Below are 125,319 nucleotides of genomic sequence, written 5' to 3'. Positions count from 1 at the left end.
TGATTGATGCAATTTTCTATAGTTCACTGTCAGTGTGACAAAAATGAATACTGATGCAGAAGGGATTTATAAATAGAAGGTTTAAATGCTGCTTTTGTAGCTCAGACAAGCTTATAAAGACCAATCTTAGTCTTGGGATAAGAGTTTCAATGTGTGACTGAGGAAATCTAAATCTGTAGACGTATTTGATGTTCTCCTCTGCTGCTGCTTGTGTCTGGCCAACACGAGCTGCGGGTGCTGTCCGACTCATCAGTACCAGGGCCCCGAAAGACTGCAGCACTTCCAGCCACCCCCCACCCCCCGCCCCCCTGCAAAATGTGGATCAAATTAACCCAGCAGCAGCAATGTTCTCCCTTGACAATCAACTGAGTAAGTCCTAAAAACAGTCTTTCTTGTTTCTTCCCTGAGCCAGACATGAACTGTGTTCTCTGCTCCATGTTGTCTGCTGCTGTTTGTTTGATTCTGTCAGTTTTCTAATGATACAAAAATTGCTCTTTCCAGAGAACAAAACAGACTGTCTACTTTTTTGAAATAATTACCAGCAGGTGTGCCGGGTCCAACAACACAATACTATGCAACGAAGATGCAATATCAACACTTTTGTCACATAACTGCTCTGATTATTTATTTTATGTTTCACTCTATTTCCCGCTTTAGTCAAGAGCCACTACTTACAGGTTGGTTTTGGCATGTGTCATCTCATTAAGGTGCAGTGTTATGTAATTGGCAGGATACTCTTGGTAGGGATTGGTCAGTGGCGCAGTTTCCTTGATTGCAACTGTCTGTCAATCGACCATTCAGAGCTTATTTCCCAGAAACACTACATTCAAAGGACATCCAAGTGAGAACAGAGGTCCTTTTCTTTTGAGTGTTTAGACACTTTTAGACTCTTATTTTCCAATAGTGAGCAGATTTCAACATGAAATAAGGACCCAAATTTCCAATGTCACAGTACCAGAGTTGCCATTTGTCTCTATTAAAGGAATGTCAAGCTCAAAGAGTGCAGGTCTCATATTGTAGAAGTCTAAGGAGAAGAATGGGAAGAGGAACACCTTTGAAGTGCAAGAAAGTTGTCATGCTGCAGATATAGCTTGGGACTGCGTTTTACTGAGAAATTATGTGTTTATAATGAATCCTTCAGTACAGTACGTTGCTTTACTTTCTGTCACTGTAACTATGTTAACATGAATCAACTAAAACTAATATACGCTGTGAGCCAACAGTGTAGATCTGGCAGTGCAAAATGAATGCATCATAAATCATTTGAAGTTTGTCTAGGTATGGCTAGATGCACTTGTCCTCAGGTACATCTCAGTCGTCAGACACATGGCTGTGTCAAACTCAGAAGTTGTGCACATTATAGAAGCTGCCACGGGCTCTTTCATTGCTAAATCCTGGATCAGTCATTGACTGGCCTGATTTCCTGAATCAGACATGGTGCACATAGTTCATGCATTTCTTCTCTACTTTATTGACACATATCTAAAAAAATTATTTAATGGACAAATCAACAACCTTAAGACAGCAACATTGAGGTGGGCACTCCAAAATGTACAAACCAATGTGAGTGACCACTGATGAGCTTGACAGACTTGTACTGTATGTGAGGAATGAAATAAAAGTTGTGCAGTTAACCACATTTTGAAAGAAATATGAACATTTGGATCATAACAAGCATAACAACGGACGGTGTATAAGTGGATATTTCTGCAGAAGTGATTCGAAATCTTTCTGTGGATGTTTTGATTTCTGTTTCCACTGTAAAAACGGGTTAGTATAGGAAGTCATTGTAACCAACGTCAATTTAAACAGAACCGCTGTGAAGCTGCAAAGGACAATAGTATTTTACAGCCACCTTTCGAGCCCACATAGAATTACTTGTAATGCTTAAAAGTAGATTTTAGGTGGAGGACCACTTTAACATCCATTAAGTTTAAACTTATTAATAGGAAACATTGGATAGGAAACATGCTCATTTTAATGTACTAAACTCGCCTATTGTTATGGTATCTCAGCTTCAAATAGACCAGTTGTTGTAAACAGGCCATGGGGTTCTAACAAATCATTTCAAATTTAGTCAAAATGACCAGTTTCGTTTTAAAGTGATATTGCAACCCCAAAATTCTGTCCCCATTTATTATTTAACCTGAATAAATGTTAAAGGTGAGAGTGAAAATAGGACAGTTTGCAATCTGGATCACCAGAGCTGATCTCCTTTGTGATTCCATCTAGGTTTTTGGGTCGCACATTTTTAAAAAGGAAAGGAAATGAGGACATCTCTCCAATAATATTTTATTTCACATGTGTCCTTACTGAATAAAAGATTTGTAGTGCTATCTTTAGTCTAACCCCTGGGACGTTTGGAAGTAACGGTTGACCTCTGGGAACAGATAACAGGAAAGTAGCTAGGTGGTGTTAGAGATGACAATGTTGGAATATTTTTCCTGTGAATGTCATTTACCTCATTAATGGTGCCCCTGAGACTCATGTATGAATGCTGAAATACAGTTTCATTTGACCGGACTGTTTCACTGATAGAGCAGCTTGTGGACAACAAACAGAAAGCATAAAGACAACATGTAACTTTCAAGATCCATTTATTTGAGTTCATACAGTACAACAGAGGCATTTTGTTGAGTAGAAATACACCTGAATGGATGAAATAAGACATTTTACAGGATTGGCAGAACTGTTCTTAATTGGTTAATCTTAGAATACACGCTTGACCACTGGCTCCTCCACCATGAGATGATCCCACTCTATTTTGAATGATTCATTTTTGTGTGTGCAGTATCCAAAGCAGGCCGAAGCATGGACGTGGAGTACTTTGACACCAAATTAAATGGCTTGATCACCAATAAATACAAGTATAAAAACACATTGATAATAATTGTCATTATCAAAAAAAAAAAATAAAAATAAAAATAAAAAAATAAAAATAAAATACCAAAGGCAAGCAACTTAATCCACCTATGGCAGTCCAGGATCACCAACAGACAAAAAAAATAAAACCAAAACTGTGGCAATAGCCAACCATCATACTAAGCCATAACAAAAATAATACTTAAATAACATAATAATACTAATTTATTATTAGTGTCATAACAATATCCAGTCAAGTTTTCCTATGATTAGACTTTCTGCTAACTAACAGATATGCACCAGTTATTTCCAGTTTGGCAGAGTTAAAGTTTCATCATCAGATTCTTTCCATTGCTTTATTTCCATTTTCCCCTGATTCTTTTCCAGCACTTTTACTTTTTGGACATCTCCTGCTTTGGTAGGTGACAGTTCAATTTTGTCAGGGTCAGCTACAGATATTGTATATTAGCAAATATCTTTATTTAGCCTTGTTGGGGCTTTTCTAACCCACAGGAGTACAAAAACAGAAGAAAAATGACATTAAACCAATTTCAGATCATATTTGGCTGTTTAACGTTTTAATACTAATACCTTCGAAGAAGGAAGTATTTTTCTGCCATAGCATAAAGCAATATAAAGTTTCTTATATTTTGGAAAATCAAAAACAGAAGAATAATAAAACAAAATACTAACATAGTATAATTTTCTCACTGTGAATCCAGTTGACAATAAAATGCAATACAAAAGGCAATAAAATGCAATATAATACGCAAAAGGTCTTTCATTTGAATCGATACCCAGGACCTTTTCTTTCGCACAAGGAGACCACTGAAAACATTCAACATGTAATCTTTTTCTGAGTAACCTACTGCATGATTTTCCATCTACGTCATTTGATATTTTGGATGATGTCAGTCACTTTCCCCCTTGTCTTTTGCTGCTGCTGCTGCTGCTGCTGCAAAGTGTAATGCTTTCTAAGGCCACATCAAACACATGTCCAACATAGACCCTAAAGGCAAGATGTATCCTCAACCTCCAGCATCTCACATAAAACCTCTAAAGGAAAACTAAAGAAAATGCAAGGTAAAGCCAATGTAGGGATGAGTTTAATCACCAAATTCCAAAGTCAAAGCAAAGTCTTTATCTTTAAGTTTTCCTTTCTCCCAGACTCAGTCCTTCCACTATGTCAAAGCTTCATCACATCTTTGGTATAAAACAAAAACTTTCCATCTACTCTTTCTACTCACTTTCTTTACTCTCACTAGTCTACGTTACAGATCCTTCAAAAAATAAATCAAACTGTGTGACCTCCACTGTGTATTACAGGAAAGTCCTATCTAATCTTAGCACCGTTCCATGCATCACTCTTTCACACTCTTTTCTTCTCCCCCTAGCTATAAATCTCCGCATGCTGCCTCTCTCAAACTAACAAATGAAAACAATAGCTGACTAATTGTGCTTGGTTGACATAATGGACTAGTATACACAGCTGGAGGGCTGAGCACAGACCGCAGATCCCACCTGTGCTGAGTCGGGATAGCGCTGATAGAGATCTCTAGCACCAACACGTCTCCAGCCATTGTCTGAGGAATTTGCTGTGTCATCAGCAGGCTAAAACAAACCACCTTACTAAGCTCTTTGCAGAGCTTTGGGTAAGATATTAACTAGTCAAACAATGGGAAACACCTTACATGTCTTTGGCAAAAAAAAAAGAAAAAAACACCACAATGAATCTGTCACTAAACAACCTATTTTATCAGGTAGCCTCGAAAAATGTGAAACAGCCAAAGTCAAGTGAGCCAGGCACATTCCAGGACTGTGAGATGGTGTCTGCACCATCTCTCTTCACTAAATGTCCACTAGGTGAGTCCCTCCAGACCTCTAGCGCTGCCAGCAAAACTGTGTTCAACCAAGCCACCTAAACTGCTGACAAACCAAACCATGGGCTTAAACACTGACAAAGAACACAGAGAAGGCCTTTCTGAGGTTGCCTGTAGATGCTGGCATATCTGTGTGTGCTTCTACTTGTGAAAATATTAGCATAGGAGGCAAGAGACTGTTAGAGTTCACTGTCGCAAATTGAACCCTAAACAAGTTAAGTTAGTCAGTTGTGCGCTGAAGGCCCCGGGTCTCTCCACATTCACAAATAACATCAAAAAAGCACAACTGGTGAAAGGTTGGCCTGGCTTTTCCCTCCACTTTAAGGAAATGACATACATAATTTTTATTATGAATCAAAAAAGGCACTTCCTACATATTCTCTAGTATCATACACATATATAGGACATACGCTTTTATGAAGCTATAATTGTCTGCATGTTTTACATGTGCAGACATAGTTATATATGCTGAGTATGTATATGTTTCTCATCACTGAGTAACATAATTATATATGTCAGTTCCACACAAAGAGTTGGAGACAAGGAGCTTTGGACTCTTCCAGTAATAGCCAGCACCCACCAGTTTTTCATTTAAAACTAAAAGCAATGAAAAATATTAATAAATAATCAGCAATGTCAGTTATTTTTGGAACAAGACCCTGGTTTGTTTCTCTTTTTAAAGGAAGCAAAGATCACAAAAGCATGTGCTCTGTGTGAGTTTTAAGGTGCTTTTGTAAACTCAAACTCAAAATGGGTGGTGTACAGGGAGAACCAACCAGATTCTGGTTGCTGCGTTTGTGATTCTAACTTGCCTTCTTGCTGAATATGTAAACATGTTGAACACAGCAAAGTCTATGGGCGGGCCAGAAAGCAGACTGGGTGGCATTTTATCGTGCCAGCTCATTCTCACTCCTGTTCACAAAAGCCTAACTCAATTTCCGCTGGTCAGAGATGTGCACCTAAGTGTGTACATCTGTGTGTGTATGTGTATGCATACATATATAATTTCAACCAAGATTTATCCCCATTTGAAAAGCAACAATTTTCCAAAAGGTGTATCCCAGTAACACACTGGTCGTTAATGCCACCCATTTCTATCTGTGCACACACTGACACACACACACACACACACACACATACACAGTAATATTTAATTCCCTCTTCTTCTCTCTTTTCCACTCGTCTGTTAGGTGAGGTTGCTGCTGATGTCCAGGGCTTGCTGGTACACCTGAGTCATGTCCTCCAGGTCTCCCAGCAAGGAGAAGCTGCCATTGTCCCCAGGAGAGCCTTTCATTTTAGGGCCACGACTGAACTTGGGTCCTTGGAGTGGCGGGGCTGCTTGGAAGCCCTTGAAGTTGGCAAGCTGCAGCAGGTTTTCAGCCGACACACAGGCCCTGATATTTGGGCGCAGGTGGGTGGTGGAGGGATGCCACTCAGCCCCGCTTAGGGAGCTGGGCGACAGGGACAGGACAGAGCTGTCCTCCCCAACTATGCTGGAGGGCCGACTCTGACTGCGGGACAGACCAGAGTCAGTTGAGGGAGGAGGCTCACCGAGAACTCCAGCTGCTGCGGAGGGAGGCCCGCTGTAGGTGGAGTACTTGCCATTTCGCTTCAAGATACCCTTTCTCCCCATTATTCTCTTGGGCGGGGATGTGGCTAGCAGAGACATACTGGTACCTCCTAAAAGCTCGGAAGACTCACTACGCTCTGGAGAGGAGTAGTACCCTGATTCCCGCTGTTGGTTGTTCTTCAAAATGCCTTTCTTGGGCAGTGAAGGCACCATCTTAGCTGGCGAGCCTCCTCCCAGAGTTGGCTCCTCTTCCTCTCGATCTGGACTTGAGGCATCCTCTCCCCCTTCAGCTTGTTGAGGCAGCGCTGACTGGCCCAACTCCACTTCATCCAGACTCACTGACTGCTGCTCCCCAGTCACCCTGGTCTTCAGGATTCCCTTAGGTCTTTTCAGACCTGGTTTGTCCTCTGCTCCACAGTTGGTTTGTCCTGCCTCAACATTTTCTTTCTTGCATTTTTTGGGCCTCTGGCGCAGAAGTTGGGGCATGGCTGCAGCTTTGACTCCAGAACCACGTGGCTCAGTGCGGTTCTGCCAGTCGATGAAGCGGGCCAGCATGGGTGAGCCTCCATGGTCACGTTGAGTCTCACAGTCACACACACTGTTCTTCCAGCCCCAGTTTACCCACCAGTGATTGGCTATGTCCTCCACTGTGGCCCGCCGCTCAGGGTTCACCATCAGCATCCACCGGATCAGCCCACGGGCATCTAGCAAAATGCAGAACAATAACAATCTGTAAACTACCTCATACTACCACCAGTTGACACAGAAACTCTGCCTGTTTGATACCAACAAATATTATAGAGCATCCAATTGAGAATGGAGTCTGAGTTTGACACTGCAAGCACTTCCTGAAAATATTTAAATTAAAAAGTTTGAATGAGCCATGGTTAATTTGGTTAATAATCTTTGTTTGTTAAACAGTATAATAATTAAGGTTGTATGTAAAAATATGTTTCTCTATTTAGAAGATGCTTTCAGACATGCACTGGAACCCTGAACATATCTAGGCATTACCCGGAGCGGCATATGAGAACGCAATTGTTAGAGTCCGAGTCTACCTGAACTTTATCCTGTGAGCCCTTTTGTACAACATGTCTGAAAGTACCTCTGCACAATGTTCTCCCCAATTGTCTATATGTGAAAATGGCTTTAGTTTAGCAATCATTTTCCTGTTATTTTGGTGTAAACCACCATAGTTTTTAATTATTCTAGTGTCTAAATAGTTAAACAAGTAATAAATTAGGCATATTGTAGTAGAGAGCATTTTGAGCCATAGTCCAATCTCTAGTTTATGGACCAGCATCTTCAAGACTTGAATATTTTTTTCAAATTTGTGTTCAATTTATAGAGAGTAAGTCAGTGGTTTCTGTTTCTGACGGTGGTGGTCTGCACTGATCCTGTGGTCCAGCTGCAGTGGATTTAGTAAATATAGTTTATGACAGTCCAGTACCATTTTTTCTAATATAATCAGGTTTGTTTTCCTAGCGTGACAAAAACTCAAGCAAAAGTTCCCGCAGTACCTGAGGACTGAGTGGGCTCTTTGTACTCGCCGTTGCTAATCTGGCGAATGAGGTTTCTGTGGTCTCCCCCGTCGAATGGCATGGTCCCGTAGACCAGGGTATACAGCAGAACCCCCAAAGCCCAGCTGTCCACCTGGTAAAAACAAAAAGTTCTTCATAAACTAGTGCATTAAATCATACACAGAACATGCACTGCATCTCATAAGAAGTGCATATCGTATGCAGCAAACAAACTAAACTAAACTAAACGTTGAGGTGTGTTAGATCTGTATTATGCAATGGAAATTCAGTCTTCCTAGTCCTGTTTTGATTAGTGATTCATGGCATTGAAATGAATGTTGTGAAATGAGCTCAGCTCTGCTCAACATCACAGCAGAACTTCGAGTTACGTTCTAGTTTACTAGAGTTTACTTTGGCATTGATATAGACCCCGATGTCTTTTTTAAACTACCATCAAACAAATATTTCTCTGTTAAAGAGCTTGTGACACTGCAGTGCTTGTCCAGCACACAAGAAAATGACAAACACCAGTACTCTGGTGGGAAATGTTTTTTTTTTTTGCACAGATAAATCCTCCCTCCTCTCTGTCCTACTCCGTCAGGCAGAAGCAAGCATTTTCTGACCACCAACCTAATGCAATGTGGCTTTCTAAGTAAGCGGTTACATAAGACTTTGTGTCTGGGGCATGTGGAGGTGCAGAGCCAAGGGGAAAGTGGTGGGAGTGAAAGGGGTAATGAGTCCAGCAGAGATGACAGAGTTGTGATATCCTGGCTCCTGAAGATGCGTTGGAGACATGCGGCCAGTCAGCGGTCAGAAGATGACCTGTCTTAGTGTGTGTGTATGTGTAGCTCTATTTAGGTGGAGGATGAGATGAGATGAGGAATGTGCTTGGGATGGGGATAGCTGAAGCTTTCAGATATAATCTAGGAAGAGGAAATCAGATAAGACCAGTTAAGAAGCTGGTGTATTTCCTCTACGGCTCGGGACCCACTTCAAGAACGTTTCTCCAGTAGCCATTGGTCGAGACAGGGCACGCACTATTGTTGTGTTCTATTTTTGTTGCCTGTGTTTGCTGTAATTTGTGGCCTCACCCCAACCAGGGTTCTGTAATTTCAATTGCAATTGGACTGCTGTAGTTTTTAGCACTCTCAAGTAAATTATAGTGAATTACGCTAAATTGAATGGTTGAACTTGAATAGCTAAAAATGCTCTTTTTTTCTCCCGCTCTTGCTTTGTTTTATGGAACTGATGCCATTTCAGAGGCAACGCCCTTCAGAGTGACTCTGGAATTGCCAGATAAGTGGCTTCGGAGAGACATTTTCACTCTCTTTCACCAAAACTATTTGACATTGACCATGAGCGCCATTTTTGAGGCTGTGGAGTGCATTCTGATCCCATTTCGCTGGAGAGAAAGTGAGCAAAAACTATCCTCCAGTTTTTTACTTCAAAGGACCCAGACATTGTAGGAAAAGGAGGACAGGGGAGGGCTGCAGAGAGTATCTGAGCAGACCCACTGTGGAGTTGCAAAAGAGACTCCCCTTTGACTGGAGACTGATATTAATCCCATCAAAGAACCAGAAAATAAAGCCTAACCACCATGTTGTGTTTGACCTTTGTAATGATGATGAGTAGTGAGATAATGGGTGACGTAAGCTGCATAACATATGCGATAATGGAGGTTCACACCAAACCGAACAGCTAAGGTGTACAATAAACACTGATACATGGATACATGTCCTGAAAATTAAGTTCCCACACAAACAGCTGGGGTTTTTTTGTCACAGTTGGATTCACTGGTCCTCACCTCTGGGCCACGGTACGGTCTCCCATTAACAATCTCTGGTGAAGCATAGAGAGGGCTGCCACAGAAGGTTTGCAACAGCTTGTCCTTATGGAAGAGGTTCGACAGTCCAAAGTCAGCAATCTGTGGAAGCAGGAATAAATGTGAATTTTGCTCTAGCCATATAAAGTTAATCTGTTATACAGAGATAATTTGAGTTAATATGGCAACATGATGGGTAAGACATCATATATCGGGAGGAAAACGTACCTTAATATTACAGTTTTCATCCAGTAGCACATTTTCCAGTTTCAGATCCCTGTGCACCACTCCATTCTGTGAGACAATGAGTAAAAACAGATTGATGTATCAGTCAATGTATTATTTATGCAAGCTGAATCCAAGTAATAAACAGTCCATTGTATTAGGCAATGATTTACTCTGACAAAGCCTGCTTGTGGCTCTCGGGGGAAATCAATGCAGCCTGTTGGTCTAGTACTCTTTAATTGGTCTTGTCCCTTCTGAGGTATTCATGCTGACATCTGCTATGATTTTCTTTTTTAAATCGACTCGCATGTGTCACATAAACATGAGCCTATAATAACCAACCCTGTATGAATGACCACCCCACCCGGTGGGAGGTTGTGCATGGTAGTGATGATTCATCATTCAGGGCTGTCTGGGACTCTCCTATCTGAGGGGCATGACATCATCTGTATCTCCATCTGCGAGGAGTATAACAAGAGTAGAGCCCATTCAAACAGACCTAGGGACCTTGGGGGTGTGATCAGAGTTAGTGAGGTGTGGAACAGGGGTTGACATGGGTGTGACTGGAGCTAAATCTCTGGGGAAAGGCTTTGTGGGTATCTTGGGACATCCATCAGTGCATCAACAGATGAGGCCAGAATTAATCCAGGGCCTGTTTGTTGCACTGTAATCGGAGTGTAAGCCTGAATTAAACTGGCCTGTGTTTCATCTTCACTCAGAAACAGATGACTCTCTAACACCAGCGTGCCAAGACAATCATACTGTGTAGGGGCCTGCAGATTAACTGGCTATATGGCTGACTTTGGAGATGCATGGTTAATGTAATAATAAGCCTGGAAACCAAGCTCTGAGAATGCGTGTTAGAGACAAAGAGAGATTCCTCTATGTATAGTATGGGTTTTCTCACCTTGTGGCAGTGATGCACAGCAGAGACTATCTGTCTGAAGAAGTGTCGTGTCTCTCGCTCGCTCAGGCGCCGGCGCTCACTGATGTAGTCGTACAGCTCACCCTTGCTGGCGTACTCCATCACGATCACGATCTTGTCTTTGTTCTCAAACACTGAGAGATAATAAGAAAACAATTGGGAGTCCATTAATACCTAAGATACTTATATTAGGGGAGATGGGGGGACAGATTATAATGTAACTCCTGGTTCATACTATCATGTTAAAACTCACAAGTGGACATGGTTCTGTAAAATTCAGCATGAACCGGTTCAGCCCATTTCATGTTAATGTAGAAATCCCAAATCTAGAGGAGCACAATGCAGTATATCTCTACACCTCTCCCAGGGTTACGTCACTTAAACCCCACCTCATGTGTTTGGCTCCTTCACAACATTGCAGGGAGGGGTTATTAATTCAATCAGGCCCACTCTTCAGAGACCAGGGTGAGTGGAGCAAGGGAGAGAAAGCAGGAACCAGATTAAAGAAACAAAGGGTTAGCTTTGCAGACAGAGTGTCCACAACACTAGACACATCACACTTGTGTCACCCTATTTCACAGCACTCATATACTTTCCCAACTGGAAACTGTCACATAAATTATTGCACAACAGTTTATTATGGCAACTAGGTGGAACATCCCCTTCTTACAGCTGAGAAAAAGAAGAACTGGGATCAATTTGTATTAATTTCTTTTAAAGGTTATCATTAAAACTCCACTTATTCTAACATATGTCTGTGTGTTGGTGATAAATAGTTTCCATGTCCACTGTTCTTCCACCATGTTTGTTTTTGTTTACTATATATAGTGTAATCATGCTTTTACACCAGACAGATGCTGACTTTAACAAATAAAGAATAAGGTTTAGCAGCAACCGCAGATGATTTAGTTTCAGTCCACCTTTTAGAAGTGACAACAGCATGATTAAAATTTACAGTGACTTGTTTCACATCTGGTGATGGGAGAAAGCAACGTTATTACAGTGGTATTACTGTAAGACATTTCTATCCAACTGTAGCTCATCAAACATATCATTCTGTGTCAGTATTTAGCCTTCTAGTGTATAATTTCAACTTGGCAACAGTGCTCTGCCTGTGCCTTGGCATGAAGGGAATGAAAATGGTTAGGAAGAGGGAGAAGGAGAGAGAGAGAGAGAGAGAAAAACAGGGGGAACACTGAGGAGATGATAACAACACTGTCAGCCATGTTGCAACGTATTGTGTGGGTTGATTTTCCCACACAGGAGGGTCACCAAGGGTGAGGCCCTCCGCTTTCTGCACCCTTGACAGAGCAACTTCATTGTTTGTCACATTACTTTCCTCATAAGGACCCCTCTCTCCAAGGATCCTTTTAAAGATATAATCCTCTACAAAAACACACAGTTGCTGAGTGATGTTAATGCTCCCTGATTGTGACAGTCTGGCTGCTTGGGAAGTAACAGAAGGGATATAAGCCAAGCACCCAGGAGGGCAGAGTCGATCCAGCCCTCTGATTGGTGGCCCGAGTGGTGACCTGGGGTAACATTCGCACTGATCCATGGTGGGGTTGTGCATGTAGAGCCGATTCTCAGCTTGCACTCCCATTTACCTTTGACTCCTGGTGTTGAAGTAATTACCTGGCTTACATAACTTAGGTTTGTTACAACCTGTTGGGTACGTCAATCACCACTACGGCCTTGCTGTCACTCATTGGACTTTGTTCAAAGGTCAGGCCCTCACATTTGACTAATTAGCACCTATTGTCCTATTGCCTACAGTGATGATGTAGGTTGTTGCTAACTTACACTGGGGGAAATAAACAGAGTATTATTACTAAGTGTAATACACAAGACAGTAGGAATACTATTCACTACAGACAATAAACTAATAAATTGAACTCTAAGCGTATACTTTTTGGGTGTTAGGTATTTTAATGTTGAGGTAATAGTTTCTTTTTCCTGGATTAGTCTTATTTACTGGACTTAACTATAATTACAGAAGATGACATTAAATTACTATCTAGGCATATGTCACCCTTAGAGAATGCAGTATAATGACCACAATAACAATTGTGGCTGTTCATTCACAGCAGGGTGAATGGTTTATCGTCTGCTCTGACTTTACATGTCTTCCCCATTTCCCTTTTCACTCCTAATTTTAAAGTTTGGGAAAAACAGTTTGTTTTCATGCTGAGACATAAAGAGAAGAGTGACACCACTCATAAATTTGTTTGGAAAATGCAAAGCTACAACCAGCAGCCAATTAGCTTAGCATGAAGAAGGCAGGGGCAATAGCTAACCGGGCTTGGTTCTAAGTACAATTTTATTTGCATGTATCAATTAGTGCATTTACAGCATTCTTCAGGGTTGACTATTTGTTTTAAAAGGGGAGGACTACGGTAAATAGTTATGCCTGAGGAGCGAAGAGCAAAATCCGCTTTTAAATGCCCCGTACAGCATGCTGATGGATGCAGAATGCGAGGGAGTGGTAAAAATCAATCGTCACACGCACATCTGGTTCAGCTTTGCTTCACACAAGGCAGTTAGCAGGGGCTGTTGAAGAGGGTGTTGCCGGATACACAAATCAGGGGGCCTCCTATATATCTCTAAAGCAAGGCTGGGTGGAGGCCAGGCCACAACAGTAAATGTTGGGTTTAAGAAGAATCGAAGAGTCATAGAGCAAGAGCAGTGATTCCGGTTGAGTTTGTTGGTGGAATAGGCTGCGCATAGAAACACAAGACAGGCTCCTCTGAGTTCATAAAACTAGGTGCTCTTTTAATCATTCTCCTAGAAAACACATAAACCTGGCTGCACTTCAGTCCTTCAGCTGACTACTAGCACGTTCCCATGACAAACAGCGATGTTTGTTGCATACACACATTGCTGATAACAACCTGGGGACTTTGAATTTTGGGCAGTGGCACATTAGTTGCCATTGTACCAGGTCAACTGTCATGAAAAGGCACTGAAGCTGTTTTCTGGTTAACACATAAGCATAGTCACAAGTCACAAATCATATCGTTCCATCTCGAACACACTTGTGACTTTAATTGCTTGAACATGGGCTTTTGGGCTTCATCATATGAGACAATTTATTACCAGCAATACATTGAAATAATTCAATAGGAATTGTTCAGTCTTTACATCCACTGTTAATTCTAATCTTTCTTCTACTAAGGTTAAGGTGATTCAAAAGGGCTCATATCAAAAAAGGAGGAAGTAAATATGTGTGTTTCCTTGAAGACTTTGAAATTTAGAGAGTTGCTTCCTGGGGTAGATAGATGTTGACATTGCTCTAGGGAAGGCTTAAGACCATTTCTCCCCCTGCATAGCAGTGGACTGGTGTCAGACGGGGTGCAGGCCTGGGTGACTGAGGTCAATCCAGTGTCTCTGCCTATACACACACACAAATAGACAAGAACCTATGCCGACACACTTATGTGCAGACACATACACATACTGAAATATGGTCTGGTTCCCAGCTGCAGTTGCCTCTTAAGTATCAGCAGATGTCTGGCCCTGAGATCAAGACCAGAAAAGACAAGGGATGAGACCTCTCAGATGTGGGAAAGGCAATCCCTTAGAATACCACCCCTCTAATACACACAAAGTTTCAACACACGTGCAAACACACACACACATTTGGAGATCCAGACTTCTGCTGGCCCAGGCAGCCAGACAGACCAGAGAAGATGAATAACATCCCAGAGCTTCACTCCAGGTCTTATTATGACATCTGCATGTCATAACATGGCAATCCTGCAGCTTGGCCACAAGTGCTGAATAAGATGAGGGAGCGGTGAAAGTTGGACATGTGTGTTTTTGTTTGTGTCTTCAAGTCAAATTAATCTATAGGATTTGTCGTGTGCGTGCATGACAGAAATGCAGCAGACCCTCACCTTCGTATATAGAGATGATGTGTGGGTGGCGGAGGGATGACATGATCTCAATCTCTCGCCGTATGTGAACCATGTCTTGCTCATCCTTGATCTTCTCCTTCCGAATAGACTTGATAGCCACCTGGAAACAAAAGAAGACAACGTGATCAGAGCATGTTACCTACAGCAACACAAAATGTAGATTTTCAAGCACTAGAGACAGCAGGTTAGGTGGATCATGTCTAACAGTTTTTCTTTATCTTACTTAAAATGATTGCACAAATATTTGTTGAAAAGAAGAAAATTGGTAAATAAATAATCTTAACAGTGTACAATAAATGTCCAGGCCTCTTGCACAGTTCATACTGCAATCCATGTGACACCTTTCTGTGTCAGTAAAAACATGTGAATCACCTTAGTATATAGCCTACTGCTCCATCTCTTTTTCTTATAAACTTTAAGTACTTCATCAACCTCATTTATCTCCCCTCTCAGGAGTCCAAGCCTTGGTAACATGACAGCTAGATGATTATTTTAGGGCACGGGTCTGCATTTAACCAGGTTTAGTCACTGTTTTGGGTGAGGCCCAAACCCTTCTTTAACAAAGAGATTATAAGGCGGATTCACATGGTTAAACATTGAGGTTTCCTTTGCCACTGAATGTTTTGAGATATTTTGATCCACACCAAAAAGGCGGACTGACTTAATGGTCAAACAACACTGCTATCCGCTGATCTAATGAGAACTATGTGTATCGTTGTAGGTGAGTATGGTGTTCTTCCTTTCTGCAGAAAGGTAGAGACGTCTACAGGTTAGAGTGCTCCTCCACTGCTGCGTTTCCTCTTGTGTCAAAAGGTCCTTGAGAAGACTCGCTACCGGCGTTCTTATTTTTAGTCATTCTGATTAAGACCAGCTAATGGCCTACTTTTGAAATAGCCTGAAAATCTGGCTCGCTGGGAGTTTTGTGGTGGAATCAGGAGAATGAGCAGGGCCTGAGGAAGTGATCCAGTCTACTTCCCTTGCCAATGGGTCTGCTAGAGGACATTCAACAAGTACACTTGATTTGACAATTTTTAACTGTCATGGCAATGCCACCAGGGTAAGAGGCAACCGCAACTGGATGCATTCAGATCTCTAGCCTATGCACTCCTTAAATAAGAGGTTAGTGGACTTCTCCAAATAAACCAATCGAGAGTACACAGTCTAGCACATGTCACTATAATTGTAGCCTAAACATTCTGGATTGAATCCTGGGATTGCTTTGATCAGGCCTGTATAGAGTCTGTTTGCTCCGGATTCTGTTAGTTTAAACTTTTGTCCTCTCCAACTAAGCAGCAGTATTTGGAGGAGCCCAGCTTTATTCCATGCAGCAGAAACCACAGGCAGTAGCGAGTGCCAAGCTAATTACCGTGTACATCAATAAAAATAACCCCAAACCGGAACAGTTCTCTTCCAGAGCATGCTTGATTACACTGAATTTAAAGAAATGATACCATAAAAACAGGCCAGGGTCCAGGGGGTCCACTTGCTGTGTTCATAATTGGTAAAAGTTGTTTGTGTCTTAACACTGATGTTTTCCTTTACCTCATCAGAATCATCTACATTTTATCACTGATCCACAAAACGTGACTAACATTTGGACTTCAGTGTTTAACAGTGAGTCATCCAGGATTTATTGTAGGAATTAAGTCAGGAAGTCATTAATTTTGGCAACAATTGATTAATGACCTGCAAAAGCTGCACGCAAACACGAGTTAAATGTCTCTGTCTGACTGCTCCCGACAAAAAAAATGTTTTTTCCTCCTAACAGAGCAGAAATTAATCTTAACATCCACAATCTTAACTCCACATTGTATGCAAACTCACTGACTGAGCCAGCTCTCCCACAGTGGGCTTGAGACAAAGCCAGGTATCTTCTGTGTATCTCCTCATGTTCCCCTGCCCTGACCCCGATGTGGATCATTAAACAAGACTAGATCAGCCACTTGCCAGCTGGCCAGGCTGGCTGACACAGCTATGCTTGTCCTTAAGTGGATCCCTATTACTGTCACTCACAGTAAACAGGGACTGCACTGCTGCGCAGGCTGGTCCGTGCCAGGTATGGGGCCGACCTCATCTGGGCCTCTCTCCTTGTTCGTAACGGGGCTTGTTTGAAGTGAAGGCCCATGTTTTGCTTCACTGGAGCCTGACATCTTCCTGCACTTTCTCAGGTCTTTAAAATAGATGAAGTATTCATCACAAGCTCACTCATCCCTGCGTTTTCTAAATATCATGATCATCTGTTGTGTTGACTATGTGTCTGAGTCAGAGTTAGGGGGAGAAAGACAGAGAGAGAGAGAAAGTGTGTGAGTGGGAGGGAGGGAGAAACCTGTCAGTTTTCCAGAGAACTATATTCTCAAACACAGCCGGGAATCATAATACTTCATCAACATCACCACATATAACTAAGGAATGTCAGTGTTTTCCCCTTTCGCGTACCTCCCCAGTGAATCCATTGTTGGGCAATGATGTAATCTGGTGCTTTAAGCTCATATTAATATGACTCTCTAACCCCTTTAACTGAGGCTGTCCCTCTCTTGTTATGGTGGTGGGCTTTCCCGTGTCTCTGTGCTGACTGCCTCCCCTCCTATCTCTGATGGATCCCCTACACAGTATATCTTCTTCCCCCCAAACTCATTTCCTGCTATCGATAGCATTGCATGTGTCACTGCCCATTTTAGGCCTGTCTGTCACCACAGGCTTTTCACGACTATCATCTAGACGACATATGAGACATTGACACATACACAGTTTCCTTTTATCTCCCTCAAGAGTATTCAAACCCATCTTTTAGAGGCATACACAAACATACGAGCTCGGGCATTGCATCCCCAAATTATCAACTGCACTTCTTGTAGCAGTACAACATATGGCAGCTCCACTTTCGCTGACACGTTGAATATGCCCGTATCTCATCAATCTTCCTCAGGAAGCCTCAGTTCATTACAAACATGTGCATACACAGTCAGACACAAAACTTTCTCACTCCGTCTCCCGCTATCTCGCTCCTCATTTGGTTTGTGAAATGAACCAGGAACACATACAGGCAGTCATGATGACAACATAACAGTCTGCTGTATCTCCCATGTGGACACAAGGGACTTACTCTATGTCAAGAGGTCAAGACAACTCTAGCAACGCAGTTTGAGACACACGTGGCCTGTGAGGTGGCCCACAATCATGCTCTGCTGGCACTCCATGTGTCGACGTGCTGCTTCTCCAAGGAGTTCCCTAAGATATACAAACACCCACACGAAACAGTGATGCAAAGGGAGTCCTGTACTTTACTGACCTGCTATTTTGAGTCTGAATGGTAGAAGAGTATAAGAAATTAGTGTATTGAGTGATGACCTACAAAGTACCACTTTTTGTGAGTCTATTTTTGGGCACACAGTGGGTCCAATTATATTCAAAAAAGTTTTTAATACATCATCTGTAGTTAACAATTTGAGCCAAACAGAGTTATCTTAGGGAAACAGTATCTCACTAAGTCTCACTCATGTCAAGATAAAGTACTTTGACCTTTCCAGCATGTGTATTGGGTAATTCTGCAGTGCAAGTGAAAGTAAAATAGTTCACATTGGAGTTGCTACCATGGCAATAACGAATAGAAAAACATACTGAACAATGGACAAAGTGCCAAGTGGGACTGGACAAGAGAGAGTATGCCCAGTTGGAGGGTTTATGGTTCCCCTATCCTTGGGGGACATTGTTGACCTATACTAAGTTTCCCCCTGGCACTCTCAGCACATGGAAAGAATTCCTCATGTCCTTCCAGAACCGGGCACAGGGGCAAATGCTGCCACACATGGAAATATCAGGAGAGCTGTGCAGGTCTGTGAGGACATAACAGCAGATGGTGGGTTTACAAAGTTATCCAGTAACTCTTTTTTTTTTTTATTATAAAGAAAATGAAAGTAGGCTGACCCATGCAAAACTCACTCACACCCACACAGTAAAAGACAAACAAAATGTCTACAACGCTGGAGAGTGTGAGTGGGCCTTGTTAATATCTCTGGGGGGCTGTTGGCTGGTTTTCATGATGATCACGGGGGTCACTGAAATCCCGTCTGTCTGTCAGTAGCCGGATTTGCACTCTAGCATCCGGTCGTGAGGCCCTGCATAGGACGAGGCGTGTGCAACCACAACTCCCAACCCTCATGGGTGTTTTTGAGCTTGGGGGGAATTCCCAGCGGAGGATGGATGTGCACACGCCTCTGAGTGCAACAAAGCGCTCGTTTTTGGCAGTGACAACTGGAGGGCGTTAGAAAAGTATCAGGAACCAACCGATCGCATCATGATGTCAAACACTACTCGCGTCTCCAACCTGTCTGAAGGGTCTCACCTCTCTGCCGGAGTGCCGCTCGATGGCCTTCTTCACTTTGCCATAGGTGCCTCTTCCCAGCGTCTCCAGCAGCTCGTAGCGGTGTTTCAGGTTGTGCTTGTGATGGTGCTTCTTCACGCCCGAGTTTCTCCGTCCATCACTGCTTGCCGGGGTCTCTTCGGATGAGTGGCCGGCAGGTAGGGGTGGAGATGGAGGCGAAGGGGAGAGGTTGCCCGCCGAGGTTAGGCTTTTCCGGGCCTCGGGACGCGTTGCCCCCCGGTGGGGCGATAAATAAGCGGTTTCCATCTCACTAGGGAGGTTTTCAGACAACCTTCCCACTGTTAAATATTCAAACTACCTACTTAAAACAAATTGATAATATAATACTTATAGGCCTAATAATAGTAATAATAAATTAATAAATTACAAGGAATAAAGAGTAGCCTACTTCTCATATTATAACGTGGAAACTAACATTTCCAGATTGTCTTAGTTGATCAACTGTGTTTGATCAAAGTGGACAGAGACGTGTCCTCCTACCTATTCATGTTATTATAGCTATATAATCAATCTACTAGCGGATTAATGACAAGAAGTCTAAAATGACATTATCAGTCTATATTAATCTGATACATAGTCCTACATAACTGGATAACAATTATCTTTAGTGCCAATATTGTAATAGGATATGCATTCAGTCTGGACAGCAGGCTACATGCCTGAAGCTGAACACATTTGTACATTTAAATAGGATACACTGGCTACAATGAACGTGCAAACTCTATCTGAATAAAACGAAACAGAAAAGCCGAAATGATCCTCACTCCTCAAATGCCTGGCACGGTCTGTCTGGGGTTAACTCTGGTTCGTTCACATTATCTGTCGTCCTAAACGCTGCCAACATCACCGAGCCACATCTAAAAGGCGAGAAAGCTGCGACGAAACCGGCGTTTTGGATGAAGATGACCCTCATTTTGTCCACGGCCCAGGTGTAGCTCCTCATTCATCTGGACTCTGTCTATTGCGCGACTGCGTGCTCCGTGCCGTGCTCGACCGTGCTAGAGGTGCGCTGGGATCGGACACTGTCTCGGGCTGAGACGTTGTGGATATTGCCATGGTCGCTCTGCTGCTCCCCTTCTCCTTCTTCCTCGTGTGCTCTTCTTGTTTCTCCCCTTTCTCTCTCAAACCTCAACGTGAGGGGCTGTGAATAAGGAATGCGAGAGGATCTGAGACCGGAGGCGGAGTTTACGCAGACCTCCTCCTCCTTCCCTGTCTTTTTTCTTGCGCTCTCTCTTTGTGCTGTCTTCCCCTCTCACATCTCTGATATGACTGCCTCTGATCAGGGGCGTAGCCGAGAGTCCTGGTGTGCAGGATGCCCCCCGCCCCCCACCTCCTCTCCCCATTGTCATTAATCTTTGTCTACTGGTCTCAATTACCCACCCGTTCAATTCTCTACTTATTACCTTCATTAAGACGTTTTGTTTTCAGTCATGCAGAGTGCCATGGTAGTGAGTCCTATAACCTGGAAATCAGCATTTTTGCACCTGTGATTTCCCTCCTCCTGCTGTCAGTAGGTATTTCCAGTAAGGTCTGCGGCTGATACAATCATGAGAGACTCTCACCTTTTATTCTATGTCGTAAAATATGTCATTGTTAAAAAGGTCATTGCCAGCAAGTAGCTAAGTCAGACTGTTGAGGTTGTCTAGAACATCAAATGTCACCAGGTCAAGCCTCATTGTGTTTATATTTGCACACAGTCAGTCTAAGCCAGTCTATCCAACTTGTAGATTTATCAAGATCAAGAGAGGAAAAGCTAGGCACGCTGTGGTGGTGACACTGTAATGACACAACCGTGGTGTAGTTTGTTTCTAGCTGTAACAGTAGCTTTTAACTTCTGGCAACTGTGTGTACGCTTCAAAACCCATAAAAGTTAAGTTTATTTGTAAGTTTATTTTCTGCAATTATCCAAAAACTAATGGAAAAACACACATTTGTTGTTTTTTTTTTGTCCACCAAACCATGATGATGCTAACTTCTGGGTTGTCCTGCAGAAATACATCATCCCATTTGCTTGGCTGTTTTTGTTTCTCCAAGTATGCTTTAAGTACATTTTATTCATAGTATAGTAGGGAATAAACATTGAGAGAATACTTTAATTAGTCAGCATTGACACAAAGAATGTAAGCAGGAGTTGAATGCAGAAAGATGATAACATTTAATATGCTACGAATGTGCACAACAAGTACTTAATGCCAGGAAGAGCATAAGACTTGAAGTGGCAACAACGTTGGATTGCAACATAGACAAGCTTACTCATGTCCGGTGGTCCGACAATGATCCACTCCAGATTTTGTTGTATGGTTAAAATATACAAATAATATTTAAATTCCAGTTTCCACAGCTTTGAAAATAGCAATTACCTCCAGAGAACGCGGTGAGAAACCTTATACCTCTCTTCCTGCACTACCTCAACCTGTTCAAATGGAAAAGAAAAACAAAAATCTAAATAACACAAGGATTGTGTAATATACAGTATATGGTCTATGACTGTTCTAGTGTGGAGCGTTGGATTTGGCAGTTTTCATAATGATGCTGACTGGTTGTTATTTCTGTGTACAGCCTGATTGTCATAGATAACAACAGCTGCTGTATTATAGTTTTAATGTTTGTCGGAAGTTTTGTCTGTTTCAGTGAAGGAAAAGAATAAACCATTGCCAAGCAGAAACAGATAAATATGTCAAAATATACACTCGTCGACGAAAGACATTTTAGGTAAGCACTGTTTCAAAGTACAATGTTGCGCATTTATTCTAATATGATGAATAACAGACGTGGAAGTAATATTGGCTCTGGTTGCTGTTGCAATGTTTCTACACTTCCTCTGAGTTTTATATACATACTTCATGCCAAATGAATTCTTATTTACATCTGGTTTCCATATTCAAAGAGAATGGAGATGAATCTCAGAAGGGATTATCTAATTAAACCCATTTTTTTCATGTGGTCTGCACTATACAGTCCAGACTACTGTAAACAAAATGTCTGTGATGGATCATTAACAGGAAAAAACAGATATATTTGAAGAGGATTCATTTATAATAATAATAACAGGCTAATGTTGACCTTCTGTTCTTTGTGAAATAAAATTTCATCCCAGCTGTGACTGGCTGACACTGTAGAGTTAGAGACAGACAGTCATTCACACGTATGGCCAATTTAGAGCCACCAGTGAACCTAAAACCCATGCAGACACACACAGAGAACATGCAAACTCCACACAGAAAGGCACCCGGACGACCCGTACATTCAAACCCAAGTCCTCCTTGCTGTGGGTCGACAGTGGTACCACTACACCACTGTGCTGCCCTAAATTAAGAACATGTGTTAAATAACATAAGAAAGTTTCAAATCATGTGAATGAGAGATGGTGGCCGAACTTCTAACAGTCATGTCTTGACTGTACTGGTACTTTTTGATGTATTTGTGCATTCTAGTTGCTAATAATAGAGGGGGGGAGGCCCAGACCCAGGTCCAACATGAGCTGATTAAGCAGGGAGTCTGTTTTTTCCATTATGTTCCCCACAATAGCTTGAATCATTTCTGAGCATTCTTTATATTTCTAAAGTAAGTAGGGTGTCCAGTTATAGCACTACAGACTTTGAGTACCTGATCTGATTCTTCCTTTGGCCTCATTTGCACTCTGCAGCTGAGATGTGTTGTCTTGTGTAAAAAAAAAAGTTCCACCACTGCCCTCTTGTGGTGACAGGAGGATCATATCAGCATCAGGAAGGACAGTTTACTAAGATCCACTGGCAGAAGCTAAAAATCTAAAAACATTCTCAACTTCATCCTTTATGACAAGATCATAAATGGGGTTTGATTATTAACTTGCTGTTGCACTGATCAATATTTTCTAACAATCTATGCTGTCTTTAAGCCATAGCAAATAACAAATAATATCCATTATAATTGAACAAATGTATGCGTCCTTAATAATATGTCCTGTAGGTTCTATGTCCGAATGAGAGTTTCATGAAATATTAAATAAACCATTTTGATGACACTGATCCTGATGGTTTATTCATCTCAAGCAGTTTGAAGACTTTGGTTTTTACTGACATAGGACATACAATATGTAGGAAGGTTGATTCTAACATTTTGTAGTCTATAGATATTAACCCTGTCAAACAAACAAACAAACAGAAACACCTGGATTACTGGCTGGCCGTTTAGAGAAACATGCAGACAACAATATGTAAGAATGTTTTGGCTATACTAGCAATAAGTTTTAAACATAGAGTAACAGGTACAAACAGAAGCCACAGAGGATGAGAAGAATCACTACACCAAAGCCTGAGAGAGAATAAGTGAGTCAAGCATTGAACTGTATGTTTGTGTCACTGTGTTCAGTTATACTAAGATTTAACAGCAAAATATGCCTTCACAGCACATGCTTAACATTAGAGTCCCCAATATTTATTAAAGCTTTGGAAGACATGACACCAAAGCTGCAGAGGCACAAAATATGACAAGTGTGTGGTCTGTGATTTACTGCGTGTCGTACCCTTGGCAGCACTGCCTGATGTAAACTTCCAATTTTAAGTTGCAATTACTGAAACTGTTTACATGTGGACATTTGAAATATGTGGACCACTGGTGTTTTTAGTCGTTTAAAAACAACATTAATGAGACTCATGAGGCCAGGGGGATCTAACATGGCAGCGATGCTATTATATTTAAAAGGTTTGTCCAGTAACACACTGGTTGCTTGTGGTTAGTATGCATGCCATCCCCAGCTTGAGTCTAAATAAGGTCTGGTCTTACAGTGAAATATGAATGACTTAAAGAGTTGTCTCTTCTGCAGTGTGCCTAAAAGGTGGCAAGAAAATGGCAGTGAAACATTTCAGCTCTGTCTTCAGTTCACATCTGCAGACTGACTCATCAGTTGAGTTTGTCATGAATTAGTCTAAGTAAAGAAACAGAGGGCACTGTTACCAGGTAGAGTGTACTCTGCACTGTGTTAAAACAGTAGATATTTCTCCTCCTGGTACAAAAGCTCACTAATATTTTTCAATCTTCTTCATATAGAAAGATACGTGAAGTTCCAAACACAGGTCATGTGCACGAAGAGGCAGGAGGTAAGTCAATAAAGTATTCATTATAATATCCACACACAGTAATACTCAAAGGGTTGTGCAACTACTTATGATATCAGAACTGCAGCGAGTAGTTGATTATTAGACTGGTCTATCAACATAATGATATTTGTCCGTTTTGTAAATTGTCAGCAAAATACCAAGTACGTCCTTTGAAATTACAAGAAATGTAAAGATGTCACTTTGCATTGAGGAAATTATCATTTTCTGACACTGTAGAAACAACAGAAATACATTTTGAATCTCATCTTGTATTAAACATGCATTTCAAGAAAGTTGATCTGCTCTTTTTATTTAGAGTAATCAGAATAAAAGATTTCCGACTTTGTGCACGCCAAAATCCAAATTGTAATTTGACAGCTTTGAAATACCCTACAGGACACCACGTGAATTAGGCATTTCCGCCCTGATTAAGGCTGACACCTCTTTGACTACAACTTGAAGATGAACAGATACCTTGACAACACGTAAAATACGCATTAAAGTTTTTAACGTAAACTTTTTCCAAATCCAAAGTGAATTTAGACAGATGTGAATCTATTTCAACTTTCCCTACGGTTCTGAAATGGGGTTTCTTGGCGGTGAATTATGGGAAACGGGCCTTAAATTCTGCAGTTGACCAAATCTTCCGTAACAACGCCACTCCTCATAACCACGACCCAGCTCTCCCGCGCGCGTACGCGTTCCCGACGCCGAGACAGCGGAGAGGTCTCAAATCCAACCGTCCGTGACCCCGACACGTGAATTTTAGTTTAGTATTTTGTGTTGAAAACGGTAATTTAAAAAAGAATTCACCATTTATCCATAAAGGTGTTGTGAACTATTTCCATAATTAATTACTTTTACAGTATTGTTTGTGGCAGCTTTTAGCTAACATTAACTGTGAATGTGAGTTAGCTTAGCTAATTTACTTAGCTAGCTAATGAGCTAACATCAGCTTCCCGCGATTTAAAGATGATAAAAACAAAACAATGGCCAGTAACAACACTAAAAATGCTACAGGAGTGGCTGTAATGTCTAAAAACTGCACTGTTGTGTTTTCTTAGCGTGGATAGCTAACGTTAGCTACTTGAGCTACCATTGTGCAGAAATGCTTACAGCTGTGCGGTGTGTGCTATCAAAGCTGGTTTCTCCATTGTGGAGGACAGTAGAGGTGGATGGAGAAGACACTTACAATACACCAGGTAAATGCTGTATTTGTAAGTATAGCCCTGGTTAGCTTAATCGTTGTGTATTGTCGGGTGTCTATAAGCACAATTATGTGGTTTTTGTTGGTCAGGCATGGAGAACATCCGCCACCTGCGGGGCAGTGTGGTGACCCAGCTGTGTCTTGACTATGGTATGATAGACGACGCAATCTACTTCACTAATAAGGAAGTGTTGGGCGGAGTGCCACTGAAAGAAGGCGACCTCGTGAACTGCATAGCAGTGCGAGATGGTGCCCAAAGGGGGTGGAAAGCCTTAAGGGTGAGAAACTTGTACATGACAGCAGCCTGAATTTGCATCATACGCTTTGATTTATCTTGTGTCAAGAAGTTTTGCCACACCCCTGTGTGTGTGTGTGTGTGTGTGTGTGTGTGTGTGTGTGTGTGTGTGTGTGTGTGTGTGTGTGTGTGTGTGTGTTAAAATGAATGTATATGTAATAATTAATACATTTTCTCCCTCCTCTTCCCTGCTTATCAAATGCCACAATCCAGAAGTTGGTGCACAACTTTGTGGTGTTTTTTTTGTTTGTTTGTTTGTATTTTAACATTGTTCTCCCTCTCTTTCATTGTTTCAGTTAAAAATAAACACATGAAATTAGCACATTACAAATAGGGAATTATAGTGACAATTTTCAGACTTGCACCATTTAATCCCATCATTTAGGTGGAGAAGAGTGCAGAGGATTGGGAGGATGGGGGAAGAACCTCTCTAGAAACTGACAGCATGCAGCTGCGGCCTCTCATTGGCACAGTCACATCATTTAATGGAGATGGCGGCTACATAAACCAAACCACATACTTCCCACGCTACAGTCTTTGGGAAGGTACTGCTGCTCACTGCACATTGCTCTTGACCCCCATGAAACTTTGCTTAAGCTACTTCTGCTGCCAACACCCCCAGTAGTTATTTGGTCTCTGATTGAATTTTTGACAGATTTTAAAGTCCACTTAAAATATTTTTACAGTTTATTAGTTACTTGTCAGACTGAGAGTAGCTTATGCAAACTCACATTCACACCAAATTTACTACCAGTCAGCTAAAGGCTGACTGTAGATTCACCACCTGTTGCCATTCTTTGTCTATATTTCCCTTCTCTCCTCTAGGTTATGAGCCAATGAAAGGAGACTGGGTCCAAGCAAAGTATACTATCAATCCCACCCACTGGACCACCCATGCACATTCGGTAGCCCCTTTACGCTATTGCCGCTTAGATCAGGTAATTTCCCTTATTGAAAGTATAAGGCTATACAATTGTAAAAGGTCTTGACATTATAAAGGATTTCTATTAAAAAAAAACTAACTGTTTAATGTATCTATGTATCTAATGACTGGTTTCTTTCATCACTCCTATGAATAATCCTCATTCACCAGGTTTGTGTAACTAGCATGTTTGGGAACAGTGGAGTTGTGGAGGACAGTGTGTTTTTCAGCTTGGACTCTCTGCTGCTGCCTGCAAACTACCAGCCTTTGCCAGGACACCTTGTCAACCTGGTAATGGTGGAAAGCAGTCAGTCGTTCTATTCTTGGAGGGCCCTGTGCATGGCACCCTGTGTTAAGAGGTATTAAACAAAGTGTTTGGTCTTGCATCTTCATAGGGATACAAGTAACGATTATTTTTATTATTCATTCACCTGCCTCTTTTACCAAAAACTAGTTAACAAATGCATTGTAATGGTACTTTGTTTACTGTTGTATATCAGATTTAAAATTTGGAACTGAATATGTAGTATATTTTTCAATATGAAATGACTTGACACTTAAACTTAAAGGGGCACTATAGATTCTAGGTTTCTGTCTATTCGATTCCATTCAAAATATATAAGAAAAGGAGGGAGCAGAGTTACAGCTGTGCATGTACTGCAGCAGCAGGTCCTTCAGGGGAGAAGAGAGGGGGTTAAAGGGAGGTTGGTGTTACCTGATAGTGAAACACTGACCCATCGACAACATAGATGTCAGGGAATAGTAGAAAACTGCTGTAGGTAATTAAAGAAAGTGATAGACAGAAATTCAAAAAAGTAGTTTTTACTTCCAGCATAAATCTACATATTTATGTGCACAGTGCAAACATTTTTTTTTTTTTTTTTTTTTTTTTAGGATTTACTGACTCTATAATATTGAGATAATGAGCAGTCTTTCTTTTGGTTATTCCGCTTGCAGTGCAAAGGTTTCTACTATAGTTCTTCCAGAGGCCGAACTCCAAAGAATCTTGGAAAACAAAGGAGGGTTGGATGTAACAGACTATGGTCAGTTTGGAGATCTGATGATGGGGGAGAGGCAAGAACTGGTGCTCTGGATACAGTGAGTGACCAAAGAAGGAAAAACTATCCAGATACCCATTATAAAACTAGATTAAAGCACTAATCTCAAACAGTTAAAATAGAAATATAGTTTCTATTATTAGTGGCTGTTAATAATAATAATATTAATAATAGTAATAATGTTCAGTGAGATTTTTTCTTTGTACCTGTGATTAAAAATTATTCAGATGTGAGAGAAAATGAGGACTGTGTAACACCTCTTACAGAGCCAATTACCATTCCATTAATAGTGGAAAATATATAATGTACCGTATCATTGTCATCTTTTTCTTCTTACAGGAATAAAGGTTCAGAGACCCACAGGTTAAAATGCTGTGATTTTGCTGGCTGGGATTCAGTTGAACAGTTCACCCTGGTTGCTGTCAAAGGGCCTGCACCACTCAGAGATAAACGGCATTTGCAAGGAAACAACTCAGAGTCTGAAAACCTTTTAGACTCTTCAGAAAAACAAGTCAATGATGCGAAAGAGGGACAAAAAGAATACTGTGAAGTGTTGAAGGAGAAAACCCATTTCCCTGGTGTAAGAAAGGAGGAAAGAGAGCTGGATATTTCACCAGGAGAGAGGCTGTCTGTTATAGTAGCCTGCCAAGCAAAGTAAGTTACTTTTTATTTTATGTATTGTAGTGGAAGAAGTATTAATAATAGAATTAATTATAGAAGTAATGGATCAAAATGGTGAATGTGGAAATGAAAATGTTTGGTTTGATCCCTGTCTGGATCTCCTGTCTAACCTCTTCTTACTCGGGTGTAAAGTGTCTCAGTGAGGCACTGCAGTATGTTGTGTAAATTGCATATGTGGGAAATTGTGCAGGAGCCTGGGAAGCTGTGCAGAGCTGCTGTTGCTGCACTTCTCTACTTTCACCATCGGGAGGCGCCTGGAGGTCACAGTGGGCAGTGAAGAGGAGAATCTGCTGCAGCCCACTATGCCCTACACTCCCAGTGATGCTTGTCCAGTTCAGACAATACCTACTCACGTAATCACTGTCTCTGCTCCAAAAGACACACCTAGGTATGAAAATTATTCTGTTGAGGAAGGAGAAGGAAGAACATACAGCTTTTAATGTGCTTCCTACCTCTGTGTTTTGTTACTGCTTTCCATTTTATATAAATTTTATGTTTAAATTCATTTTCTTCATTTTTGCATGCAAAAGTTTTTGCAGTTGTCAGAATTTCACAAAATGTAGTTGTTTTCTGTGTCCCAGGCAAAACTTAAACTGGGTGCCCATGCTACACATATTCAGAGGCCCAAAGCCTGAGATGAGATGTTTGTATGCTGGATGGTAGTCAACACCCAGTTCTCAGTCTGGCCAGTTCACTTTAACTTGAAAATCCTATAATCCTTTATCAATGGAGCCCAAGAATTAAATATAAACCCTAAATTAAGTGTAATATGTCCACTTTAAATGTTTGTATATTATTTATTAATATCCCAATTGCTCTGTCCAACCTAAGCTTCTTTTAATTCATAGTTTTATTGTGGAGTATTGCTGGGATGACTAAGAATCTTGTACTCTGAGACAAATGTTATTTAAACAAATTGAATTATTTATATCGCCTCTTGTTTGACATGGCCTTTTCCACTAACAGGCTTACTAAGCGCAGACTGCCAAACTTCCTGCCTAATTACCCAGTGCCCCATGCTCTAAGAGACTGTGTGGAGGCACAGAGTGATGTGCTGGTGGTTCAGCCATGCTTAGGCGAGGTGAGGTTGCTCCAGATGAAGTTTAGCTTGTCCAGTAGAATAAGGCCAATAAGGTGAAGAAGTGGATTAGAGCTGCTTCTGCGGTAGCAGAGTGTATTAAACCTCCTAGTAATTTCTACTAGGAGCTTACATTTATTTTTCAATTCAAGAAGCCACACTGTGTCTTGTGAACTGATTCTATGTATGCATGTCTCTGTTTTTTATAAGTATCTTTTCCTAATTTCCTATAGTTGTTGCAGTAATACAATATGAGGCTTATCAACATAGTCAAATGTTTCTTTACAGTTGTTGTCCATGTATTGTTAAAAACATGTTTTAAAGGGGGGTTTTACAGAAAATGACTTGTTGGTCTACAGTAGGTGAACCCCCTCAGAGATACTAGCCTTAGATCATTGCAAGGGGATGTATAATATTTATTAGACCACTTGTTATTGAAATGGCCCACATTGCATCAAATATGGCTCTGTAGGCTGCTGTTCTATGTGTTTGACTCAAAGCAACATCTGAAATATCACATTTTCCGTCACCTGCTGTCTTTTTCTGAGGTGTTAACACCATCAAACATGCAAGCACGGTTCTCAACCCTTCTCTGGCTGGAAGAGCTACATGCAGAAAGGGAACTGAGGGAATTCACAATCTATGGAGCTCTTCTCCGTAAAGGAGCTGTCTACCTGCACCTTGAGGTCATGGGATTGTCTGAGGGAAGACCTAGTCTTAATGTAGGTGAGTAAAATTCTTATTTCATAACTGATGAACTATTGCTATGTTTTTTTTGTTCTTTTTTTGTCATGTTTACAAGTCTTGACAAGCCTCCTCTACAGGTGACAGAATAGTGTTGAAGAAACCACAGAGTCATGACGTGGTAATGGAGTATATTAGTTATGTCACAGAGGTACAGATATTTTCTATACCCCGAATCATCTTTTATATTCTGCACAATTAAACATAAATGCTCTTTTAAATCTGATGTTCTGCATTGGCACAGATTAACGACGAGGATGTGAGTTTGAGAGTGAACTCTGAGTTTCAGCGCAACTACCTTGGAGAGCCACTTGATGTTGAATTCTCCTACAACAGGTAAAAATAATGAATAATGTGTTGTGGACAAATTGTGTTTCAGTACCTCTGTTGATAGACACTGAATATTTTGTTTGCTTGGATTTCCAGATTGACTATGAGGCGATGCCACAATGCACTTGAACAAACGAAACACTTTGGGGAGAGTAAGCAGGGACTTTATTCAAATTGCTTCACAGCATATGTATCTTTTCTGACACTGTGGGATGATAATTTTCATACGTAGCAATTATGAAACGATGTAAGCCTAACAAGGTGTTTAAAAGAGTGTGTTGAAATATATCGTATACTTGGTGAACTCCAGTTGAGATGAGATTTAAACTGATAATTAGCAGTAGTGCACTGTAAAGGACACTGATTGACACTGGCACAAAATGGGCTCCAGAGGGTGCTGTTTGTTTTTCTCTCATCCTTTGCCACAGTGAGCAAAGAGATTTTTCATGGTGTTGTGCAGTTCTCTTCCCATCTAGAGTGACCCTTCAGAAACCTCAGTGGACAGGGAAGTGGATCGATGAGCCAGACCAAAACAAAATAATCAACAGTGAGGTGAGGTATGGGGAAGAAAAATAATATACAATAATGTCATAAAGTCTACATTTTTAATTAAGTTTAATTCAATATGAAAACCAGGCTCCAGCCATGCTAAACGGGGCAGTGTCAAGCATTTCCATTGACATGAAGTCAAAGGCCACACAGACTAAAGTTTCAGGTATTTGATTTTCAGTTTTGCACCAGCTTTGCTAATATATATTAAAAAACTTTGATAACGGCAACGCATGTAAAATTGCTTCTAGATGGTAGACTGCCTTCAAAACCCATTCCCACCAAAGGGCAGTTTTTTAACCCTGATCTGAACCCCCCTCAGCGAGAGGCGGTGAAGAGAATCCTGGCTGGAGAGTGTCGGCCCATTCCCTATGTCCTGTTTGGACCTCCAGGCACTGGAAAAACGATCACCCTCATAGAATCTATACTACAGGTGCATACACATTAGCCCTCTAGAATATACTGTCTAATCACAGGTTTGATTTGCTTTATGATTAAATAAAGACCTGTTAGTGTAGCTAAACATTGCCTTGAGAATATTGGTATTGATTTAAAACTTGTCAACAACCTATAGGCTTCGTCAGATTTGTCTTCTCTTGTTTGAAAATGTCAGCATTATGTCTTATGCTTATCAAGCTCATTTCCATTCTGGTGCTGCTTGACTGATTTCCCAAAATCTTTCTACCTCCAGATTTACCACTTTCTTCCTAGCAGTCGGGTACTTGTATGTACTCCTTCCAACAGTGCTGCTGACCTCATCTGCATTCGCCTACATAATAGTGGTTTCCTGCATGCTGCAAGTATGGCCCGCGTCAATGCATCCTGTAGGCAGGATGAGGTACTGAACAGCATCAGGGGAAAGAGAATCACTGTGCAGTTATTTGGGACAGACTTACTTTACCCGTATGATCATAATAAAAAAATATACATTCTCCTGAATGATCTGATCATTTAAATCTAAATGTTTTTTCCTAGTCCATTCCAGAAGTGCTGAGATCATACTCGAAGGCAGGAGAGGACATCCGTCATGCCTCTTTTCACAGGATTGTTATCAGCACATGCTCAAGTGCTGGCATGTTCCATAATATCGGACTACAGTAAGGCCTGAGCTGTCGCACATGGTGGAGGTTAATGCTTTCTCTCCCACTTTACACTCAGCTTAATCTTATGTTTGGATTTGTTATTCCTCAGAGTGGGACATTTTACTCATGTGTTCCTGGATGAAGCTGGCCAGGCCACTGAACCAGAGTCCCTCATCCCCATTAGCCTTGTATCAGAGAGAGATGGACAGGTCAGAACAATACACTCACACTGACTGCACAGATCCTAATGGACACCATTTCATGGCGCTAGAACAGTATTTTTAGAGGTGTGCAGTGCTGTGCCTCTATCCTAATTATTAATATTTGGTTCAGTTGGTTTAAAATAATTACAACAATTTTATTTTGCATTAAAGGGTTAAAATAAAAACGAGTCTTAAAAATAATTTACAACTTGTCTGATCTTTCTTGATTCAATAATTATTAAATAACTTTTTTGTTTGTTTTGTTCTCACCTGCTTAGATAGTGTTGGCCGGAGACCCCCGTCAGTTGGGTCCAATAGTGAAGTCCAAACTCGCCATTGCCTTCGGTTTGGGGATGTCTTTGTTGGAGCGGCTAATGGCAAACCCGTTGTACTCCAGACATGAGTGGGGGTACAATCCTAAGCTGGTTGGTGCACTGAGGTTCTAAATATATCTGGACACAGTGTATTTAAAATCTTTAATATGGAATTGTTATACATTGATAAATGCTGCTGTTTGTATTGCTACAGGTGACTAAGTTGATCTACAACTACCGCTCTCATGAGGCCTTGCTCACACTGCCCTCCAAACTTTTCTACCAGGGGGAACTGTGTTTTAAGGCCCCCAGAGCAATAACACACTCTCTGTGCCAGTGGAAAAATCTGCCAAAGAAAGGCTTCCCTCTTCTTTTTCACGGTGTCAGGGTAATGAAAACTTATATTAAAAAAAAAAAAAAACACTTCCTGTTATTATTTCTTGTATCATAGATTAAGTTAGTTGCATCTCTGCAGTCTAATGATATATAGTTCAGTTTAATTTATAAAACACTATTTGTCCCATGGGAGCAATTTAATACACACTAACAACTGTAAACAAGGACTTTTCGGTGCAGTGAGATGGACCAACATGAGTGCAAAAAAAATTTAATGATAATGGATGGAAACCTGAAACCACAGTAAATAATTGTATATAAATATAAAATGTATTATAACAAAAGCAAGAAGGTAAATTGTTTGGTAGACTATTTGCTAGGACACTCTTCTTTACTTAGATATTTGGCTCGCACATTTATTTCAGTGATTTTGCTCTGCTTTAGGGCACAGAAATAAGAGAAGGCAACAATCCATCATGGTTCAACCCAGTGGAAGCTGTACAGGTCATGCTGTACTGTTGCCAGTTGGCCAAGAAGCTCTACAACCCTGTTGACGCCTCTGAGATTGGCATTATTGCCCCCTACAAGAAACAAGTAAGGCTGCATAAATTCAACTAAAAGGAAGCTTAAACTGCTTTTAAACTTATAAGTAATCAGGTTTACATACTGTAGACTGTGAAGTCGTTTTTGTGTTTTTCAGTGTGAGAAGATTAGAGTGCTACTTGGCAAAGTTGGCCTGTCTGACATCAAAGTGGGCTCTGTGGAGGAATTCCAGGGACAAGAGTTTCTGGTCATCATATTATCTACGGTAGGCAAAAAACGAAAATGGTATCTACTTTAATCCATTGTTCATTTTAATAAAGCACATTTGTGTTGATGTCTGTCAAAATTCCATCTAGATCTTCTTCTTTGTTGTAAATCAGTGAGTTTTTGGGGATATAAAATGTTTAGTTTTTTTTTTTTTTTTGTTTAGTTTTTTTTTTTTAAACCTTTGGTTAAGATGCTTCAGCTACTCTGATAGATTTCGTGCAGCAGACTAATCCTGGGAGCACAGAAGAAGCTGAAGACTTAGTCAAAAGTCTTAAGAGTCAAGAGTTTAAAAAAATAAAGAAATTGTAGAATTGTACGATGTTTCAGAATATTGATCTTTTCAGTTTGGACTTTTTCCTCTTTAAGTCATTGCTGTTGTTTGACTTCGTATCATTAAATGATTTGAGCAAGATTCTTTAATTAAATTTAAATTCCATACAGATATCTTTACAGATAAAGAAATAGATTTTGATCATTACTAATGATGGAGTTGCATATTAAGGCAGACATAAGGAAATGAAACACCCAAAATGGCACTTTTACTACAATTAAGACATCACATTATGCTTTATCAGAGTCTGTGGAGCATTGGCATCAGCCATAACCTTCCAATAGCTTTGTTCCTGTTGTGTCTTATGCAGTTAATTTAATTATTTTTTAATGTAGGTGCGCTCTAATGAATCACTACCGAGCGATGATTTGCAGAGCGCGCTCGGCTTTTTGTCAAACCCCAAACGCTTCAATGTGGCTGTCACTCGCCCCAAAGCCCTGCTCCTGATTGTTGGAAATCCCCACATTCTCATTAGAGTAAGTGACAAGACTTTTAATTTAATCTGATATTGCAAAATATGTTATTGTCTATGTTTGTTTATGAATTCTGACTATTAATTACTTTTAAATGTCTTTCCAGGATCCATGCTTCAGGGCTCTGCTGGAGTACTCTTTTATCAATGGGGCATATCTGGGCTGTGACCCTCCTCCCTCCCTAAGAGATACTCAGATGTATGTAAACTAAACGCATAACCATCATACATTCTTTTCTCATATTTGATAGTCATTATATGGCTACAGGTCATATTTGCCATATAATATGAAGGTAATTCATGCCTCAGCATTGCTGTCAATTCATTGTCCAGGTTAATGATTGAAATGTAACGTCATTAAATTAGACACATACACAATAAATTAAGCAGTATAAATACTGACTTTTATCCCATTTGTGTTATGGTAAAATTTAACGAAGCTGCTTTTTAGTTTAGCGTTATTTTATTTTTAAATAAAACTTTTTAATAAATATTTTTTTATACTGTACTGGATGACAGATAACAAAAAAAAAGAACTAGCAGCTAAATTTTTCCTAAAAGCCAGCCTTTGAACCCAACTTTATTTTTCTCCCACAGAGCTGCAGAAGAGCAAAGATGTGCATAAGAGGACAGAGGAATCATAGATGGTATACCTCAGCTCTGTCAGCCTGACTGTCTTATCATAATCTAGGTTTTTTCCTTGTCTTGACTGCTCACAATGTGAACTGTAGCTTTCTTAATCACTGTTAAGTGTATTTGTTTGAATAGAGAAATGTTTTTTTTCTATGAAAGCTAAATGCAAATCCACTCGGGTATAAATAAAAATGTTTGCTTGTCTACTGCACACTTCTGTCCTGTGATTATTAAACTGATGTGCTTGACTGTGGTTATGATCACAGATTTTTGAGTGAATTAATGTGACTTGTGTCCTAGTGGGGCTATTGGGTGCAAGTAAAAGAATTTAAATGGCATTGGTCTGTTTTTAACAGCACAATTTCTCATTTGTTCTTTGCTGAGAAAGGACAATCACAAAAGACAACACTTTAACTTTTAGTGTGTTGCCTGCATAGCCATAGGTAAGCATACTGAGGCGAGCCACAGATGTCTGCAGTTTCTGGGGGCAAGTTGTCTGCACACCTCGGCGTGGCAGCGTCTGCCCACAAGGCCCGGAGACTTGATGTGACAATTGAGTGCTACTGACAGTCTGCACAGGGACTGTCAGTCCTACTGGAGCCCAGCAGGATGGAGAGGAGGGGGGCAGGGAAGAATAGGAGGAAAGAAAAGAGTCAAATGGGGGTTCAATCTCTTAAGTTAATGAGTCTCTTATGCTCATGGAGGAGACAGCTTTTATCTGAGTTCGCTGTGCTACAAGGGAGCCCAGCTCAGACACCCAGTCCCCCCCTCCTTATTTTCACAAACGTGCTTCTGTCTTTGATGTATGTCTCAGGTGTTTGTCTCACTCTGCCATGAAGACTGTACTGTGAATGTGAAACTCCACAAACAGAACTTGCATTTTACTTTCAACTGATTTTAGAACTTCAAAATCTAAGTTTTATCTGAAAGTTCTCCTTCATATTCCTGTAAACCTAGCATGGTGCGTTAGTCACTTGTGCCAACTTGCTCACATTAAGTTATTTAATTATTTGCCATTTTAATGTTCTTTGCTGCTCAGCTTCAGAGCGGCGTTTTGAGAGTCACAACTTATAATTGAGCTCTGCAAGTGTTTTTCTTTTTTATTGTGCATATACAGCGATACTGGTCATTTTGCCTGCAGTCTGGCTCACTTTAACAATCAGTGATTGAGATTTATTTTTTTCTTCCCCAAATGGCAGGACTGGGCCAAGTACATGCTCGGTTTGAACGTAGCTTGACGAGGGCATGACTAATGACTTGCAAAATTATGTTTTTACTTCTGTATTTCCTACTAGTTTCACTTTTTGAGTAGGAGAGTTGATCTGTAAATTATAGCTGAAAGCCATAATCAGTTTTGAGTGGCTTTTATATCGTTACCTTTCAAGACCTGTGGATCTAAATTGTAGCTGGAGATCTCCGACTTTGAAGCTCAAAGCTGAAGCAGAAGAACTTAATTACAAAGTGCAAAAAACATAAAAGGATGAAGTGCCTGCCTTTTAAAAGCTGACATTGTTAAAATAGGACATGCAACATATTTAGGTAGATTTGTTGCGAACAAATAAATCTGTCATAACCATTTAAATGGAGCTTAATGATGTGCACTAGCAACTAAGCTTACTTCAGTGTGTTTAAATCTGTAGAGCAATGTATTATGTTCGGATTCAGTGTTTAGCAAGATACAGCAGATCTCTACCTTGAAGGGTTGATGACTTACGACCAACTTTTTTAGTTTTTAAGATTTTAATGTCCTCTTTAAAAACTACTGGAGGTCTGTTTCATAGACAGGTGTCCTGCCATTCAGCTCATACTCTATCACCTTCTCATTAACTGAAGCAGGGGCAAGCAACACATTAACAAGACAGACACAGTGTCTACAGGGCAGCCATTAGGCTCAACAACAGACCCCTGCCGGGCTCCTGGCAGGGGGAGCTTGTTAAATGTGTGCACCTATTGTTCTCCCAAATTGGTCTGTGACTCTAATTGCTCAGTTAGTCCCCCTTACTGCTGCACTCGTCTACCCAAACTGGAACCAGGCTCCACTCATCAGATCAGGCTGTAAAACTTGGCTGAGCTGGGGCCGATGGATGGGTCTAAAGCTACAATGACCATGGCAGGCTGGGTTGGATAGAGACCTCTGATTCATGAGGGAAGTGTCCAGCAGGCCTAGAGGCATCTGCCCCAGATATACATCTAAATCTGGAGACAGACAAGATCCAAACAACTAACATGACGCTGTAATGTAGTTCTATTGTTGGATTAAGAGGCTGATATACATGAGACGGAGAGAACGAGAAAAATTAGCACTTATGTCTTTGCCCGTAATCTGCATGTGGGGGAAAAAATCTCTTTTTTTTTGTTCTTGAATAGGATGTTGGCACATTGTGACTGTGTGTCTGCCTGACAGCACAGTAGTTACTTAGACTATAAATTAGCTTTGAGATAAAGCATGTTTAAATTCTTTACATTGCAGCAATATATTAAAGATGTCCCAGTTCAAAGGACAGATGTTTTTTTGTCCTGTCATGTCTAGATAAAATATATGTATGTCCTCAGGAGAAATATAATCTGAAGCATCACACGGAAATTGCATCTACACATTCTAGACTGTATAATAGATTTTAGTGTTTTATTGTGCATAACACAGACAAACAATAAAGCAACAGAGCTGGGTTAGTAGTACTAAATACTAATAGTATTTTGTATGTGCATCTGAATATGTGTTATTGGCAGATCAAAGCCAGGTGAGCCAGGAGAGATGCTTCTTGTTAATGAGAACTGGAGGCTTGCTGCTGATGAAACCCTCCAATTAGGAGTCAAGAATACATGAAAGAGTCTAGCAGTATGAAGGAGACTGCCTGTCTGTCTACAGGAATCTCATTGGTTCAACTTTCACAGATAGTTTGTGCCACTCAACAAAGCATCTTTCAGAAATTTAACGGTTACTTAACATATCAATAAATAAAAAAAATGCCATTTTATTTTTCACCTTGAGTGTGTGACTAATTGAAACACTTCAGATATTAAAAAAAAGACCAAGTAGCAGCACTTCTCAGCCACGTGTTATATAGTTTCAAAGTTTTTGAGTGCTTTATATTAGGTGTTCACATCTCTTTTTTGCACAATAAAAGCAAATAAAGCAGATTCAAACTGACTGGATTTCACTTGGCGAAAGCTGGGTTGTGATTGCCCTCCTCCCTGCTCACACTCACACACACCCTTCATCTGCTTATTGACCCCCCCCTCTGTCTGCAGTCACCACAAAACAAGCCGTTGTCTCCAAACACATCGTCTCTACGTCTTTGATAGGTAGTTGATAACAGACTTACAGACTGATGGGCTGGCTGACCTTGCTGTATATAAAGCAAGCAGCAGCAGCTGTTAAGCCATTCAAGGACAGCCTTGTCACAACAGACAGCATCCATACAAGCCTGTTTGTCTGCCGTGTGGATTTTTTTTTTAAACACGTCAATATGGCAGTAATCTTCTATATGACTCTCCTAGCAATGGCATATTCTTCAATGGCTTTTGACATAGGCCAGTCCACTCGATGCGTTGCCATTCCCAACCAGATGAAAGTCTGCAAAGATGTTGGATACTCAGAAATGCGACTGCCCAACTTTTTGGGCCACAGCAACCTGGAAGGCGAGGTGGTGCCACGTTCAGAGGACTGGAGGCCCCTATTGCAGACAGGCTGCCATCCTCAAGCTCGGGCCTTCCTCTGCTCCCTCATTGCGCCCGTCTGTCTTGACACGTAAGGAGATTTTACATTTCTACTTCTTTGTTTTACTGTCTTTTATGTCTGACATACTTACCTTTCCACAAAGTTAAAAAAACATCCCCTTTGCTAAAAGAAAGTAAGAACAATATTATTCATCATTGTTTAATATTTTCCAGTTCATTGTTTTTAACATTTGGCCTTTTTTTTTTATCTCAGTTTTGTCCAGCCCTGCCGTAGTCTGTGTGTAGCAGTGAGGGACAGCTGTGCCCCAGTGCTTGCCTGCCAGGGTCATCCATGGCCTGAGGCTCTTGACTGTGACCGTTTCCCTGCTGAAGATGACATGTGCATTTCTCCCTATGAAAAGTTTAGCCACTTTGCCAAAGGTAAGGTCCCTCTCCAATCCATAGTAGACTGCAATTTGTGTCCTCTTTTAGGTTGCCTGTTGCCACATTAAATTATGTTTACTTTTTATTACAGATCTGCCTAAACCTGCCTGCCAGAATTGTCCTTCCATGGAAGAGGGTCCTGCAATGAAAACAGTCCTGGATGCTTTTTGCCACCATGACTTTGGTAAGTTTCAAAATTATTTCAGAAAGTCATGGCTTGTTAATTTGTAATTATGTTTGGTTTACTATCTTAAATTTTCAAAACAAGATGATTAATTTTTTTCTCTCTTCTGCACAGCTGTGACTGCCAAGATTCATCGCCGCCGTCTACCCATGGGGGAGCCAGAATTTGAGGTTGAGGGCAGGGTGGAGTTTATTCGCCAGGGACCTCTGCTGCCCTACGACACCCAGCATCTACTCCAGCAGTGGCTCCTCATCAACCTTAGATGTGCCAATGTCCTTGTGCGTCCTGGACGGTCACAGCTTTTTGTGCTGACTGGTTTTGTGCAGCCTGATGGTACTCTCGCACTCGCCCGTCTCTTCCCTTGGCACAAAAAAGATGCAAACATTGCAGTGGCCACTCGCAAGTGGAAACACCACAGGTGTTGAATGGTCTGATACTTGTAAAAACTGGACCATTGAATGTGTGTTTGAAGTGTAGAATCACATACAAACACCCCTTGTATGATTCCACACTTTAAAACATGATAGACAAAATGAATGAGGTATTTTAAGCTGAAGAGTTTGTTGGCATTGGGTGTCAATGAGAATTCCTAAGTAAGCCAAATGGATTTAAAAACAAAGCTGGACTAAGATATAAGCACCCTTTGCTTTCCTCAGCTCACTATCTCATATCTGCTCTGACAGCACACAGTAATAGAATGCACTCAAACCTGTATATAGTACTAATAAATGTAAATTGCTTGTAGATTATATTTCCTATAAGAATATTGGTGTATTTATGGCATCTTTTTATGTGTTTTATGTGGAAAAAGATGAAAATAAAACATGTCTCTTTGAAACTATACTTGCTGGGTATTTGCGAAGTGCAAATCACATATTTGATATAACAGTATAACAATATATTATTCATATAGCAGAAGTAATGAGTAGGCCTTCCAAATTTGTTCCCTTTTTACTCTTGACTTACTTCTCCACAAGGTGGCACACTTACAGACAACTACAACTCTACTTTGTCATTTTGGCACAATGCCCTTTCATCCTTTACTGGAAAGTGTTCAGAGATAATGTGTGATTAAACACACAGAGGAGAATTTCATGACAATGGGGATTTTTACCTCTTTTTGCTTGGAAACGTAATTTAACAAGTCTTTGCATTGCATTTACAAATTGGTCCTTGCAAGATGGGGATGGTGGCTCTTGAAGAGAAGTCGAACTGTTGGGATGAGTCATGACTGTATTCACAGTAGACGGCTTGTCGTATTGATTGTACTATGGAGCGCTAATGAGAAGATAAATTACCCACTTTACATTTGAATAGCCTTGTATTCACTACCACCCTGAACCGTCCTAATTAGGGTTGCTGAACAGCTGGATTATTCATTACTTTTTTGTGATACTATTCATTTTTATGTTGTATAATGTTTAAAAAAATTTTCAAACTATTAAGCATTCACCATTTATTTTAATTTTCTTAATGAGCTAATTCTCTCCAATGTATGAGTTTTATTTTATGGTACATCTCTTCCCTTTAGAGACAATTAGGCCGGTACTGTTTGGTACTATTTATAGGTAACAATTTTTAATTTTAATTTTGCAGCTAAAGCAAGAAAAACCTACTATATGTGCAAAGTGAAAATCATGTTTTATCCTGTAAAAAGGATAAAAAAAATTCTTTAGCCATGCTCTTGAATCAGTTAGCCTCCACATGAATAACTGGCAGCAAAAGAACAACCTTTCATCTGGTGCCACAAGAAAGAAACCATGACAAAAGGTCAGATGACACATTTATAAAATAAAACTTTTAAATAGTTTGATAAAATTTTCCCCAAATCGATTTGCCATCCTTTCACTGTTGTACCTTTTCATGTAGCCTTTCAAGAGGTTTAACACTGCCTCAATCTGCCTCAAAGTCTTAGTGAATTCTTCTATTCAGGTCTGACATGGATCGCCCCTCCTCAATCACCATTCATCATCATTCACCAACCATTCATCATCAATTACTCTCGTTTGAGTTGGCTTTTTTTGAGCTGTAATATCGTGCAATATTTTCTTTTTCAGCACAGGAGTGCCACACAGAGCATGTGAATGTGATGCGACAAGGAAACAGCACAAAAACTACAAGTGAGTGCTCATGTTGCTAACATGTCATGGCTGTGCATTCACATAAGGGATGTCAATGCATTTGACAGATATAATAAGACAAATTTTACATAATGCCTGGCGATAAGTTGCATTTTACAACAAGTTATTAAAGATAACTGTTTTTATCAACAGCAAGAGCAACTGACAGAGGTGATCCTGAAGTGAGGAGACATATCTCAAGTTTAAAATGAAGATTCACTAAAACACACTAGAGATCAGTGATGTGGTGCAGCAGCAGCGAAACATGACTGAGCAAGTAAGAATCCACTTGTGATTGCTGAGCTTGTAGATCATGTGGTATGTAACACTTTAGAGTGTCTTTGTTTCTCATTAACTTTTAACTACATGTCATTTTCTTATTGTGTGCACACTTATGTTCTTTGTAATGTGTGGATTTGGGAGTCAGCCTCTTGCATTATTAGTGTCCTAGATAATTAAACATGGTGCAATCAGGATTCATTGAAGCACTTTATTTACAGCTGATCTATGGATTCAAGATCATGAAAAAATATTTACAAAATATACCAAGTGAAATTTGAAATTAAAAATGATTTGTATTATGGACAAAATATTAGTGTAAAGCCAAAAATACCAAAATATGGAAGACATCAAAACAACATAATACATAAATGCAGTAAATTAACTGACTCAATTGCGCCTTTATCTGATTGCAATTACAATCGCAGAGTGGTAATCTTTCCTGGAAAGACTCGGCAGTGTAATAACCATGAAATTGCTTACTGGAGCAAGTTAAACGCAATAGGATGATTGACCATGCAGCTGAACCTAATTACATTTATGATGCAACCAAAGCTATGTGCACTGAAAGAAAAGTTAATATTAAGAGTGTTAGTTTTCAGACAGCATATTCCATCCACATACTTTTAAACACCCACTCAGTACTGTAGCCTTTTGTAGAAGTAAGAAAGTCCCAGGCTTTTCAACCATTACAGCTCATGTGTTGCTAACACTCTTCTGTGGTGGTGATCTCTCTGATTCTGCATTCTGGTTCTGTGATGGTTCTTCTTCTTCCTGAGCAAGACCTTGTGCCACAAGCTCATTCATTGGGGAGCGGGTGCTATGAATCTCCTTCTCCTTGCAGTTTCTCCATTTCATTCGGCGATTCTGGAACCAGATCTTAACCTGCAGCACCAGGAGAGTAGAAGTTCAATTTGTGTAGCACGTCTGTTCAACACTTAATATGTCTCAACAACTGTTAGATGCACTGCCATTATATCTTCTTCAGGCATTCAGTTTCAAGCAAAAAAATCTGAGTTTTGTGGCTATTCCCCTAAAGCCACAATGAGGATCATATTTGTTGTTTTGATTATATGATGAGCAAACATTCCTCTACTCAGTGAGTCAGCGGAGCTCGTAATGCTGCTGTAAGCATTTAGCAAAAAAGCACAAGTGCAATGTTCCTTATTTGCAGTGATATTTATGCCTAGGAGCTACACCATGTAAATACTATTTTCACTCAGCAGGATTTACTTTCATTCTGAAGGCGAGGGGTTTTGCTCTTGCATTCTGTCTAATGCCTTTTAAAAAATAACATGAATTAATTGTTACCTGTGACTCCTTAAGACTGAGATCAGCTGCCAGTTTGTTGCGGTCAGTCTTACTGATATATTTCTGCCTACGGAAGGTTCTCTCCAGCTCTTTTCGTTGTTCTTCAGAGAACACAGCCCTCCTGAGGATTCCTCTGCGTGATTTAGGACTTATATCTGCAGACCACATTCGAATATTTGCTGCCTCTGAAATATGAATGAAAAAATAAATTATTGTCATTATGTTGACTATGCAGATATTTTGAGTGTTATTTAGATAATTGTTCTTTTGTTGTCAGTGCTACTGTAGATTGTTTCTCTCTAGTCCACATTTAGATAGTCACAGTTATAAAGTAAAGTGTAACTCCATATGAAAACAAGTTGAGGCAAAGCCTGGGGAATACAGAGGTGTGGTGAATTGAGATTTTTCAACCTGCCTGGATAATTTGTGAAGCTCATTCATGATTTTCATAATTTGTATTATAACTTAAAAATCTGACTCAATCCACTTTCAATATGTACATTTTACCAATCACTGCCACACTGCCTACTTGTTCAAACCAAGATTATGCCTGTTTTTGTCACACTCACTTTATTACTCACTTTTAATTTCTCTCTTTCTATTTGTCTGATTTTACAAACTGGGGGTGACTAAACAGAATAGAAAGGCCATTTCAATTGAGAAAAAGGGATTTGGTGACCTGTGAGGAGCAATCCCACGCTGCTTCAACCGCAGGTGCATGCACAGCAAAAGTCAAGTGGAACAATTTATCCAATCCATTTAATCTGTACGACAAATCTGCACATAGACCACCTCTAGGGAGCACATAACAGGTTTGGACATGGTTCTCACTTCTCTTTCGGGACTCAATAGCTTTCATTTGAATAGCTGATTACCAGGTCATTCCTGGGCAACGTGTGTGTCTACCCTAGTGGGCCAACGATAGAGCCCTGTTGGACACCAACAATAGGCCCAATACTAAATCTTTTCACTTGCAGGTATGAAGGCAGTTTGTATGTGAAGATGAGCTCGAATAAGTCTATAAAAGTCACTTTCATTGAATGCTTTATGTCCTAGTCAAGAGGTCTCTAATGGTCAGGAATGAGAGTTGAAGGACAGAAGAAAAGCGGGGGGGTCGGTGAAGCAAGCTCTTTAGGCACACAATGGCTGGGGGATGTTCCTGGTTCAGCCCTCTTCTGCAGAGAAATGGGCAAGCTTTTTGTGCTTAGCGGAGTTCAATTCTGCAGTGAAAAATTGCTGTGAGGTCGCGTGTGGATGGTGGAGTGAATGTGCCAATTGGTCACGGCCAGACTTGGCATTGTTGTGTTGTTGGGCACTGTGGGAAAGTGTCAACCTACTAAGAAGACTCAAGGGACCTGTGGGATGAGGGCTTTCTGATTTATGTTATTTTTCACATTTCTTGGCAGGCATCATAGGATGCAGAAACTAATAACTTCCCATTGCTTTGGGACAATGCCAAAAAAGACAGCTGCTAGTGTTTAATTCTGTAATACTAGAGTACACTGCAGTAGTTTTTAAAATATGCATTAAAACTGCAATTTCAAGCAATTTAGAAAATCCATGGAAAAAGAATTTCAGATGCAGTTGAGTAGCTTTCCTAGATGTTTTAAATGTCATGCATAAAAAGCCTAAAAATTTAATTTCAAACAGTTTGTATTCACAACCAAACTTATAAATGTGCTAGAGGATTTTGAAACAATCTGCCTACTCAACAGTAACAATCCACACCTGGTAATTATAATCTTAATATGACAGAAGACAAGATGTTTATTAGCTCTGCATATTTGCGCTAGTTAAAGTCTGTATTTGCAAGTACAAAATAGGGGGCCCCGGGGACTATTAAAAGCCTTGCAACCCACCCTTTTTCTCCATCCTAAACAGCCGTGAATGGTTATGAATAGAGCTGTGCAGAGTTGAGCGGAGAATTAGCTCTTTGGCATTGCATCAGTAATTAGCTGTGGAGTGCATGGGAGACCCTGCTGCTAATGCTTAGAGAGTAGCTGAGGCATTGCTGATGAGGCATAAAACACTTACTGGAGAAGACAGGAGGGGGGCTGGACCCACCACAGCATGCCAGTAGATACTGTGGGCTCTGCAGGAAAACACTGCTCAGCACACCTGCAAAGATAGACAGGGACAGTCAGACACATTCATGTGATAACCAGGTGTGACACATCTGATTGACAAGGGTCTACACCTTGCTCACTGCCAGGGCATTCTGAATCCTGTCATACATCTGTTAGTTTCAATTTATCTCATTTACGTACAATGGTAAGCTTTAGGAGATTCAATATATAGATGCGTTATCATCTAGGTTTATTTGGAAACTAAGGCAGAAATGATTTGTTAGGGGTTAGAAAATCACATATTTCTAAAGCGTGTACATGTTTACAGCATTACAGCACTGTTATTTCTTACCAAGGTTAAGATTTCTGATCTTGTTAAAATTCTAAAATACATTACACAACATTAAAAAACACATTCCTCAAGTTTTAACTATGAAAAATGGAGACTTCCCCATCATATCTTTTGATGGCTTATATTGACTTTCATTAACATTTGAAAACATATTGTAGGTAATTTCCTATATTAAAACATTTTTCTTTACTGTGCAAGCTGGGAGATTTCAGTGTTTAAGTAATTGTTGATAAAATTATTTATATGACTTAAATACATTTATTGATTAGTGGCAGTGTGTAATATAAAAACTCTGACATCTCTTACAAAGATTCACATAATTAAAGTTAAACAGTATTTATCCTTTGCATATTTGGGATGTAAGTGTTAGATATTTGTGCATTGAAAAAAGATGAACTTGAATTCCTGTCCATGTTTTTAACTTTATAGACCCAACCATTAAAAACACTTGGCATAATCCAAATATATTAGCTTTTGTTCCAAATTTCAACTTGCATAAAACAGTCAATTTACCTGAGTGTGGTAATAGTGGTCCTCCTAAATCTTTCACCTGCTGAACACTCTGTGCCTGGCCTTGGTAGGCTCCATGCTCGGGGCCCCAAAATCTCCTAGGGCGTTCACATACTGCTCGTCTCAGGTATCCACCTGCTGTCCCCTCTGAATGGGTAGAGGATGTCTGTGACTGCAGCAAATTGTCAATAAGAAAACTCTTTCCAGAGCTCCCGAAACCCGGTAAAGCAGGAGGAGAGCCAGCCATATTCCTTCCACCGCAGCTCTGAACTGAGACCATCCTGTTCACACAGTGACCCGAACACTTGAGTTCCCACTTCAGCAGTCACAGCTCAGTGACACTAAATTCTCCTTTAATCCCTTCTTGAGTGACCAGGCCAACTTCATTAAACTCTGAAGAAAACAAAAGTTCTCTGCTCTTCCTCTTTCGGGCCTGCACTTGCAACAGGGCTGTGCTGTGATTGGCTGAGAGGCTCTAATGTGCTTCTCAATTCAGATAAGACTGGGGTCCTTTCTGGAGTGGCAGAAGGTGGGTCTGGCTCATTCATTATGTCAACTAGCCTATTAAATGATAGACACCAGAGACAATGAACTGCTGGCCAAAGTTTAACATGCACCAAACAGTCCTCTCCAGTAGTAAATAGTTTTCTCTTTTCTCCAGCCTCCCTCAGAGCTTCATTGTGTCTTATACAAACGACTGAGCAGTTGATTTGCAATGTGCTTTTTTTTCCGTGTTTCAGAAACATTTCTCTGTAGGGGCTTTCTTAATTGCAAAATGACTCAAAAACAGGTAATGCTAGTGTGAATTATATGGTTGGACAGAATAATGTGATCATATTATAAGAGGATTTTTCGTATGGAGCCGATATAAAAAAGGCAGTATTTTCTTAAAAAAAAAATAAAAAAAGCAGTTAATGACCACTCAGTGTTACAGTACACTGCCTAACTAAGTGACTTGAATTATCTGTATAATTTAAGTTTAGTTACTTTGTATTTCCTCACTTCTGTATAATTGGATTAATAGGATTATTAATAGTTCTGTTTTAGCATTGTTTTGAAATTGTTAAAAGGAAACTAGAACATTTTATAAAATGTAATCTTTCCCTGAATCCAGTGCTTCACTGAACAGAAACTGAATTTCCTTCATTAATCTGTTGGTGTCATTGAAGAGCCCTAATAATTTCCTTACTGTTACATTTGATCAACTCTGAGTTATTTAGTTTGCCCGCTGGTCAAAAAAGTTATGTTACATTTAAAGATTAGGAGATTAAGATTCATTTCTCGTTAAGTATTGAGAGATGGATATCTGACCTCACAGGCAGTAAACTCAAACCACCACCAAAATATTTATTTAGTGAACAGCCTTCAGTGCAGTGGGGGCATATGCTGCATATTGGAAGGTTGCAACTGTAAAATACAAATGGTAACACACAACACACACAAGCATGTAGTGATGTTTTGATACAAACACGTCCAATGAGGGGCTTGTGTAACCTTTCACACTGCAACTAATGATCTTCACCATCATAATAGAGAGTCCAACAAGAGGGACCCGGAGTTTAAGCACAGTAAACAGGCATATCCACACTGGTGGAGGGGGGTAAGGGTGGCAGCGAGCTGCAGTCTGCGCGTGTAGATACCTCATGCTGAGCATGGAAATTGGCCCAGACAGCTCGGCCTATTGTGTTATGGCCAGGGAGCCAAAGGTTGCTTGTAATCAAATTTGAGGTTTTATTCCTCAGACTGGTGGAGAAGGCTAGTGCTCTGTCACATGATGAGTGTTAGCAAGTCTGTGTGCAATATCTACTTTCCTTTTAGTGAGTGTGTGCTAACAAGCTCCACATAGACCTGGGGCTGTGATAGTCCCATAAGCCTTTTTGTTTGGTGGAGTCATTTGATTATATGCCACACACAGAGAAAACAAGAGGAAACCCCCGAGTGCTACTGTTAACAGTTTTTGTTTATAACTAAATACACTCAAGGTGTAGATATTTATAAAACGTTTAGAAAATGAATGGTCACAGTTCCTCTCTCTCCTAAATTATAATGTGAGCAACAAATTAAACTCTGTGGCGTGTTTAAAAGTCATTACAAGCAACCTCAGAGCTGATGACGCTTCTTGGGTCATTGTGCATCCCTGTTAAAATCTTATATTTCTCTGTGGTCATTGACATTGTAGATTGAACCAATCTCACACGACTTTAAAAGGCATTGCTAAGAGCGTATCGTCATTAAGATTCACCACTTCGTAATTAGCCAGATTCCAATAGAGCTCTCCAGGAGAGGGAGGTATAATTAGGCTATTCTTAAACGGTGGGTCTTGGAAACACCCTGAAGCAAGTTCATGTGAATTTATTTGATGTCCATCTCTTTTTAGAAATGGAGGGAAAAACCAGGGGTCCCTTCATTCAAAATCCTCACAATAGTCCTGTTGAAAGCTAGCACTCTGCAGACTGGCTGAGATCTTTTTCTCTCTTTTTTAACCACACTAAAGCTCTTAAAAAGATACCGGCCCATTGCACACGCAATTGATATTCCACCACTCGAACTTAATATCATGAATGGTGGGCCAGGCTCTATGAATCAGGAAGACAATGCGCTTAGCTTAGCAGCAAACTGGCACTTTGTGTGTGGTGTCTGTGCCCCAGAGGAGGAAGTTTCTAATGTGAGCATCACAATTGTGTGTCTATAGAGTTCTAATGAGCTTCTGTATGCTGAGTGAAAGGCTGCGGGCCATTCACTATGAGAGCCCAATGAGCCAGCTCACTGCACACATTCACAGTAGGATCCAGGAGGAGTGGGAGTGGCTGTGTGGAGCCACTGCATGAACAGTCCATAAAAGATCAACACACGTAAAACCATGTTCAGATGTGTTGAAGAGTTTAGGTTACATTTAAAAATGCATCTTTTATTTTTGTTTCAGCGCCCTGTCTGTCCAGAAATAGTCTCAAGAGCAGATGGCTGTTGGTACGACAGCTTATTCTTTTACTCTGCACTAAGAAAATGGAGCTTTTGTAGGAGTGACGTAAGCCTACCCAGTGCTGGTGGAGGGGCAGGGAGGCAGTAGTTAGGAAAGTGTTGTAGTTAAATTTAAGTAGTAGTAAAATGTTTACCATATAAGTTGTAAGATTTTGAGGAAATCTAGTCTGAAAGAGACTGTATTTAGTTCCTGAATTGCTGGTGCTCCTGCTTTAACTTGGTGGATGAATATTTAATAGGAGAACTTTTATTTTTTATTTTATATCATTATTATTATTTTACATTATCACTGTGCTCAGCAATTATTGTGAATGAGCCCGAGTCAGATTAAAAGACTACATTTTATCCAACACTAAAGGCTTATCAGTGTAAAATTCCTCATTTGCCTCATTTGCTTCACTGCCATTTGAAGACTGTTAACTGCTGTCACCAAAAGTTATTGTTATTATTATTATTAATCCTATTCTTCAAAAATAAAATAAGTAAAATACAAGGTACAGTGCTGTTCAAAATCTACATAAAAACAGAAAGCATGATTTGCAGTTCTCATAAACCCATATAGTATTCATAGTAGAACACAGAAACCATATCAAATGCTTAAACTCAGATAATATAACATAAGAAAAAATGAGGTTATTTTGAAATTGATGCTAGGAATATAATATATATCTAAACAATTGGGACAGAGCCATGTTACCATGATGTAGCATCTGTTTTACTATATGTAGATTTTGTATGATGACAGAACAACTGGGTTTGTATTTTCTGCCTATTACCATGAGTAAAACTGTGTATTACCGTCTCTCTTTAGAGTAGATATTGTCCAATTCTTCTTTCTATACTCTGTGGTATGGTTGTCATGCATTTAGTCCTAGACAAGGGTGACACTGTCTGCCTGACCCCAGTACTGCTACTACTATACTGCGATACTGTCAATGCAGTTTACGTTGTGCGAACACTAGATGGCACTGATAGAATGAGAACATCTGCATTTTGATGAATAGACAATCAGATGGATGAAGTGCTTTAAAATGATCTTATTGAACGTGTGTTTCCTCTTTGGAAACGTGATTTTATTTATTTATCTGTGAGACACTTATTTAAAGTATGTAATTGAGGGGTACAGTCAGATATATGGAATCTTACAATTTTGTAAGTTTGTCAGAAACGTATAAGAGCAACCACTAAAAATTTAAGGTTTGTTTTTTGCCTTTGCAGTTGTTTTAAGTACCTTTATCAGAGAAGCAGATTTCAATGTTTTAAGATGCAAATTAACAAATTATATACGTTTACATTTAATTATTTGGCAGATGCTTTTGTCTGAAACGAAGTGAGGTACATATATATATATACAGTATATATAAGCTATCTGAAAAGTGGTGTGTATATATATATATATATATATATATATATATATATATATATATATATATAAGCTATCTGAAAAGTGGTGTCCTTTTGGCTGATGAAGAAAGAGACGTGCAACTGCATCTTGGATCATCATAAGTTGTTTAATAGTGCAGCTGGTAACCTCATCAGTAAGACATTGCAGCAGTCAAGCTAAGATATGACCAGAGCCTGCACAATGAGTTGTGTTAAATAGTCCTAAAGGTAGGGTCTGATTTTTCTGACGAAAAGGGCAAATCTGCATGGCTTTGAGACGGAGGAGATGATCACCCCTCTAGTGATCAACCCCTCTAGTTCTTAGCAAACTTAGTGGGGACAATCACTGTAGACCCTACGTTGATGCTGATGTGTTTTATTGAAGCTCTGGCTGGGAAGACAAGTGTTTTTGCACCTGTTACATATTGAATGTGTGTTCCTTACTTTCAAATCACCCTGCATAAAAGCAACTGGCAGATAACTAAATGTAAATGTTTCAGCTTCATATAGCTCATACTAAGGAATCAGAAAATTGTTATATAAACGTATGTAATGAATCTTTAGTGGGTGCCTTTTTAATATAATTTGTGAAATGTGAAACATGCAAGGTTAGTTTTTTTCTGCAGTTCATTCAAATACTGACACAGCTACTACAACCAATTCCAAATTGTTAATGGTATTAGTATGTTAGTATATGGTGCAGTTAGGACCAAAATCAAAAAGCTTCTTGGAGTTTTGTTGTGCTTTACCTATCTGAATCATTTTAAGAAGAATGGAAGGACGTTTAGTGCTCCTCTGCCCTTGCCTTGAGAGACTGGTGTGTGTATGCACTTCTGGAGAGGTGTGTGTTGTCACAGTGTGCGTTTATTACTTTTCATTCTTGGCTAGGCGAATGCTTTAATGACTCTTATTTTCCTGATGGCACTTCAGGAAATGACAACTTGTGGGCAATACAAAGTAATTACATTTCCTGTGTCTGGACCCAGAAGAAATCGAGTATTATTAATAATGAATAGAGGGTTGGAGGCCCTCTCACACAGCAGATGTGACACACTGCTTTGAGAGCCATCGCCTGCCTTTGTTTTACCAACAATAGCCACCCATTAGGCGCACACTGTGGACCTATGAACAAGCTCTCTGAACCGCAGACAGATATGAGTCTATTTGTTAAAATACATCTGTTTTGCATGAATCTTAATTAAAACAAAACATGTTGTGGCATTAGTGAAAACTGTTTTGAGGAGCAGGCATATTAATATAACAAATATGGTGGAGTTAATCTTGAGTCCTTAGGAAGCAGCTGAGCACCACACAGGATCTGGAACTGTCCCTACAGTCATATTTGCAGGCCTCGACTTGCCAACCTACTTCAGCAGATCAACACAGCCAACAAAAGACTTTCCCTGCGATCCAGGGATTGGCTGGAGTTTGTTATGGACTTGGGATTGCCTCTGAACAAGCCTCTATGAAGAGACTTAGATTCATGTCCATCTGGCAGGAAGTTTATTAGGATTCAGGGAAAATGTAACGATTTATCACCCTTAAGAAAAATCATCACTAGTGTAGCATGGCTGCTGATAAAACAGTTGTGTTTCAAAATGATAATTGGTCCCATGGATAGAGAAGATGCTAGACGAATAAACATAAAAAAAAGTGCGACAAAACAAAGTGGAGTCACACACACACATCGCCAAGCACTTCAATTAAATTCATTTTCATACCAGCTGCCGAAAAGCCAAACTTTAACTTCACAGGATGACTTAACTAATTGAAGCACTGACACTGCAACGGGAGCAAAAAGAGGCCATCTACAGTACAGCAAACTAAAACGAGCCTCGCAACGTCACTCACCAGCTGCTTATAATGCCATCCCAACACCTTCCCAGACAAGCTTACACCAATTTACACTTTTATTCATGACACAATTATTTATTTACAACTAAAATCAGTGATTTTGTCTGTGAGTTAGCTATCAACAACCCTTACTTAGTTACAGTAACTAATGGTAAATCAATTTAGTAATTGATTTAGTAATTTCAAATGGACCATTCAGAATTGAATGATGCAAGAATGTGACGACATCACAGTTGTGGGGTTGTGTGCCTGTTCTACCTGGAGATGCCACCTCAATCAAACTTGCCTTAACTTTTAATGCAGCCACGTATCTTGTATCTTATGTTATACACACATACTGAAAACGTTAAACATAGTTTTCACTTGCTTTGTTTGAGCTGATTTAACATAATAAAATGACACTACATCTAATTCTAACTTATATTAATACAAATTATAGGTATAGAAGTAAGTTATGTGTAAAAGTAGATGTTGACTTCCAGGCAGGATATGTGGGCTAATCAAAATAACTACTTATTATAAAGCTAATGTTTATTATTACTTTATTTCTTTACTCTTAATTTATTAATGCCCCACCTCTGTATCTCCTGTTGACCTTCTGTGCACACACACAGCAATGTTTTTGCAATTCCCTGCAATTAATCACATGAACTAATTTAACATCTTCAAATTACACCTATTATTTCCAGGAATATTCTGATGGATTCATTAGTGGCATCAGGTCTTCAGGTGCGCTCTACACCCTTTCTTCTCTTGGCAATAGGCGTGGTTGTAATCAACACCAGTTTTGGTTTTTACCAAGGGGTTGTTTCGTGTGAGGCCACAAGGGGGCTTCATTGTCCCTCTTTTTCTTTCCCTCTCTCCTTCCTAGACAGTTTCTTGTGCTTCCCCCTCTCTCTACGCTCCTCCAGCGGCCGCAGCTCTCATTCACGTTGCCGTAGGAGCGTCTGTCGAGCTGGAGAGAGGCAGCGGCAGCTCGCTTTGTGCATCCTCTGTCGCCCACCTGTGTCGCGAAGGGTGCTGCTGGAGTAGACCTGGCGTTACATGGAATAATTTATACCTTGTTACACATTGTTTTTCTTCTATCCGGAATTGCTTTTTGCATCATTGGGACATCTAAAGTTGTGATTATGCCTCCGCGCAGCATTTGGGATTGGTAATAGTCTGTTCTGTGCGAGGGTGATACATCATTCGCATGTGATTGAACAATACTGCCTCTCGGAAGTGGACAAAACATGGACTAATTTTTTGAAATACATTCACCATGGGATTATTACAGCTATTTCTGGTTCTCGGCATATTTTGCGCCTCCTCAGGTAGGACACTGGGCTGTCACTGGTTGTACAGTAACCATCTCTTGCAACATGTAGCCCATAAGAAGATATACAGAATTAAATGTGTTGTATAGAGTGATTTGCCACATATTCTTTTCTTGTAAAGCATCACACCTACGTGTTTAATTAGCTTACATGTACTCCTATAACCTCCCATCTTTTCCCCAGATACTAGCAGGAATATGTAGTAGCATCACTGTTGTCCTTGGCTGCTTATAATGCAGACAATACTGTTTTTGTGTTTGCAAATTAGTTGTAGGTTTTGGGGTTGACCCTGCTCTGCGCATCAGCGTGTTTGATGAATTAACCCTTGGAGAAGGCTTTGATGGAGTTACTCAGGTCCAGGGCTTCCACAGCGAGTCTAGAGCTTTCCACTTCCAAGGTACAGTAACACACACTCCTTGTGTTTTTGTCCATAAATGAGAAATAAAATGTGTCTATATAAAGTGATCTGCATCTAAACTTGTGCTGACCAGTCTGCTCTGAAGGAAAACTGAGCATCACAAATGTTGCTGTGTTTTTTATGTTTGTTTTGAACTTCATAAAACAGGATACATCCCAGTAATCCATACTGTAGATCAGCTTTTCTACTCAGATGCCTGATGTGGAGCTTTTTTTTTTATTATGTCAGATTATCTGACAGTGCTGTAGCCTGTAAGTATGTAATTCTGACAGGACATAGCAGGACTCTGTATAAGACTGTCAGGAGCAACATATGGTGGATTTTCAGTTTTCCTCTGTATCAGGGCTGAGCATGGGGGCCATCAGACCGCCACCTGCTTCAACAATAGGCAGTCTTCGTGAAAAAGTGGGCTGAGTAGGGTGAACAGAAGGGGAGACGGGAGATCATGTAAAGAATCACAGAAAGACTGAGCATAATCAGATTAGGCAGGGACAAAAACCCTGCATTCACAGACATGCATGATGTGAGTCTGATGGGTAAATGGGCCCCATGCTAGAAGTTACCCAGTTATCTTCTGGAGTGTGTAACCAGTACAACGAGTAGAAAAGTGAGTCAGATGTTCATGTTGTGAGTTGTAAGGCAGTGTGTAGGCTAAACGTGTTATCTATGGCATTTAGCAAATGGCACTATGCAAAATGGAGTTGTCAAAGCTTTGGTCATGATTGACTTTTACATACACTGTTTAGGCATTGTTACATCATTGTCATTTAAAGTGAGACATGTCATTACTATTCAAATGAGCCTGTTAACAGCTTCATCACTCGGATGGAGATGTCTAACAAAACGTAGCCAAAAGTGGCAACAGAGGAAATTGCTTTTGGCTCCCTAGATCACTGGCAAAACCAAAGACGGGGCAGCATTCATATCTTCACAAGGAGGATTGCAACACGGATCACATAATGTACCAAAGTCACAATGTTGTTTTGGGACAGAGAAACCACAATCATTTGTCGGCGTTTCTCTTCTTCCCTCCTCCTTGCTGATATCTTCTAATCTCCATGCACAGCCGCTGAGACAGCAGCACTTCTGCATAGAGCAGCAACTCCAGCATCTCTGCGAAGGCAGGCCATTTGATGTCCTCTGTGCAGACAAAACTCAGAAGTGCTTTATCCAGGCAGGTAGTGAGAGGGATGGAGAGAGACTGTAATGAAGAGTTGAAGAGAGAGAGACTGAGGGAAACAAAGACACTTATAGAAAGTAGCGCCCACAGTTTTTGTCAAAAAATGAAAAACATGACTTTTCCGCAACCGGCACCCCTTCGTCATTATGCCCTTATTCCCTCACATTACCTTTGCTAAGTACATTCAGTTACCAGGCGGAGCAGGTGGCGTGTTATTTATGGCAGAGCTTTCCTCCATCATTCATTTGGGATGCCTATGTTAAGTCAATGATGTTGGGTGAGGAGGAGGCAGGGAGAGGTGTATCGGCAAAGCAGACCTGGGTCTCTGTTTGTTTGTGATCAGAAATAGACAGGCAGAGGCACACACAGTACTGTAGAGATGCGGAGAGAGGGAGATAGAGAGAGTGAAGCTGAGATAGAAAGAGGCAGAGGGAGAAATAGGGAGCAGAGCTGTCTGCCAGCTGTTTGATAGACTGAGCTGATTCCACATGTATGGATGCTTGGCTGGCTGGGACCAGCAGACAGGCCCACGGTGACATTCCGACGCTCATTAGATAGCAGGCATAACATATCCATGGCTGTCCCCTCCACTGCCTGCCCGAAGGGGAGGCTGTTATCTCTGGATGCTGGGTGGAGGCAAGAGGAGGGGTAGCTGCTGAAAGCTAAAGGAGCAGGAGCGGAAGGAGAGTAATTCACAGTATAGAATTGTAAATATGTGAAGAAGTAATTGCGGTTTGAATATTGCTGAGCCGCTGTAGCTTTGCATGTCTTCCAAAGTACGCTTTTTTTGTGTCTGAGAAAGAAAGAGGAGAGCAGTGAGCATTATGTGTGGGGAGGTGCTGTTTAGCGCACCCCTGCTGATGCTTTTGAAGGTAGCTGTCAGTGCTACATTGCATGGCATTAGGAGAGGTGGACCTCAGAGACGTGCATAATAAAGAGGGAGAAAAGCCTCAAGGCTGCGCTCCTCCCGTGTCCTGATGCCAGGTGATCCTCAGCTACACAGCTGCACTTCCCCCACACTTTTTAATATCTAGATATCTAGATATCTGTCTCTAAAGAAGCACATGGGCCACACCCAGATGCACTCCCTTCCCCCAACACACATACACCCACGGTCTCTTCTTCTGCTCTTACAAACATACGGACCAAACTCATTCGAAGTGTAAACAGCACAATTGCTAGAAGCATCCTTTTAGCTGCATCATAATACTCCCCTGAAATTGTATCTGTGTGTGAATCCTGTCTGTCTCAGAAGCATGTTCTTGCTCAGACTGTTTGAACACTGCGAGTGAGGTGTTTCTTGTGTGTGTTGTGGTGATTATGTCCCTGACTGCAGGGACACTGAAGTGTAACAGGATGGAAGCGACTCATTTATAATGCAGCGACACTTTGTGTGCGTTTCTAGTGCATGTGTTCAAGAGGACAGAGGGACTGTGTGTGCTTTAATGTGTGTAGCTGTTTGAATAATTCCTATTGTGTCTAGCTGCGTGTTTCAGCTACTTACTATAATACAGTGGAGTAATGCGCTCTGCTGTATGAGGATGTAATGCCATGGTGGGAGCACGGCTTAGTCTTCCAACTGTAGAGACTAGATTGAAGCTGCTGTATAGACGAGCATCTTCAGTGCTCTCTGTTGAATTGTATTGAGCACGTTCAGAGCCTTTTTAGTCCAGATGCCATTCTGTAGCTAACTGCATATTTAAATAAAGGACAAGAAAGCAAAATGGGAATTTACCTACGGCAATCAATAATGTAATCAGCACTGACAAAATAGGTTAGTGTAACACTCATTCTAAACTTGCATGCCCTTTTTTTCACACACACCTTACAGCTGTTTCATTGTAGTTCCCCATTACACTGCACAAACTTCTGTTACAGAAACAAGCTCATAGAGAACTGTGCTAATTTCCTGCAAATAAATATGTACTTGGCATATTAAAAATGTCAATTCAATACTCAAGAACCTTTAAAACTAGCACAAAAGTTTAGCACTGAACTTTGTGTTAGAACTAATAAAAAGACTTACAAAGTACTTGAGTGATTTGAGATTTCACCTGCATAAATTGGATGAATTGCAAGAGAGAAATTAAAAAAGAGGCCCTAAAATCTGTGAAGCAGAGCCTGAAATACTCTGACTTGTGGTTAAGATTCTACTCATTAATGTCTATTGTCAGACCCTACCTGCCAGGAGAAGTCCACAGCTTTCATCTTCCAAGCTGCAAGATTTTTAGTGAATCTGGTATTTTCCAAATTTCAGCTAAAATAATCACTGTGGTTATTTTCTCTTCTTCTCCTCCAAAATATCAACTTAGCAACGACAGCCCAGAAATTCAAGTTAAGTTGCTTAAAACTCTTACTTAAAACCTTGAAATATGATATCAAGCTTTTTTTCACTCTGATGGTGAACAGAGTTCAGAGAGAGAGAACAAATTTTATAATAAAAACGACTGTCATGCCTATATGTAAGTTTGAAAGGGTTACTGGTTGCTCTTTTTGTTCCTCCTGCTGTACACACTTCAAAGAGATCCCTTTCTTAGGTGATTTAACTTTAATAGATGCAAAACTAAATCCACAATCTATGTAAATATGTATTACAGGGTTTAGTTACACTATTTGGAGGAATGAGTACAGTGACCATTAACTATTTCACTGTACACACACACATTTAAGTACTGTATTGTGATAAATGTGAGAAATTAAGAGCCAAGCAGAAGGCTGTCATGAGTGAAGGCAGTACAATGTGAACTTATTTGTCTCTGTTTCACCATGCAAACATCAATTTTCATAGATTTCCAGTCAGTTGCAATATTTCTTTTGTTGTTTTAATAATTTCTTTTCTTTTAGAAGAAGACTTTTAGGACTCAGTGACAGAACAATCTTTAAAATGCACACACTTTTTTATGTATTTAAAAACAATCTAAACAAAGCGAGAATGTCACATCAAGTCATTTGCCTGAATCAATTTACATAACCTTGCTTTGTCAGCAGTAGATAGGTTCTCATCTAATATTTATTGTAGTTTTTTGTTTTGCTGCACCACCTAAAAAGTTACTCAGCTTTTCCAAACTGTTCACTAATATTATCTCCACTTCCCTATTATCAAAGCTTTACTTACTGTTTTGTGACGCGAACCTGAACTTCCACACTGGAGCACCGGTGACCGCGGGGAGAGGTATTTCTGTCCCCCTAGGACGGCTGTACAGTTGGGTGGCTGGAAGGCTGTCATTAGCTCTGTGTATGTGTGAATGTCAGCCAGGCCATCACTGAGGAGGCGATCTAACAATTGAGCAGAAATTGCTGGCCAAAGCAGCACTGGAGGTGCCCTTGGCTCGGTTTAGTATTTGTTCCAGGAGAGTGGAGACACAGTGGGGGGAGATGGGCTGGCGAATGCAGATTGACTGAGTGTAGCGGAATATTCAGGAGCTGTAACAACCAGCTTTTGGTGGTTGGTCTGTGTCTCAGTGTATATGTGCTTTTGCACTCATTTATCTTTGTGGTAGCTTGTGTTTCTGCATACATTTGTCGCTGTCTCTTTTTGTATTGAATGTGTGTGTGGAGCTGTAGGCTAGCCAAAATGTCTCTGTTATTTTATTTCCGTGTCTGTACGTGGTGCCTTCTGCACCTGTTTGCGTATGTGCTTGCAGACACACGTGTGTGTGTTGACAGTAATGAAGGGTTTGGAGTTTGCTGCTGGTGGAGAGTTTATCATTACTTTAATCCCTCTGGAGAGAGATTCTTTTGCTTAACCCTCCCACACACATCCCTCTGTGTTCAGTCCGGCAGATACAATGTGTTGTTTGAAATATGTTATTTTTCAAATAGAAAACATTGTGTAATAAAAATACAGTACATTTTTACTTGCTTTATCCTAGCCTTGTGTCCGTCCTCTGCTGATTGAATCACAGTGTTTATTCTGACCTCTCTTGGCTCTATGTGTTTAGTGCATCTCATGGTTTGCTCGCGTGTAACTGATGGAGAGATAGCTTATTTGCAAGCTGTTGTTAAAGAGTTGTTGCAAAGATGTAGGAGGTGTTATTTTGTTCTAGCGATCCACTAGAGACCAAAAACTGAAAGTCCTCATTATTCATATACAAAAGTGGCTATGATCTTCATATCTATCGCTAATACTGTTTTTAGTTGCAATTTCCTCTGGGAATTAATTAAATTAGAAGCCAAACATATAATGAACATAAAAATGTGTTCCTGCCTGTTCAGAGTATGATCCTTCTGCTGGAAATCCTCTCTCCAGTACCTCCTTCCAGTCCAAAACCAGCTATTCTGTAAATACAGGTAGAATTAATAGAAGTGTGTGGGGAAAGGATTGTAGCAAAGCAACGTCTATCTGGACTCTCAAGCTGTGCTGCAGGGCACCTCTGCTAAATATGAAATGTGTGAGAAAGTGATTGGAGCAGCACTACTAATATACTTCCATGAGAATGCAGTGATGGGAGTATGGGAGGATTACAGCTATGTGTGTATTAGGGGTCAGACAAAATAAGACCACATTAGACAGTTTAAGATTAGACGCAAAGCTGAAGGATGGAAATCATGGCCTGAGTGTAACCACTAAAGCACAATGTACCCGGGAGATAAGATTAGGCTGTAGCCCAAAGCTGCGCTTCCAAGGGATGCTATTGAGCCTGAGGCTTTTGGAGATCTCTAGTCTCAGTCAAAACTCTTTCTCAAAACACAGTTTTCTCACAATCAGCTGGTCCTCATAGCCTGTCAACAAACAGGATAGATGACAAGAGCTATGTTATTGCGCTGAAAATGTGCTGATTGGAATTTTATCTGTTAGATCATCATTTTTAAGCTATTTTGTGTCAGTATCTCACATCAGAGTAGTCGTTAGGAGCAGGTGGCTGCCCCATCCGGGCGCCTGCCAATAGATAATCGACCAAAGGCCCCCTCAGCAGGGCCACATTGATTTGGCAGTAGGGAAAGCTTTTCATCTCAGCACAAACTCATCTCTTTCGTGTATGTTTTTAGGAAAGCAGAGATGTTTGGTGCCTGTTAAAAGCGTTGAGATCACGCAGGCATCTCTATAAAACTTCATCACTCTAACCAAATGAGAGGAGGCCTCCCACCCTCCAAACCCCCACAGTCCTATTTCAAGCAGCCCCTTCCCTCAAACTATAAAGAGCTAATGGCAACCAAGCTGTGGAGCAGCCCAGTGGTAGAGGTTCCTCAGTTCTCACCATCCCCCCTGCCTCATCAACCCTTTTCTCAGTACGGACCCCGCCCTGACACCTGCTCCCACTGCGCTCATTTTACCAATGATTGAAATGTCGTTGGACCCACTGTTCAACACATGGCATGTTCAGCATCAGTTGTAAATCCCGTTTAGCTTGAATTTTCCTATGAAAATTCTATATTACTCAAAAAAATTAGACACCATGTTGTAACTCAAATTACATTTCAATACTTTGAATCAAACCACATGTCAACATAAAAATAATGTCTGAGATCATTGTTAACTCTGCTCATTTGGATTTGAGCTATTAAGTGGGATCTGTTGGCGGCAGCAGATTACTGCTAAGCAGAACTGTTACTGTCATTGCACCATCTGTCCCACCTCAGCCAGTGACACTGGAATGATACTCCACTGCCAATGCAAAATGCATGAAACTGTGTCCTATGCATGATTTCAGCTGCACGACAAAGCTAGTGATCATTTTTATTTTAGACGGAAATGACTCAAATATGTCCCTGATGGGCTGAAAAGCCTACCTCAGGAAGAGGGTGATGCCAGCATGTTAAGTGCAGACTGAAGGTAATAGGTAGGAAGAGCGAAGGATGAAAACAGGTATGTTTTTAGCATACTGTTTTTATATATTATCTTTGAATAAGCCAGTCTTCGTCATGGTGTTACTTGCTGTTTCACATAGTATTGTGATAATTGGCTACTCCCACCAGCTGGAAGTAATGTTAATACACTTAGGAAAAGCCGCCATGCTAGCTTCCTGGAGCGCTTAAGTGTGCCAGGGCATCTTGCATGCGTCTCGTAGCTGGAAGTGAACTCTTTGATGTGATTGCTTCTGAGAAATGTCATAATTTATTGATGCCTCCATTAAAGTGGCATAGACGTCTGTGTAGAGCTTGAGAGTAGGAAAGGGGCACACTGGTGGGAAGAGGAGCTGATGATCTAACTACACAGAAAATGCCCTCCCACCCGCACCGGTTCCAAAAGCCATTCTTCCCAAATCCTCAAATTCATATCACTAGTACTACACCAAACTAAGGAGTGTTTGATTGATTGATCTCATTTTTAGGGTGACTGATATAAGCTCACATAGAGTATGTTTGGTACAATATTTGGAAGCATTAGTTGTCATCTAATAATGTTAACATGTAGATGACTTCAAATGTGGATGACCTGACGTCATCTTGAAAGCACTTAAGCTTCAAAAAGCTCTGCTGGCTCATTTGCTTGTGCCTCAATTTGACAAACATAATGTTTTTAAAGATGTCTAGAGGTAAAACAGGTTTCAGTATATCTAATATTTCCAGATATGAGGAATTGGGAAACATCTTTGTTACATCATATTGTGTAGATGTTAATAGAAAAAATGAATTCTTTCTTCTAGGATCTGTATATTTTGGTTTTGAGCAATATATAATCTTAATCCAAGTTTTGTTTCCATGTGTTTTATATGTAACTCATTGCTTATCCAATGTCAGCTTATCCGTGTCATCAAAATATTTAGCAAAAGTCTTGGTAAAATGTATTTTTATAATGTTGTAAGAGTTTAAGGTTAGTCCTCATGATTTATTGATACCGTGATATTTATTATTTCTCTTTCCTCTCAGGGTCCTCCAGGGAAGTGAAGGCTCCCATTGAGGTTTCAGAGCAAATGATGCAGAAGCTGAGAGGGAAGAATGAGTTTACTGTGCTGGTGACCCTGAAACAGGATCACCTCAACTCTGGGGTCATCCTCTCTATCCATCATTCTGAGCACAGGTATGATCCGCTCATTCGTCATGTTTTAATCTGTTAGAATAGGATTTACATTCGAGACATAGAGCAGATATATTTTCCATGTTCTTCATTCAACATATAACCAATTTTTTTTTATTGGGATATAAATAAAAGCCGAAGAGCCTAGAACTGTCACATGGAGTATTATATTAAAGCTGTTTGTAAAGCTCTAACAAATCATAATTAAAGTTGTTTCATAAATTTAGTATCCCTTTGTTTTCTCATATCAGCATTCTGTAATACGTCAATTGAAACTTGAATATTTGTATTTGATGAGCATTTAGATGTTTTACCCGCCAGTCGAGTAAACAAAGCAAATCACCCTCTATGCCAACGTATTATTCACAGTCCATCAACGATCCAAACATTGAGTCTGTAATCGTGGATCGAAAACTGATGAGACACTATCTGCAGTTAGCATGCTAATGTTTTCCATTAGTTTGTGGTAGCTCAGCCGTTGGATGATCAGAACAGCAATCTGAATTGCACATAATGTGTTGATTGAACAGTTTGTACATTAAAGTCAGTCCTGAGAAGAGAGCTCACAGGGATGTTAATGACTTTCCTCGCTGCTGATTAGCTTTCCCACACATTCATATGCAACAAAGCAGCGCTGCATGGCTTCATTTGGAAACATGGCAAGGACTAATTCAGCATCAGAAGTGTTTGCTGGTACATTTAGGGAGCCAGGATGGATGTGCATGCATGGCTGGGCGAGAGTAAATCTATTAGATGTGGCTGCAGATAAATCAGTTTCATTGCTACACATGCATGAATGTCCATTTTTCTTTTGAGTAATGTTTTCAGCAAATGACTGTAGTTTAAATAAATCTGTCTTTAAATGCAGAGGTGATGGCTGTGTATCGCCAGCTCTTTCCATTAATGTCACTAAGCTGGTTGAAACTCAGTGGTGTGGAGAAGCAGATTCTGCTAGAATACTAATACTCCTGTGGAAAGAGTTGAACCTCTACATGTCGACCATTGTTGTGTGTTGCTGATGTTGCACTTAACAACCATATAGCACCATTATGCTTGACTACTGATATGATTAAATTCTAAATGGTGTTGCAAATCTGGAGAGATGTGAGTGCACTGCTTGGAAATGAGTGACGTGTTTATCCCCCAGCACTCTGCTGATAGTTTAGACACTTTGGGGATGTGTGCAGGCTTTTGTGTGAACAGAAATAAAGATTTCCTTCCAGTAATGGGACTTTAGTGCAACAATACCTCCTATGCAATGCTGGGGGTGTAAATTCTTAGAGGAATTGTCATTATGTGGCTGTTGCTATAAGCTGGCTGATGGTACATTTATTCTGCAGGTTCTTGGAGCTAGAGAGCAGCGGTCAGCGTAGTGAAGTGCGTCTTCATTATCGAACAAAGGGCCAGCAGGCCCACACTGAGGTGTTCCCGTACAGCCTGGCTGATGACCAGTGGCATAAAGTCTCTGTGGCCATCAGTGCCTCGCATGTCATACTTCATGTTGACTGTAACAGGTAAGATGTTGGGAATTAATATATAATAGTTGTGACAGTGAAGTAAAATTATTTTACACAGTTACAAAATTATATGGTGTTAAGTAGTGTTCTTAGCTGTTTATTCCGCTCAAAATATGTTAGGATACTAATACACTTCAGCAAACACCTCCTTCATTAGGTGCTTGACATTAGTGAATTTGCCTCTTTATCAGAGGTAGAATCAGAGTTTAAACACCATCTGCACTACTCCCCAAACAGAGAGAAACTGTTCTGAATGTATTTTACAGGATCTACGAGCGGGTGGTGGAAGCCCCTTACATGGACATACCTGAAGGTGCTTCTTTCTGGCTGGGACAGAGAAACGCAGCTCATGGCTTCTTCAAGGTAAACACTGCTGTGCAAACTTTCCTTTTAGAATATGAATGTGTATGCCTGTCCTGATCTGTGATATTAATAAGCGACAAATGATTCACAGTGGCAAGTAATTCATCTCAGCAGTAGCACCAGCATTTCACCCAATACTCAATCTTGATTTATGCTGCATCTTTGCCCTCTTTGTTTGTCTTGTTTAGTTTTATTTATTATAGCTGTTGGATTTAATTGTGTGCATTTCTCAAGGCTTACCATTTTAATTTGAGGGTTGCTCTGCTTACCCTAGGAGTTTTTCTGTCATTGTTTGTTCCCTTTCCCTTCGCTAAGCCCAGTGCAATTATCTCAGCAACCCCCACAACGCTGATTTGGAAGAAATCATTAAATAGCCTCTGGACTATGCTCATTAAGCCCAGTCTATGGTATTGTTTATCAGACAGACATATATTTCCTCTCCCAGACTGGACCGCACTCCCAAATTTCCCACCTGGGGAGACAAGTTGGGGCAAAATGTCAGCTTACCAGCAACTATAACTATTTTAATCAGTCTGCCCGTGACCTGCTTTTTGTTTGATGGTGTGGTGAGTGAGTAAGTGTGTGTGTGTGTGTGTGTGTGTGTGTGTGTGTGTGTGTGTGTGTGTTTGTGTGTGTGTGTGTGTGTGTTAATGCTTTGCACATTGTGGCATGGCTGTTGAATTTCCTCTGTGTTAATTGGTAGATGAAAGAAGCCATCGAGGTCACCCACCAATCTTGTCAAGTAGCAGCATCTCTTCTCACCACTCTCTAAACCCTTGATTGGTTGCTAGGAAGGGAGGTCTCCTTATGAAATACCCTGGTTCATTAAGACACACATGCACACGCACGGATACAGTCTATGTCTGTCTGCCTGTACTTAGGTGTCAGCTAAAGATGAGAAAATTACAGCCTTAGCTTCAATGGTTAAAGTAATTATTAAAAGAAAAAGAAATCAGTGTCTGCTTCACAACACAATAAATATCATCTTCATAGTCTGCACACATTGTAAGACAGCTTTATCTTTTGTTTCTAACTTATCTAGTGGTGCAATTTTTGAATTTCATCAGTGATACATCATTTGTAGTTGATTTGTATGCTAATGTAGCAATTGTTATTCATCCAAATTTAAAAGGCTGTAACAATTAGCTTTTAATTTAGGCAATCCCAAAAATAAAAAGACACAGCAGCTATTTAAACAAGAAAATTAGGTTTAATTTCACAGTCACGTTTACATGGCATTTCTTTTTCTGTCTTCTTCTTGTATATTTGTCTAAAATTAATATAACTAGATTGCATTAGAAGTGATTCAGCTCGAACTCTTCTACTTGCTGTTAGTCACAAATTTCCAGTACAGATGGGGAAACTATCGACATCCCATGTGTTACTGCATGCATGCTGCAGCAAATAGTGTCACTAACACAGAGGGAATCAGTGGGGGAAATTTAAAATGCTTTTTCACTTGCCAGAAGGTGCAAAGCAAAGTCTGGCAACTGGCTGAACAACACAGGATCTTCCTTTCAATCTCATTTAAGACTGTGAAATAAAAACAGAAGATTATCTTGTGCTAAATGTTCATTTTCCCTTGTTACATCACTTCTGTACCAAACATTTGTCAAAAAACAAACAAGCAAAAAAAAAAAAAAAAAAACACAACAAAAAAAAAGACAACCTTTGAGCCAAATAGCTAACTCTGCCTGTAATGCAGTGTTAGTGAATGGATGATAGGATATCAAAGGAAATATTTTTGGATGTCTGCAGTTTACTTTCACAAGTATGTAATTAAAGTAGAATTTATCAGTTAGATCATTGACAGCCAACGACCACTCAAGAGGCATCACTCTAGAGCATTTGATTTAAATCTGAACCTCAGTAACTTAATCTCACCCATTTTTTACATTTAAGTATATTTGCTTAGAATAATACACATGCTTAGGAAGGTGGAGGTAGTAAAAGTTCAGTATTATTACAGTTCAAAAGAAGTTTGCTGCAGAGGTGGGATGTGAAATGTGGAAGATGACTGCAGATAAATGTGTAGTTTTATGGTTTCATTACAACTTCGAGAGACCCCTGTATCTGCTTCTATTTCAGCACATTGCCATGAAAAATCAGCCGATCATTTCCGCAGGATTTTAAATTTATGGCCAGTAAATTGAAGTGGCAAGACAATTTAAAAAACAATTTCTCCTAAGTTGCACTGCTTCACTTCTGTAAGGGAAATAAATGCACTCAAGAAATGAAATAGATCAGGTTACCATGGCGACAGAGTATCTGTGTGTGTGTGTGTTTGGACACAGGACGTAGGCTATCAATTGGGACTTATGAATCAAACTGAATTTGTATCTACTATTTATGCTTATCAGAGGAGATTGGAGCAGAAAATAAAGATTCCATCTACCTACTGAAACTCCCACATCATTTGCTCGCTTAACTTCCTGTTGGTGTCCGGTTATGAGATGATTCATCTGAGCAAGAACCTGGGAGGCATATTCCCTCACTACTAACTTCTATGTTTCTCATTCCCTAGATTGAAAAATAAATTTGCACGTGCCTCTGAGATTAACTGCTGTTTCACTGTTTTCAGTTCTGTGTTTGAAGCTCCCATAAACAAGTCTGTGAGTTTTGTGTTTTCATGTCCTGCGTATTTTTGGGTTCTGTGTTATCTCATGTGGAAAATGCACGATGAGCACGCTTAAACATCATCACGCCTCTGGGTCCTTATTCACTTACTACACATTAACATGCTTCATTGCCTGTCCACATTCTTTAAGGTGTTATTCTTCATCAAAAAGTTTGTTGTGTGTCTGTGTGTGCAGGGAGTGATGCAGGATGTGGAGATCCTGGTGATGCCACAGGGTTACATCTCACAGTGCCCAGATCTGAACAGAAGTGAGTGCAGTCTTCTAATTCATCACTTTGTTTAAAGTGTAATGAAGCATTTTATACAGTGTTTAATTTTATATATATATATATATATATATATATATATATATATATATATATATATATATATATATATATATATATCAATTCTGGACTTTAATTTGTTATACTTGATTACACACAAAGCCATAGTCTTTCCAATATAAGTTTAATATAGTTTCTGCCACATCAGACCTCAACAAATTTCATGTTATTGAAGATCTATTTCAATTCTTATGACATCTGTGAGAAGGAAAGATGGTAATCATGATTTAATCATAATCCATTTTGGTAGGTGATGCCCTTCACTATGCCTTTGTTGGAGCAGCAGTTTGTTGCAGACACAATGTTTCTCCCGCTAACAGGGGGAACACACACGCAGCTCATGCTTTTAAATGATTTTCACACAGATAACATGTCCCCCATGTGTCTAGACGTTGTCAGAGGACACTGCTTACTTGTTTACAGTCAATATCTTCTCAGTAAATGTCTAGAAGGGTGGCATACCTCAGACAATACTAAGGTAGAAAGATTGTTTATTATTGATGATGATTGATGATTATTGTATTAGGTGGTCCATCTAATATTAAAGATGTATTTTTCTATAATTGTTAGATCAATTTCCTCAATTCTTTCAATTCTTGTGCACAGTTTCTGTAACTGTATTGGTCTTACTTTGCGGTTATCATTGATGGTCATAATGGTGGGAAACTATACATTCATGTACTAAATTTTATCATCTCTTGTATCTCAGCATGCCCAACTTGCAATGATTTCCATGGACTGGTGCAAAAAATCATGGAACTGCAGGATATCCTTGCTAAAACATCCAGCAAGGTAATGTAATGCATTATAATTTGTCTTAATTTGACATTTAGTCACAATTGGAGAATTATCTTATCTACAAAAAAACAGAAAGTGCTGTTTTAAATTGCAAATTGTGCTACAGCATGAAATTTCCACTTGTCAGTGTGCTTCGGTCATTGACATTCATTGCAACAGGCGGTCAGGGCATTGTTGTCCTTTCTGCTCTGTGGCAGACACCGTGTGTCTAAAAGGTGTTAATGATGTCTAATGACTTACCTTTGTGATGACATGGGTTTGCTTTTGAAACTCTGCTTTCTAAGTGTGAATATAGACACACACCGAGGCTGACTCTCTTCTTCTCTTCTTCTCTCCTTCTTGCCTTTTGTTCTTTGGGGGTTGGCGTGAGCAGCTGTCCAGGGCAGAGGAGAAGATGAATGGGCTGGATGGCTGCTATTGTGAGAGAACCTGCAGCGTCAAGGGGGTCGTCTACAGGGAGGACGAGGGCTGGACAGATGGCTGCAGGAACTGCACGTGCACGGTGGGGCTGCTCACACTGGTGCTTGACTGAGTGTATGTCTGTGCGTGTGTATAATAAATACATGGGTATATGTGTGTGTGTGTTACAGTAATGAAGACCCAAGGAGTGCATTCAATTTAGAGAAAGAGGGGACGGAAGAGAATATGTTATCTTTCAAGTCTGTATCGCTGGGTTGTGTTTGTTTTCATCAGTTTGTTTGTGTTTTTCTACATGTGCACACATATTGAGTGCTCTCATTGTAAGTAGTAGCTTTTGTTTCGATGCTCTTTAATTCCGTGTTTGGGTGGGCTTGAGGTGCAGAGTGCAGTGGCCCCACTGTCTAGAGCTTGTATTTTCATTATATCCTTACATTACGAGGAGGGTTGCCCCAGTTACCCAAGAAAAGATAGCGTATTGAAAACCTCCACAGTACTCAGGATTAGACACATCAACAGCAGTGCTTAGTGATGCTCAATTTTCTCAAGGGTCTACTTTGCGCTGCATAAAGTGTGAATAATTTCCAAAAAGAGAATTAGAAACGATTGGAGATCTGGGGCTTGTACCACATCAACAGACAAATTTCACCCCCTGTCAGTCTACTCAGTTTTGGAACAACCAGCCAATCCAATGCCTTCGCGCACCAATACCCAACATGCAAAAAATAGGAAATCACATATCTCTCAGTGCATTGCACCTAATTGCTCCTGACAGATGATAATTATCATCAGGGATTTGTTCTGCCCACTCATCCAATGAAATCGCTTCATTCACCAGGAACCCTGTGTTGCCATTCCTGGGCTGCAATTAAGGAATTAGATGGGATATGTTCCTTACCTTATGTGTAGCAATTAGTTGTGACCTTTAAAATTCAAAGGTCTTGCATTAAGATGTTATCAATTATGTGGATCAGGTTCATAGATGTTTCTGTCACAGAGCTTTCATCCGTGGAAGCAATGTTAATTACTGGCTCAGCTGGAGAAATGACAATAGAACGGAAATCTACTGTAAGTTAGTCAGGTGATCGCTGACTAACAATTTAAATTTCACAATGTACAGTATGTATTTCACAATAAACACAAAATAATTGGTAATATATATTAATATTAATAGTGAATTTTCCAGTATTGCTTGACCCACACTAGTCATACTTTAAACAACGTGCTTCGTTTCTCTCTTCCTACCAGAACGGCACGGTGCAATGTGAGGCCATATCCTGCCCTCCCCCTCAGTGCCCAGCGGGAACAGCGCCTGCCTACGTAAAGGGTGCCTGCTGCAAGGAGTGCCAGCGTGAGTGGAGTACCCTTAACCTTGTCACCCTCCTACACTCATACAATCATGGACACAATTGCGCACAAACACGCAAATAGCAAAACAAGTTCCAACCACCACCAGATTTAGAGTAAACATCACGCCTCCACAAGGGCTGCCTGACAATTGACCAGGGCTCTGCTGTGTTGCTAAGCTACCTCCTAACATGCCTCTTGAGATGGTTCCATCCTTTTGTATATACATGCACCAATCAGTTATCCGCTAGCTGGCTTCAAAACACAGATGGCCACCAGTCACATAGACATGAGCCAGTAAATCTGGGATCGGTGCATGTGATGTGAAGTAGTTCCTATTTTTGGCAAATATGTTGATGCAGTGAGCAAAGTGAAGAGGAAACACTCACTGGCAATAGTGTCTTCTTAAATGTCAGTGTTTCAACTTTTGAGAACTGTTACGTTCTTGCTGGATAAATAATTCTGTTTCATCACACATCTACATAGAAGGTCGGTCTGCACCCCCCCCCAACAAGACTTTGAGTTCAGCAATGAACTCTTATTAGCCTTTTTAGTGCAGCACTCTGCATCTCATATTCTCTCAATTCCCCTTTCAATAAAAATGGATTTTAAAGAATATTAGCTCTTCTCACCCTGCATTCTTCAGATATTAACCTAAATGAAACCTAAAGAGATGTGATGTGTTTGCTTTTACAAAGCAGAAAGAGTTCCCTGTCGATGTATAGAACAAAATCTAGAGGGTGCATTAAATAAGCATAGTTTGGTATTTATAGTGTGTAGGAGTGTTTCTAGTAACTGATGTTATTGTAAAGGTTACACACCACACATAAATAATAAAAATGTAGCACACAACGTGCTTAATGTATGTATAGTATATCTTTGCAGCTCTCAGTCCACATCTTGTGCAAGCTGACTTGATCTGAGAACTTTCTCACCACACACTCCCACACACTGCTGCCGATGCTCCTGCTTCCCTTGCAAAGTAAATAATAGACAAAATTTAACTCTTCATCAGCAAGAAACACTCGGTCTTTGATTCTAATCAGCTTGCGTCTGCATCATTTCCACTAACCCAAGGGTCGAGGCTGCAACACATGGGTTTAAAGTATGAGTCGGAATCTGCCGCTGCGTTACACAAATATAAACATGTAGCAGGTAATCCCCTTAAAGTCAACACCCGCATGCTCACTTATCTCAACAAGGTAGACAAACACATAGCTAATTACGCATGCTCCTGCTTTGGAGAGAAGAGTGCCGCAAGGTTTCCTACTACAAAGACATGGTTCGCTCTCCAAATTAAAGCCTTATCTCACAGCACGAGGCCTTACAGGGAGGAGTTCTGAGCCTGTTTTTTATTTTTTTTATTCATTTTTTTTGATGGTCTGTCAAGTAGAACGTTAAATGGCTTTTTCAGAAGTCCTTCCCTTTCATGGTACACTGCTTTGTGATAGGGCCTGACCTGCAGTGTCAATCATTTCTCTTTCTCATATTAGTCTGAATCTGTCTGACCCCCAACTGCTCATCAAACGCACACATTCAGCCTATGTGATTATTAGTGTATGTGTAACGGGTCCTACTTAGTGTTGCATTGAGGAACGCTTGCTCTTTTCACACGGTAATTATTTCATCTCTGCCTCGGTAGCATTGCCTAATTGGGTTTGACATGCTTGATTTGGCTTTACTCAATTTACCTGAGCACTTTAACAAAAGTTGAAAATAAAAGCACTGTTATGTAGCATCCCTGGAGTTCTATTAGTGTTTATGAACACAACTGATCCCCAGTGTGATTAAACTGTAGCATTTTATGTAGATCATCTGTAGAAAACATTCATTAGTTTATTATTTAGGTTACAAGTCAATTAATTAGTTTGCTTTTCTTGCGGATTGTTTGGGAATTGAAGACATTATACGATGCATTTGACATTATCACTTGTTTTAACAACATCAGAAAGTGAAACATTTTATCACACAAGTCTTCATTTTTCAAATGAAAACTCAACAGCTCATCCACAGGTAGGCTCGCTTGAACTTGAACACTCTTGAAGATACTGGTTTTCAAGAGAGCAGTGTGATTTTATGTGTGTGTCTTTTTTGTATGTGTTCGTATGTATGCTCATAATGTTTCTGTGTCTACTACCAGCTGTCTGCCTGTTTGGTGGAAGAGAGCTGGTAGAGGGGGATCAGAAAGCTGTGCGTGACTCCTCTGGCAGGTGCCTGCTATTTGAATGCAGAGTAAGTCATGTCAACACACACACACACACACACACACACACACATAGACAGTAAAAACACACATTTATTTGAAATCATTTTATCAAACTCCATCGCCGCACCACAATAACTCATATATCCATTACATCAGCTCTATTAATTTTCATGTTGCAGTGCATGACAGCTTCCTAAATATTCATTCCTCAGTTACTTTGGCCCACCCTGTGAGGATAAATCAAGTCTCCATGAGCCAGCATGCAAGATTGTCCGCTCCATATCGTACTAATTGAGTTTATGTTTGGAGGCCAAAGCAGTGCACCTGTCAATCATAGGATGCCACAGCCATTCTTCACAACCAATCATCAGATACCACAGTGGTCCCAAATGATTTTAATTTTCCAATTAGTCAGAGTGTTTGCTTTTGTCTGCCTGACGCACCAGATGGGTGGGTCGTTCACTTTTGGGAGCAATTCACTTGATAAGATTATGCCAGGCATCCCCAATCAATCACAAAAAAGTGATTTGAAGTTTTTAATCACCCAACTCTATCACATCAACCAGCTCCTCCATGAATTTTGCAAAGCTCCATTAGAATCTGCAGCTTCAGACAGCTGTCTGGCTTGCTTGCCCACACCTGGCCCATCTGTAGTCCCAGTTAACTGACTGGCAGTCCCAGGCAGATCAAAGAAATGGGGACGGGGAGTGCTGTCAGTCAGCCCACTGCTGCAGACTCCTGCAGGCTTCCCCTGACAGCTGCTTGTCATGCCTCTGATCTTCTGTCTGCCTGCTGGCTGCAGGGGGGGTGTAAGTTTGGATGGCGGATAGCAGAAGAAGTAGATGGTGAGACTAGTTTGGAAAGTTGACTTTGAGGCAGAAGTTTACTGCAGGATTTTATGGCATTCTCGACCAATGTAGGAGCAGAGGTCACGACACTGCATGGAGACAGATACGTTTATCTGTAAATAAAATATGTGCATTTCACATAGAATGAGTAGGTCCAACAGTGTCTGGTGTTAATGACTCTCAATTAGTATCAGTCATGGATGACATCATTAGAGAGATGTGCCAAAGGCTCACTGGGAAAGGAACCCCCTAATCAGGTTTTATACTCTGACTAAACACACATGCAGGGATAATCCAGAAGATTGATTTACTGTTTGCATCATAAAAATGCAGCGTGAATCATGATGTAAATCACCGAGGATAACAGAAGGAGAGAAGGAGAAAACCTTTTTCCTTCTAGTAGTTTGGGAAAAGCTGCTATTGACCAATGAGTAATTGGTTTGTAATGAACACACAGGGAGCAGGGAGAGTGGGAGAGGAAATACAATAGATGAATAATTACCTCAATAATTACATTCAAGGCCTTAGCAAATGAAGGGGGCAGAGTGGACACAGAAAGTAGCTTATGAGGATTTTCTCTCTACCCACAACAGGACAGGACCATGCACCGAGTGGTCCCCAGTGAGCCTTGTCCCGAACTCAGCTGTCCAGAGTCGGAGCAGATCGCCTTGAGTGACAGATGCTGTAAAATCTGCAGAGGTATGGAGAAAATCTAAATGTACCAATATAGCATTATTTTTAGTATTATTTCCCGTATTATGTCTAGATAAGAGGAGTACATTTGCAAGGAATAAAAAGACTCTCTGTACACTGTCAGTAATAGACAGTGGAAAAAGTGGACAGCAATTAAATTACTGACAGTTTTTCAAAACCACAAGGTCTTCGATTGACTTCCAGCCTCCAGGCAGCCACTATGAAAATCAACTTGCGGTTGTGATGTAGCATCTGTTTTGTTTGTGTAGATTTCAGAATTGGCACAACCTTTTCAGTGCAAGACGCATTAATGGACTTTAGTTGATTAACTGGCGTAAAAAAAACAATGATACAAAGTATGTGTGATTTGTAAGAAATGGGCAAACACTCAATAAATAGCATCATGTCTTGAATTTTACTGTCTTGGTTTTAGCTATTTGTACTTTTAAGTCAAACATATTTATGGTATCACCATTGTTTTTTGATGATCATAACCAATGTGACAGTGAGAGATTGTAGCTTCTAGTTAGCTGCTCTAGTATATTTGGGAAAGCCAGAGTCTGGATAGTCTGAGAAAAGGTTTTGGCAATAACCTTTGCAGTGGTCCTGTATACCTCCATCACTCCTTTCCTCTTCCCTCCTCTGGAGCTCAACCTTTTCCTCTCCATGTGTCCCGCAGGTCATGACTTCTGCTCAGAGGGCCACAGCTGCATAGAGCACTCCGACTGCGTGAACCTGGAGGCAGGAGACTGCTGTGTTTGTAAGGATGGCTTCCGCCCACTGCGAGATGATAATGCCTACTGTGAAGGTAAGGCATGGCTCTGAATAACAAACCATGACTTTTAGCTGAAGTTTACCCACCCACGAGAGTGGATATGTGGTTGGTTTTTGTGAATGCACTTGGTGCTGCCTAAATGGGGTCATGATTATTTGCGACATCAAAGTCGTATCAATTCAGTGTTTGCTTTTTTAACAGTTTTCACAGAATGTACAGTTGTTAGACTGCTTTCATTGTTCGGTCTCAACCTAAAGCAATTTAGTTTTGTGAAATAAGCACACAGACACATTTTATACATATCTCAACTGTAAAACAATTCCCCACTAGAAATAACACGTTTGACATGATGTGACAAAGTGAGATGAATCTGTCTATACACTGATCCTGTACCCATGCATTTGCCATTAGATAAATATTAAAAGTGATGTTTAACATAAAAAGTATTTATTTATTTGTTATTATGCCAGCTGTTTCTGCTACCTCTCAGTTAGCATAGTTGGATATGTCATGGCTTATTCTCTTTTAAAAGAAAGTGTTTTCTTCTTTTTATATTGTGGAGCAATATAAATGCAACTTGCCTCAGGCCTAGGGTAGATAATCCAGCACAATAGGCACAAGACATTAGATCAATTTTCTATTTCTTTGTTCCCGTGTTTTTATTTTAATGAATGCGTCACATTACTCTGTCGTCTTGACACAGAATTCCCTCGTGTCAGCTTACAAAACTTTAATACCTTGTTTATACATCTGGGCTGTTTTTGTTCTTTTGATTAAAATTTAAACAAAAAAATAATTGTTAAAAAATGGAAATGCATACAGCACGCATTGCAAAATAATGTAGACATTTGCTAAATACCCATAAAAACAGTGTGTTGAAATCATGCTTTTATCGCGTAATCCTTCTGTGATTGGAGGCTGTAATCCTCTCATTATTGTTGTCCACAACACACAATAACAGCATCGCAGTGTGCATTCTGAGAGACTTATGTTTGTGTTCTCGCTTAGCTGATTAATTTGTGATATAAAAACATGCTGAGCATCTTTATGTATGTATGTATTCACTGTCACTCGGCTGCGGCAGCAATTAAAGTTAGGCCATCTATCATCAGCAAGGCCATTCATTACTGACTGCACTCTGAGGCTCAGATGTCTCCAGCCATGTTGCACTTCTAGGTAAAATGGATTTATTATATCATTTATTATATGCTCTCTTATATAAACAGACAGTGTTTTACTTGATTGCCTTTTGAATGTTCCACATTAAAGGATTGAAAAACATGCTCTATACGTCATAGCACAGGTCATTTCATGTTGCAGAGTTCAAACATTCGCTCCCTCAATACATGGTGCTTCGGCTGAATTCCTCATCTTACATCTTGACTGATTTTTACCACATGCATCATTAAAAAATGATGACTTTATCACGTCCAGTGCTATCGTTCGCTGAAATATGTAGTAAACATCATGTCACAACCGCTGCCCCTGTGCACCACTGGTAATAATTAGCCATCCTGGCATCAAAGTTCCTCATATTCATCTGCATATGACCTTGACAGCTGCCCTGTCAATATATACAGCCTTCTTGATGTTCTCTTTCTATATTGAGTGTGTGTGCGTGCAGTTTGCATTTGTGAGTATATGCTTTGGCCTGTTTTTTTTTCTAGATTCCCTTTCTGTCAAGATGAAGCTAAAGTGTCAATTGTGCTGCAGAGCTTTTTGTTATTGTAACCAGGGTACTAAATGAAAGAACAGTAGTTCACAGCTTCTACGGATCTCACTCACATTAGTTTGCAGATGTGAGCAGTTGTCCAGGTAATTAAATAGTCTGAGAGAATCTGCATAATTAAAGATACTATCTGTCTTAAATTAATGGAAAGTGGTGGTGTGGGTGGTAGGTTGTGGTCAAAAGGACAATAATAGTGTGTAACCACGGTCTTTTTGAAAACATGACTCAAATATTGGTGCAATATTTCCTCTGGCATGATATAAGGTACAATTCAGAAGTACTTGGACTTAAGTATTTATATTTGATGCTGCTTTATACTCCTATTTCACAAAAAGCACTTTAAAAGTACATTGTTCTAACAATTGTACTAATTATAATAATCAGATAATTATGTGATAAAAGTGCAGTCAAGCAGAAAACTTCAGCTTTTTACACTGCACTGAATTACAGATGGCAAAACATTGTAAACTAATTGGATTAATTCTGATTCACTTTTAAACACACATATCATTAATGCACTGGTTTCAGCTTCTCATATTGAATATGTGTTGTGTGATAGTTATCTGAATACGTTTGGGTTTTTAAGTATGTCCAACAATATTGGACATTATTTATACCAAACAAACAATCAGACAGATTAATTTTCAAAATAATTGGCAAATAAATTATATTAAAAATAACTGCTTGTTGGACCCATATTAACAATTAATTAAATGACCATGTGGAATATACATGATAGCATTTCTCCTGACTCTGCATTCTTCTCTGGCTCCATGGAGCATTTTAGCATCTTTGAGCTCATTTACGTGCTTCTCTGGCTCCCCTGTTTAAATTCATTCATCCTGCTGTCATCAGTCTGATTTTGGTCACAGGAGGCAGCGTTTTTCAAGAGAAAAAGCTTTGATAAGAGCCAGTGACAGATATACAAGGTTAGGCTTCTTGGGAAGGACTTTACCAGCCATACATTAGAGCAATGTGAAGACTAACTTACATTATCAGACTATCAGATGGCCACAACCCAACTTGTTGCTCTGTCTGCTGGATTTGTGAAAAGGCAGCTGTTTGCAAAAATAACAACTTCATAAAGTTGTAATATGTCAGTGTTAGTGTAGTGTAGTGTAACACATCTTATTACACTACCCTCAAAAGAAAAATGTATGCGTGTTTAAACAATTGAAATGCTTCTTCAGCGCTGTGTTCGGTGTACTTTGACCACAGTTTCCTTAGAGTTGGGAATACTGAATAAAAGTTAACATTTATTTTATTAATGTGTCAAACATGATGATAAAATGAGAAATATTTTACTCCTAACATAAAGCCATTCATGTTCCTCTCAGGCATTAGCATTTTATTACTCTAAACAACAACCAGAAAACATTATTTATTCTTGTTTCTACTTGGTTACGTTTTTCCATCATTATCACATGTGTAATATCCTGGCTCCTCAAACATTTTCATCAGTTCATTGTTGTAGAAATAAGAATAGAGGAGTCTGTCACAATTACCAATGTGACACTAAGTACAAGTAGATAGGCCTTTGACTCCAACATCAACACTTACAGACTAAGAGTGTTCATTTCAAGAACAGCCTGAGTCTTACTATAAAATTGGATGGCCTGTTTGTTGTGAGTGTTTGCATCAGAGTCTACACAGAGAAACCTGAAATTGACTCCGTTTGCTGATGGAGTTCTCTCAAAAGCAATTGATTTTTGTGTCTCTCTATAACTCACTTACTATATACTGTATGATTGTGTGTGTTTGTCCTGTGTGGAAAATAAAAGAACCATCTTGCCGAAGCATTGAAGATCCTGCGAATAGATGAGAGAATGTTTGTGTTCAAATAATAGATACATCATTTTGTGGCTGCAAGTAAATGTACAGAAACACAAGTGAAATCGCCTGCTTTCAATTCTACACAAGTTTCAATACAGCAGTGCCTGTGAGATGGGATGAGAAGCCCAACTTAGAGGTAATTTTATGTATTGAACACAGCAGGGAAATTGTAAAACAGAAAGACATAGAGATACACAGTCAAACATATAGTTTTTATGTACCCACATCCACACACACTTCATTTTTTTGGGTATTTTCAAACATAAATACAAGCATCACAAAAAGCAGCGACAGAGACTAGCTCTTTAAAACATTCCTAGGTCAGAGATGGGCTCAAAATAGCCGATGAGATCACTTCTGTCTAAATTTTTCATAGAAGCAGCAGTAGGGAAAACTCAGGGGGATACTAGCCCTGCCTTTGTGTAAGTCTGTGTGTGCATGTGTGCAGGTGGATGTCTGTGTGTGTATTTGAACGCTGACTTCTTTAACAGAAAAAAGGGCCCCTTTTTTCTCCATCCCATCTTCATAGCACGGTCAGGATGAAGGCCTATTTTGCTACATGCGCGCATGTGTTTAGGACAGAATTAGACAGAGGGTCAAGTAGTGGAGAAGTGACAGACTGTGTGATTGTCTCTAAATTGAACAATCAGTATAGTTCAGTGTGTTGAGATAATGCCATTATTCATCTCAGCATTGTAGAGGACTGCAGGCAGAGAGACGTCTTCCATTGTTGTCTGGTTTTGAAATGCCCTACTTTAGAAATTCTCCGTCAGGATTGCTCAAAAAGAAAACTGCTTGGGTGTTTTTCATAGCATCCATATGGGAAATGTGAAATACAAAATGATATTGTGTTCAATAGAGGAATTAGAAAGAGACAAGGAATGCAACAGGATTTTGTTTTTAATGTACTGCATATCCTAGAATGTGTTATTTGACTAACTCACATTATTTATCGTACTGCAGTTACCAAATTTAGATAAATGCATAGATAATATTAAATAGTTCAATATATATTTGCACAGTAAGCCTTTTCTCATTTACTTCTTTTCTCTGTCTGAATTTTGAGATAAATGTCTATACATAATATAAGGTTTCTGCCTCAACCTCAATAAAGTGTAGGGAATAAGGTTTGCAGTATTCATTGTCAGTTTACCTCTTGCTCCTGGTCTGTCATTGGCACTCAGCCCCACCCTGAATTATGACTATTTATTGTGTGAGCCTTTAAAAATAGGTTACAAATATATAGTTACCATTTTATAAAAGGTTTGAGTAATCTCTCAAAACATCCTGAACACTGAATGTAAGAGTAGAGAGTAAACTGTGCACTTAATGGGGAGTATTTCTAAAGTGCAGATTATTATCTATTTGGTTCTCTAGTGATTGTGCATCAGTAGTGCATCAGGGGCCTCATTTAAAGCCATTGGAAGCTCACAAAATAGGGTTGAGAGTAAAAACAAAGTTGACGGAGACTGATCAGACATGTACAGAAAGTCAATATGCTGTATTTTGTAACAATTCTTCTCACAAGTTTAGTTTTCTATTGTGTTTTGTAAAATACTAAGTATTCCACAAACATACAGTAACTTAAACCATAACCATTTACACTTACAATTCATGTGTCTATAATTAAACCTGGTATTGGCTCATCACTACCCAGAGCCTCAGAGCTTAGAGAAGATGGTCCAGCCCTAGGATGCTCGCACTCCAGTACCACCTGGAGAGCGCCACCGTGTAGCTGAAATGCCAGAAACAACACCACAATGTGTCAGTTGGCAAACTCTGAAGGTCTGGCTCACTTTTTTCTAATATTAACTCTGAATATCCTGATTTCATTGAGTTCCACTACTTCACCTGAAGACATCATCTGTTGTATACAGTTCCATATAAGACTAAACAACAGAACAGTTGTAGATTTATTACTACGTCTGTACTAAGAATATGATCAAATGCATTTTTAATTCACTCTTTTGTGTGTTCAGTGAACTCATCACTGTGGCTCCACTTGCAGCATCACCACACTGGAGATGGCTGCCTGATACACTTTGCCTTCTTATTCAACTCACCTGATAACACATTCCCCTCCTGCAATCATCATAAATAGTAGACTTTGAACATTTTGGTGGTGCGCATTAAAGGGTTTATGGCATCCACCTCCAAATGGACCACTTTGTTTAAATTGGGGATTGTCCTGTTTGATGCATTAACAGCTGCTGCAGCCATCAGCCCCTCAAAGAAAGAGTGCAATACTACCTCTGTTCTTTACAGAAACAACATATAAATATTTATAGGGGATTTTTATTGACCATTCATTGTTAATTATCGGAGACTCTGAGTTTTACCAAACATGCACATTCTCTTGTCAATTACGAAAAACAAACAAACAACCTTCTTGTCTTTTGACCTATTCCTTTTTCTTCTTTTCTCTCTTTTGTGCACATGTAAACTTTAGGTATGGATTCTGCTCACTCTTTTATAAATGAGGCCCCAGGCCAACATGTGGGTATCAGCCAGTTCAACAGTGTAGCTCATTGATGTGTTTTTAATTGATTTTGGAGACAATGGAGCACTACTGTATATCACAGAGGAAAAATTACTTCAGTCTTGGGCCACACACATATTGTTCTGCAATTCTATAAGAGCAGGATTCAATAAAACCGATTCGACCAAGTCTTTTTTGTCAATTATAACTTTACAACAACAGATGAGTCTACACAGTTGGCTGCAAACTACTTAACCAATAAAACAAGTGGCTCAGCACACCCACACAAGTGTTTTCAATTACTCACACTGATTAGACTTCTTATCATTTTGAAGCGAGGCTTGAAATTGCAGGATGTGACAGAACTTGTTGCAACACCCTACTACTAGATGTAATAAACACACAACAGGAGAGTGACAAGGAAGAAGAGAAAGCTATCATATCACAATGACATGTCTAGGGTAATTTTGAATGCTTAATCTAACTGATTCAAAAAGGCAAGGCTGCACATAGAATGAGGTTTTATCGCCCATGAGCTTTAAGTGTGTGTTTGTGTCCAAGCATATCAGTTGTGAGCACAGAAGGATTTGATTGCCGCTGCTGTCTTTTTAATGTCACAAGGTGGCAGCAGGCCAATTGGCTCTGACTGAAGAGCGCAGCCCGCTCCAAAACCCAATCACTGCTGGGATGAGCCCCGAGCCCCTGGGCCCCCCTAACTGCTGGGATCATCGCTGCCCCATACACCCAGATGAATCATACACATACACACTCAGGCAAACATATTCACATTATGACTGTCACACACCTCACCTCTGTGACCCATTTGAAATGTCAACCAACACAGACAGTTTCACCATCATCCAGACAGTCCCATCTAGTGTAAATAACAGTATTGCAGCTCAGCTCAGTCAGAATCCTTCAGATACCACATGGGAGAAGTTTCCTTACTGCTGTTTCTTCCAGATGGGATGACTAATAAGTCGTTTGCTGCTTTAAAATGAATTTTATTTTGAATTCAGGACTTTTACTGGCAAGTGTTTATGCTTTGTGCTATACCTGCCTTTACATCAGCAAAGGTTCTAGATATTTAAGATTCTTTTTTACAGTATAGGCATAAATACTGCAAATAGTAGGTAAACAAGCCGTGTGTGCTTTACATTAAAATGCATACAGCAGTATATTAACATATACAGAAACATATTTAATAGAATTTAGGAATATGTGGCAAGTCATGTATTTCAGAACTTAAGGTCAGCCTTTCATAAAGCTCTGATAGCTCTTTCTGCTACTTGTAATTCAATGTTTTGACCTTTGGCCTGCACATAACGGTCACAGAGTGACGAGTGATGAATGATGATGTTTCATTGATTCATGTGTGGAGGGAAATCCTCCACAGATTAATGAGATCTGGAATTAAGAGCAAAATCCCATTGATGCTCCCTGCACAAAAACAAGACAGCTGTTAGGGTGGAAATGCACCAGCCTTCATTTAATTCACGCTAAATCAAAGAGAGCTCAGAACATTTTATTGTCACATATAAAAACAAAACATGCACACACTGGCTGCAGTAATTCAGTGGCTGGTTGATGTTTGCACAGCGCGATCTTTGGTTGTTGTTAAATTGGATGGAACATGGAACAGTGGGAATTGTCAGGTTGTCATGTGTTCAATGTGCAAGAAGTATTGTGTGCAAATTGACAGGAGAAAACAATAACATACATTCACACACCTTGCAATTATACACACACACCTCTCTTCTCTACCCTTTTCTTATTTGATGTGTATTGTTCTAGGTTAGGTAGCAGGTTTCTAAGCATTTACAGTGATTGATCACAGTGTGTGTCTGGTATTAGACAATGACTATGCTCTCAGAATGAAGATTTCCACTCTTGTTTCTTCCTAGTGGGATTCTTCCCACTCAGTCATCTTAATTGGCTCCTTCTCCTACCCAAATTGGCAGTGACATTTTGCATATTTGTTTTGGATCTTTCTAAGCGTGTTTATTTAAGAATGATTGTCCAATTTGGTAAGTTTAAACAATACCAAAAAGGGCTTTCATTTAAGAAAGTATATCTGTAGTTCATGACTCTGAAAGGAAACTATGAGCTGCTAATTCACTTCAAAGAAATACATTTTGTCTGAGAATTTTGTTGATGTAAAAGCAGCTGTGAAAATAACCATTGCCCCAAAATGTTGCAACAATAAAGGAGCAAGGTGACATGCCATTCCTTTCTCATTTATTGCATGTTTTCTTTTGAATGACAAAAAGTAAAGAGACTATTAAAAAAAACAAGGTGTTCTAAAATTTCCCAAGCAGCCTCGTGCAATACGACCTGCAACAGACCAATGTGCCAACAGACTTAAATCTCAGGGCTTCATTAAGTAGAATTTAAAAATACTCAATACCTGAGCTGTGAAGAAATTAAGCTATTTGAACACTTTTGGCTCATTATTCTGAATGAATAATCAACTAATTAAAAATCTAAGTGCGTAAAATGAGTTTAAAACATTTCAGAATCATGAAATAGATAAAAAAGCAATACAAGTAATATCACCACTTTAAATACTTTTTATGAATTATAAAGGTTACACTGTGTAAAAGTAATTTGTGTAATAAATCAAAAAGAAATTAATGCAGCAAGTCTCTGTGCCCGCTCAAGAAAAAAGCATAGCTCAAGTAAATAACACAAAGAGACAATTAAAGATTCACAGCATCATAGACTTCCAAAAATTAACTTTAAGGACTTGTTAGAGGCTTTTACAGTGATTGAAATCCCTCCAAACCTGTTGAACCATGAGGCTTCCTGTAACGTCCTTTGACACCTTTCTCCACCCACAAGGAACCAAGACCAACAGTGAACATTATTTGCTGAGTGGGACTCTGTTTGGCCAGCAGGGACAGCTCTTTTCCCTCCGACTGCCATATCTGTCCATGAGGGAACTAGCTACTGAGGAATATCAGACAGTGTTTTGGCAAGGCTCGTCCCTCTGCCATTTGTTGAAAACCATCTGCTTGAGTAAGTGAGCCGGTAGGGGAAGGGCTGGATAGTCGAGAAGCAGAAAGAGAAAGAGATAAAGGGAGAGAAATAGACGCTGCTGGTGGAATGGCACAGATTTGGATGTCTTTGTGGGACATCCAAAGGCAATGGCAGTGTTATCTCCCTACTCTCAGACCTTGGTGCATTGCTGTAACACAGATAGTGAGGACGCTCCCTAGTAAAAACTACACGCTATGCAAGCAGAGAGAGATCGGGTGCTATTCCCTATTTACATATTTGTGACTAGGATTTACAATAATGGGAATAAGTAAAATATCTGAACTGTTGTGACCTTCAATGATACAACAATGGGGACATAATGTACTATCACTGTGCATTTGCTGCATCAGAATAAACAGCAGTAGCCTTAAAAGCAGTGAAGCACTAAAATATCTCAAAAAACATTACATTGGAATGAAATCTTGTAAAGACATTCACAGAAAACCACTGACATTTCTTCAAGTGCCACCAATAGTTTGACAGTCTAGTTTTTAGTATTATATTTCAACATATTGTTGTTTCCTAGATGAAGATTTCTTCTTCTCCCGTATCACTGCCATGAGATTAAACATTTTGAGTTTAACTCAGCATTGCGACAGAATTCAGTTTATTAACCTTCAAAGCTCAAGTCATTTAAATTAGCCTTGACTGTGTGAATATGGAGGTAAATAGCAGTGTTATCATACTAATCCTTAGCTAAAATAGCGACTATAGTATATTCTATTTATTTTATATTCTATATGTTATTGCAAAGGTTATATGATTCTTGTACCTCTCCTGTCCCTGTCTGCTGTATATTTCTTGTGTGCAGTTACTGCTCCTACCATTTTAGTTCTATTCTCTTTCCACTTTCCACTCACCCCATTCGGTCAAGGCAGATGGCCTGATCCTGGTCCTGCTGGAGTTTTTTATTTTTGTTAAATGAAGTTTTTCCCTCTTCACTCTTGCCAAGTGCTGGCCAAGTATTGGCCATTGTTGGGTTTCCTTTATAATTTATAGCTATATTGTTACATTCTGTAATGTCTTGAGTTGAGATTACTTAAGGATAAGTTAAACTTTTTAGTGAATTTGTTAAGTTGTTATAACCTCCTCTAAAATATGGAGTTCTGACTTCAAACAAGATTTCTGAAGTAGCTCCATCTCTGACAGTTGAGTGACTGCAGGAACTAAGAGACCTCGCTTTTTATGCTTTTCTTGTCCAAATATAATGCAAAATGATATTATATTATATTACTTTATTATAAAACCGTCCACCCTATTCAGGTATGACTGTGATTGATTGAGTAGTAATGCACAAATTCACAAATGTGAAAAAAAAGAACACAGCCGTTTGCTAGCCATCCATCGTGTTGTGCCAACAGATTGACCTCAAGCACTCTATTCAGCGATAAAAGCCGCTGCTGACTCTCGTCCAGCCCTCTTTGCTTGGCACATCACGTGTGTCCATGTGACAGGCCAATCAAGAAAATTGAGTGCGTTTATGGAGATGGAGATGGTCGTTCTCCCCCTCTCGTTCGTGCAGTGCCCCCCATCATCTCACCTCCTAACATATTGTTTTAGCAAATGTAACTGCTGTCACCGAGTGCAGGATGGATGGTGTCTTACAGTTAATAGGCTCTAAATCAAAGCTGCTGCTATGGACGGCCAATCAGAAAGTGAGAAAGCTCCCACGCAAGACCTCCTCTCAAGGTTACCTTTGCAACTGTGGACAGAGTGAATTGTTTTCTTACTTTCTCTTCATTGAGAGTTAATACCTTTTGCTGCTTTTCCCTCCACTTCTGCTCCTCTGCCATCGAAATCTTTTTCTCCTGCTATCTCCATTGTTCTCTCTCTTACACAGACTTTTCACCACTTTTACATCACACTGACTCTCTCTTATTCTGTTCTGTCTTTCTATGTTTAATCCTTTTTTTTGCCTGGCGTGTTTCACTCCAGCTGCCTCCCTATCTCTCTCTACTTCACTATCTCAGTCATTCACCCTCTCTGTCTGTCTCATCTCCTTTTTTCTGTCTAGCTTTAGAGTATAGCTTGTTGTGACTCTTTGTCTCTAATCCAGTTCCTCTCCTTACCTGCCCTGCTGTCTGCTCTTCCCATACTTCCTATTTACTTCTTAACCTCTCTACATCTTTATTTCTCTCTCTCTCGCTCTCTCAAAGCCAGTGACAGCGTTTAATTAACCTCCATTCATTTAGTGAAGGACGTGTGTACTTTCATAGGTGGTTAGTGATTGTCTGCCTGCTCCATTTATCTGTGAAGCTTTTGAATAGCTGGAGGCAGCAAGTATTGATGAAACTGTGAAAGGAAGACCAAGGAAATGTGAACGCATAGTTGTAAGCAGGTGCTGAGCTCTTTTTTCTCGGGGTGGTGGGCGATGCTCTACCCAAGGACATGCGAGCCGAGTGAATGCCAATGCAAATCTATTGAAATTCAATTTCAAGTGCTCTTTGCAAAAGCATCTGGCACAGAACATATTCAGGGGTGAATGTCCTCTTGCACACTTACAGACACTGAATACAGTGAATGAATAATAAATTGTTAATGTCAAGGACTACGGAGCTTGTCTCTCAAAAAGTTCTTACACTTGACCTGTACTCACAACAGGAACAACGCCCAGGAGCATATTACATGGATGAGTTTGTTCGGTTCGACTTGCATTTGCATCGAATTGCGTTTGGTTGCATCACATTATCAAGATTAGTTTGTTTTTCTTGGCAGTGTTGTTCATCTTCTGTTTGATGGTTTGGCGTGCAGTTAGACCCCAGAAATAGCTGTTGCTAAGGCAACAGTTAATATGGATCCAAATATGGAACCATGAGAGTGAGTAAATACAAAGCAGTATCTAATCTAATAAGTAATATTCTTTTAAAGCTGCACTAACTAAGTTCTAATTACTAGGGTGCAGACAGCCTCCACAATAAACTTACAGACGCAGCCGTGATATGCCATTAGTTTATCAAGTTCTTATGCAAGTTAGCAAACAATTACCTAGTTAAACAATTAGTAAAGTAACATAAGCATTAGTCCAGGCAGTTAAATACCTGCCTACATTTTCAGATTCGATGTTTCCCCTGGTTAATAAAAAGGACTGACTCATTAAAGTTTAGTGATTAAGGATAAGAACATCAGCTTCTTTCAGAGTTAGCTACAGGTACCTGTTTAACTACATTAATGAAAAAAGCAAGAGAAAACTTCATCTTACAAAAATAGTAATATATACATAAACCTGTTTTTGTATTTGTTTAAATCTGTGTAAAGCTGGACTGAAAAGTCACTTTTGACTGGTTAGCTGAACAAACAAATATGAACATGTCAGGCTGAAAGAATGAAATTAAATTGGAATTCAGTCTTGTTACTACAGTATAGCAGTGTACCTGAACATCCCATTAGAGCTACATTTCTGGTTAACTGTTGAATATTCAGTTCTTTATTCAATGAAATATTTAACTGTTTAGTTCATCACTTTCGGAGGAAGACTCTAGTGTTTAGCTGTCACTTCTTTGCCTGTTTGTCGGTGCTGTACACACTGTCTATCTGGGCTTGTTTCCTGGAAATGGCTGACTGATGTTATTTAAGGTGAGCAGAACTCTAAACTAGAAAATGTCTAGTTTACAGTTCATGCTGGCAAAGTAACTACAACCGTGAGCTGAAAATGGTTGAACATACATAAAACTAAAGAGCTGGTTGTTAATTATGAGTGGGTCTGGCACAACTCTACACATTAAAAAAACAGTGTACAGTGGGGCTTTGCAGACCTTAAAAGATGTTTCAGTTATTGAGGACGTTTATGCTGTTGCTCAGATTGAAGGTGGGTGGAGATACTGAATGTTGGGGAGCATTTCAGGTCACTAAACTCAATATACCAGTTAGAATGATAAACTTAATTGGAAGAAAAAAAAAATAGATTGCACCATTGACATTGTGAATGCCGAATACTTTTAAAGGCAATCAGTAAGATGAGACATTCAAGTTTGAAAATCTTTCTTAATGCATTCCATTTATAAAGTGCAAATAAGTGGAAGGCAGTCTTCCAATGTTCACTATCTACCTGAGGGATAGCTCGAGTCAGTGCTGGATTTGGTCTGGTGAGCTCTGGTTTTAAATTTGAGAAGAGAACTGAAATACTTTTCTTTTTGGAGAAAGAAATAAAATTGATAGTGAGTTTGAAGATACATTCTCATATTGTTTAAAGGACTTAGTATAATTTATTTATCTCCTGTAAAGATGGTCAAAACACAATAATAAATTACGTCATGTGGTTTTAAGTTAAATGAGCAGCAGGGGAAAAAAGAAAATGCCATTGTTCACTGGATAATAATTTTCTTGATCTTAAGACAAAAATATGCTTTAATTATATTTTTAAATCATGTTTAAGACAACAACAGGGATTTTCAACAGTGGGTTTTTGTTAGGACTGTTTGGATGTACAGTATACTCTCCTTCAATCTACTGTTGCACCTGTTAGGAAGAGATACCATACCCCTTTATCATTGTTCTGTGTATTACAAGTTTGGTGACCTCATAAAAACCTGTGTTTGTGTGCAGCACCTTTTAAATTAACTTCTCTTGTAGTGTAATTCTTACACGTCAGTACCTGTTTACAGCATATAAAATTTAAAGTATGCTCAAAGCATGAAGATGAATTGAATAGCCAAGTACTACTCTGAAGAGCAGCTAAGCTGCTATGTGGAGTGCTTTACTTTTAATAGATTGAAAATCGAGTGGTGCAACCTTAAGTGCTTCAGCTCCCACCTCTCATGGACCCTCTGCATTTCGACCTCTGTCTCCCACTGATGAAGACAAATTGTCCTTTCCCACTGGCTGTGCAGGAGCCTTTAGAAACCCTCTGTAGCAAGAATCAACAAGGACATACTACACATGGTAGTTTACAGAATGGAGGAAACACCCAAAATAGGCCATGGTATAATACTAGTGCTATAAAGATACCTCCTTTCTATTGAAAATTGACTGTCCATCAAAGAAGAAAAACATCAATCCCTAACAAAGTATGTTTTTGTTCAGGGGACTTAAGGCTCTGATACTGTGATGCTGCTGTGTCCATGATTTCCGACAGAGTAAAAAGCATGACACTGTCCTTCCATCACCATAACCACCTGTTTTTGATCCTCTAACCCTGATGAACTACTCCTTTTAAACCGCTATGTTTTCTCAACTCTAATGAAGCTGATCTTGGGCCTAAACCTAAGCAACCCTTAACAACAGCGCTGTCACATCCTAACACAGATTTATGTTGTAATCATTTTCGAGGCCATAGACAAATGGTGTCATCTTGTCGTAAGGGCCGACAGATCAGGAAAAAAAGAATCACTGTAGGGGACAAGCACAAATGACTCATGACTCAGCTAGTTTACTGTGGAAAACTGTATATTTTTTGCAGCAGTGACAACATGTCATCTCACCAATAATTTAAAAAGCTATGAAAGCCTAAATCAGTTATGGCGCTCTCCAGCATCTTTGATGAATTCAGGAAGCTCCTGAACTTTGTTGAACAAGACAGGACAGCTATGCTTAGTGTAAAATAATGTAAACAAATCATCGCTCTGTACGTACAGTTAAAGCCAGTCACCCTGTCAGACATTTCTGTTCCTCTGTGTGAAATGAAAATGATTAAAAACAAAGTTAACAGTGGGCGTCTCCATAATTTATTCCGGCCAACAACCAAACTTTTCTGCCATGGCATTTCCAAACTCCCACACTTCTCTGTACAGACTGGGAAAGTATTATAGGCCCCTAAACTCCTTTCAGCAATACAATGGCACGAAAAAGTATGTGAACCTTAACAAATATAATGTGCTTAAAAATAACACAAAAGATTCAGATCTTTATTGAAAACAACCATAGAAACATCATAGTGATAGAGAGGGACAAACAAATTATCTGAGAAATAATATAAACCATAATAATTGAATAATATACTGAGATAAATTACACCTTGTTTTTAAAGATGTGAAACGGACGAAGGTAAATGTCACTTTTAGCTAAAGGGGGTTGAAAAACCAACAGTAAATCAACATTGATCATGATGGCTTGAACTTTCATTATCAGGCTTCAAGTATCCATACAGAATATTGATCTGCACCACAAGAGAGTAACTATACTGTAATTTCTATGTGCATTTCTGTTACTGTCTGTGATGTTATTAACTTATTATTGATATCTGAATGCTGAGAACTTTAAAAATCACCAGAAAATGATTATAAGAATTTGCATATCGTTTTTGACAGCAACCAACATCCAACTTAGCCTTCTGCCCCTCTCTGTCTCTCTCTCCATTCTCTTTAGATATTGATGAGTGCGCTGAAGGGAAGCACTACTGCAGAGAGAACACCATGTGTGTTAACACCCCTGGTTCCTTCATGTGCATCTGCCATACGGGCTACATCAGGATCGATGACTATTCCTGCACAGGTGAGCTCCTCTGCTGGCCTTTTGACAGGCTGGAATTAAGTGGAGAAGGCTCCATTTTTATTCTCACTGTGAACTTCAGCTTCTAGAGCAACCATTTTATGTAGAGGTTGAGAGCAGCCTTGAAGTAGCACATATAAGGATGATAATTCATTGTTGTGTGAACACGAAGATGGGTATAGACATGCAGCTACAAAGAAACTGAGGAGGAGTTTATAGCTTTACTGCATGTTTATATGAGAAACTTTTAAAGAGAAGCATTTTATATACCTACAGTTAATTATTCCCAGTTAGAAATTATTTGATTTGCATCTTTAGTCATATGCTGGAGGATGATATTTGATTTTATGATAAATTCTACAGCCCAGGTACAGAGAAGAGGCAGCCATACACTGAGATACAGCATAAACATTATGGTTATTAGTGTCAGAGTGCAGTGTGGGACAGAATAAGGAAACTGTGTAATAGAAAATAATTTTATGACAAAGAGACAGAACTATTATACAACACCTGTAAAACACACTGTAAAGTAGCAGTGTAAAACATGTGCTACACATCCTCTCCATGTTTTGTGTTCGCCAAATTCCAGACGGTGCCTGGTTAGACACACTTGTCCGTGAATCTGTCATCCTGTAATTATGCACGGTCTGTTCATTTAATATGCATAGGGATGAATGTCAGAGTTTGATTTGCTCCTATTGGTTTTGCTCTGATTGCTAGCACCATTTTAAAAAGACACAGACAAATCAATATTAGCCTTACTACTTTAAGATTCAGCACAAAGTAGCAGCAGAGAAAGGACTGAACACTGAGAGAAAGAGTCAAATCAATTTTGAATTGTGCCTGCTTTGTGTAGATTACAAAGCATTTCTATCTCCCTGCTTTGTTAAAACTTAGTTGCACATATTTATTCTATAAGAAAATTATATTCTATTATTTTGTGAGACAAGTTGGTTGATATTATGATACTTTTGCAACTATAGACCTGTAAAACTAAGCTAAGCTAAGTGATTCTAATCAGTGTGAGACTTTTATCCTTTGAAAAACTTCACTTTGAACAAAAAAGTAGATTAACTTCAGGCCTTGTTGGAAGTGTCTGTGGACTCTCTGTCTTGTTTGTGTGTATGTGTATGTGTACAGACTTCGTCTGGTGCGTGAATGTACTCTGTCTGTGTGGGCACACTTGCGATAAGGAGGAAGAAAGTCACTGAGAACCTGAGAATCAGAGAGACTGTGAGCGGAGGCGGGAGACCCATTTGTTCCTGATCAAAGTTGAAACCAAAGTCAATTTCAAAAGCAAACCAAATCAATCTAAAAAGATTGTGCGGATGATTTGCAGGCTTTGTTCTCTGCCGGTGTTTGGGTTACTGTGGTAGTAGACCTGCATGTTCATAGGAGCTTCCACTATAGTTTGTTGTCGGGTTAGAGTAGATTTTACAAACTGATGCCGGAATAAGAGAAAGAACCTCATGTTACATCATCCTGTGAAAACACATTACATTCAGGACAAATTTGAAATGCGTTTTGGAAAAAGAGTGGCATTTTTCAGGGCTATAACAACCTGAAAAAAGGAAACCAACTGCTAAACAGTCACATCTATCTCCAGTGTGAAGTGTAGATAATTTACTTACTTTATGTTTTTTGCCCATGAAGTTGATCAAACTAGAGACTAGGCTTCGTAAAGCCTAACATTATGAATAAAATCTTTCTCTATCTTTCTTTAATGTAAAGACCTTGGTCTAAAATAATACAGTGTGATTCTATAGTGACGAGTGGCAGATCCGCCTCATTCCTCAGCAGTTGTTTGCAGCTTGTGAAACACGATGCTAAGTATCTCCTTGTGTGCATCATCTCCGAATAGGAAGTAACATGCTGCATTTCCTCCTTGTCTGTAATTAAAACGGCAATTTGCAGCAATGCAAACTAGCTCCGCAGAGTGAACAGGCTGGTTGCCGCCTGTGCTCGATGCTGGAGGGTTTGGGCCCGCAGCTTTCCTACCGTGCCATTGGAGTTTGAATTAAAGCTGTAAGATTCAGCAACACAACAAACACCCGGTAAAAACTCCCATTTCCTGCTCCATCTGGGCTCCCTGTAGAGTTTCTCTCATCCTCTGTCAATGGAACGCAGGAAATAATAGAGCACAGTGGCTTTTTATGAACAGGCTTCTGAAAGGCATAAACAAGTTAGAATTGAGACTGAAGAATTGTTTTTAAGCGAGTCACAAACGTGCATTCATCTCTTTTCCTTGTGCTCCTGTGATTTATTTAGAGAAAGAGACCTCCTTGCTTACTCAGTCCTTTTCCAAATTATGGTCAGACAACCACTGTACCTCACTGTGTTTTTCTAATCTTGTGAGCTCCGGGGCAGGTCTAATTGTTTTGCTCATTTGTCTTTCTCCCACTGTGTGCTCATTCAAGATTCACAATGAAGATTAATACCCCTAAACCCAGTGGATTAAATTGTGTCACTATATTTTATGTAGTTTCCTATTAAAATACCTTCAAGTCACTGTAGTGGAATGCTTCTCCTTATAAAAGTCAATTTGTGTGATTAAACCAAAGCTTATGCAGAGGCCTGATGTAATGACTTTTTTTCCAGCTTCAATCAAATTACAGTCGTAATCTCCCCACTGAGTTATTAGACTACCAGCTCCCACACATCCACTATCAGAAAGAACTAGGTGCTGAACACTATCAGTTATAGGCACATCTCATCATTTAGGTTATGGCCAAATAGGTATTAACAATAACTTTCATGGAGAGAACACAGGTACAGTGCTTCTTTTTATTTGTGTTGATGAGCAGAGTTTAGAGTCACCTCTGTAGTCCTGGTGGCAGTAATTAACAATAAAGGTATAAAGATGTTAAGTTACTAGCTGCAGGAACCTGCTGTATATTAATAGCAGTTGAACATCTGCTTGTGTTTGAAAAGAGTCCGAAGGGAGTGCTGATTCCTCTATGTTGCCCACAGTAGAATTTCTGCAGCTGTGGAAGGAAAGATTAAACCGCCCCCTTCAGTACCTATTGACATGGTACATTTGCACGATATACGAGGGTCTTTAACATCGTCAGTAGCTTTCATCAATTAACGTATCGCAAACTCAGCACGTCTCGGTATTGATAGCCATATTTCCACATGCATTACCGTGTCATATGTGAACCAGTCTGCCTGGTAAAGAGGATTAAGTTGACTGTAGTTCATTTCATGGCTCAGTGTTTATGTGCAGAATAGTGGATTAAAGGACTAATCCACAGATTTAGGCCTAGACGAAACAGCATGGAGCCCTGGTTATATTTCTTCTCAGCTTGTCAAAGGGGTCAGCAAGCTTGGACAGAAGTTCATATTTTACATCATGGCCACCTGCGGGGAGGGAGGTCACAGGTTCAGATCCCAGCTGGTGGCAGACTGGAACATGTGGACTTCATGTACTTGTTTAAATAAAAAATGTACAACCACATTTCCTGACGCAGCTCAGTGGAGACTTTAGCAAAAGAAACATCCCTGACTTTCTTCTGCCCCTTTCTTTGACAAACACTTTATCCTTGATCTTGAAGGTCAAGATCCCTCCTCGTTCTTCCCCTCTACTCTTTGTCTTTTCCCCAAAGTGCCTGAGGTGCTCCTCGCTCTGTGAGATTAGCAGCTAATCCATGAAAGGTAGCGGATTGGTTATGCTCTCCCTTTGAATGTTATTAAAGCAGGCTGTTCTGAGGTGTGCGTGTGCACCAGGTGTGTATGCAGGGTGTGTGTCCTTGTTCTAATCCTGTGATAACCAGACCCAAACCCCTGAGGCAGAGGAATGGTAGGAGGGCTGGAAGGAGAAGATGAAAAAAAGCAATGGACAGAGGCCAGAGGTGGAGCAGGGGGTTTGTCAACAGCATGGATCAGAAAAGATGACTTTCAGTCTGGAGACTCAAAGGTTCTGGCAGCTCAGGGGGATTTGGACAAATAGAGTTCATGCCTCTATTTCTATGATGGTCCTCCGTGAATAACAGGACTGCATGGACACTTGCAAAGATATGTTTCTGACCAAATTCAGTGTATGTATTGTAATGTGTTTCTACACTGAAGTTTTTCTTTGTTAACAGCAGAGGAGTCACTGAGGAAGCAAAGGAAGTGTTTTCTTCCTGGCCCTCATAAGATCACTGTCCTCTCAGATGTCTGAAAATGTTGAGTTAAAGTCAGGCCCTACGTTATTTTGTTGGAAAGCAGCCTGAGGTCAGACCTCACTGAGGCTGGTGTTGTTTTGGCAGAAGGTGGAGGGAGTCAAGCAGGATGAGAAACGGCTAGCTGGAGAGATCCCTGGTGACAGGCTGTACATAATTGATTGTTTATCTGTCTGCAGCCTGAGCAGCAGCAGTCAGCAAGGAAATACCTCTCTCACGCTTACTCAGGCACACAAACACAGATTTCAGGGATTTAGTCGATGAAATTTAGAGTCGCTTACACAAAGTGCAGGGGTGTAATAAGCCTCAATTCCTAAATAACCAAAATTACAAGTAACCAATACTAAACTCAAGGGTTATGGTAATAATACAAACACACACACACACACACTGACACAGCTCGTGTGTGGCTGTGCTGCTGTGACTGGACAGACTGACGGCTGCTGTTTTCTACTCTGGCAAATGTGACCTTGGGGGAAAAAAAAGCACCTTATACTATTTCCTCTCCTGAGCTCCTATTACTGTTTTTATGTGCCTGTGAGCAGACTTTAATTCTGCCCAGCAGCAGGCATATGTGTGTGTGTGTGTCTGTGTGATGCAGCAACAAGAGCAGAGCAGTGGGCCCTCCTAAGTGCCCTTCAATCCATCTCACGCACACACATACATACATCATACCCTCGATGGAGAAGCTCATCACAATGTCACTTTCAATTTGGATGAGCCCACGGTCTGTTCAGGAGATATAATGGATTGGATGAAGGCAGGGAAATGGATGATGCAGCTCAGGTCTCCTGCAACAAGCATTCAGATTTCTGATCCTCTCACTCTTTAGGTGCCATCTTTCAGTCCTCAGATCTCACTATCTTTCACAATTGCATGCATTTTAAAAGCTTGAAGTTGTGGGACAAATACCCACAAGTAGGTACTACAGTCAAAAAAATGGTATTTCTGTTGGTGATGAAGGCTGCGTAGATCTGTTCAGTGTCAGAGCCATGTGTGGAAGAGGAAACAGCTGAGAGCAATGAATATTTTCCCCCTGTCAGAAGCACTATGGCCCAAAAAAAAAAAAAAAAAAGCCCTGTTGCCTTCAGATTACCACTTAACTCTTTATGTTTGTGTTTGAACTGCTTTGAGAAGAGATTTAGTAGAAAATGTGTTCCCCTAACAGCCTCTGAAATTTTTCTCCGCAATATAAACACACAATAAAACAAAATGTTTTTCTGACTAAATTACAAAATAGTTTTGCAACTCAATTTTTAAGCTCTCCAAAAGCACTCTTAGCACAAGATGACTCTTTCATCATCGGTTTTTGTGTGTCGCATCCTTTTGTGGCATTACTCAATATAGAGTTGTGAAATTAAAAAATAAATGTTTCCCGAAGGTTAAAACAACTCCAGAAAGTTTTTCTGCACTGCAGCTTTTGTACTGATTCCTAAGCAAAAAATTATCAGAAAGCAATATTTATGTGAATCTCCAAAACACAATGGACAAAGATCTTTTGTTTGTGTCAGAAAGATAAAGATTTGCCTTTGTGTTCAGGGGCAGATGAAGGTTGTGCATTAATGTGCCTGCTCATATGGCAAAGGAAAGGGCTTACATGCTTTACAATTCTTTAACATTTCAGTTTGTGCATTGAGTCAGTATCAAATGAGATTTCCAAATGCCTTTGTAGTTAGAGTATCTTTGTTGAAGGAGGCCCCCGAGGATAAGGCCAGAAGAGTTCTGTAAGACTGCACAGTGCGGTGTGGTCCAGTTTAAACAGTAATCAGTAGTATAAAAGGCTGGTTCACATGTTTGATACTCTGCAGTGGAATTAACCCAGCTGCTGCTAAAACAGTAAAGAGTAAGACACAAGCTGTAACCTACTGATATAATGCACCTTCATGACAGCTAAATATAACCTTTCTTCAGATCAGCGATCAAGTGGTGAGATCCAGAATCCTCTGGACAAATTAAATCTCATTTATCTAAACTTACAGCTTCTTGACAATAAAATCTAAAGCAGAAACCCTGGGTGGGATATCAACATAAAAATAAGATAGCTTCCCCCCTGGAGCTTCAAATGAGCTCATTTACAGCATTTACTCTAAAAACAACCTATTTATGAACCAGAAGAAATTAACCTTTATTAGTTATAGTAGTTCTGTGTTATTCAACACAAATGTCGGCTATATTGTAATAAGGCTGTATTCAAAATTCTGTTTTACTCATCATTAGTAGCTTTTAATCATAATGGGCTGCATTATCTACCCAGCAGGAGGTTTTTATAGTTTCACAGTAAAGACACTAAACAATGCTTGTGTTAAAAACTCACAAATGACTGAGAATCATTCATCAGAGTTGTCCTTTATTCAGACTGCAGGGATTTACAGTAGATAAAATTTGCACTTGAGTCTTTTAATTTAGGTATTTTTATTATTTTACATGTAAGGCAATTCATTTTTTGACTTTAGTCCTTCACATTATTCAGTCACTCTTGATTTTACTGTACACTTAATATATAAAACCTTTTCCTCACACCATAGCTCTTAAAAGTTTGTTTTTTATGTGGAATCATTAAAATATTTGCACATATTTGGACTCCTTGATTTGTGTGCTAGCATTGCCTACAGGCTTTTATGCAGCTTTGTATTTTGCCACCTCCGTCTCTTTGTACTGTTCAGATGTTTCTACACAGAGAGGGATGAGAATTTGTTCGCTAGTTGAATACAGTACATCGACATGGGCTTTAGCCATTAGTCAAGCTTGTCAGTGATTCATAACGCACCATATCACTAATTCCACAGCAGCGATGATGAGAGCTTGGGAGTCGTGTTTCTAAGGGGACATTTTGTTAATGTGTATATGAAACTTACAGGAAACATTTCACTTAGTATTTTATGGCAATTAGTGCCAATTTACAACACTCAGTGGCTCATAAATGCAAAATACAGCATATTTATTGGTCATATCATTATTTTGCAGTTTGTGTGAAGTTTTGGAGATTATGTTTGTTTCTCTTAAAACTCAGATTTAGAAAAAACATCTGAGTTTAAAAAAAACTATCTTTATGACAGATTATGATGGGACATAGAGAAATGTCTCGTCCTCCAGTCAGCTGTTTGTCACTGATCTCTTATTATAAGACTCACAGCTATCCACTTTCAAGTCATTTAATCCAAGACTGACGCTGAAATCGTGTGTGTCCATAATGGAAAGTAAAACAAATTACCAGCTGGCAGCGTTCATTCTTCATATTTACAAATGAAATAAGCATTCAGTTTTCTTTAACCAAGCATTGTTTCCTTGATTGTAGTAGTGGTTTGCATTTTCCAGACTGTTGTTTCTTCATTTTTTACTTTTTAAATATACCTTATCAATTTACAGTTTCACTAAAACCCTATTGTTGTATAATTTTTTTCTTCAGAGCACGACGAGTGCCTCAGCGGACTCCACAATTGTGATGAAAATGCGTTGTGCTTCAACATGGTAGGCGGCCACAGCTGCTCCTGTAAGCCCGGCTACACTGGTAATGGGACAGTCTGCAAAGGTAAGCACAAACGTGTTAGTTAATGTTGTTAACTGTGTAAAGTGCCCGGCCCACATTGACTTACAAGACAACAGAAATATAGTTTTCAGTGGTGAAACATTTGATAGATAAGAAGTCTGCCCCCTAAATCCCGTGAATTGAACAATAAAATGTGAAACTGACTTCATCTTCACTTAACAAATAGCTTCTTTTCCTCTTCAGTGAGACCAGTAAATCCGTCTGTTGTATAATATACCTGAAGGCAATTGTGCACACAGATACTGTATCCTCAAGCTTTAGTTAAATTTTCATGGAGACATTATGTTTGTAATTTTGTTTTTGTACCAGACGTCAACAGACCACCTTTCATTATATATTTATCTGCTTTAAAAAATAAACGCTATATCATCTATAAAAAATGAAGATGTCACCATACAAATCCAGGGATATGAATACAAAATGTCCCAGTTAAAGATCTTTGTTGTTCAGGCATACACAAAAGTCTGCTCCAAAGTTGACTCATCTCATATTTGTGTCTAATGTGTGGAGATGCTCTAATCTGCACCATGTAAACTGTGTTGTGGTCGTTCTCTCACTGGCATCTACTCAAAAGGCTTTTGTGACCTAAGGTTAATGAGTGCTTCTCTGTGTTTGCTGATCTATTTGTAATCTGTGTTCTTACTAGAAAATTGACCTGACCTTATCTGGGTAATCAATCCTATGATTAGAAATCAATTTAAAGTGAAAATGCACTGATTTTAGGAATGAATATCAGATAACTCATCAGACAGCCTGTGAAGGGCTGGTTTTAGTCGTTTGTGACTATGGGTAAGCTTCAACTTACTGTGTTCCCCAGGCTGACTACTTCCTGGATATAACTCTTAAAGTTAAACTAATAAATAATGAAAAGAAATATCATAAATCTACGAATCAAATTATTTGTATCATCAGAAATAACCCTGATGACATTGAAATGTTAATAATCTGACTTAACCTTCAGAGGTCAAAGGGAGGCTCTGCTGAAAATATGCTCTTAAATAAAATGTAGACTCCAGCTTTAATGGAGCTTAATCCAGTAAAAGTCAGGATGTTTCCACCTTTTCTTGCTTCACGTTTGGCCATTATGTTATTAAACCATGTTGTCAGTTGTGTACATATAGTCTACAACAAACCAGAGTAAACTCTCTATGCCTCTTGTGCAAACTGTGACCACATCAAAAGCAGAAATTACTGCACCTGTGTCTTCTAGTAAAGGAACATCAGTTTTCTCAATTATAGACAGGGTTGTGTGCAACATGACTCTACAGTACATGATCTATATTTCATTTTTCATGAACCTGTTGATACTAAAGATGAGAAAGGATACAGGCATAGCCACACTACTAATAAGGTACAGTTGCTTTTCCTAAAAAAATGACTCTATGCAGAATTCACAGTTTGTCCAAACATACATTTAAAAACAGACAGATAAGTGCTTCTGACTTGCAGAAGGATTATCTGTGGAAACTGATGTGCCACTGATCTAGTGCAGAATATCTAAGACAGGTGACATTTATATAGGCACTATGAATGTAAGTTTGAAAATCCAAACATTCAACAAAAAGATGACTTTAGGCAATCTTCCAGTGTGACAATAATCCAAAATACAGTTTACAGAGTTTTTAAAGAAGAAAAAAGTGAACACTATGACTTGTGTGTGCCCTAACATGAATCCCATGCACATTTGTGGTGTTTTTAAGCACAATGTAGAGCAACTAAGACACCTTCAGTACAGAGGAGATGAAAAGGATCATCTAAGAAGACAAACCACCTCTGTACAAATTTGTCCAATCTGCCATCACAAATAAAATAAAGGAGGGCATGCAAATGATCATCTTTATTATAGCTTTACCATCTTTGGACTTAAGTAGCTAAAAACATAAAATTGTTTTAAGTTGCCGATTTTGCTGCAACATTTTAAATCAACCCGGATGTACTTAGTTTTGTTTTATGCTGTATTTCATTTATTCTTTTTGCATTCTGTCAACTCCACTGACTATACATTAACTAATACTCCACCCATGAATAATGAATATTTCTGAATTAACCTTAGTGAGATGTATTAATCATGCAAGCCTATAATGAATCACATCACGAAATTAGCTCATATTCTCTATGCAAATACATATGCTGCTGCTGGTCTAATTACATAGTTAATGCTCGTTAATCTTAGTAAGTAATGGCTCTTTTCTGGTCTACCTCTAGCTATGTGTGACGGATTGTGCCAGAACGGGGGAACCTGCGTCTCACCTAACAACTGTGTGTGTCAGCAAGGATTTACTGGGAAGAGATGTGAGACAGGTAAGAGTTAATTTTAGCTCCACTCCTACGTTTCTCTCCTCAAAAATAGCTCAAGGGAGATTTTTCACTGAATGTTTTAAGAAAGAACGAGAAGCTGGGAGAAGAGGTGACGTAGGGTGAGGAGGTGTTTTTTTTTTTTCTTCGTCAGATCCAACAGGAAAAGGAAAGAATAGTAAAGATTACCGCAGAAGCCGTTTAGGTTTAGAGCTGTTGCTTTAGGTATCTCAGCGTATCTGGTCGCTTGTTTAAACAGCCAGTGATTATTCTTACTTTGTGCTGCTGTCTTTGCTCTGACCCTGGCAAAACAGCTTATATAGAAATGCTACATAGATGTTTTCACCATTTACGTGTTTGTGAATGTGTTTGTGGCTGGATGTGTCCAAGCGTGCGTCAGACTGTGTGGGTCTACACACTGTGGTGAATAATGAGCTTGTACTTCTTCCAACAGCCCGATGGAGGATTTGAACTGCAATTGCAGCAGTATTGGAATTACCTCATATCACAGCCCATATTAATCAGCGTGGCATTCCTCCTCATAGGCTCCAAATTACAGCTGCACAAACTCCTGATGCACTATACCCGATAAGGCACGATAGCTTATAACCGAGCATTAAGTCAGTTTTTGTTTATTGCGGACCACACGTTCATGGAGATATATCGAACACAACGTTGTGATAAGACTGAAAGTTTTGCATCATATTCAGTGTGTTTTGCCCTGCAGGGCTGGTGAGTTAAGGTAACAGGAAAAGAGTATAATCCATGCAGCTGTGCTAGATGCGCTGATGCATGTATGTCTAATGTATCGCAGCACCAGCCTTTCCATAACCCATTTCAACCTTTTTGTGGAGTGTCCTTCAGGAGACAAGCGGCTGAGCTACTAGAAAGTCAAGTCATGACAGTTCTCTGTGTGTGTGTGTGTGCGTGTGTGTGTGCTCGCGCTTGTGTTTGAGTGAAGCAAACTCTGAGCTCACTCATTGGTTCAGGTATTGATCGCACATAAAGGACCTTTTTTACGAGGCGTCCTTTTTACTGCCCGTCTTAAAGTAAATGAATATCCTCGAGGTGCTGCTGTGAGATGCTGAGAAGAGAACAGAAAGACTATGTGTGTGTGTGAGAGCTATAGAGAATGTGTTAACACACCTAAACTATAATGACTTATCCTCCTCCCCATTTTGCAGCAAAGAAGGTTCTGAGGACCTTGTCCCTTAGTAATGGCACAGTCCAGGCAATCACACATTTCATTACCCTCCACATGTATAGTGTTTTAGATCCTGGCCTTTCTCTTTTTGTCTACCTCTCTCGCTTTTCTCTCTGCGTCTGAAAAACTGTTGCAGAACAGTCTGTCAAAGGAAAACTCTAACCTCTATGAATGTTTTGTTCAAGGTGATCCTTTTCATCATTCGTTATCTCAAAACAGACCTCTACAAACAAACTAAATACAAATACTTTTAGGAAACATTTCTTTTTGTCTGTGTGTAATAAATGCCTCCATCGACGGAAAAAAGGGATTGAATTCCTTAAAAAGACAAAGCACACTGCTTTGTTGAAAAGCCTTTATTATAGTAGCTACATGATTAAAAGGAAAAGCAGCGAGTATCAGCCCCACAGGGTCATTCACAGAGTCAAACAATTGCACAAGTGAATTAAGGGCAAGCTTCAATCACTCACATGAGAATTTTCTGAGCCACATTCAGCTCCCTCGTTTCACCCTGTGTATTGACTTCCTTGACAGCTCAAACAAACAATATCGGTAAAAGAGCCCCAAAAATGTTTTAGCTCACACATTTCTTTCTTTAATTAATTAAACCTTTCAGCACGACGTTGAGCCCAAGCTTGCTTTTCATCAAGTACAAAAGAAAACAAACAAAACAGTGACTTTATATGGTAGTTTCTGACATTGGACGCATTTTTGCAGCACTATAAGAAATCCTTGAAATGTCTGCATTCATTGTAAGGCTATAAAAAACATCAATTAGGGTTTGATTTAGTTGGACCACAGAAAGAGGAGTGAGTGTAAATTAAAAAAATATTATTCAATTTAATACTAATAAAAACCCCTCTTTATAGAATCAGATTAAACTAACAAAAAGATATAAGATGTTTATCAGTGAACTGTGAAGCTGCATTTTTTGGTTTATACATAACCACCATCTTAGCATCTTAAGCATCCCATGGCTTCGTATTTAACAGACACACATGAAAGAGGTATCGACATTCAGTAAGCATACAGTATTTCCCAGAAGTTAGATTTTTAAGCAAAAGTCCATCTACCTGCTTTGTATCGATGTGGGCGCAGATATCCTAAACTAATTGCATGGATAGATAACACTGGTAGCAAGTGGTATGCTTTATTTACTTTGAGTAAACAAAACCTTTAAGATGATTTTTTTATCTCCACTAAATGTGACTTGTCTTAATCACACCGTCAGTGAAATTAGAGGACGATGATTGGTGGCTCAGGGATCAGTCTGTTTTTAGGTTCCTCTCCGCTCATCATTGAGGCTGATTAGAATTTGAGGTTCGGGGACACAAACACAAACAAGCACTCACATGCACGCCGAAACTATCGCGCGCTCCTCATGCCTCAGGCGACAAGATGTTTGTCATTGCAGCAGCTGCTGCTATGTGCATGTCTATCTCTCTCCTTCCTCCCACAATCTGACTACCTCCCGATCTCGCCAAAGTCAGTTCTGTGACAGTTACCATTCTCATATGTGTGTTTTTTTTTTCTTCTGGTTTTATAGTCCAGGACCACCACCAGGGCCTTGTGCTAAAGGGCTGAAGCCTCTGGCACTGTTTAGAGACTTCACCAGTCATTCACTGTGAAACGGAGTCCTACTTACTGTCTCCTCAGAGTGACAGGAGCTCCCAGTAAAGGAATTGTCTACTGGAGAGACTCACAGAGTTGTGTGAAGGTTAATGTACTGGATATGCTGCTCTGCTCGTTGGGAAGGACAGGAAGGAGGAGTGGGGAGTGGGAACAACAGTTTAGAGTGAAGAAATGGAGATGTTTGGAGAGACTGACAGATGCAAAATTCGGGGAGAGAGAGAAAAGAGAGGTAACAACCAGGAGGGGGGTGAGATGAGGTGAACTGGAAAGGAAGATACAGAGATGTTGGGAAAAACTGACAGATGCGGTGATGGAATGGGAAATGAGAGAGATGGGTGGTTAGAGGGTAGGGGTTAGTGAGCGTTGTCTGCATTTGGATGCAGAATGAGGCTGGAGGAGTTGGCTGCTGTACAAGGAAGAGAAGTAGAGTTGGGTGGATGAACATGGAAAAGCTTTCACTAAGTCTGGGCTCCCCACCCCCAGAAACCCTGGGAGCTTTTAGAGGCCTCCCCAGGGACTCCACCACTTCTGCTGCTGCTGCGGCAGACTGACGACCTGTCATAAGACACCGAACAGTAGCTCTTCAAGGCAGTGTGTATACACTCACGCACACTGATGAGCATGCCCACACACTGACATATAAGAAGATGCTAACAGTTTGTGGACTGTCAACCTGCTGTCCTATTTTAGATTGTTGTTTTTCTGTGTGTTGAGGTGCAAATGCGTGTAGTATCTTGTGTACTTTGTTTCTGTAATTGTACGACTATGTGGGTGTGTGTTAATGTGTCGTCTGTTTCTTTATGTCTGTGACTGTTAAGGGCTTTTTGTAACTGTGTGTGTGTGTGTGTGTATCCGTGTGTGCACGCTTGCTGGCTTGTCATTACCATTCATGGGCAATGGATGGGAAGGGACAGGGGACACAGAGTGCTGACAGACAGACACCAGCTAGTGGAGAACTCTGACACATCATGAATTATGCAGGATACAGCTGCGACGGGGCACATACACTTCAGTCATGGATATAAATGTACGCAGGGCCAGCCGTGTAATCTGTGCCCTGAACATGCTGCATAGTCAATATGTTAGCCCCAGGCAAGCATTATTCCTTATACGGAAGGGTGAGAAAATAGAAAATACTAGAATATTACATTTATTTTTCATTTAAATTGGTGTCCATTTTTCCTTGAACTGGAGAACGTCAGAGTAAAAATGTACTTTAACAACCTTTAGCATTTTTCAGTGTTCAAACGAAATGTTTGTCAAAACCTAAAATAATAGTAACGATAGTCAGGTGTTTATTTGTACCATAAATATGTGTGTTGTTTATATTGGCCATTAAAAGATCGCCTCCTAATTGTAAGTGATTGGGAATAAAATCCACAGTTTTTATTCTTTGCTTCTACTGTGCAGAAATTTATTTGAAGTTAATATCAAGGTTTAGCCAAATGCGATAATCAAATCATGGAAATCATCCAGATTAGTGTTGTAAGAACAAAATTCTCTCTTGGAGTTTTTCTGTTGCATGATTGTAGCAAAAAGAGGATTTGTTTTTACTAATGAGGCTGAATATAGAGAGATATTCAGTTTATTTGTCTCACATAAAATTTGGTATTTGTTTTTGCACAAGTAAGGACTATGTATTTTGTTCCCGTCATTTACAGTAAACGCACATTAGGGAGGGATTCTTGAAAGGTCACTATGAACAGGAGGAACAATCTCAGCAGGCATAACCTGTTTCAGTGTTGTGAACTTACGCTTTAACAGCAAATATTCTGTATGTTCTCAATTTCTTAACTTTGGCTGAACAGGGTGCATAGTACCCACTATGTAGATTCATGTACACAACTTAATAGGTAAATACATTACATAATGGCAAAGGAAAGCGGATATGATCATGCACACTTCATGGTCATGTGATGCAAATCAACAACGTTATAAATATTTCTAAAAAAAGAAGGATAAAGAAATTCTTTTTATCTCTAGTCATTTCCATTTCCTGTATCTGAGCTCATTGGGATATTTCTCATGGATTGATTGCATTTACGGATCTTTACTCAGGTTGCATTAAATTTTATTATAGCAGTCTTGAAAAAAAGGTATCGAATAACTCATTAAATGAAATAAACAGAACCATAAACGGTAAGTGAGTCATTTTCTGTCTGTTCCATCAGAGAGTGTGAAGTCTTCATATAGGAAAGCTGGGCAGCAGGAACGTATGATGCTTTTAGGAAATACCCCATAAATGTTATAAGATTCATAACTAGGGCCTAATGATTATCGTGGCTTTAAAAAAAAGCTTTTCAGCATCAGATCCCCAGGACTGCAAAGCCGATAGTCTGTGCATGAAATAATTGGACATAACATCTGTGAACATCTTCTCCTTTGTTTAAGGTCTCAGACACATCTTTATTGACTGAATTGCTCAACTGTTCCTATGAGATGAATGGGGAGGTAGCCTTTGTATTTCCTTTATTTTCAGCTCATTATGTTCTCCTTTCAAACCCCTCTAAGCTTATTAGGATGCTTGGCCACCAGTTAAAATTTTCTGTCACTATGCTGTCAGTTCTTTAACTAATGGCCATCTCTGCTGTCCTTAGCTGGCCCCTTGCTAGTTTCTCAAAGGATGCTGTGGGCTGCTTGATCAGATGCTGTGGATGGACACCTCTTCCTTTCATCTTTTAAATGGTCTGCAGTCCCAAGTCCTCATGAGTACTTTTAATCAGTGTTGCTGGATCACATGGAGGCTAGTTTAGCATCAACGCTGTTCTTTAAGGACAAGGAGAAAGAGATAAAAGATATTTATGTCAGGTGTTAATGATGCAATTCAGATTTGTGACTCCTACACACTCCTGGAGGTTTATGTTCAACAGAACCATCAGGGAGCCATGGTGCATTACACCTACACTGTAAACTGGTGTTTTATTGGTAGGCACTACTCTCATTTTCTCAAGTCATGATCATTTACCTGCATATTTCTTCTTCTGAACTGATAATCTCACGAAAAGAAGTGAGCTAAAGATGGGAATGTTCTGTTTATGTGAGTGAAACGTCAGCGCTTTGATATTCTTTGTTTTACCAGTGAAATATTCAATCAGTATTTATGTCCTTTTCCCTATAAAGGCTTTCTCTGAGTTTGTGAAGTAAGAAGAAGGATGAAGTAAGAGTGTGAAAAACATAGGAGCATTTGAGGCCAAAGATAGTTGAGAAGTGAAGAAAGAATGGGATTTTAATCATTGGGTGATGGCAGATGAGAGGGGATAGGAGAAAGAGAGAAAGGCAATGAGGAAAAGTTAAAAGGACATGATTTATAATGAGATGTATAAATGGAAAAGGAGAAATAGCAACGACAAAGAGGCGGATAGAAGGAGACGAGTGGATGGCCAGTTAGTTCATGACAAAACTTAGAAGGCAGTGAGTGTGAAGTCCTGAGGTCATGCCGACTTATTGACGGGGACAGAGAGCAGAACGGGGCCAGACAAACAAATTTGTTCCCTCAGACCTCATTTACATTGATGTCTAGCTCCAGAAAGCCTCTCAGAGATTTAGACAGAAAGACAGACTGAAAGACAGACCAAAGGACTGACAAAGTCACACAAGCAGGAAGATAAATAGGAAATGAGACAAAATGGAGACATTAAGACAAACATAAAGGGGTAACAGAGATAGACAGGAATAGTTTGTTATTACACACTGGTCTGGCTGAGTTAAACTGCACTGGACAGAAGAGTTGTTGATGCTTTATTTTAAATCGTAGAAGCCTCAGTGTGTATAACACCAGAGTATAGACAAGAAAACACATCACAACCTCACCATAGTCAAAATGTCCCCAGGGCGCCCCTACCCAACACACAGGCATAGGTAGTGAATATTTAAAACCCATATTAATTTTTTCACTCCTTGACAGCTTCCATGATGCATCACTGCAGCTTTTCCTCTTTCCCCTCCTTTGCTCCGTGATTTACCCACAAGGCCTGGGGGGCTGTGACTGTTTAAGCTCAAGCGGCTTGTTTAAGCACAATGATTATGTATTCATTATTTATTTAGAGACGGCCTTACAAAGCACTCACTCCATCACCTGTAATTAGTGTGTCTTAATTAGGCCCTGCTAATGGCCGGCACTGTCGTTTAGCTGAGCACAACCTGCTGCTTCTACCTAAATGACACATCTCCCAGGGATAGCTTGCTGCTGAAGCTGCTGCAGTGCAGCGAGCTGCACTCGGCACTGGACAGCTACAATGCTTTGGAGGCTAACATGAATAGTTTTTCTCTGCTGCAACTTTTTTTTTTAGCACGTCCTGTGTTTACGTTTGAGGAAAAAAGTGTTTTGTATCTGTTTGGTTTACTGGAGGAAGTGTCTACTGTATCGGAGTGTCACTATTTATCTGCCTTACAGATAAAAATGTAGCAGATATCAGCACAAGTATGTTTGTTTTGTGTCTCAGCTCATCATCAACACGTCGTCCTGCTCTAAAGGAACATTTATTATAGATTCCTTAAACATTTTTTCTTTATCTCCAGGAGTGAAAGGATAATTCTCAAATTCAATTTTCTGCATTTTGTTTACAACAACAAGCACCTGACAAATTTAGATTTCACTTGTACTTTAAAGCTTGACTGGATTTTACAGCTATAGGTATGTAAGTGATACAGAGTGATTGCATTCTGCATTCGCTTGCAGCTACCAATTGTTCACAAGGCTGGTTTCCAATTTACCATGATTACTCATCCACTCTCCCACACAAGTGCTGTATGGATTTGTGTTTCAGTGTCTGTTTCATCTTCAGGAACCTAGAGTGTAACTCAATTTGCCCCGGGTTTTATGATGATTGATTGATTATTTGAGTTCACTCTTTCTCTTAATGAAGACTGAGGACCAGTGGCAATCACTCAGTTACACTTTACTGTATATAAAGGAGAAGAGATTTGCAATTCATTTCCTACCTTATCGCTGTGTCATGTACCTGTCAATAAAAGCTTTGTACATATTATTATCAACTTAAATGTTCTGCAGCCATTTCTCAGCCGTCATCGTGAATGTGATATGACATGACAAATTCAGCTCATTTTTAAATCCACTTATTGTCAAATTGCATCTGACTTCGGAGCAGGAGGAAAAGGTTGAGCTGAGATCCAGAGATGTCTTTTGAATAATACCTTCTGGAGCCTTTCAGGATTATCAGGTCTGTGGAAATGGAAATCAGTTTGAATTAGGTTACTGTATGGGAGAGGTACGTGTGGCAGCAGTAGCTCGTTCTGCACTGAGTGATGCAACGCACCAGAACTGCATCCCAGCCCCGAGGGCTTTCTGTCAGTCTAAGGCAGGGAAAGACATGGGAGTGGAACAAAGTGGTGGAAGGATGGAGAGAAGAATGGGGTCAAAGTGAAGAACTGTACCTGTCCGGGATCAGAATAGACAGCAAGGATGAAGTGAAGAGGTTGGAGGGAGTGGGAACAATGAAAGGAATGAATGAAGAGAAAAGGGCAGACAGGACTAAACTCTAAATTCTGCCTTTTTCTGCTCAAAGAGAGAGCAAACTGCAGGGATGAGGAAAGGTGATGATGAGGGCACATCTGTTTCCGCCTTAGCTTTGAGACACAGATAGACAGGTGAAGTGAAAAAAGAACACATGGAAAGGTGAAGGCAGACCTCAAAGCGAGATAGGAGGGGGTGTTCATGGCAGAGTGGCATAACAAGCCCAGGAGGGTGCAGAGGAAAGGCCGTGCGCTTGTTCCCTACTTGGTCCTCCGAGAGCTGCCTTAATAGAGCCCTTGTTTCCAGGCTGCCACTCAGGATAACGAGTAGGATAACTGCAGTCATCGTTTCTCCTTCTCCTCCTTCCTCCTACTCTTCTTCGTCTCCTCCGGCACCACTTCCTCCTCCTACCTTTTATTCCTCTTCTCCTCATCCTTCTGTGTTTGCGTAGGCATTTCTCTGTTTCCACGTCTTTCAGTCAGCAAAGTAACTCCAAAATAACAGTTCTTCTGTGGCCCTGACCTCTCCAGAATGGTTTGTGTAGTTTTTTTAGAATACAGAGAGGAAGAATATTACAACATTTAACAAGTGAAAATACTGCACCATCCATATCTATAATTCAACAAAAGCAAAAGCTTCATGATTCAGTGGAGAGGCGCCCTTGTCTGATTGTCATTGTTGATGATTTAATTACAATGATCTTCCTTTATCACATACGCAAGATGATAAAAGAGAAGGCAAGACTTTTGCAAGTGTATTATTATTATCCCCGCTGTACCTCACACATTCAATTTTTTTTTTAAGTTCCAAGGTGCAACAACAGTGAGTTTCAGTGTCCTAAAACACCACAGCACTTTAAAAGTTGATATGACAGCAGGCTGAGAAGCGTTGTGCCATAATTGTAGCTGACTGGTTTGCCTCGCATAAAAGAGACGACGACAGATCTTTTGTTTGGGTGTAACCCTCTGTTGTTACAGCCAGACAGTCAAGCTTTTAAAACGGCTGAATGAAAATGGCTGAAAATAACTCATTTGCATATTTTTAGACTTACATCACCATCAGTGTCTGTTATAAATAGTATCTGACTGCTCACTTGTACTTTGAACAATTTCATGCAGCCATATTGGGGAAAAGAAAACAATTCAAAGTAATTCAGCCTGATTTTTTTATACCAGCAAGACACCTCATGCAGCCTTTCCCTTTAAAAGCTCCCAGCTTTTTTTTTTTTTTTGCACTGAAATTCACAAACAACAAAGAGCATTGGATATTTCTCTTCAGGAGTGGCGAGAATTTATATTAATTTTCAAAGATAGGCTTGTTATGCTATTTGCTGTACTGTACAGTCATGATTTTTAAGCAGTGTCCTTTTAACCCAGCGTTGCTGTCCTAAGGGGGGAAAATGTGGTGCTCTGCTCTCACCAAACTGATGCAATTAGTGAAATGTGAGCTTTCGCTTTAAAGTCTGCCACACCGATTGGGAGAACCTGACTGGCATGAAAAACAAAAAAGGTATATGCTGCTGGATTTGTTTTTAAGCAAACTGGCAGCCGACTCAGACAAATGTGGGTAATTTTTAAATAGATAGGGCCCTAATCTGCGGGACATTTGATCAACGGTTAATCTGCTGCAGAAATTCTATTAAAAGGCTGAGGGCTCATTAGCCAATAGATCTTAATCCCATTACTTCCTGGGCGGTGGGGGACCATGAGCCAGTCTCCTCTCGCTCTATGGGGGATACTGTTGCAGCTAGTCGTGGAGAAGGTCAGACACGGCACACTGCCATTTTCATAATGAGAGCAGAGCATCATGCATCATGCACAATCATAAAAAAGCCATCACTGGTTATGCAGACACATTTAATCACGGTGCATGCCCGGACCTAACGTATTTAGCTCTTCAGTGTAATAACAGGCTTTATTTCCTCTCTCGTGTGGGCCTGGTCTTTACTTTAATTAAATGTTAGCTGAAATATCAGAGTCATCTGTTTTCCCATGTCTGTTATTCTCATTGTTGAGAAGTATATAGCATTTGTTCTTGGTTGATATTTGTGGGAATGTTGCAAGGTTGCTCAAAATACAAGGGTTGGCGTGTTGTAAACAGAAAACAGAAGGGAGAGTGAAAAAGGAGATGAATCTGGGATGACAGGAAAAGAATGCCAGAAATACAGAGAGAAGAAAGTCAGAGTATATTATCTAAGTCTTGTATTAAAGATGTGAGCTAAAGGAGGAGGAAGAGTCAAGGATATTTCTAAGTTGAGCTCTGTGAATACAAACATCAGCTTCACCTATTGACAACCACCCGCAGGCTTTGTCGGGTGTGTCAAAGCCCTTTGTTCAGTTTCCGTGCACGTATAGAATCTCTTTATGTCCAAGCAAAACTCAATAAAACGCAAACACACCTCTGCATATATTTGTTTGCATGCATGTATTGGAGGATTGGAGTGTATATGTTTTTACTAGCATTACAAAATCCAAACCTGCTACAAGTGTGGCTCCTAAAACAAAGCTTGTTTATTAGATTCATTCATTCCCTTCTATCTTTTATTGATACTAATGTCCTTCTCTGGCCGGGCAACTATGCTTGATCAATAAAGCCTATGGATTCGATTCACTCAAATGCTAGACATCTTGTTTTATCAATTATGATTCTGTCAGTGTTGAAAATGCCTACTAGGCAAGAATGGAGCTCAATAGTCAATTCATTGTAAAGAGCACATTTTGAACCCAATGTCACACTCATTGTTTATTATATATCTTCTCTTCTCCTCCTCTCTTCTGTTCTTCTCTTCTCTTCAGATATTGATGAGTGTGTGGACGGCTTTGTCGAGTGTGATAGTAAATCCACTTGTGTCAACTTGCCCGGCTGGTACCACTGTGAGTGCCGTGATGGCTACCATGACAACGGCTTGTTTTCAGCCAATGGAGAATCGTGTGTAGGTGAGTGGACCACCTTCACTTTCTTTACAAAAGCACAAGAAAAGTTGAAGAAAAGTTTGGATGTCCAGGTTTTTATTTAACAATTGACACCAAAACCCCAGAAAAGAAAATGTGACTTTATCACATGGGGACATTTATTCCCCGATTTCACATATGGAAAATTGCATTGATGACATGCAAAACAACATAAGTTTTTAGATTATATTTTGAAATATTAAGACTTAGCTACTACTAATACATTTCTTTTCCTCAGATAGACTTTGTGTGCAAGGCCAAGGTTTAAATTATTGCTCATTCATACTTTATAGAGCTATAACAACATGACTATTGCATTTTCTAGCTCCACAGTATAAGAAACACCCTATTAATTTACCTATAAATGGCACCTAATTTTAAATTTCAGTCCAAATCACAGCTTTACAGGATAAGACAGGTGCTTTTCCATAAAAAGACAAAAGCAACAATCAATAGTGTCTACTCACTGTAAAGTCTGTGACATGTTTCTTCTTCCTAAAAAAAGCTATGGTCACATTTTTCATGAGGAAGAAGCGTGGATGTCATTGCCGTGCCAGCGGTGTGGCTCACTGATGTGTTTTTCATTGTTTGTTTCTGAACAACAGTAGAGCTCTATGGAACAGTTTCTGATGTTATAAGATGTTCTTGCCTGTGTAAGTAATGGTATGATTGGATAGCTACGTATGTCATTATCAATGTGTTTTCCTCCCAAAACTTCCATTTGCTTTTTGCAGTCTGTTTATTTTCTGGAACATTCTCTGTGATACAGCCTGTCAGGAGAAGTGTCAGCTGTCAAAACGGAAACCCTCCATCTACGCTAACATCGAAGCATTGCCTGTAACAATAGTGCTAGCGCTGCTCCACTTGTTGACCCCATCTTGGCTGTCAGTTTCAGTTGGCAGAGGCAGGAAAAAAAAGCACATTAAAGGCACTCTGGAAAAAAAAAAACTGTCTGTGTCTAACAAAACAAAGTTATAATTTGACCAAAAGTGGGTTTCTGGGTTACATCATACTTGTATACTGTATGTTTTCTCCTCTGACACTTTTCGGCAGGTCATTGTTTTGCTAACCGAAGGCAAAAAAAAGGGACAACTCAGTGACACAAAGACAGAACACACTACTTTACCTTGTGTCCATGTTAACAAACATATAAAAGAGAAAATCCCACTTGCACAAGCCGTGCATGAACTGCTTTAGCTGCATATGCATGATGTCATTTTTGTGCTCTCTGCAGATATTAATGAATGCAAGACGGGGAGGAACACCTGTGCCAACGACACAGTGTGCTTCAACCTGGAAGGAGGCTATGACTGCCGGTGCCCCCACGGGCACAACTGCACCGGCGACTGTATCCATGACAACAAGGTCAAGCACAGTGGGCAGATCTGGGTGCTGGACAGCGATAGGTGCTCTGTGTGCTCCTGCCAGGTGAGAAACAGACGGAGATAGACAACACACTGTAGAGACAAATACGAAGACAGGCAGAAAATAACGAGGTGGATGGATTTGTTGAAGTAGACTAAGACAGACAAGTTAAAAGAATGGGTATGATAAAAAAAATAGAAAGGCAGATGAAAACAGAGGAAACATTGAGGATGTCTTTCTGTTACTACATGTGTATCCAGCTAGTCTACGATTAATATTTTTCCTTTGTTTATTTTCTACTATCCAAATGTCACAAAAACAAAGTCATTTAAAATCTTTTTCCCTGTGAACAACGTCGTCCCCCACCGGGCCAATCACCAACAAATGTTTTTGTCATTTAAACACACTGCTCCTCTCGAACCAATCAGTGACAGTTTGAGAAATACTAAAGCACAGTGGTGCAATTGATAAGTTTTCAGTAAAGATGTGATGCATGAAGTCAAGCCCTTCGAGGTTTAAGTAACCTCAAATACCTGTAGCATCTACCCTGTTAGTAAGGATAGATAGTAAGGATGTTCTCACTGGAGGTAAAACATCTTTGAGCAGTCAAGTCGGGATAGGCTGTGAGAGATGTGTTGGTGATGAATAGATTAGATGAATTTATTGTTTTCAAATTAGCTCAGACTTGGTGAGTCTAAGTAAGCCTGTGGTCTTTTAAGTGATTCTACAGTTATTCTAAATGAGGATCCTTCTGTGCCATTTGTTTTGATTGATTTCTGACACCAAATTGACAATCTGCAAACAGTTGATCCAGAAAACTCAATCCATCATCACTAATACATTTTCCCCAACATGATTATCAGGTCATGGACCAGCCATACTTTGCATTTCACTCAACTTAATGCCAAGTGTCTGGCAGTACTGGAAGGTGATTATAGTGGATTAGTGTCGGTAGTGAATGATCAAGCAGCAAATTATTCATTTGATTACAAAGGACCAGGACAGAAATGGCTCTCTAATTAAATGAGTCATATTAATTGATTTGAGAGATTGAAGAGCTGCCTGTCAAAATTAGTCGTATTGAATGGTTGTGGGAGCAGAGAAGTAAACATGTTATTGTTTTGGAGGTGGGTGGACACAGCTGGATATTAGATATTAGATGAAGAGATGTGACTAACTGATGGGGGAGAGTAAGGTCAAACATCACAGGAAAGACAAAGACTGGGTGCTGTCCAGACTGAGGTCATGCAATATGCAAATAGTTGTTTCAATCTGCTTGGAGCACCAGACGGGCGGGGTCTACCGCATCAGTGCATCTGCCAGCAGCATCACTGATTTACAAAACATTTGGAAAATTAAACTGGCTTTTATTCTGCTCCTAAAGGTGATACTTAACCTATTAAGCTTGAAAATCATTATATTGCTACAGGTTATGCTCATTTGTTTTCATTATTCATGTTTGTGTTAATAAAATAACACCAGCAAATATTCACATTTGAGAAATTATATTATATTTTGGCCTTTTTACTTGACTTAGATTATTGATTCTTTTAACGAAAAAGCTGCTGATTAATTGTTTTTTCACTGATGAATATATTAATCAACTGACCATTCTGGTACGTCAGCCCACCATTAGTTTTAAAACACATATTATATTAATGGTTTAGGCAGTTTTACAGGTGCCCAGTAGTTTCTATATATTGGGGGGAGGAGGTCTTATATAACTGAGACAACAATACAGAAAAATAACTCGTCTTCAAACATGATGTACAGGAACTCCTGTGCATCAGTATTCATACACTATATGTTTGCTGTGTCTTGCTGGCAGTACGAGCTGAGACTGAATAACCATAAAATACAGCTTCACCACAATCACTAGGAACGGGCTACATCACTTTTATTACAATATTTATTATCACACACATACCCGTTTAATGATCCTATCAAACAAATGGCCTTGTCTATGCATGTGTCAATATAATATGTATGCAGCCCTGTTTTCAGTTTGAAATTGTGCTCATGTGTGTCTGTGATCTATTCTCAGGCTGGCCAAGTCATGTGTCGCAGGATGGTTTGCGACTGCGACAACCCCAACGCCGACCTGTTCTGCTGCCCCGAGTGTGATCCTCGCCTGAGCAGCCAGTGTCTGCACCAGAACGGGCTGCTCACCTACGGCAGCGGGGACACTTGGGTGGAGAACTGCCAGCAGTGCCAGTGCCTGGTGAGTAGGAACACATACATTAACCCCCACATGTTTATTAAATTAGCATTTCCAGAATTAAGCCGACGCTTTTATCCAGAGCCATTTACAGTGAGAGAGAAAACAACATAAGCATTTGTTGCTTTGCCATGTAGCCCACACACAATATGTAACTAATCCTTCCATCTCCATGGAAATGTGCGTGAATGAGAGACGTGCTCTTTTAAGAAAGTCAAGGAGAAAAGTTTTGTGGCAAGAGAGAGGGAGTGAAGAGGTGAATAGGAAAGTTACAATCGCTTTCTTTTTCAATTTCTCGCTAAATAAGAAAGGGAGTGAGTGATTAGTTAGATTTTAAAGAATTCAAAGGAGCCTATGAACTGATGCCTGCGATGATGGAATTATGCATTTTATTGAAGGATACTTCCAAGGTTAAGAGAACAGAAGCAAATGTGCATGTCTTGAGAGTGAGAATCGTCTGCATGTGCTTTGAGGAGCTTCTGCACAGTGTATGCTTTTGTTGATTTATGAATATTTGCAGAATGCAGCTCCCAGTGTCCTTTACGTGCAGTCTCAGTTCTTATATTAAACATGATAGCACATGAATCTTTCTCAGTAGGACATACACTCTTGTTATCTTTGCATTCACGTCCTTTGCCATGCTGAATTTTTCCAAGGTTTATACTGTTCTGTTCAAGCGACAGTGAAACATTTTCCAAGTGTTTCAAAATAAACACGACCAAAACAATAAATCTTCTACCATATGCATATTAAATGCCTTACACTTCACCCCGCTGTCTTGTCTCACTCACACTCAGCTGTAACACACACCCACACCAGTGTCACTCCTTCTGTTCAGTGACTCACAAATCATCTTTACTGTGAATCTCAGATGAGCACTTTACAACTCCTTTTTTCTTCTTTTTCCTCTCTTTGTTGCTTTTAAAGATCAGTCATACTTGTTGCTAATATAAGTTGGCTCCAGTCTGACAGATTTATGGTCTGAGTAGCAACAGCAGTGCCATTTCCTCCCTCCTTCCCGTCATTGTAATGCTGTCCTGATGCCCGGACCTGAGGGCTGCTTTTTGGATTTCTTACAGCGAGCCATTATAGAAGAGCTTGAAAATCACTGCTCAGCTGAGAGGCAGCAGGGAAGCACAGCCGGCTGAAAATTGGTTTGCTCGGCTTCACTCTCGCTGAGGCTGTGCTCACTGTAGGCACTTACATATGTTGACACAAGCAGACACAAACAAATTTGAGAATGCAGGCTTGCCTGTCGCTGCAGCACAGCACACACGCGTACACGTAAACAAAGCATACAAACATGAGTATGTACACATACACACACACATGTACTTATGTTTGAGAGTGACAGGGAGAGGGACAGCAACACATACTCATACATCTATGCATGCACAGAGATATAACACACTCAAAGATGCACAGATACATACAGTACATACACCAGGCATGCAGTATAAGGAGCAGCATCTGAAGGGGCGAGGGAAAAGGCTGCTGTGCAGTACTGTACAGGGTCTCCAGTAGCGTGACAGGGACGTGAAATGAACCTTGAATGCTGCTACACTTAGCAGAACCATGGCTGTCCAGACTCAGCAGGTGCCTTAAAATACACAGCGACAGCAGGCAGATGGGCAAAACATTCTCTCAAGACCAAGACGTGACTCCTCCTGCGGTGCCCATGCAGTCATTTGAAATCAAGAATCTGGCCTTTGCAGACTGTTCATACATGGCCCACTTGTGCTGTGCTATCTTGTTAATTAAATTGTCAGAAGATCAAAGAAGCATTCATTTCATTCGCCACAGGTTGTACTTTGGGCTGAGGCACATAAAAGAGAGACAGAGAGCGTTCCTGGGCTTTTCCCAAGCAAACATAAATGCCACTAGTGTTAATCTCCTGGAGGCATTCAGTCTTATACACAGTTAATCCTTAAATCTGTGTATGTAAAGACAAAAAGATTCAATTGCAGTGCGATACCATGCACACTAAATGCAAATCCAGATTAAAATAATAACTTTCTGCAATATTACAAAGACAGTTTCGCCACGCTGTTCTGTTTGAAAGACAAGTACAAGCTGATGGTACAGCAAATCTCTTCCTCCTTTGTGATCAGAGGCTGCATCTGCATAAAAAGACAAAGACAACAGAGTCTCCTATCGCAGTGCGGGACAGATACCTGAAGCTACATTCAGTCCCTCCCTCTGGCTACAGGCAAAGATTGCCACTCTGGGGGATTTCCCACTTCAAATGTTTACACACTGCATGGAGGCAGGGAGTGAGCATTAGTGCAGCATGAGCCTGTGCTTTATAGCCAGCCTAATTTACTACAACATTTCAGAAATGCTGAGCCAGGAGATTTTTAGTGATGTTAAATATTCCCGCTGGGACACTTGCATCAACCCTCTTGTAACTTTATGTGAGTGCCTTTTGTATCTGCTAGTGTGTTTGAACATATACGGTCTGAGCTCATATTTCATTTTACAATAAGTTATGAAGCAGGATCGTTATGAATGACGCAGAAGTGGGTCAGACTAGAATATGATAGCGTATAGTAGGCAGTAAGTGTAAAGTTGGCTATAGACCTGTTCTCTCAGGCCAATAAAAAAATGTCAGCAGAAGAAATCACATAAGGCTTTCTACGCTGAAAGTCAGAGATTAATAGGGGAACAACAATAAAAGAGGGGGGTGGAGTGGGGGTGGTGGGGGGTTGAACAAGTCAATTAAGAAGCTGGAGCATTTACCTCTCTAGTCTGAAAAAAATGCTGACTGTGTTGGAAGATTGCTCTGCTCATCTATATTTTCTAGGTACCTTAACTATTTTTTTTCCCATCAAGTGGAGACGCTCTCTCTAGCATACAAATACACAGCATCAGGAGAAATGTGTGTATTTGCATAAATAACTTGTTTAGGCTTTGAAATTGCAAGATGCAGGTTATTTTTTAACTATCTGACTATCCCTCCATCTTTGCAGCAGGGGCAGGTGGACTGCTGGCCTCTGCCGTGCCCGCCTGTGGACTGTGAGTTTACGTTGGTGCCCGAGGGCGAGTGCTGTCCCCGCTGTGTCACCGACCCCTGCCAGGCAGATACCATCCGCAACGACATCACCAAGACGTGCACGGACGAGCACAACATCTCACGCTTCAGTGGCTCTTCTTGGATTAAGCACGGCACAGAGTGCACCCTGTGCCAGTGCAAGGTAAGGCGCTAGACCCACCAACTGCTTTGACATAGCAAATTAGCTTTGTTCAGTGACAGACAAGACACCGTGGTTTGGAAATTGAGAACCGGCAGTGCTTTCACAGAAAAAAGGAGAACACTGTGGTCCAGACGTTGCATTGTGGAGGTTATTTGTGCAACTTTAACACCTCATGACTGTATTTATTACACATTGTAGTGATTATGTCTGGAGGTGTTGATATAGCTGATTCTAATCTGAAATATGTCTTTTCCATGAAAAAACAGATTTCAGCAAATGTATGAGAGTGGCAATAAAAGATGGGAAAAAAAGATGTTTGATAAAATCAGTAACTCCTAATATTTAGCAAAGTAATATGTAAATTCTGCATGGTAGTGATTAATCATCATAAGAGTACATTAAAATGCTTTTGTAAAAGCACAACAGAGAGCAGGAAGGATGAAGTAAATGTTTAAGTTGAGAATTATTTACTTTCAAATGTCTATAATCATAGATATATTTTATTTATTTGCAAGAATAAATAAAAATAGTGTAAAGTCAGGAGGGGTAACTACCTAAAGGCACATGTTTCCAGGTGTTATGCTAAGCTGTGTTAGCTGACTGTAGCTCAGTGATATCAGTGATAAGTCATATCAATCTTATCATCTCCTTCTCAGCAATAACCATATTTAGCAAAAAGTTGACTACTCCTTTAAAAAAAATGAGCTCAAACATTGGACCAAGAGAAACCTCCACTGTGAAAACATCTGTCAGCTCCACACCTCCTATCCTGTGGCACAGCTTTACCAGTGTGCTCTCTCCTCTGTACTGTGTGAAACAAACCAGACTAGTCTGCACACAGAGTACCTGCAATGTATAGAGCCTGAGATAGTCTAGCTGGAAAACTGAGAAAACCCAAAAAAGTGGGTCTAGTAAATCAGGGGGACAAAGCTGCTCTCCACCAGTTTCTGTTTTAGTTGTAAAACTGAACGATCACTGAGAGAGTTCACTACGCAGGCAAATACCATTCATTACCAATTGTGAGCGTAAATTGTTTGCCTAAGCTTTAGGACTAATCCACCAAGACTGACTCCGTTGCCTAAAATTCTGATTGAATAGTCTCTTCCTTCTTGCCTGAAAGATGTTCACATCTCAGGCGAAAGATAGCAGCCAGTCTTTCAAGAGTTACACTGAATTCAAAGGTATAAACATGGATTTATCACATTCGGTCAGTTTGGTAATTTAGTTCTTACTCTGCTGTCGCTGCAAACCTTTACTGATCCAGGGTTTAGTCCCTTCAGTATAAAGTGAAATGACTGTGACCGTTCACATTTGTATTCTCAGTAGAATATTGCTGCCTTGGATCAGTTGGTGCTGAAATCACACTCGGAGGAATTCTAAATGCCAAACGGAGTCTGTATGCCACAGCACCACCGCCACATATCTGCTGAGTTTGAAAAAGAGTTTGTCAGAGGTTAAAGCGTGATGATAATCCACTCGTGTTTCTTTGCTTTCTCTTTCCTCTCATTCCAGAACGGACACATCTGTTGCTCAGTGGACCCCATGTGCCTTTAGTCCTGGCAGATCTGAAGGCACCTGTACAGTGTTCTCCATGTAAAAAAAAAAAACAACAAAAAAAAACTAACACCACCCATATGTCTCTTCACTGTCCTCCTCACAGGTGTGGGTCAAATCGTGTTTGCATTGTCAGGACTTGTTTCAGCCTGCTAAACCAGATGGATGGGGTTTACAGATCTGGATAATCCATATAATGTCACATTGTCAAATACAGGCAATTGTACAACATTAAGGTTAAGGTTCAGGTACTTTGTGCTGATTTCTCTTATTCTTTGTTCTATATGGTAAACACCACCCATCTGGTATCTGATGCACGATTTAGAGTTGTTTGCAAATACGTTGTGACCTGCGTCTGCCTCCTCAACCTCTCTTTATACCAAATGCAAACCTATATCATACCAAACTGATGATGGACTGCAGTTTGCTCAATCCCACTCTCTTCGTTCCGTCTCATCACTTAGAGTGAACCTTTAAGGATCACTGTCTCCCCACCTGGAATCATCTTGACATGAAACTGTAAGATATTACTATTACTGGCATGACTGTGCTTGATGTCCCAAGATTTTTTGCTAATTTCTAAATTCTTAATGATTATGATGATATGTTAGAACAAAAGCAATTAGCATAAGGTTCCGTTGCCACATTTCTGAGTTGTCTATATTATGTGGTGCTTTGTAGCATTTTGTTTCATTTCTCTTTTTTGTAATTTTACTTTCAAAGCTTGTTATTGTGTAATAGTAAAATAAAGTATTTCCATTTACATTTAATTACTGTGTGTGGCTTATGTATGAGAAGACTGATTCATCTATATTCACTGTGTTTTAATACTGTAGACTACAGTTTCCAGTTCACCTAGCTAAAACTAATGCCGTCTAATCCGACAGTCCTGCAATAAATCCTCCTTCATGAAGGTTATATTGTTCAGTTTTTGTTGAAACTGTTTTAGAGGGGCTGATTTGACTGGAAGGACATTTTGAGGTCTGCAGTTTATGGTACTGTTGAATTGTGTTGTGTTAGACTGACAGGTGAAATGTCACGTATAATGTAATGCAATTCAACACCACTATATTCTCTAAAACTGTTTAAACAAAACTATATGAATTATAACCTTCACAAAGGGAGAACTTTTTGTTTCTTAAGCAGTAATTTTAAATACTTACAGTATTCAATTTACTACCCAATGTTTGGCTCTTGCTTGTTCTTGCTTATTTTGTCTCCCCACTCACCCCAACCGGTCGAGGCAGATGGCTCCCCAATCTGAGCCTGGTTCTGCTGGAGGTTTCTTCCACTAAAGGGAGTTTTTATATGTTTTCCAATTAATTCTTCAAGGTCTTAACCTTATTTTTATTATGTGAAGTGCCTTATAAGTGAAATAATACTTAACATGCATAAATGCAATATTAATAATAATTAATTATTATATTATATCATAGTATAAATCAGGGGCGATATTTCTGCATCATGAACTTTGACTTTATACTTCAAGTACATTTTACTTCCAACAACCTTATGGAAGTGCTATTTTTTTAATTTGTAGTATCTGAATAACTGTTCTGCTACTGCTGGTTACATGGAGGGATCACTAGTTACTAATACTAATACTAATTGTACATGTTAACATGTAATTAGCTGAGATTATAAATCATGCATCCCTCTACCAAACTCTATAGCTAATACTATAAATTGAATAAATAAAATCAGATTCATACAGTGGTTTCCATTGATCCAAGGCTAATAACATTGTATAATCATTTAGATTTTAAATGTGGCCCCTTGTGTTGACTATATTCCATCATCTGCACATTTGGATGCAGAGCAATGTCTCTGTTGTAGCACACCAATTCCTCTCCTGCCTACTTTGTCCTGTGCCTCTGGAGATGGTAGTAATACTTGTATCGCAGAAGAGCACTTAAAGCTCCTAATATAATTATCTATCAGTTCACAGCCACAGACAAATGAGTTCATCCAGGAGATGGCTTTATTTCCCAGTGGAGCAGTCTCTCCTGCACCAACTGATTCTCTGAATCTACCTCACAGCTGCTCACATTAACAAACACACAATGTAATAGGACCAATTTATATTCCAACACACTCTCTGCTCGCTTGAGCTTTTCCTGCACCTCACTCTCCACAAAAAAACTTTTTTACCTCAGGTGATCGTGACTCCAAACTCATTCCAGAGTTGAATGATAGGGCAGGGGACATGGACAGTGGGCAGTGCACAGCTCCACTCGTAGGTTGGCAAGGGCACCATCTGGCCTGCTTTGGTCCAGTGGCTTCTAGCTGGTGGTGGCATGAAGCCAGTGGGCACCTTAGTAGTGGTGGCACAGCAGGGCAGACTGGTCCTCCAGCTGGCTCCTAAATGTCCAATTTTCCATGGCAGCGCTGAACCCTCTGCAACAGATGCCTTGACCCACGGGGAGTCCACTTCACTGTCTGTCCTATATTCACCGTTAATGACCACACATATCACTGAGATTGTGGCCGGTGAAGCAAGCAAACAAAGTCAATTTCAACTTACAGACAAACTTTAAATTGCTAAAGCACATTAGCAAGTAACATTTTGTGTAGTATGAATGTTTTTTACATTACCTTTTCAGTGATCTTCCACTTTTCTAATGGTCTGAAAAATGAATTCTTCGGTTATAGGGATCTCTGTGGAGGAAGGTTGATTCATCACAAGCAACAGGTGCATGCAACTACTCCAAAGTATTCCTATGTTTGGACTTTGCAACAATCATCAAGGCAGTGAGTACATCTTTTATCACAGCAGTGTAAATTCAGTATTTTCTTTGTATTTGTCACAGTTTTCTGCAACATGTGCAGGATCACAAACGTACAGAGTCATCAAAAGAAATCATTTGGTTTTCATACAGTTGAAACACACAGTATACCCTGCTCTACAGACCTACTGCGTATATACCTATGTTTTTCATTTAACTGTGGCTGCAGCAGAAGCTGGAATAATCATGAGCTTCCATTCATTAGGAAATGATTTACTCTGTTGCACTGGTACACCATCTACACCCCAGTAATTTGCCAATTAAACATTTTCATTAGTTCTCCTAGAATTTAATAAATTTCAAGTCAAACTGCTAATATGGCTGTGTCATGATATTAAACCACTAAAATATATGAGAGGTAAATTGAAATAAGTGCTTTTGTTGGTATTAGTGAACAATATACTGCATGTACTGTAGCACATTTAACAAAATGGTCTTTTTTTTATACCATGACTTGAAAAAACTGTAATTCAATAATAAATTATAAAGATCTTCTAGCATACTTTTTTTTTTTTAACAACTTAGCAGCTTGGTCAGTAGCCAACTGCTGAGAGAAACCTGAAGATGCAGCAAAAGGCTATAGTGAAGGCCCTGCAAGAAGACTTTGAGTTAAGAGTAAACCAAAAACAAAAAATCATTTTAGTTGTTCCTGCTTCTATGAACATAGGAACATATAAATAATCACACTCTCATGTTATATTATTTATGTGATGTCTTCCCATTAGAGAAGGGGCATTTCAGCAATAATTAAACAGTGTTCAATTGCAAAAACTACCCGTAGTTGTACCCCATAGTTGCTGCCACCTTAGCTTGGCTTGTCTCTTTAAGTCACTCCTGAGAAACACCCCAGCTACGCAACAGTTAAGTTAAAATTTCTACCATTAAATTATTCACTGACTTTAAGAATAATTAAAATATTAACAGATATCTTTCCCCAGCAGAGGGTCGTCAGGCAGACATCATTATCACAAACCCATGTCTGGGGACTGATTCTTTTAAGTGAGTTGTTGGAAGTGTTGAGAGACTTATCCGAGCCACATGTTCCTCTGTAGAATATCGAAAACCTCCAGAAGAAATTAGTGATGATGTTTAGCTTGTGGCCTCTGGGGACAGAAACAATCTTGGGCCTGGTGAAAGGACTGAGGGGGGGAAACCTTCTAGCTGGCTGGGAGTGACTGCACTGATAAATTTCACAGGGTCTCCCAGAGTCACGGAGCTGTCAGCACAGAGTGATGGGCCATGCCAGGACATGATAGACTGATCTAATTGGAGGATAGCTCAAAGACAGGAGAGGAGATTCCAGTTGATCTGTTGCTGTGATGCGCCTCCTGTGGGGGATTTTTCTGTTTCATATTTAGCTGCAGGTGCAACACTAGCAGTTCAGTATTTCTTACGTTGTTTTTGATATGGTGGTAAAAGATATGTGCATAGAAGAGGTAGTAAACCACGTGAAAGGTTTCAAATATGTGAACCCAAACATGAGACGAGAGGCCGAAAGCAATCGATCCACTGCATTGAGGAAGAAGTCAATACACTAGTAACACAACATAGGCATCAGGGCTCCAGTACCCCACCAACATTTTTAAAACCCCGGTTTTGATGTGTTCTCTCAATTACTGCACGGTTCTCCAAAAATCAATATCTCATTTCTCAGACCAATGGCAGACTTGAAGGAGGCCTCAGTCAAACCGCTAATACACACTGGCAATGAGATTTACTTTCCCAGGCAAACAGCAAGTATCAGTGGTCCAGGTGTTCGTACAGCTGCTTGGTTGTCACGCAGTTATCATTGAAAGCACTGAGTTGATATTACCCGTATTAGGGACAATTTACAGCAAGTTGTGACCGCATTTTGGATATAATTACACTTCACAGGGTACTCCTGATAATGGACTGCTGCGATTGAACCTGTGATTTCACAGGTAGGTCTTCTTGCAAGGCTATAGGTACAGAAGGGCTTTGATCTAAACGCTCACATCTGCATGCTTATTTTCAGTTTTACGATCATATTAATAACCTTGCAAGCCCTCTGATTAATCTCCCGACCTATTGGAGGAGTCCCAAGCCCAGTGTGAGAGTCACTTGTGTCTGTGATCAGCCATTAGTTTTTCTTCCTCAGACCTTTTTGGATCCAATCTATAACTCATTTACATGGACACAAGTCCTGTAAACAACTCCCACTGGAGAACAAAACACAAATTCAAATCGTTTCCCACTGGCATAAATCAAACGGCAGACAGGCACCTGAGCAGGACTCATACTAATCTCAGACAGGTGTTGTGTGTATGCAGGCTACATTTTCAAGTGTCCTTGTGAAGATGGTATCATTATTTCTCACATCGCCCATATTAATTGGGTCAGCGGCTGCAAGAAGCTTGACCTGCGCTGTTGCCTGGCAACTATTTCCCAAGCATATAGAAAAATGTAAACTAGAACTTTTCTCCCTGGGAATTACATAATGAGATCAGAAACCTTGTTCAAATATATTCTGATAATACTGAATCTCACAAAGTGGCCAGAACTAAACAGTGTGTAGCAAATGTATTAATTTATTGGTAACACAAGGTTCAACAGGAGCACAATACATTAAGCAAACACTGAAAGGAAATTTCTGATTCTTTGAAAGAAAGTACAAACACACAGGAACTGAGAGATGTGTCTTTTTTTTTTTCAACACAATAATAAAAATGCTCTGAACCACACAGAGGAAAGCTTCACTTTTAACCTCAACACAATACATTAAAAACATATTGCCCTTCCTTCAAGAGGTTTGGCCCTTTGGTGAAACACTAATATCTAATGGCTTCATAGAGCTGTAAAGTATAAAAGGATAATTAGGGAATCAAGAGCTGCAAAACAAATAATGCAAAATAAACTGACCTCTTCACAGAATGGCCTTTGTCAAAAACAAGTGTAGTAGCAAACACCTACGCGTTTCACAAAGCTCCAGTGCACACATGCACGTAGACAACATGCACTATCGCATAAAAAAATCTGTTACAGACACCTCTGCCTCCACAGTGTTCACACACACACAAACACACACACAGGGAATTTCTGTATGGAGTCTGGAGTGTGCAACCAGATTTTCTTTTCAAATACACTTTCTATAAAACTATTACACACTGATTTATTAAAGGCACATTTATAAGACATGTTAATAAACTAATAAACAATTTCCTACCAAAATTTTACAAATTCTTTCAAATCTTTCAAATTCAATCAGTCTACTGCCTGCTTAAGATCAGCTGTTATATGACATTT

The 125,319-nt window shown here is 39.9% G+C and overlaps 4 protein-coding genes across 5 annotated transcripts; 3 read left to right on the top strand and 1 right to left on the bottom strand.

Annotated features, from left to right (window-relative positions):
- Window positions 1-2,580: 2,580 nt before the first annotated feature.
- nuak1b (NUAK family, SNF1-like kinase, 1b) lies at window positions 2,581-20,250 on the bottom strand. Its single transcript, XM_026364930.1, has 7 exons — window positions 19,064-20,250; window positions 14,701-14,821; window positions 10,787-10,938; window positions 9,883-9,948; window positions 9,637-9,756; window positions 7,833-7,965; window positions 2,581-7,016 (listed from the first exon to the last, which is right to left on the bottom strand). The coding sequence occupies exons 1-7, from the start codon at window positions 19,346-19,348 to the stop codon at window positions 5,929-5,931; spliced, it is 1,965 nt and encodes a 654-aa protein (XP_026220715.1). The 5' UTR covers window positions 19,349-20,250; the 3' UTR covers window positions 2,581-5,928.
- A 952-nt stretch (window positions 20,251-21,202) lies between these two features.
- mov10l1 (Mov10 like RISC complex RNA helicase 1) lies at window positions 21,203-35,425 on the top strand. 2 transcript variants are annotated; one of them, XM_026364927.1, is made up of 28 exons: window positions 21,203-21,814; window positions 24,131-24,180; window positions 25,245-25,382; window positions 25,478-25,665; window positions 26,068-26,227; window positions 26,508-26,620; window positions 26,776-26,963; window positions 27,562-27,702; window positions 28,002-28,316; window positions 28,534-28,731; window positions 29,310-29,424; window positions 29,970-30,147; window positions 30,246-30,316; window positions 30,410-30,501; window positions 30,592-30,647; window positions 30,956-31,047; window positions 31,132-31,210; window positions 31,296-31,477; window positions 31,736-31,882; window positions 32,020-32,141; window positions 32,236-32,335; window positions 32,608-32,754; window positions 32,858-33,031; window positions 33,424-33,573; window positions 33,680-33,787; window positions 34,456-34,596; window positions 34,700-34,791; window positions 35,190-35,425. In XM_026364927.1, the coding sequence occupies exons 1-28, from the start codon at window positions 21,777-21,779 to the stop codon at window positions 35,215-35,217; spliced, it is 3,603 nt and encodes a 1,200-aa protein (XP_026220712.1). In that variant the 5' UTR covers window positions 21,203-21,776; the 3' UTR covers window positions 35,218-35,425. The 2 variants fall into 2 exon arrangements, with proteins under 2 accessions (XP_026220712.1, XP_026220713.1); XM_026364928.1 differs by lacking the exons at window positions 21,203-21,814; window positions 24,131-24,180 and adding an exon at window positions 24,747-24,972.
- Window positions 35,426-38,695: 3,270 nt separating this feature from the next.
- Window positions 38,696-39,938, top strand: szl (sizzled). The gene is made up of 4 exons (XM_026364931.1): window positions 38,696-38,976; window positions 39,160-39,326; window positions 39,421-39,513; window positions 39,628-39,938. Exons 1-4 carry the CDS (start codon window positions 38,696-38,698, stop codon window positions 39,936-39,938), a joined length of 852 nt encoding a protein of 283 aa, XP_026220716.1.
- Window positions 39,939-53,312: 13,374 nt separating this feature from the next.
- nell2a (neural EGFL like 2a) lies at window positions 53,313-119,322 on the top strand. Its single transcript, XM_026364801.1, has 20 exons — window positions 53,313-53,683; window positions 53,955-54,083; window positions 62,095-62,245; window positions 63,583-63,756; window positions 64,026-64,122; window positions 66,936-67,008; window positions 67,796-67,878; window positions 68,258-68,386; window positions 69,550-69,652; window positions 71,789-71,880; window positions 73,296-73,401; window positions 74,075-74,203; window positions 89,551-89,676; window positions 97,243-97,365; window positions 99,589-99,684; window positions 110,783-110,923; window positions 112,173-112,366; window positions 114,348-114,524; window positions 117,491-117,715; window positions 119,228-119,322. The coding sequence occupies exons 1-20, from the start codon at window positions 53,632-53,634 to the stop codon at window positions 119,267-119,269; spliced, it is 2,442 nt and encodes an 813-aa protein (XP_026220586.1). The 5' UTR covers window positions 53,313-53,631; the 3' UTR covers window positions 119,270-119,322.
- Window positions 119,323-125,319: the final 5,997 nt, after the last annotated feature.

This window comes from Anabas testudineus, chromosome 6 (assembly GCF_900324465.2).
Source record: "Anabas testudineus chromosome 6, fAnaTes1.2, whole genome shotgun sequence".
NCBI classification, from domain to species: Eukaryota; Metazoa; Chordata; class Actinopteri; order Anabantiformes; family Anabantidae; genus Anabas; species Anabas testudineus.
The sequence above is the reverse complement of the archived record's forward strand: the minus strand, read 5'-3'. Positions and strand labels throughout refer to the sequence as shown.

Bases quoted from the DNA above. Each gene is read 5' to 3' on its own strand.
- nuak1b (XM_026364930.1), bottom strand. From the start codon at position 19,348: ATGGAAACCGCTTATTTATCGCCCCACCGGGGGGCAACGCGTCCCGAG. The intron at 9,949-10,786 runs GTGAGAAAACCC...ATTGTCTCACAG, and splicing joins CTGTGCATCACTGCCACAAG to AATGGAGTGGTGCACAGGGA. The intron at 9,757-9,882 runs GTACGTTTTCCT...CTGCTTCCACAG, and splicing joins ATGAAAACTGTAATATTAAG to ATTGCTGACTTTGGACTGTC.
- mov10l1 (XM_026364927.1), top strand. From the start codon at position 21,777: ATGTCAAAATATACACTCGTCGACGAAAGACATTTTAG. The intron at 30,317-30,409 runs GTACAGATATTT...GCATTGGCACAG, and splicing joins ATATTAGTTATGTCACAGAG to ATTAACGACGAGGATGTGAG. The intron at 31,478-31,735 runs GTGCATACACAT...TTCTACCTCCAG, and splicing joins TCATAGAATCTATACTACAG to ATTTACCACTTTCTTCCTAG.
- szl (XM_026364931.1), top strand. From the start codon at position 38,696: ATGGCAGTAATCTTCTATATGACTCTCCTAGCAATGGCATATTCTTCA. The intron at 39,327-39,420 runs GTAAGGTCCCTC...TTTTTATTACAG, and splicing joins GTTTAGCCACTTTGCCAAAG to ATCTGCCTAAACCTGCCTGC. The intron at 39,514-39,627 runs GTAAGTTTCAAA...TCTTCTGCACAG, and splicing joins TTTTTGCCACCATGACTTTG to CTGTGACTGCCAAGATTCAT.
- nell2a (XM_026364801.1), top strand. From the start codon at position 53,632: ATGGGATTATTACAGCTATTTCTGGTTCTCGGCATATTTTGCGCCTCC. The intron at 53,684-53,954 runs GTAGGACACTGG...TTTGCAAATTAG, and splicing joins CATATTTTGCGCCTCCTCAG to TTGTAGGTTTTGGGGTTGAC. The intron at 114,525-117,490 runs GTGAGTAGGAAC...CCATCTTTGCAG, and splicing joins GCCAGCAGTGCCAGTGCCTG to CAGGGGCAGGTGGACTGCTG.